General features: G+C 50.8%; 9 protein-coding genes and 1 pseudogene across 16 annotated transcripts; 9 read left to right on the top strand and 1 right to left on the bottom strand.

The window, feature by feature from the left end:
* The first annotated feature begins 7,666 nt into the window (after positions 1–7,666).
* SPN (sialophorin) lies at positions 7,667–9,430 on the top strand. Its single transcript, XM_030871739.2, has 2 exons — positions 7,667–7,788; positions 8,173–9,430. The coding sequence occupies exons 1-2, from the start codon at positions 7,667–7,669 to the stop codon at positions 9,428–9,430; spliced, it is 1,380 nt and encodes a 459-aa protein (XP_030727599.1).
* A 4,872-nt stretch (positions 9,431–14,302) lies between these two features.
* On the top strand, positions 14,303–27,895 carry QPRT (quinolinate phosphoribosyltransferase). Its single transcript, XM_030872125.2, has 4 exons — positions 14,303–14,335; positions 25,633–26,168; positions 26,744–26,875; positions 26,955–27,895. Exons 1-4 carry the CDS (start codon positions 14,323–14,325, stop codon positions 27,171–27,173), a joined length of 900 nt encoding a protein of 299 aa, XP_030727985.1. The 5' UTR covers positions 14,303–14,322; the 3' UTR covers positions 27,174–27,895.
* Positions 27,896–36,313: 8,418 nt separating this feature from the next.
* Positions 36,314–68,482, bottom strand: C15H16orf54 (chromosome 15 C16orf54 homolog). Of its 3 annotated transcripts, none has more exons than XM_070043616.1 (3): positions 67,985–68,482; positions 67,116–67,263; positions 36,314–37,991 (listed from the first exon to the last, which is right to left on the bottom strand). In XM_070043616.1, the coding sequence occupies exons 2-3, from the start codon at positions 67,206–67,208 to the stop codon at positions 37,317–37,319; spliced, it is 768 nt and encodes a 255-aa protein (XP_069899717.1). In that variant the 5' UTR covers positions 67,209–67,263; positions 67,985–68,482; the 3' UTR covers positions 36,314–37,316. The 3 variants fall into 3 exon arrangements, with proteins under 3 accessions (XP_069899717.1, XP_069899719.1, XP_069899718.1); XM_070043618.1 differs by lacking the exons at positions 67,116–67,263; positions 67,985–68,482 and adding an exon at positions 38,616–38,670 and having other exon boundaries at positions 36,314–37,000; positions 37,329–37,991; XM_070043617.1 differs by lacking the exons at positions 67,116–67,263; positions 67,985–68,482 and adding an exon at positions 38,621–38,656 and having other exon boundaries at positions 36,314–37,000; positions 37,329–37,991.
* On the top strand, positions 51,395–51,494 carry LOC115861388 (U6 spliceosomal RNA; annotated as a pseudogene).
* Positions 57,775–59,170, top strand: ZG16 (zymogen granule protein 16). The gene is made up of 3 exons (XM_030871735.2): positions 57,775–57,829; positions 58,011–58,143; positions 58,852–59,170. The coding sequence occupies exons 1-3, from the start codon at positions 57,775–57,777 to the stop codon at positions 59,168–59,170; spliced, it is 507 nt and encodes a 168-aa protein (XP_030727595.2).
* Positions 68,483–68,795: 313 nt separating the features above from the next.
* On the top strand, positions 68,796–83,389 carry KIF22 (kinesin family member 22). The gene is made up of 14 exons (XM_030871734.2): positions 68,796–68,814; positions 75,426–75,621; positions 77,156–77,283; positions 77,374–77,528; positions 77,755–77,964; positions 78,045–78,275; positions 78,412–78,565; positions 78,692–78,827; positions 80,706–80,874; positions 81,392–81,560; positions 81,944–82,011; positions 82,795–83,007; positions 83,101–83,160; positions 83,251–83,389. Exons 1-14 carry the CDS (start codon positions 68,796–68,798, stop codon positions 83,296–83,298), a joined length of 1,956 nt encoding a protein of 651 aa, XP_030727594.2. The 3' UTR covers positions 83,299–83,389.
* Positions 83,390–84,079: 690 nt separating this feature from the next.
* Positions 84,080–89,220, top strand: MAZ (MYC associated zinc finger protein). 5 transcript variants are annotated; one of them, XM_030871726.2, is made up of 7 exons: positions 84,080–84,201; positions 84,826–84,912; positions 84,996–85,852; positions 86,262–86,325; positions 86,601–86,772; positions 87,588–87,812; positions 88,120–88,258. In XM_030871726.2, exons 1-6 carry the CDS (start codon positions 84,166–84,168, stop codon positions 87,788–87,790), a joined length of 1,419 nt encoding a protein of 472 aa, XP_030727586.2. In that variant the 5' UTR covers positions 84,080–84,165; the 3' UTR covers positions 87,791–87,812; positions 88,120–88,258. The 5 variants fall into 5 exon arrangements, with proteins under 5 accessions (XP_030727586.2, XP_030727588.2, XP_030727590.2 ...); XM_030871728.2 differs by lacking the exon at positions 87,588–87,812 and having other exon boundaries at positions 88,120–89,220; XM_030871727.3 differs by lacking the exon at positions 84,080–84,201 and having other exon boundaries at positions 84,648–84,912.
* A 1,094-nt stretch (positions 89,221–90,314) lies between these two features.
* PRRT2 (proline rich transmembrane protein 2) lies at positions 90,315–94,014 on the top strand. 2 transcript variants are annotated; one of them, XM_060285779.1, is made up of 4 exons: positions 90,315–90,479; positions 91,165–92,150; positions 92,507–92,639; positions 92,809–94,014. In XM_060285779.1, exons 2-4 carry the CDS (start codon positions 91,230–91,232, stop codon positions 92,817–92,819), a joined length of 1,065 nt encoding a protein of 354 aa, XP_060141762.1. In that variant the 5' UTR covers positions 90,315–90,479; positions 91,165–91,229; the 3' UTR covers positions 92,820–94,014. The 2 variants fall into 2 exon arrangements, with proteins under 2 accessions (XP_060141762.1, XP_030727591.2); XM_030871731.2 differs by lacking the exon at positions 92,809–94,014 and having other exon boundaries at positions 92,507–92,769.
* A 151-nt stretch (positions 94,015–94,165) lies between these two features.
* On the top strand, positions 94,166–98,871 carry PAGR1 (PAXIP1 associated glutamate rich protein 1). The gene is made up of 3 exons (XM_030871733.2): positions 94,166–95,145; positions 95,346–95,428; positions 96,786–98,871. Exons 1-3 carry the CDS (start codon positions 94,664–94,666, stop codon positions 96,983–96,985), a joined length of 765 nt encoding a protein of 254 aa, XP_030727593.1. The 5' UTR covers positions 94,166–94,663; the 3' UTR covers positions 96,986–98,871.
* MVP (major vault protein) lies at positions 97,470–120,391 on the top strand. The gene is made up of 15 exons (XM_030871724.2): positions 97,470–97,605; positions 105,003–105,135; positions 105,332–105,527; positions 110,698–110,821; positions 110,928–111,059; positions 111,936–112,030; positions 112,273–112,509; positions 114,219–114,500; positions 115,357–115,601; positions 115,686–115,883; positions 117,074–117,460; positions 118,281–118,397; positions 118,602–118,728; positions 119,251–119,439; positions 120,140–120,391. The coding sequence occupies exons 2-15, from the start codon at positions 105,011–105,013 to the stop codon at positions 120,356–120,358; spliced, it is 2,673 nt and encodes an 890-aa protein (XP_030727584.1). The 5' UTR covers positions 97,470–97,605; positions 105,003–105,010; the 3' UTR covers positions 120,359–120,391.
* The last annotated feature ends 2,473 nt before the right edge of the window (positions 120,392–122,864 follow it).

Genomic DNA, 122,864 nt, shown 5'->3' on the forward strand with positions numbered 1-122,864 from the left:
GGACCATGACTTGGGAGGGAAAGGGGAGGAGTATTACCATTCATGATAAACACTCTGTGCTTGTAATATGCGATACTTAGATAAAAATTAAGAAAGCATTATGTTCAACCATAGATTAGTACATAAACACCTCTCTGACCAGAATGAAATTCCCCGGGGTTGGGGGTGGCCAATGGCTGCCTGACTTGTCAGTCCTGTTCCTAGAGAGGGTTGTGGATGGGAGAAAAGGCCCCAGGCCTTGGAGAATCAGATGGGACAACACAACGCACCTCTTTTAACATCAGCTATTGTTTATTTGGCTCTTACTAAGGGATTCCACCCCCGCCCCCTTCACACTATCTAACTTAATCCTCCCAAGAACTTTGAAAAATAGTATTATCATTCTTATTTACAGATGAAGAAACTAAGGCAAAGAGATGACATGACTGACCCAAGGCCGCACAGGGGCAGGAAGGTCTGCCCCTCAGAGACCTGCAGGAGGTCAGAGCTGAAAGTCCAGACCCTAGGGAGGGAAGAAACGTGTTCATGGAACATGAGCTCGTTGCCCCGCTGTTGCACCTGCAGACCTCTGATGACCTCCTTCCTGGAGGTCTGTGGTCTGGGTGAAGCCTTCACAGTTTCAGGCACACCCAGTGCTCGCAGTGCCCCACCCCTACCTGGTCCCTTTCTGGTCCTTGCCTTCAAGGGCACAGTTCGTCACCCGGCGCCCTCTTCCTACTCGCAGCCAGAGAACTCCACGTCAGCCAATATACATCACTGAGTGCCGACTGTTTACCAAGCACTTTCAGTGGTACAGCAGCCAACAGACACACACCCATGCTCTCGCGGGGCTTACGCTCCAGTGGGGGTAGAAAGACAAAACAAAATAAGCAAGGAAATGAGAAGTACCATAGAGAGAAAGCAGAGGTGGGAGCTGGGTAGTGCAGGCCAGGGGGAAGGGGTACAATTTTAAATAGCCAGGCAAAGCCATACTAAGAAGATGAGCCGTTTAGCTATCTGGGTGAAGAGCCTTCCAGGCACAGCTACAGACGGCACAAAGCCCCCAGGGCTCAGATTCTCCAGGGATGAGATGGAGGCCTCGGTGGCAGGAGCAGAGGGAATGAGGACAGGAGGGGAGGGTGGGTCAGACTGGGTGTGGTCTTGTGGTCCATTTTGAGCACTTGGGCTCTGAGTGGGGTGGAAGCTGTCTCAGGGTTCAGAGCAGGGGACGGATGGGATCAGATGTTTGATCTGGGTCCCACTGGCCGCTTTGTGGCTAAGAGCCCGAAGTAGGTGAGGAAAGACAAGGCTTAGGGCAGGGGGACAGCAGCGAAGGTGGGGAACAGTAGTCAGATTCCGGATCTTTTTATTTTTTAACATGTTTTTTTTTTTTGGCCCCGCCTCACAGCTTGTGGGATCTCAGTTCCCTGACCAGGGATGGAACCTGCGCCCTTGACAGTGAAAGTGCAGAGTCCTAACCACTGGACCGCCAGGGAATTCCCAGTATGTTCCTTTATTTTGAAAATTTTCAAACACAGAAAAGTCACAAGAACAATACAGTTAATACCCATAGACACTTCACATGGCTTCACCATTTGTTTTTTTAAAACATGCCCTTTAGTTAGATGCCCGAGCACATAATAGACAGGTGATGGAATTACATTTTCAGTACGACGTCTGGATACGTCTTTAAAACTCTGTAGTTCTCAGAAGTGTCTGGGTCCCCTTTGTTCCTGACTTTGGGGAAATATATGACCCCATTCAGCGTTTTTGTTAAAGACCACTAACTAGAAACCTTTTTTTCTCTTCTTTTATGAGCACCTGAGGAGAGATTGGAGATTTGCAAGATATGCATTCTTGCTTTTTCATTTCAAAGTTGAGTGCTTCTCAAATATCAGGTCAGGTGCTAAATAAATAGAGGGAAATGGGGCTCAGGAAAACGTTAAGATATATTAGATTACTGGTTTGTTATAAAAGTATATAACGCAGGAACAGTGAGATGGAAGAGATGTATAAGGCAAGGTCTGGGGAAGAGGGGCGGAGCTTCCACGCTCCCCGCCCCCCCATCTCTCCTGCATCTGTGTGTTCATCAACGTGGGAGCCCCCTCACTTCATATTATTTTGCCACACATGCGTTTTCTCTTCCAAGTTTTAAATTTTTTGTTGTTATTATTGTGTGTGTGAAACATTTAAGAGGAACTTGCTGCATTATGCACCATCATTCCTACATTCTTCAAACATGTATTTCCTGCAAACTAGGAATATAATCATAACATACTTATCAAAATCAAGAAAGTTAATGTTAATTCAACACTATTATCTACTCTACAGTCTATTCAAATTTTGCCAGTTATCCCCATGGTGTCCTTTATAGCATCTTTTTTTCCAATCCAGGATACAATCCAGGATCCCATATTGCATTTATTTATCTATTTATTTATTATTTATTCATATATTTTTAAGGTCAAGTCTTTTTAAAATTTATTTATTTTTTGGCTGCATTGGGTCTTTGTTACTGCGCGCGGGCTTTCTCTAGTTGCGGCGAGCGGGGGCTACTCTTCCTTGCAGTGCGCAGTCTTCTCATTGCAGTGGCTTCTCTTTTTGCAGAGCACAGGCTCTAGGCGCGTGGGCTTCAGTAGTTGTGGCGCATGGGCTCTAGAGCGCAGGCTCAGTAGTTGTGGCGAACGGGTTTAGTTGCTCCGCGGCATGTGGGATCTTCCCGGACCAGGGCTTGAACCCGGCTCCCCTGCATTGACAGGAGGATTCTTAACCACTGCGCCACCAAGGAAGCCCCCCATATTGCCTTTTTTTAAAATAAATTTATTTATTCATTTATTTATTTTGGCTGTGTTGGGTCTTCGTTTCTGTGCGAGGGCTTTCTCCAGTTGCGGCGAGCAGGGGCCACTCCTCATCGCGGTGCGCAGGCCTCTCACCGTCGCGGTTTCTCCCGTTGCGGAGCACAGGCTCCAGCGGCGCAGGCTCAGTAGTTGTGGCTCACGGGCCCAGCTGCTCCGCAGCATGTGGGATCCTCCCGGACCGGGGCACGAACCGGTGTCCCCTGCATCGGCAGGCAGACTCTCAACCATTGCGCCACCAGGGAAGCCCTAAATTGGTCATTTTTAAACTCTACATTCCTCTACGATTATATGTTAGGTTTCCAATTATAGAAGAACTTTCCCTACACCCTTTCCTTCCTTCCACCCCCTCCCTTCCTCCTTCACGCTGTGTCTCTCTCTAACATTTTCAGAATCAGTATGAACTCATGGGTTCTTTTTTTATTCAATGCTTTAGTTGATCACAGCCGTTATTCATTCTGATGCTCAAAGTGTCCCGGCCTTGGCCATCAGGAACTCCTTCAAGCTGATTCTTTGTCCTTTGACATGTTTCCATCATTCTTTGAGCACTGCCTTACTTTTCTGATGCAACGAGATGTTCCAGGCTCTTCTTTTCTTCCCCCTGCTTATTTATTTATTGAAGTATAATTGACCTACAACACTGTTAGTCCCAGATGCATAACATAGTGATTTTATATTTCTATACAATACAGAATTTATCAACATGATAAGTCTAGTTACAATACAAAGTTATTACAATGTTATTGACTATATTCCCTCATGACTCTTTGATTTTTGTACTGGAAGTTTGTACCTCTTAATGTCCCTCACCTATTTCACGCACCCGCCACCCCTCTGGCAACTACCAATTTGTTCTATCTATGAGTCTGTTTCTGCTTTGTTATGTTTGTTCATTTGTTTTGTTTTTTAGATTCCACATATAAGTGAAATAATGTGTTATTTGTCTTTCTCTGTCTGACTTATTTCACTAAATGTAACACCCACTAGGTCCATCCATGTTGCCACAATGGCAAGATTTCATTCTTTTTTTGTGGCTGAGTAATATTCCATTGTATGACACTTAGGTTACTTACATATCTTGGCTATTGTAAATAATGCTGCAATGAATATAGGGGTGCACATATCTTTTCTTTCTTTTCTTTTTTGTTTTTGGCTGTGTTAGGTCTTCGTTGCTGCACGCAGGCTTTCTCTAGCTGCAGCAAGTGGGGGCTAATCTTCGTTAAGGTGCGCAGTCTTCTCATTGCAGTGGCTTCTCTTGTTGCAGAGCACTGGCTCTAGGCACATGGGCTTCAGTAGTTGTAGCACGTGGGCTCAGTAGTTGTGGCTCATGGGCTCTTGAGCGCAGGCTCAGTAGTTGTGGTGGATGGGCTTAGTTGCTCTGCGGCATGTGGGATTTTCCCGGACCAGGGGTCAAACCCGTGTCCCCTGCATTGGCAGGTGGACTCTTAACCACTGAGCCACCAGGGAAGTCCCCTCATTGCAGTTTTGATTTGATTAGTGATGTTGAACCTCTTTTCATGTGTCTCTTGACCATCTGTATGTCTTCTTTGAAAAAAATGTATATTTGGGTCCTCTGCCTATTTTAAATCAGATTTTTTGTTGTTGTTATTGAGTTGTATGAGCTCTTTATATAGTTTGGATGTTAATTCCTTATCAGATATGATTTGCAAATATTTTCTCCCATTCTGTAGGTTGCCTTTTCATTTTGTTGATGGTTTCCTTTCTGCAGAAGCTTTCTAGTTTGGGGGCTCCGGACACGCAGGCTCAGCGGCCATGGCTCACGGGCCCAGCCACTCCACAGCATGTGGGATCTTCCCGGACCGGGGCACGAACCCGTGTCCCCTGCATTGGCAGGTGGACTCTCAACCACTGCACCACCAGGGAAGCCCCATACTGTTTTGATTACTGTAGTTTTGTAGTATAGTGTGAAATCAGGGAACATGATACCTCTTCAGGTTCATCTTGTTCTTTCCCTGCTCCAGCCCTGGAATCAGCCATTTTCCCAAGAGCCTTGGTTCCTTTCCAAGGAGAGTGGTTTTTAGAAGCCAATATTTGGCTGTCAAGCATGGCCCCATTTTGAAGGTAGAAAGAGCAGAATTTACAGATTGGATGTAGGCTATAAGAGAAAGAGAAGCGACCAGATACCCTTCAGCTTTTTAAGACATTTCTTCTTTGGAGTCTTCTTAGACCCTCCCTCAGGCTGAATCTTGCCCCTATTGAAGCAAGTATTCTATTATTTGCATTATTTATACACAAGCATGTCTCTAAATGTATCATAGTTATTAAGTATCAGCTTGTGGTTCTACCTGGGAGATCCTTATCCTTGGCCCCGATCCCTTAGACCAACATGGTTTTGAAGCTCATCTCTAGCACTTGCTGGCTGTCTGAGCCTCAGCGAGTCTCTTAACTGTTTTTTCTCAGTTTCTTCACCTGTAAAGTTAGGGTAATGATATGAATCTCACAGGGTTGTTGTGAAGAGTGAGTGCTATGTGAATGCAATGTGCTGGGCACGCCAGCCTGGCCCATTCTAAATGCCTAGGGCACATGACTTAACCTCTCTGTACCTTGACTTCCTCACCTGTAAAATGGGCTTGCCATGAGGAATGGCTAGAATCATGCACAGAGAATCTTTTTTTCTGTACTTGGCCAACTGCTACTATAGAGTTTTCTAAGTATTGTTCTTCTGGGATGTCTTGAGGGCAGTGACCACCCCTTGTTCACATTTTCATCATCTCTCCCTGCACCCCAGGGTCTATGCTCTGTGCTGGTCAGACTGTTTTCTTGAGCACTCTGGGATAGAGCCTGGACCCATCCACATCCTCTCCACTCTCCCCAGAACTGGAGCCTGACACTGAGCCCGGGGAACGTACAACTTTGTCAGCAGCAATTTGGTTGAAATGAAAATTTTGTCAACAATGTGTTTTGCTTCAGTGATTTTTTTTACAGGTTGAGAAATTGGGAATCTATATACAGTCTTTTTATTTATTTAATTTATTTACTTTCGGCTGTGTTGGGTTTTCATTGTTGCACGCAGGCTTTCTCTAGTTGTGGTGAGCGAGGGCTACTCTTCGTTGCGGTGCGCAGGCTTCTCATTGCAGTGGCTCCTCTTGTTGCGGAGCACGGGCTCTAGGTGTGCTGGCTTCAGTAGTTGCGGCGCACGGGCTTTGTTGCTCCGCAGCATGTGGGATCTTCCCGGACCAGGGCTCAAACCCACGTCCCCTGCACTGACAGGTGGATTCGTAACCACTGCGCCACCAGGGAAGTCCTATATGAAGTCTTACAAATATTTGTGTTGATTTTCTTCTTAATTAAAAAAATTTTTTTAACCTCCAATTACTTTGCAGCCAATTATTCCTACTTTTCTGTTTGCAACAGCAAAATGTTGAAACAACCTAATGTCTGGCAATGAAATGTTTTCCTTCCTTCCTCCCTCCCTTCCTTCCTTCCTTTTGTTCAGTAAAAAAAAGAAAAGCAAGGAACATTATGTATAATAAAATCTAATACTATAAAAAATACATGTGTATATGCATATATACCCTGTGACCAGGGTTTATCTGGTGGTGTCGGTACGGAGCTTTTTCACTTTATACACTGCTGCCTGGTGGGAGAGGCAATCCACCCCAGCCCCGAGCTTCCCTGCACACTCTTGCTGATATGCCCGCAATACAAGGTCCTGGCCGCTCTACATCCAGGCCGTTTCTCAAGGTTGGTTTGCAGTGAGTAACGCTGAGGGATGAAGTAATGTCTCCCTTCAGGACAAAGAGCAAGCTTGCTTACCACCTACTCGAAAAGAAGGAAATTCTCCAAGCTCAGTGTTCCTCAGCTGCGGGGCAAGCCTCTCTGTGGTCACCCCTGTGGGGCTCAGGGGGGCAAGTGAAACTGAAGCAGACGGCGCTCCTGCTGAGCAATGAGTTTGCTGAGCAATGAGTAGTGGATTCCTATGTCTGTGATCCAGGAGTCTCACGTCTTTGTCAGACTAACTTGTTAGCTTGTGAGTGGGGTACAATCCCAGGCCCTGACATTGGCCTGTTTCAGTCATCTATCATTATTACTTTTACAACATAAAAATCAGTTTTGATCTTTTTTTAAAGAAAGGCAAAAAACCATACACATACTGAGAGTCAAAGCTTACAAATTAAAGGAAGTAAGAAAACATCAAACACCCAAAGAAGAAAGTAAAGAATTCTCTACTCATACCTACCCAGTGAAACTTGTTAATACCTCAATGAATACCTTTTCAGACAGCCTTCCATGTAGATTCCCACATTTTTATTAGTCTTCTGCAAAAATAAGTTCATAGCATATACAGTGCTTAATAACCACCTTGACTTAGTCAGGCAGTCCACGACTGGGGGCCATTGTAGTGACCTACCCCCGCAAGCTTCTTGAGAAGTCAAGAGCCCATCAGGGATTTCACACAGCCTGCAAAGCCTTCCACTGCCCCAGCCAGAGTCGAGGGCTTCCTCTTGCCCTGGTACTTCCTGGGAGCTCTTGGGGCAGAAGAAGTGTTAGCCTTGGGTGCTGGCCTAACAGCTCGGGGACCACAAAGGCAAAGGAAACCACCTTCCCCTCCCATCTCCTCCTCCGCACCCCCTGGTTCTCAAGCATGCATTTCCACCACCCCTGCTCTGACACATATCCCTCTCCCAGCTTCGCGGCTTGCCATCCCATTTTCCAGAGGAGACCCGGGAATCCCCATTCCAGACCCCGCCCACCATCCCCACCTGCTTCAGCTGAGACCCCAGAGCCCCTGTCATCATCTCAGACCCTGAAAGAGTGAGTGATGCCTCTCTCATCACACGGCAATGTAGGAGCAGGGCGGGTGGGGCAGGATGCTGGGGTGGGTGGAGCCAGGGCCACTTCCTTTCCCCTTGAGGCCCCTCCACCAGTCTTGCCCCAGCTTCAGGAGTTGGAGCAGCCTGGTCCCAGCCCTGTGCCCTTATCCACTGAGCTGGTAAGTGGTGTGACCTGGTGGGGCAGGGGCTTCAGTGGACCTGGGAATGTGCCTCTGGCTTGAGAAGACCTTGATAGATAATGGGAAAAGAGGACGAGGAGCCATTGGGGCTGAATGGGGTCAGTGCAGGCCAGGAGGGGGTGGCTGTTGCTGGAGCCGGGGCTGCCAACGCCCAAGGGGGCCTATGGGGTAGATTCGATGGGGGAGCTGCCAGCGTCTTGTTACTTCTGATACTAGTAAAAGCAAGGGTGGAAAAAGCCGTTGAACCGCAGAGTTGGGCCCGGCATTTGGCAGGGAAGTGGGCAGGAGGGAGGGCCTGGCTAGGTCCTGCCCCCCACCCCCAGCTCCTTATGTATTCTATTTCTTCAACTTCCCCACCCTCAGGTCCCAACTCCTGCTCATGCCTATTGCTTTGGAAATGATCCTGCTTCTCCTCCTCTTTGGGAGCGTCTGGGCCCAAAACACGAGCTCAGAGTCTCCGGACGGCACAATTACTTTGCAGGAGTTGGAACCCACAGCATACTCTGCTTCTTTGGTCTCAGATATCTATGAGACCACAAAATTCAACTCAACGACATCTAATTTTGCAACAACCGAGGTCCCTAAGACAGATGACAGCACTGAGCACAAGATCTTCCCGCCTTCCTCAACTCCCTATACAGCCAATGAGGTTTCCTCTCCTGGGACTTCCATTGCTGCCAGCAGGGGCCCTCCTGTAAATGAGTCAATAAGCTCCCAGAAAGATTCGGCCCAAACATTATCAATGCCCCTGGAAATCTCTAATGCAACCAGTATACCTGCTGTCCCAGTAATGAAATCTGCAGGATTCCATACTACGACTGGTGAAACCATGGCAACTAGCCCTCTGGAGACCTCCAGTGGGACCAGTGGACCCCCTGTCACCACAGCTACTAGCTCTCTGGAGACCTCTGATGGGACCAGTGGACCCCCTATCACCACAGCAATTAGCTCTCTGAAGGCCTCCAATGTGACCAGCGGACCCCCTGTCATCATGGAAACTAGCTCTCTAAAGACCTCCAAGGAGACCAGTGGACTTCCTGTCACCATGGCAACTACGTCTCTGAAGACCCCCCTGGGGACCAGTGGCTCCCCCACCTTTGGAGTAAAAATATCCAGCCCAACGTCCTCCACAAACATAAGCAGTAGGTCCTCCCCAAATTCAGGTTGGGAGACAAATGGCACCTTGCTGGTAGCTGTGCTTGTGGCCCTGCTGGTGGTCATTTTCCTCATGGCATTACTCCTGCTGTGGCACCAGCGGCAGAAGCGGAAGACAGGAGTACTGACACTAAGCAGGAGTGGAAAGCACAACGGGGTGGCAAATGCCTGGGCTGGGGTAGCCCAGGTGTCTCATGAGGAGGCCGCGACAATAACAGAGGGAGCGTCCGGGGGTAACAATGACTCTGGGGTCCCCCAGGGGGAGGGGTCTGGCCAGCGGCCCACACTTACCACTTTCTTTGGTAGACGGAAGTCTCGCCAGGGCTCCATGGCGCTGGAGGAGCTAAAGCCTGGGCCAGCCCCCAGCCTAAAGGGGGAGGAAGAGCCACTGGTGGGCAGCAAGGATGAGGCTGCGGAGACCTCTACTTCTGATGGGCCAGAAGAGAGAGATGTGGAGGCCCCTTAACGTTTGAGAATAATAAGACTGGAGCTCAGAATCGTTCCCGCTTTCATCACCTTCCCTCCTGTCATCACATCCAGCCTCATCATCACCCAGCATTTTCACCCAGCACCCTTTGGATTTTCACCCAGCATCTTCACCCTGAATCCTCATTCAGCTCTTCTAGCCAGCAGCCCATGCAGCACCCACACCCAGCACGCAGGTCAGGGCTGACACCCACTGAACCCTTGTAGATTGAATGAACGAACTCTCCTCATCAACCCCTGCTTCTCCCCATCACATTTTCTCCACATTTCTGTCCTTGAAACCAGCTGTTGAGTCTCCATAAAGGCCAAACTTACGATCTCTCAGAGGATTCCCCAGGAATACCAGAGTCTGGGAAGAAGAGGAAATGGCAACCCAGCAAACCCCCACCTTAGGATTACTCTGGAAAGTACATTTGGCCCCATGGATTAGGACAGTCCCACCGGCTGAGCCCATGAACTGCCTTTAACTCCAGGCCCCAGTGCTCTGTGCTAGGCCAGCCTGGAGCATGGGCTGGGTGGTGTCACCCAGCAGTGGTCTCAGGTGCGTCTGAGACGGCCCCTGGACCCTAGGCTGGCTCACGGTCCCAGCCACCACATTCTCCCCCAACTCTGGATCGAGACAGCCAGAGGCTTCAGCTGTTTCTCCTCCCAAGAGCAGAGGTGAGAAGAGCTTCTGTGCAGATGTAGTTCTTAGAAGCCTCGGCACCTGCGTGGGTCCACTCATGCATGTACTTTGTGTGCAAGAGGCGAGGACTTGGTGACGCTTGTGAAGGGCAGTGGCGAGTACAGCTGGGTGAGGGAGGGGGCAGGAAGGGCTGCAGAGGCTGAGGAGATGCCGCCCTCAGGAGGTGCTGAGAACATAGGCACCCTCGTCTTTGCTCCGATGGGGTGGAGGTGGAAGATTTAATTCCGTCTGTGGCAGGGCCTGACAGAAAGACTGCATGTGTGACCAAGTGTGGTTCTTCAGCTCAGCCGCTATGTCCCTTCCTCAAAGCCCCCCACCACTCCCCCCACCCCCCATCCCCCCGCTCCCCAGTGCACACACGAGAGTCCCAGGTCATGCTGATGCTGTTACAAGTTTAATGTGTTTGTCTGTATCCCCTCTTCCATTCTACAAGGAGGGTCAGTGAGAGAGTGAGCTGTGACAGGCCTCCAGAACCAGGGGCATCCCTGTGGCTCTGGGATGGAGAGGAGGGGACAAGACCCAACTGTGCTGTCTCTGAGACCAGCCCAGGCCAGAACCCAGGGCACCGCATGGACCAGAGGCCGTTGGTATTTCCCCAGGGCAAAGAGGAAATTTGCAAAGAGGAAGTTGTTGAGTCAGAGGAGCAGTGGATGAGAGCAGACACATTGACCTACAAAAGGAGAGGCCACGGGACTCCATGAGAGCGTGACTGCCAGGTGGTTTGGATTGGAGGGGACACCAGAGGCTGGGGAAGGGCCCCCAGGTGGGTCAGTTCATGGGGGTGTGGAAGAGGGATGAGGAGAGAAGCGGCGGAAAGTGGCCACAGATCCGCCTGGAGTTCTGCCACCCATGCCTGGGCTAGCTGGGGTGGAAATCCAGCCTTCACCACGCAAACCTGGGCGCCTTTTCTATTTCTTTCTTGGACGTGCCACACAGGCACAAGGGGTCTTAGTTCCCCGACCAGGGATCGAACCTGCACACCCCCCCTCACCCCGGCCAAAATAAATAAATAATAAAATATTGAAAATACTAATTTTGTCCTGACAGTAAAATAACATTTTTCTTCTTTTGCGAAACTACCAGCACATTCTAGTTTCTTAAATAACAGGATTCTCAGGCTTCCCTGGTGGCGCAGTGGTTGAAAGTCCGCCTGCCGGTGCAGGGGACGCGGGTTCGTGCCCCGGTCCGGGAAGATCCCACATGCCGCGGAGCGACTGGGCCCGTGAGCCATGGCCACTGAGCCTGCGCGTCCGGAGCCTGTGTTCCGCAATGGGAGAGGCCACAGCAGTGAGAGGCCCGCGTACTGCAAACAAAACAAAACAAAACAAAAAAAAACCCAGGATTTTCTCTCACACACAACCATATACAGTGTATTATTCTTCATCTTATATTTTAAAATGCATGTTTCTATTTTATTTTCAAAAGTACACATTAAGATCACGGTTACAAATACAGCTTTGTCATCCATTGCAAACTCCAGATGGAAGAAGGATTTGGATGGGGACGGTCTTGAGAAGTCTATTAATGTAATTCACTTTTGCAGACAGGAAAAGGGCCTCCGAGCACGGTTCTATGGACATTTCATTTCTGAAAATGGACATTTACGCCTCATTTTCCTCTGCATCTGTATTTCTGCTCCTGTTCTGGGGAGGTTGGGGGTCGAGCCATTAGCCATCAGAAAACCCAGGGTATTTTGGAGACCATCTACGTGTCCCCAGCAAGGAGCTGCCAATGGGTGCCTGTGTGCCTTAGCCCCTTGGGGTGCTTAGCATCTGCCTGCCCAGCTAGTGACTTCAGGACAGCCTAGCTGGACCATGCCCCGGATCCCCAAAGCTGCCGGCCATGGAAAGGGCCACATGCTCACTTCTGCGTTTGCGCACGCTCTTCCAGAAGCCTGCGCACCCCCGTCCTGTCCCACCACACACACATCTTGACTTCCCGCCAAACTCCTCTCAACCATCAAGAAGTAGTTCAAATGTCACTGCCTTTGCGAAGCCGCCCTTGCTGCCCCCATCCCAAACAGATAGTGTATTTCTCCTCCACTCTTACAGCAGCTTGCGTGACAGTACAAACAACTGGACTGTAATCGTGTGAAGGTGTCCCCCATTCATTAGGTTGTAGCCCCTTCAAGTCCACCTGTCATCTTTGTGGCTCCAGAGGCCAGAGCCTGGCATGTCTACCTAATATGTGTTTACTGAATGGAGAGGTGAACGGATTAATGAATGAGCAAACAGTGGTTTTCAAGTAAACCATGGCAAGGTCATATCTGTCCTTTGAATGAAACTGGCATCCAGGAGCATGGCCTGAGGCAGTGGGACCTGAGATGGGAGCATTAGTCTAGTTCAAGTTAAATAGAGTGGGAGTCTGGCCTAAGGTGAAAGAAGAGGTCAGGTTTGAAATATATTTATTCAGAGACTAATTGACTGTTGAGGTGATGGGGGAAGAATGAGGTTAGACTCTTAAAGTTTCTGTCTTGGAAAATGGAGGAGATGCTGACATCACTATGTGGAAATGCAAAGAGGTGAGCAGTTTGGGGGGAAAACATGAGTATTTATTTATTTATTTATTTATTTATTTATTTATTTATTTATATTTTGGCCACGCCACGCACTTTGCAGCATCTTAGTTCCCCGACCAGGGATTGAATCTGGGCCACAGCAGTGAAAACACTGAATCCTAGCCACTCGACAACCAGGGAACTCCCCATGAGGGGTGTTAGAAGTAGAGGCCTGGAAGTTGCAAGGGAAGTCAGAGCTGGAGATATAGATTAAGGAGTTATCTGATGTTAGATAGCAATTTAAATAACGGCATTGGTGGATAAACGCATAAACTGTATAGAATGAGAAAAGGAGAGAGCTGTGGAGAGAAGCTTCATGTGTTAGTCAGGGCAGGCTAAGTGCTGTAACAAACAACCCCCAATTCTCAGGGGGAGAACTCAAGAGAAGCTTTTTCCTTGCTTATGTAACAATTTAATGTTGGCATTTGGAGGGTAACCTTCCATGAGGTCATTCAGGGACCCAGACTCCTTCCATCTTGTGGCTCTGTCATTCCCAGGGAGGATCATGGGAAGACTAGAGCGACACGCATCACTTTTGCTCACATTCCATTGGACAGAATTCAGTCATATGGTGGCCTCCATGCAAAGGAGGCTGGGAAATGTAGTTTAGCTTGTGCCCAAGAGGAAAAGAGGAACAGTCCCGCCACACTGAGGGGACACCACAGTTTGAGGGCTGCCTGTAGGAAGAAGGACCTGCAGGAAACAGAAAAGAGCCTTTAAGAGAGAAACCAGGAGAAAATGACGTCTGGGGGGGAAAAAGGGAGAAATAGTTTGGAGAAGGGCTGTCAGGAGCTGACCTGGACTAGAGTGAGGCAAGCAAGGCAGTAAGGTGTAAAATGGAGCTTGAGAGTGAGGCCTTCTTCAGTTTTGTGCCCCAGGACCCTTGCTTGCCTCACCCAAGTCCAAGTCCTGGCAGGGTCACATGCTGCAGAGGCAGAAATGGGAGAAGGCTGGGAAGAGGCCAGTGTCTGGCCATCAGTGATCCCAGAGACTTTAGCAAGTGGTTCTGATGAAGAACTGGAGTCCCCAGCACTTCTGGGACAGGAACTTGCCTGAAGTCACAGTACAATAATTGGCAGTTTCCTGGTTTTCTTGTTCAGAAGCCTGGCTCTGATCTGCTCAGGGCCCTTAAAGTACCTTGGGAAGAAGGAAGAAAAGGAATGTGGCTTTTTGTTGAGTTTCTACTCTGTGTCACCCGCAGAGTTTTTTCACTTGATTCTCAGTTGAAGCCATGAGGTTGGTATTATCCCATTTTACAGCTAAGGAAATGGAGGCGCAGAAAAAGGTAAAGAAGTATTTGAGATCAAAAAGAAGGGAAGTAGGATTTCCCCAGTGCACCGTCAAAAACTCTCTCCAGCCATCACAGGGAGCACACCCTGGGGCAGGGTCAAGGAGGCTGGGTGAGTGGAGAGAACAGGGCCGAGGCTCAGAGAGGAGAGGACTTCTGAGTTATATGACTGAGTGTCCTGGAGGCCAGAGGGAGCCCCAGAGAACCAGGGCAGGGCCGGTCAGGGATGGTCAGACCGGCCCCTCCCTCTCCCCCTCCCGCCCCACCCCCTCCCCCAGTCTCCGGCCTCTCCAAACACTAGACGGAGCTGTGGGCACACCAGTCGGCCCGCTCCAGGCTGTCATGGACCCTGAAGGTAAAGAAGCCTCCCAGATCTCTCTCCCCTGTATCCCTACATCACCACCTGCCCCTCTCCTGCCCATCACCCATCCCATCTTATCTCCGTCCCCATCCCCCACCTTCCCCAAGTCTTCGCTGGTCTCTAACTACTCTCTTACCCCTCCCCCATCTCCCTCCAACCTCTCTGAACCCAAGCACTCCTTTCTGCCCTGCAAAGACCTCTTCTCACTCTTCTTTATCCTTCTACAATAGGTTCCCAAGTGAGCTCTGGGGAAGAAAGGGGCTGGAGCCCCAGGAAGTTCAGGGGTGGCCTGGAGTAGGCCACGTCTCCTGGGGACTGAAGGGGCCGGGCAGTGGGAGGCTGGACCTGGAGCAGCTCTGGACTTTGCCCCTCACTAGCAGCTCTGGAGGAGTGAGGCAAAGTCCTGTCCCATCTGCCTCGGGGTGGGGGAAGGGAGCCTGAGTCCTGCGATCCCTGTGATTCCTGTGCATGTGGGGAGTGACATTGTGAAGGAGGCTGGATGCAGGATGATACACGCCAGGCTCTGGAGTCAAAAGGCTCCTGTTTGAATCCCAGCTCCACCAGGAACAGACAGTGTGTTCTTGAGCAAGTCACTTGATGTCTCAGAGCCTCACTTCCTTGTATTGCAGTATCTGCAAAATGACAATAATAGTTCCCTGCTCACCAGGTTGGGGATGCGGGCGGGCGGGAAACGACATGAGCATGGAGGGCTCCCTGCAGTTTCACATTCCCCTCCCTGGGCTTCTCCTTCCCCAGCTCTGACCTTCCTCCCCTGGTCTAGGGCTTCTGCTGGCCCCATACCCAGCCCCTCTGGCTTGGCCGTGGAACCAGCTTTTGGGGGTCCAGACTACTTCTTGGTTTAGAAATGATCTCAGAGTCGGAGCCTGGGTTCAAGTCCCATCCCTGCCACCTGCTAGTTGTGTGACCTCAGACAAGATGCTTAGCCTCGCTGTGCCTCGGTTTCCTCATTGATGAAGTGAAAGCAGTGTCTTCCCTTGGGTTGTGGTGAGGATGAAATGAGATCATACATGTCAAGCACCTGGCACAGAAATCACTCAGTAGTTATGCTGGAGTCACATCCATCACTCCAGTCTGCCTCTGCAGTCCTGAGCCTGCCCCAGGTTCCAGTTCCATTTTGGGGACATGTCCCTGGCGTGTCAAAATCAAAGTCCTCCCCTACACCAGTTCCGTTTCTATTCCTGCCTCACCAGCCTCCTACTCGGACTGGAAACCTCAGGGTCACTCTCCCTTGAACCCCAAGATCCAGACAGTTGCTGCATCCTGTGGATTTACCTCCACGTCTTTCTGTTCCCACCTCCCTCTGACGGAGCCTTCCTCTGCCTGGCAGCCTTCACGCACGTGATGACACTGATGTTTAACTCTGGGCCAGGCCAGAAGTGTCGGCTGTGGGATCACTGACCTGCGGGAATTAAACCAGGAGGGAGGAGTCGAGTCAGGGGGTGAGGCAAAGGCTGGGGACATGGGGCAAATGAGGGGCGAGGACAGAGTTGGGGCAGAAGCAGATGGCAGGCCGGGGGCGAGGTGTGAGGGGGCGGGGCCAGGTCTGGAGGCATGGTGTGCAGGGAGTGGTCCCCTAACAGATGCCCTGCCCTTACATTTTACCGGGACTCACTGCTTCCTGGTCCAGGCTGTTGCAACAGCCTTGCAACTTACATCTTTCAAAAATGCTAGGCACAACTTAAACATTTAAACTCACAAGTGCATTTTTGATCAAGTGACTGCTGATCAAAAGTCTTACGGATTTTCCACTGCCTATTGAATGAGAACCTAACTGTTTCCTATCATTCAGGGCCTGCTCAGTCTGGCCCCGTCCTACCACTCAGCCCTCTCTCTCGCTACCTTCCACGTGCAACTTCACCGACATATACCCCAGGCCTCGCACTGCTGGGCCTTTTCTCTCTCCCATTCTCTCTGCTTGGGGGGGCCTTCCTCTCACCTGTCCAATGCCAGCCTATTCTCAGAGCCAACCTTCCTGGGTCTTCTCTTACTGCTCTTGTATCTTAACGACAGGTCATCTCTCCTTGCTCTGAAACCCTATATGTCATTTTACCACTTGTGTGACGGGCAATCGCATCTGGCTCTATTTGGAGGTCATTTCTCCTCTCTAGGGAGAGAAGGGGAAAAGGAAAGAACATTTATCTGGAAGCTGGGGTGCTAACCAGCCTCTGTCTCCCTCTGGTGTTTGCCAAATGGATCAACAAATAAATAGATGGGAGAACAAAATTGCCGGGAGTCAGACACCTGGGTTCAAAGGCATCTGGCTGGGCATTGGCTCAGGCACTTGACGTGAATCGCCCATTCCCTCCTCGTTGTAGCCCTGTGACTTCCTCATGAAACTGACTCTCAGAGAGGTTAGGAAATTGCCTAGGGTCACCCAGCATGTAGATGATGGAGCTGGGATTCAAACCAGGCGTTTCTGAACCCCCAACCCAAGCTCTTCCTACTACACCAAGGACAGAGCCCTGGATTCTTGGGTGTGGCTTGCAGAGCTCTGTGAATAGTGACATAATAAATATATAATAATATAAAGTATAATTTTGTGCTCAGTGTGGTGAGGTTGGGTACATGAGGGGACTCTGGGGCCAGCCCACCTAGACTTATGATCCTGCCTCCACACTTCCCAGCTGTGTGAACTTTGGGCAAATTACTTGCTTCTTCAGTGCCTCAGTTTCCTTATCTGTAAAATGGAGATAATAATGGTACCTACCTTATGAGGGTTGTTGTGAGGATTAAATGTGTTAATATATAGAATATGCTGGGAACAGTGCTTGGGAAGGACCATAAAAGTGTTAGCTGTTATTATTATTACACACGATGTCACTCCAGATTCTATTATAGACAAGTGGTAGCAGGCACAAGAGTTGTTTTTTTGTTTGTTTGTTTTTTTGCGGTACGCGGGCCTCTCACTGTTGTGGCCTCTGCCGTTGCAGAGCACAGGCTCTGGACGCGCAGGCTCAGCGGCCATGGCTCACGGGCCTAGCCGCTCCGTGGCATGTGGGATCTTCCCGGACCGGGGCACGAACCCATGTCTCTGGCATCGGCAGGCTGACTCTCAACCACTGCGCCACCAGGGAAGCCCAGCACCAGAGTTTTAAGAAAAACTTATAAAGGCAAAACCTTTAAAACTGATGTCTATCTATTTAATTTTTTTTCCTGTAAATTGGGGAAAACAATCATTACTTGGTTTTAGCTGGAACACTTTGTCAGCCTCGTATAACATCACTGTTGCTGCAAGCACAGGCCACATGGTTACACATCAAATTAAGAACAAAAACTTGTGATAATTTGTTTTAGTCCATTTGCAGACCCTGACTTTTTGCCCGTCCATCAAAGGCATGAATGAGTGTTTATTAAATGACTGAAGGAAAGATGCAGGGATGGAAGTTCTGATTCTGGCCCAGTCTCTCCCGGTACAGAGCCACTGGCCAGTTAGGGCAATATAGAAACACAGTAAAAGTCAGTCAACAATCCAGACAAGAATGGCACAAGTGCCAGTGGGGGAAAAAATCTTCAAATATTCTGCCAGAGTCAGTTTATCTATATCTATATCATTTTACATTATTTGTAAAGAGACAAATGCAGGAAATTTCCCCAGATGCTTTGGATCCCCTCAAGAACAGAGGCACCAATTTTAATAAAATTCTGGAATAACCCATTAAGAAAAGATTGCCTTGAGAGATCAAGGTTATACCCCACAGGGTAACACTGTAATCTCTGAAGTCCAGGCACCTTGAGAGAATATTTACATGTAACAACGGCAAGAATAAAAAGGGGACAGGGCGTTACAGCTGTTTCCTCTGTGCAGTCACTTCTCCTCAGGCAGCTGCAAAAACAGCCCCACTCCTCTCTGCAGTTCCTTTCGCGACAGTGGCTACTTAGGAGAGCCCTTATTTTCAAAGCTACCCACAGGAATCCCTTTTGTTGGAAATGCACGAGAGAGTTGGGGCCTAAAGAAAACCAGATGTATTTATTTTTCACGAACATTCTGCATTTACAGTAGGCGATCAGAACAGCTGATCTTGCCTAAGTGGGCAAGAGAGTAACCCGTGGGTGAAGGCTGTGTGGTTCTAAAACCACCTTCTGTGTGTGGACAGGGAAGACCAGGGTCCACGTCAATCATTTTCTTTTCTCTTTTTCTTTAATGTTTTGAATGGTTTGTTTGTTTGTTTGTTTGCCTCGCTGCATGGCCTGTGGGATCTCAGTTCCCCAACCAGGGATCGAACCCGTGCCTCCTGCAGGGAAAGCACAGAGTCCTGACCACTGGACGGCCAGGGAATTCCCATTTTCTAGCTCTGCTCTTTAGGTAATTTCCCTTTGCATTTCTGAGCCTAGGTTCTCTGCCTACAAATGGCCTTTACCATGAAGAAGGACAGGTAGGATTTGTGACATTGTATATATAGCAAGTGCCCGGCATCTGGTAGGCACCAGTGTATGGTAGCTATTGTTCTCTTCCTGCGGTTCAGAAGCTCTCAACTCTGCGACAAATTAGAATTAAATTACCGCATTCCAGACCAGTTATATCAGAATCTCTGTGGGTGGGACCCAGACATTGCATTTGGCAAGGCTCTCCAGATAATTCCATTGTGTAGTCAAGGTGGAGAATCACTGCTCTATTCAGCCTAAAAAAACCTTCCTTGGGACTTCCCTGGTGGTCCAGTGGTTAAGACTCCATGTTTCCAATGCAGGGGGCGTGGGTTCGATCCCTTTTCAAGGAACTAAGATCCCGCATGGCATGTGGTGTGGCTGAAAAAAACAAAACAAAAAACTTTCCTTCACCCTATCTTAAGTGAGGGCCCTCTCTCTCCTTTTCTTATTTACCTATTTATTTTACTTTTTTATTATAGAGAATTTCAAACATACACAAAAATAGACAGAAAAGTATGATGAATCCTCACGTACCCATCATCCAGCTTCAACAACCACCAAGTTTTGGCCAAGTCAGTCCCATCCATACCTTTTTCTTTTCTTTTCTTTTCTTTTTGGCTGCGCCACATGGCATGCGGGATCTTAGTTCCTCAACCAGGGATCGAACCTGTGCCCCCTGAAGTGGAAGCATGGATTCTTAACCACTGGACTGTCAGGGATGTCCCCACACCCTTTCTAATTTCTACCTTCCAAGATTACCTTAAAGTAAAACCAGCTGTCAAGTCTCTTCATACATAAACATCTCAGTATTTTAATATTTTTTATTATTTTTAAAAGATAAGGACTTTAAAAAATTAATTAATTATTGGCTGCATTGGGTCTTTTTAAAAAATTTTAATTTAATTTTTATTTATTTCATTTTTGGCTGAGTTGGGTCTTCGTTGTTGCGCGCGGGCTTTCTCTAGTTGCCGCGAGCGGGGGCTACAGGTCGTTGCAGTACGCGGGCTTCTCATTGTGGTGGCTTCTCTTTGTTGTGTAGCACGGGTGTTAGGCGCTCGGGCTCCAGTAGTTGTGGCACGTGGGCTCCGTAGTTGTGGCTCGTGGGCTCTAGAGCACAGGCTCAGTAGTTGTGGCGCACAGGCTTAGTTGCTCCGCGGCATGTGGAATCTTCCCGGGCCAGGGCTCGAATCCATGTCCCCTGCATCGGCAAGCGGATTCTTAACCACCGCGCCACCAGGAAAGGCCCAGGACTTTTCTTTTTATCCCAACCATAACCCACTTCAAAAAAAATTTCCTTAATGTTACCAAATACCCAGTCGGCATTCAGATTTTCAGTTGTTTCATAAAAGTTCTAATTTGGTTTCAATTTGTTTGTTTGAAGTAGTATCCAAATAAGATCCATACATTAGTTTTTCCCCAGCTCTGCCTCTGGTTAGTATGCATTTTCGACTCTTTTAATCTTTTGTTTTCCTTGCAATGTATGTGTTGAAGAAATTAGGTTATCTTCTGGAGAGTTTCCTATGGTTGTATCCTCATGGTATAGTTTAACATGTTCCTCTGTCTTCTGGTTTTCTTGTAATTGGTGGTTGCGTCTAGAAGTCTGATCTGACTCCGGTTCAGCTGTTTTGGCAAGAGTATTGCATAGGTCGGGGGATGTTCCATCAGGAGCGCCTAGTATCTGGTTGTCTTTCTTCTGATGTTGGCTTTTGATCCAATACCTGGATTCACTGGGTTACTAGGGTTGCAAAATAGTTTCCTGCCTTTTGGCAGAGGATTGGTTCTTGTTCGTTTGTTCAAGTGGACAATTCAAAGCTTTTTAGTAAATTTACTGAGTTTATGCCACCATCATCATAGACCATTTCCATCACCCCAGTAAGATCCCACGTCATTTAATTTCCAGCCCCAGACCACCACTATTCTGATGTCTGTCTCTCTTAATTTGCCTTTTCTGGATGTTTCTTATAAACGGAGGGATACAACATACGGTCTTGTGTGAGCATCGGTTGTTAACCTTTCTGTGCATCTGAATCCCAGAGGGAGCATTTCCAAAACCTGGATGCATGGGAACCACCCCGGAAAGATTCTGATTCAGTTGATCCGGAATGCACCCAAGCAGCAGAGTTCAAAACGCTCCGCAGGTGATTCCAACGTGCAGCCCAGGCGGGGGGCCCCTGCTTTCTCGACTTCTGCGGAGAGGAGCTGTCCATACCCCTCCCCCACTTCCTCACCTCCTGTCTGTTCCTTGACCATGACAATGTGGCTTCTGCCCCTACCACAAGGCATTAAGACTGCCCTGGCAAAGCCCTCGCAGGGGCTAAGTGCGATGCTCACTTGCAGCCTTCTTTCTTCTTCTTCTTCTTTTTTTTCTCTCAGCCTTTCTTCTGCTTTGCTTCTGCTCACACCCTACTTGCAACCCTCTTCTCCTTCCAGACATCCACTCCCTCCTGGTGGGACTTCTGTTTTTGACAGCCACGCCTCTGTGTGACATTCGAATCCTGGCGTTTCCCACAGCCCTCCTCTTTCACCCTGCCCTGGTGATCTTACCCACTCAGTGACCATCTGCACACGCTGGTGGCTCCAATTTCTCCATTCCTCACCCCCAAATCTCCTCTGAACTCCAGAACATTCTTCTACCTGTCCTCTGTGCACAGCCATCCACGTTTCCTGATGGCATCTCGACCTTAACATCTGCAAGACCAAAGGCATTCTGTTTATTTATTTATTTATTGGCCACACTGCGTGGCTTGCAGGATCTTAGTTCCCCGACCAGGGATCGAACCCGCGCCCCTGGCAGTGGAAGCGTGGAGTCCTAACCACTGGACCTCTGGGAAATTCCCCCAAAGTCATTCTTTTTCCCCAGCTCTGCCGCTCTGTCATACGCTCTGACCCCCCCGGAGATCCAGTTTGTGTACCTGTAAAATGGGAATGAGCCTCTGTGGTGAGTTCCAAACGAGAGCGCGTCAGGGAGCTGAGGTGCCGTCGACTGGCCATCACAGGGGCGCAGCCTGTGCGGGTTGCTAATTGCTGCCGAACCCCTCCTCCTCCCCAGCCTACCCTGAACAATTCCTTATGTCAGTTTTCAGCTACCCAGGATGGAAACCCCAGGCTTCTACGTCGTATTAGCTGCCAATTCCAGTAGATTCTACCTTAGAAAAAACTCTCCCATTTGCCCCGGCTTGCTCTTCCTTTGGTTACTGCCCCAATTCGAGCCTTCATCAGTTTCTGTCTGACCAACCGCCCCAGCCTCCTTTTGTCTCCCAGCCCATCTCCATTTGGTGGCTGAAGTGACCTTTCTAGAACAAAATCATAATCATATCATTCCCTCATTTAAAATTCTGTGATGGCTCCCGGGCTCTGTCCACATTCCTCAGGTAATTGGTTTAATCCCTTTTTCACTCTGGCCTCAGGCCCGAGACATTTCTCCCATGAATCCTACTCAGCACCCCGTTACCTCCTCGCTCTATTTTCTTGCTTTTGAACCTTGAACACGTGCTGTTTCAGTCCGAAATGTCTTGCCCTCCCTCCTCCCCACGCCCCCCACCCCTGCCTGGCAAACATTACTCATCCTTCAAGGCCACTAAAACTTCCCCCTTCCCCAGGGACATTTGGTCATTTCTTCCTCTTTGCTCCCACGACTCTTGGTAAATACTTCAGTCATCTCACCAGCAAACACACCTACAATGTTCCTGAAGGCTTTGCAAATATTAACTCCCTTAATTTTCATAAGAAGCCTATGACGTGATCAGTGTTATCCCCGTTACAGTTGGGACAACGAAGGCCCCCGATATGTTGAGTCTCTTGCCCAAGATTACTTAGCTAAAAGTGACAGAGGCAGTATTGGAACCCAGGCCGAGTGGCCCCGGAGTCTGGGCTGTGATTCCACAGTGCGTCCTCTCTGCTCAGAGAACTATCATCAAACACTTAGTATTAAACTAAACAATATGAAATTGCCAATATTTGACCGTTGACCTATACAAGCAGCACATTTGTCTTTTCTGGGTCAGCGTGCTAGGCACTTGGGATACAGCAGACAACTCAGTGGACATTTTGGCCCCAGACAGAAAACACCAGCGGAGGATGACATTGGGGGATGAACAAGGAGCTGGGTGAGCATGTGACCTGATTTAGGAGGTCTGTGAGAGTACCCGGCTGAGGAAGTGATATCTAAGAGAAGATCTGAAGTTGAGTGAGAGGTGAAGGGGCAGTTTGGGGTGAGGGTGAGGAAAGGGACTTCTAGCAGAAGGCTCAGCCTTGGAACAGCATAAGCGAAGGCCTGAAAGCTAAGAGAAAGAGCTGCTCTCTCTGTCACCTAGCAATGAAGACCTGGCACAGAGCAGGTGCTCAACAAGGATTTGTCCAAAGAATCAACGAAAAATGGAAAGAAGTCAAGAGAGCTGGCGCTAATACAATGAAAGTGAGGCTTTAAGCAGGACAGTGATGCGCTTAAATTTCCTTTTTTTATGGTTTGATTTTAAAGTCAGGTTTAATGAGGTATAACCACAGACAGTAAAATTCATCCTTTTCTGTGTAAAGCTCTATGAGTCTTGACAAATGCATCAGTGTTATAGCCACCATCACAGACAAGATCTAGACTAGTTCAATCACATCCCAAAACTTGGTGCTGCCCCCTTTGCGGCCAGCCCCTCCGCTCCCCCCTCCCCAGGCAGCCACTGGCCTGTTCTCTGTTGCTATCTTTTTTTTTTTTCCTTTTCCAGAATATAGTCATATAGATGGACACAAATAGCATGTCACCTTTTGAATCTGGCTTCATAGAATAATACATTTGAGATGTGTGCCTATTGGGTATATCAGTAGTTGGTTCCTTTTTTTTTTATTGCCGAGTAGAATTCCATTGTAAACATGCATCACAGTTTGTTTATCCAATACTCACCAGTCCAAGGATTCAAATTCACTTTAAAAGCAAACAGTGAATCTAAAAAAAAAAAAAGAGTGGATATATGTATAACTGATTCACTTTGCTGTACACCTGAAACTCACACAACATGTGAATCAAATATACTCCAATAAAAATTAAAAAAAAAAAGCAAACATCACGGCACCTGGTCTGAATGGAGTGGGGGCCTTTGCATCCATCTCTGCTGTTCGTTCACTGGCCTTTTGCCTGGCGGGACCGCTAACGGTGGAGGCAGGTACTCTATTTTTCTCCCTATCACCGACTTTGTTCTTAGCATCTGGCCCACAGCTGGCTCTGAGTGAGAATGAAAGCCACGTGGGGCAGCTGTGGGCGGGAACTTTGGGGAGGAGGGTCAGGTGCGATAACTGAGGTCTGTGGCTGCTGGTGGGGGACAGGCTCTTGTCTTTGGGGAATAAGGGCTGAACAAGAAGGGCCCTCCTTCTGCGAGTAGAGCAAGCCAGAATGTCTGGCCTTAACTTCAGCTTGGAGCAAAAGTGGGGGAAACAAAACTAAACTAAATAATACCCCTTCACATGCTATCGAATTGTCTACCCCTCCCCCGGGCAGCGAAGCCCACCTATGGCACCGCCCACGAGACTGCAGGTCTTCTCTTGGCCGACAGATGGCGATGTTGCACTGCGCCTGAGCTCGGCCTCTGCGGTCACCCCATTCATTTCAACAGAGGCAGCGGCCCATCAACGTGGCACGCCGGCGGGAAGGACCTCAGAGACCACCTCGTCCTTAACAGTTATTTTACAGGCAAAGGGCTCACCCACACTCCTGAAGCTCTGTCTCGCAGAGCAGGGGCTCAAACCGAATTTCCCCGTGCTCTTTCCTCCTTATACAACCCCATCTCTAGAGAGGTGACAGTTTTTTTAAACATCAGGTGAAGGAGAGGTTTTCAAGCTAGGGGGCAAAGGTGGAGGAACAGATGGCCATGGCCACAAGGCCTGGCCAGTCTCACTCTGCTGTCAATATGCTGTGCGACCTCAGCTGACTTGCCTTTCTTCTCTGGTCCTCAGTCTCCACATCTGTAAAAAGCTGAACTTCCAGCTTTAAAATTCTTGGTGCTATAGAGAAGGCAGGGATGGGAAAGACACACAGCTTATATTCTCCTGGGGGCTTCAGCTAGTAAATAACCGATCCTTCTATGCAAGGCAGACGGAAAGTCAAGAGTGGCTTTTTAAATTTATTTTTTATTCGTTTTAAAATAAATTTTATTTATTTATGTATATATGTATGTATGTATTGTCTGCGTCGGGTCTTCCTTGCTGTGCGCGGGCTTTCTCTAGATGTGGCGAGCGGGGGCTACTCTTCGTTGTAGTGCGCAGGCTTCTCATTGCAGTGGCTTCTTCTGTTGTGGAGCATGCGCTCTAGGCGTGCAGGTTCAGTAGTTGTGGCGCATGCGCTCAGTAGTTATGGCTCGTGGGCTCTAGAGCTCAGGCTCAGTAGTTGTGGCGCACGGGCTTAGTTGCCCCACAGCATGGGGGATCTTCCCAGACCAGGGCTTGAACCCGTGTCTCCTGCATTGGCAGGCAGATTCTTAACCACTGTGCCATCAGGGAAGCCCAGAGTGGCTTTTAGGTGGCTGCATTTCTCTTCCACTGGTGAATAGCTGTTGGTCTAGCACTAGGTTTACCAGATAAATTACAGGGCACTCGGTTAAATTTGAATTTCAGATAACTGACAGATAATTTTAAGAATAAATATGTTCTAAATATAGCCTAGAATATATTTATACTAAAAAAGCTTTGATGTTTGTCAGAAATTTAAATTTAACTAGGTGTCCTATATTTTTATTTGGTCAACTGACAACCTTGTTCAGCTCACAAGGCCCACCCAGTGCCTCAGCCCCTCTCCTGGAACCCCCAGGTCTTCACCCTGATTGGCTAGTGCCCAATTCAGCCTGTTGTTAGGTATTTTGACAATCACCCCTGACTACCAGAAAGGCAGCCAAAATGTAACACTGCTCTCTTTTTTTCCCTCCTAGGCCTGGCACTCCTGCTGCCCCCTGCCACTCTAGCTGCCTTGGCAGAAAGCTGGCTTCGAGAGGACTGCCCAGGCCTCAACCACATGGCCTTGGTCACGGGGGCAGCCTCCTCACAGGCGGTGCTGTGGGCCAAGTCCCCCGGAGTGCTGGCTGGGAGGCCCTTCTTTGATGCCATCTTTGCCCAAGTCAACTGCCAGGTCTCCTGGTTCCTCCCCGAGGGATCAAAACTGGTGCCTGTGGCCAAGGTGGCCGAGGTCCGGGGCCCTGCCCACTACCTGCTGCTGGGGGAGCGGGTGGCCCTTAATATGCTGGCCCGCTGCAGTGGAGTTGCCAGCGCTGCCGCTGCTGCTGTGGAGACCGCCAGGGGGACCGGCTGGGCCGGGCACGTGGCAGGCACGAGGAAGACGACGCCAGGCTTCCGGCTGGTGGAGAAGTATGGGCTCCTAGTGGGCGGGGCCGCCTCCCACCGCTACGACTTGGGAGGGCTGGTGATGGTGAAGGACAACCACGTTGTGGCAGCTGGTGGTGTGGAAAAGGTGTCTGTCTGTCCAGCTGAGCCCCTGCCCTGGCCCTGCTCCAGCCACCCCGCCAGCATTGCCCTTCCCTCTACCAGGGACCCCCAACCACTCCCTGGCAAATAGTGATGGCCTGGGAGTTGGGGCATGCAAGACTCCTTGACCCCTCAGTGGTTCCATCTGTAAAATGAACGGTTGGACTTGCTTCTTCACCAGCGTTCTTCTGCTGGTCGGTATGATATTCAAGGGAAAAGGACGAACTATTGGGAACCCAGTGTTGGGCAGGTCACTCTAGCTCCCTGGACCTGTTTCCCGTCTATGAAAATGTTCTTGAAGACCCTTTCCAGTCTTAATGTTCTGAGTCAATTGAACTCAGGTCCAAATGCCAAATAGTGCTGGATTTGGCCATTTTCTTAACCCACAAAAGTGGTAATTTCACGTGGTTTCACCTAATATGCGAGAAGCCATTTCGATGCCTGGTTTCCTCATTAACCCCAAGCTCGTTATCCATCTGGAGCCTCTCGAATGCCAGTCCCAGCTCACTTGCCCAGGGCTGGCTGCCACCCGTTCTCACTCTCACCCCTGCCACCTGACAGGCGGTGAGGGGGGCCCGGCAGGCGGCTGACTTCTCCCTGAAGGTGGAGGTCGAGTGCAGCAGCCTGCAGGAGGCTGCGGAGGCGGCCGAGGCAGGAGCAGACCTCGTCTTGCTGGACAACTTCAGGCCTGAGGTGAGGCGGCGTCTGCTTCCTGGGAAGAGGAAGGGGCTGGGGCGGGGGCTTTCACCTCTCGCTGGCTTGTGTCCCACAGGAGCTGCACCCCACGGCCGCGGCGCTGAAGGCCCAGTTCCCGAACGTGGGCGTGGAGGCGAGCGGGGGCATCACTCTGGACAGCCTCCCTCAGTTCTGTGGGCCCCATATCGATGTCATCTCTTTGGGGATGCTGACCCAGGCTGCCCCGGCACTCGATTTCTCCCTCAAGCTGTTTGCCGAAGGGGCCACTCCAGTGCCCTACGCCCGCCGCTTCTAAAGCCAAGAAGGCTACACTGGCAGTGGAATAACACGGTTTCATGCAACTCTCACGATTTCACTTCTTTAAGTCCAGTGGCCAACAGAACACTCTCAAGTTAGCCTGGGCTAAAGTTCCACTCTGTCATGTACTGCTTGTGGGACCTCAAAGGACTGACTTCACCTCTGCTCACCTCAGTTTCCTAATCTGTAAAATGGGTCTAGCCAACCTTATGGATTTCTTTGGATGATAATTAATGCAGAGTAAGTGCTTAGTAAATGTTAGAAATTACCATTATTGGGCTTCCCTGGTGGCACAGTGGTTAAGAATCCACCTGCCAATGCAGGGGACACAGGTTTGAGTCCTGGTCCCACATGCCACGGGGCAACTAAGCCTGTGCGCCACAACTACTGAGCCTGTGCTCTAGAGCCTGCGAGCCACAACTACTGAGCCCACGTGCCACAACTACTGAAGCCCGCGGGCCTAGAGCCCGTGCTCCACAACAATAGAAGCCACCGCAATTAGAAGCCCGCGCACCACAACAAAGAGTAGCCCCCGCTCGCCGCAACTAGAGAAAGCCACGCACAGCAACAAAGAACCAAAGTAGCCAAAAATAAATAAATAAAATAAATAAAGTTATTAAACAGAAAAGAAATTACCATCATTCATCTGTTCTAAGAAGCACTTTTTCCCCCACACACACTGAAGTCATATTTGGTGTGTGGGAACAAATGGTGTAGTCAAGGGTGGCTAATGGTCACTGTCAGCCAGGCATTGGTTGTCGCGTAGCCGTGTGGCCTGTGCCTGTGGCTTGTAGATCCAACATGATAACGATCTATGTGGAAAAGAACTCCTTCAACAAGTATAAAATAGAAATTGTAAGTGATAAGAAAGCACTGGTTTGACAATTTTCTTTTTGAGTAATAGTATGTGTGTTTTACAATCAATGGCATCTTATATGTGAGGATATGTGATACTCGTTTTGATGTTCAGCTGGAACATTACACTTGGTCGATGCCCATGTTGTACTGGTTACTCAGTATTTCACCTCTTGCCTGTGGCTGCTATTACCACCTTTTTGGTTGGAGGTTAGAAACCTGCTGATTCCTCACTCCTGGGCTCCCAAACGGACTCCATCACGCATCCCTCCCAAAATGAGACCCCCATTGGGTGCTGAAGGCCCTTTAGGATTTGGTTCCATGGGTATATCATTAGTTGGGAGAGGTACAGAGCAGCTGGGGCCAGAGCCAAGGTCAGTTAGGGAGTAAGGGAGGGTGGTGGGAGTCCGTGTTCAGACGTCAAACTTCCTTCCATGTTGAGTCAGGACTCAGAAGTCTAAGCAGTGGGTCTAAATCCAGTCCCCCAAATATGCATACACACACATACACCCCTGTGGTCTTGCCCACTTGTGTGGCCCCTCCTACCCTCACCCCAAGCCTAGGGTTCGCCTCTCTCTAACCCTTCTGGGTGGATCTGGGAGGAACCAGAGCATGAGGGCTCCCAAGGGTGAAGGTGGTCCCCAAGGTGACTCCTCCTGGAAGGGCTCCAGTCTGGAGCTGCCTCTCCCCTCCCAGAACCTACTCTCCCCTCTGCCCTTTGCCAGGAGGAGAGAAAAATGGGTCTTATCCACAGAGGTTCCTTCTTCAGGGGGAGTCTGGGGGTGCCAGTCTGCCCTGAGGGAGCTATTCTACCCCTTTGCTCCTTTCTCAACCTTGGAGACCAGCGATGGGCCAGGGGCAGATGAGCTACTCAGATGTGAAAGCTCCAGACCGACCAAGACCTTCACCCTTCAAGCACCAAACATACGCTGAGGAGCACCCTGGACTCCGTGCTTTCACTGCTGAGGGCCTGGGTTCAATCCCTGGTGCAGCCAAAAACAAAACAAACAAAAACCCCAAAAAACGCTGGGCAGAAGTGGACACTGCGTTTGGTGATGTCCTGAACTGAAGGGGCCATTCTCACAGGACACAGCCCAGAGATGCCACCTGGGGCTGTACCTGTGCTCTGTAATACACACCTCCACCTCGGGGCCCTCCTGTCCTTTTTCCAGGGAAAACATGGACACGCTCAGCTAGGCAGCCTTCCCTGCTCCAGGGAATTTAGATCTCTGAGTCCCAGCTCCTCAGATCTGAAGGGGAATTAACTGAAACTTCAGAGAACTAGGGGCACTTCTGGGTGTCAGGACAGGACAGGGAAGTGGGGACCCAGGAAGATCAGGGAACTGAAAGGCAAAACCTTGGGGATCTAGGAGGGAATCAGAGCCTAGTAGAGGCAGAAGGGAGGTGTGTACCAGGAGTCTCAAACTGAAATGTCTCTAGGACTCAAGCAGATGTGACAGATGGGGGAGGCTAGAATAAGACATAGGGGCCCATGTAGCCAACTGGAGAATGCAGGCTGCACCCACAGCATCCCAATTAAAAAAGGAAAAAGCAAGCTGCCAGGCTGAGTCTCCAGCTCACCCTTGATCACAGAAGTGAACCAGCCCTACAGGAACATCCCAGATTCGAGCCCTGGGTGGGGATTCCCTCACCAGTGGAAAAGAAAATGGATCCTGGGCAGGCAAAAGCAATCCATGCCCTCCTTGCAGGGGATGGATTTCTAGGCAGAGGAGACTGTGTGGGCAAAGGTTCAGGAGTGGGAAATGGCTAGGATTGTTTGGTGTAAGATTTGAAGCTGGGATCAGGAGAGGCGAGATGACTAGATGCTGGGCTGGGTCCAGACCACAAAATGGTAGGTCAGAGGACTTGGACTCTGTCCCGAGAACAGTCAGATTGAAGCTGGAAAGTGAGATAAGCATATTTGCGGGAAGATCTATTTGCGGGGGCCGGGGTGGCTGCAGGCAGACCAAGAGGAGGCTGATGTGGCCACTCAGAGGGCTTGAATGGGGGTCACGGCAATGGGTTGGCAAGAAGAGAAGGTAGGCAAGGGAAACAGCATCTGCAAAAGCTCAGAGGGCAGATGGAGCCTGATGGGTTCAGCGCAGTGGAAGAGTTGGGTGTGGCTGTGAGGGTGGGGAGACGGGGTGAGTGGCAGGAGAGGAATCTCCCATTTCACCTGGTGTCTATCTGGCTACACTGCCTTCTTGCCTGACCCGCCTAGGACTAGGCTTGGACGATTTCCCCAGGCTGCCCCACATGCAGTATAAAGCCCATGCCCATTAGAGCAAATGTGCCCCTCGAATCAGGTGCAAATCAGGTCAGCATGTAACGCATCATCACCGCCAGCTGGTGGGTGAGAAGGGAACACACATGTGACTGAGGGCTCCTGCTCAGCGCGCGTGGGTCTCTTTCTCAGTTAATGCTGGTGGGGGCAGGGATGTTAGCATCTCCATTTGACTCATGAGGAAACTGAGGCTTTAGGAAGTTAAGAATGCTGCTCAGGGTCATAGATCAATAAAATGGTGAAGCAGGATTCAAAAATAAGTATTTGTTGAATGTCTACTACGTGCCAGGCACTATTCTAGACACTGGATATACAACAATGAGTAAACAGTGAAGAAGCCCTGTCCTCATGGAGTTTATATTCTAGCCGGGCTCTGTGGGAGCCTGGGGGTGTGGAGTGGGGGAGGGGAGAACAGACAATGAAAAAAATAGCTAAGAATACTGTCAAATCCCCTATGGCCACCAGAGGACACTTCAGTCACACCACCTTCCAATTCCATCTTCTGATTCCATCTTCCTTCCAGGTTCCAAAGATATTAGCCAAGGAGGCTATGAATGCTGTATAGCATCTGCTCAAGAAGGAAGCTGAGGAGGGGTGTGCAGCAGTCTCATCTTCCACCCACTTTTCCAGCTTCATCTCCTCATCAGATCCCCACCCAACCGCCCAAGGTATCTCAGTGACTTCAAGGCCCTGTGTACTCCGGAGACGACCAAGACTCATTCACTCACCAACCCATCCACCCCCCCACCCTCACCCTCCTGCTAACATTTACCCACCTGCCCACCCCTCTTCCTCCTATCCTCCTGCCCATCCACCCCCGCCTTGCATCTACCCATCCCCCTTCCCACCCCTCCACCCACCCACCTACTGGGGTACTCAGTCTAGAGGGTCAGGGAAGACAAGAGGTCAGACCGGGTTGGCAGAGTCAGTGAACTCAATGGGCACGAGCCTTAGTGAGCCAAGGCTGCAAGCTCTGTGGCTGCAAGCTCTGTGGGCCGGTGTGTTAATTGATTAAAATGCTTCACTTAGAAGCATCAGAGGGTTTTGTCCCCCTCCCTGCCCCCCCCACAGGTGACATTTGGCAATGCCTGGAAACATCCCTTCACAACTAGCGGTATGCAACTGACACCTAGTTGCTACAGGCCGGAAATGCTGCTAAATATCCCACAATGTACAGGAACACAAAGAATCATCTGGCTCAAATGTCAACAGCGTGAAGGTGGGGAAAACCCTGATTTAAGATCATCTGCGAGCAGGACGCCCCACCTCCAACCACCAAAGTCCAACACAAAGAGGGACCCTCCACACCCACTTCAGGGGCCTTCCCAGGCACTTGCTCAAGTTTGCTTTTCTGTTTTTTGGGTTTTTTAAATATTTATTTATTTATTTTGGCTGCGCCAGGTCTTAGTTGCGGCACGCAGGATCTTCCTTGCGGTGTGCGGGCTCATGGTTGCAGCATGCGGACTCTTAGTTGCAGCACGCAGGATCTAGTGTCCCGACCAGGGATCAAACCCAGGCCCCCTGCATTGGGAGCGCGGAATCCTACACATTGAATCACCAGGAAAATCCCTCACGTTTGTTCAGAAGAGATCTCCGACCGGTGTTTCCTGAGCCACATGTCGCCTACAGGCTTGTTTCTTTGGATTTTATAGGTTTATAGATTCATATACATATATATAAAGTGGTCTTAACATTTTGGTTGATTTTACCTAAAAACCCAAATTTCTAGCTTCTGCTGGAAAATCAGAAGGATGGACATGATTGGTGGAGCCGAGTGGCAGCTGCCCTTACAGACAGGTGTGAAGTCTTTTCTCGCCTCTGTCCCCTGGTCCACATCACTCTTCACCTATATCTCTGACTTGGCCTATTTATGCATGTGAATTCATGACCCCTGTGGTTGTTTGTTTGTTTTTTTTGGGGGGGGGCGTGTCGTGTTTTAATACTGGGGTAAGTACTGACTCTGTAATCAAGGATGACTGTGGAGAGGTTCTGAGATAATCTTTTTTTTTTTTTAAATAAGTTTATTTGTTTTTGGCTGCATTGGGTCTTCGTTGCTGTGCGTGAGCTTTGTCTAGTTGTGATGAGCGGGGGCTTCTCTTCATTGCGGTACAGGGGCTTCTCATTGTGGTGGCTTCTCTTGTTGCAGAGCACGGGGGCACGGGCTTCAGTAGTTGTAGCACACGGGCTCTAGCGCGCAGGCTCTGTAGTTGTGGAGCACGGGCTTAGATGCTCCGCAGCATGTGGGATCTTCCCAGACCAGGGCTCGAACCCATGTCCCCTGCATTGGCAGGCGGACTCTTAACCACTACGCCACCAGGGAACTCCCTGAGATAATCTTTTAGTTAATCATCTTGTTTTCTCTCCCACTGGTACTATTACTTTAGAATAATGGCAGGATGTCTGTAGGAGGACCATATCTGCCACAGTCAGAGGCAGAGACCTGGGGATCATCAGGGAGGCCAGGAGCTGAAGCTATGGGTGTCAGTGGGATTGCCCAGGAAGACTGTGTCGAGGGAAAGCAAAGGCTGAAGAAGGCAGAGAGCAAAAGAATCAGAGAAGAAGGCAGACAGAGGGAAGGGAATTCAGATGTACGTGGAGTCACAGAAGCCAAGGGAAGAGCACATGTCAAAAAGGGAATCAGGACTTCCCTGGTGGTCCAGTGGTTAAAACTCTGTGCTTCCACTGCAAGGGCCATGGGTTCAATCCCTGGTCGGGAACTAAGATCCCACATGCTGCACGGTGTGGCCAAAAAGTTAAAAAAACAAAAAGAATCAAAACGTCTAATGCTGCCCACAGGAGGCTGAGCGGTATCCTTTGATTAAAATGTGTAGGTCATGATTTGGGGGAAAGCAGTTTCTAGAGAGTGCAGGAAGCGCATAGAAGCCTGTAAAGCAGTTTCTAGAGAGTGCAGGAAGCGTATAGAAGCCTGTGGCGGGTTGCAGAGTGATGGGAAGATGAGAAAATGTAGACTGCTAGGACAGACAGCTCTTTCCAGAAGTTTGGCTGCAAAGATTTGAACTTGGTTATAGAGGAAATCATCTGTTTTTTGTGATATTTTGAATGGTATAACCTGACAAGCACATCCCTGCTGTGAAACATCTAGAAATGCTACATAAAATCAAGTAAACATCCTTTACAAAGCACAGCTGGGTTTCAGGAAACTAAGGGGAATCCCTGGAGCCACACACGAAGAGGTAAATTGAAAACCAAAGCTAAGGGAGCTCATGGGCAGTTGTAGATCTTGGCAAAATGAAGGGTTTGGGTTTTATATCCACGGAGATTTTGGAGGCCTTACCTGGGGCGTTGAAAACTGAGACCCTAATATACAGCTCAGCCCCTTAAAGGGTGGCAACCCTCAGTGGAAAAGCAGATTAGGAAAAAAAAATCTTTCCATCAGCCCATAAAGCACAAAAGAAGCTCGTGGGTCTCACCCTGAGATCTAGAGGCAATAGAAAGTCTCCCCTGAGAATTCATAACCAAAGGTGTGCCCTCATTTAAATTTGGGGTTCAAATTTACACCATTTGCATAGTCTCGGAAGCCCAAATAAAATGAACAAATAATGTGGTCCAGGGTTGGTTATTCCCCTGAGGCATCCTTGGCAGGAGCAAACACAGAAGCTCGCTGGAGAGACACCCTGGAACTAGTCACCGGGATTCTTACTAAGGCCCTGTTGAAGCTGAGTTCACAGCCCCAACTTAGAAAACAAGAGGAAGCCATCTGTCACGAAGGAGAGTGAGCAGACACCCTAGAACTTGGAACTCCAGAATTATTGGGTAAAGGACCATACAGGAAGTGCGTTTCATTTTATTTTATTTTTTAAATTTATTTATTTATTACTTTTGGCTGCGTTGGGTTTTCGTTGCTGTGCGCAGGCATTCTCTAGGTCTGGTGAGCGGTGGCTTCTCTTGTTGCAGAGCACGGATTGTAGATATGCAGGCTTCAGTAGTTGTGGTACGTGGGCTCAGTAGTTGTTGCTCACGGGCTCTAGAGCTCAGGCTCAGTAGTTGTGGTACACAGGCTTCATTGCTCCACGGCATGTGGGATCTTCCCGGACCAGGGATCGAACCCATGTCCCCTGCATTGGCAGGCAGATTCTTAACCACTGCTCCACCAGGGAAGCCCAGGATGTGCGTTTTTTTTTTTACAGATGTTGGGGGTAGGAGTTTATTAATTAATTAATTAATTTTTTTGCGGTGTTGGGTCTTCGTTTCTGTGCGAGGGCTTTCTCTAGTTGTGGCAAGCGGGGGCCACTCTTCATCACGGTGCGCGGGCCTCTCACTATCGCGGCCTCTCTTGTTGCGGAGCACAGGCTCCAGACGCGCAGGCTCAGTAGTTGTGGCTCACGGGCCTAGTTACTCCGCGGCATGTGGGATCCTCCCAGACCAGGGCTTGAACCCGTGTCCCCTGCATTAGCTGGCAGATTCTCAACCACTGCACCACCAGGGAAGCCCCAGGAAGTGTGTTTTAAACGTCAGAAAGCATAAAGGAAGAACTCAACATGAGAAAGTGATAAGATGGTGTGTTTTTTTTTTTTTTTTTAATTTTTGGCCACACCCCAAGGCATGTGGGATCTTAGTTCCCCAGCCAGGGATTGAACCCACACCCGCTGCAGTGGAAGCATGGAGTCTTAACCACTGGACCACCAGGGAAGTTCCAGTAAGATGGTGTTCAAAATGAAGAGGAGATGTTTAAAATAAAGAGGAGAAACGGTAAAACAAATGTATCTATGAATCCATCTACTTATTCATTCATTCTCCTTTCTTTGGGCTCCTGCTGTGTTTTAGATCCTGTTCTGGGTCTGGGGCTATAAAGGTGACTTTGGGGACAGCAAGCTGGACTTTGCCTCAGGGAGATCACATTCACCCATGCACGGGTGTAGGTATCCATCTTTCATTTTACTGTATCCTTAGATGTCACAGCTAGAAAAGTCCCAAGACAGCATCTGTTCAACTTTCAACTCTCTTGTTGTAAAGAGAAAGAATGTGAGGCCCAGTAATACAAAAAGTACTTTTCTCCAAGAGTGAGTGATAGAACCAGATAGAGAACTGGGGCCTTGTCCCTGGCGTCCCTTCCCCACCATCCTGCCTCTGCTGAGCCCTTGGCATGCAGGCCTCTAAGCTCTGAGCGTGGTTTCTCGGTTCTGTGTCCCTGAGGGACTGTTCACGCTTCCTGGGCAGAGTCCCCACAACCCAGTCCTGTCAGCTGATGGTGACAACGAGAAGTGACATAGTTACCTGGCTTGTGAGTGACAGAGGTGGGACAGCAGCCCTGATCTCGTATTGGTTATGTCTTCCTGTCTTATCTCACCTCCCTCCACCCCCACCCCTGCCACTAGAGAGACTGAGATCTCCCTGAGGGCGGGGGCCAGGTCTGATTCCTCCCTCCTCAGGGCCTGGCTCAGGGAAGATGCTGGGAACACAGGCTGGGTGAGTGCAGCCGGGGGTGGGGGGGTGGATGTCCCTCAGCCAGGGGGCTTCTAAAGCCCTGGCTGCTCGTCCAACTCCTGGCATCCAAGGGGTGAGAAGGGCGGTCCAGGCCCAGGTGCTCTCTGGCCCTCTGAGGAGGAAGAGCAGAGTGTTGGCCTCTGCCTGACAGCATTTCCGGGGTGTGGGTGAACTTGGTGGCAGGGCGGGGGAGTTCCTGGCCAGTATTAAGTAGCACAGGATGGCTGCTCCCCATGCAGGGCTCTCATCCATCACAGCACTTCTCAAGGGTGGTCTCAGGGTGGCACCAGAGTGTCTAACACTTTCCTAATACCTGCTGAGCCTTTTGACAAAGCAGAGCAGATCTCTGGGTCGATGCCTCCAGCAGGAAACAAGGTCTACTTAGAACTATACACCTTTGTTTACACTGTATTTATTTCCATGTTTTACCTTCTATTTCTGACAAGTGATACTTGGTTTTCCATTTACAGAAGTGATACAAAACAGATTCCTTGTAAAATGAATTTATTAAGCAAATGGTAAACCAATTTAAAGAAAAATACAAAGTACAGGTGGTAACTGACATGGCAAAATCCTAACATTCAGGACTGAGGTTTGAGAAGTCAGAGCCCAGCGAACGGAAACTCCTTCGCCTCCCCCCAACACCTGGCTCTGCGCCCAGAGGGGAGGTCAGCTGATACAGATATTGGGGCTCCATTTTTGTGGGGTGGAGCATCATAAGTAAGCCTGTCTTGGGGCAACTCTGTCTCTCTGGACCACTCCAAGAAGCTGGGAGGGAAGACGGCCAGGGGCCACGTTCTGGGAGAACGTTCCTTTCCACACCGGATCGAACTCAGATCTCCTTGGCTTGGGCTCCCCTCACCGTGGAAGGGTAAGATCCAGAGGGTTGGGATGCGGCGGCCTCGAGAGGACATGCTGCCCGCCGGCCTTGTGCGACTCTGGGTCCCAGGTGCAGGCAAGAGATGGCCTCTTGTTGCGAGGTGGGGGTCAAGGCCACAGTTTATATGTAATAAGATGCTCTTTTGCCTGACCTTGACCTCTCTGTATGTGTTTTTCTGGAGGGATGCTGTGGCTCTGGGAAGCTGAATTCCCGTCATCCCCTGCTAGCACGGCTGACCCTTGTCATCACCACACTCTGTTCTTCTGCATCCGATGTCGGCATCTTAGGCACACACTGAAGGAGGGTGGGAGCCGCGGCGTTGATGCTATTCCCTGTCTGTCTGGTACCTTGAGTTCGTCATCTGGAATGTGATCTTGGCAGTTTCTGGCCCAGAGGTGGCCGCAACTCCAGTTCTCTAAGCCCCCGCCCCGGGCAGCTAAGCAAAGGCACCTCTGAGCTTGCCCCGCAGCGCAGCGCAGGCTCTGTCCACACCCAGGTTGCCCAGGCCCAGATCCAGGGGAACCGAAACCCAGAAGTTAAAGGGCTGGGAGGGGCATTCTTTCCCGGGGCCTCAGCTGTCAGCTCAGGTTCTCAGGAGCCTCAGGGTCTTAGGATCCCTCTGAGGTTGGGCCTCCCCCAGGGGTCTCTGGGAGGCCAGTCCTCCAGGCCCTGGGGATTCAGAAACTCACGCTGGTCCGGGCTTCACGCCTCCAGAAAGCTGAGATCTGCTCCAGGGTGACCCGAGGCTGGAGGCCCCACTCAGGCTCGGGGCTTCCTGGCCGCAGCCTCCGGGCCTGGGGGCTCCCTGGATACGCACTGGCCTCTGGCCTCTGTTCAGGCTCAGCCCAGCTCACCAGGCCTGGGATGTGGGGCCTCTCCTCCCAGACCTGGGGCCTCCAGAAGGTGCTACGGGTTGGGGCGTTTGGTGGGGTCTGGGGGACCAAGGAGCTGGGAGGGGAGTATGGGGCTGAAGGGGCAGGTGGGGCTGTCACTCGTGCCTCCAAGGCGCCCCCCTGGGTGGGTGGGTCTGGGGCCCGGTCCATCAGCAGGGGGACCGCGGAGCCATACCAATCCTCGGAGCGCTCTCGGGGGGTGCCCGTGGGCTCAATCCATAGTTCTCCTCCCGGGCGCCAGACCAGGGTGGGTGCGCAGATGCTGGGGTCTGGGCGGAGGGAGCGGCGGAACAGGCGTTCGGCCAACACGGCCGTGGTCAGGAGGAAGACAGCAGCCAGGGCGGCCAGGGCCAGCATGATGGGGACACAGGGCCCGCAGGGCAGCGGGGGCCATGAGGAGGCCTCTGATGCAGGGGGCCCCTCCATGTGCCCAGAGGGCTGCTCTGGGGTCGGAGGCATCTGGAGAGATGGGGTCAGGAGAGGAAGCACATGAGACAGGGTTGGCACGATCAGGAGAGAGAGGGGCCAGGGGAGCAGGCTCAGCAACATCTGGCTGGAGAAACAGACCCAGGCAGACAGAGGAGCCCGGAGGACCGAGAAACGGCGGGAAGGAGCCAGATGGCCAGAGAGATGGGGCCCACCTCGGTCTGCAGCCAGGCCCTCCTGTTCAGAATCCCCAGGCCCCTTCTGGAAGCTGCATTTTCCTCCCAGACTCCAGGGTGACTCAGACAAAACTGAACTCAAACTCAAAGAACCCAAGGGCTTCTTTCCTCCTGTCTCAGCCCGCTCATGCCTTGCTTAGAAGAAGTGCTGGGTGAGGAAACGAGAGCCTCCGTCCCAGCGCTGCCCCTGCGTGTGGGCCCCGCTCCCGGCCACCTTGGCGGCGCCCTGGCTGCTCCTTTGCCCTCACAACTCTCCTTGGAGTTGGTCTTGTTCTCTGCAGGCTCCCCTGAGTTTGCCGTTGTGCCAGGTCTCAGGTGCCACCTCTGTACCTGTCCCCGTCTCTCTGGCTTTGCCCAGTCTCTGTCTGCCTCTAGCTGTCCCCCAGGTCCCCCACCTGCAGGGACCTCCTGCATTCCTCACCTCACCTCAGTCAGTCTCTGGGCTCCTGGCTCACCCTCAGAGCCGCTCTTCCCTGTGCGAGCCAAGGGTGCAGGGCAGCTGCCTCAGATGAGGGCGGAAGGGAGGGCACCACCTGTTGCTGGGCAACTGTGCCCTGGATCTCCCAGCCCCCACAGAGTGTTTCCAAGGCAACCTGGGGGGATGTGGTCACTGCGGTGGGGAGGCGTTTCCTGGTGAGAGGTGGGGCCGGAATGGGCAGTGGTTCTGTTGAACTCAGTGTCACCCCACAGTCAGGCCCCAGGCCCTAGAACAATTACCTGGAAGCCAAGAGAGAGAGACAGAGCCCATCCAGACCACCAAGGTGGCTTGCTCTACCTGCTCGCAGGTGGCTGCTGTGTCCCTGCCCTGCCCACTGGGCCCCGCCGTACCCACTCCTGCTATCTGTCCCCACACACCTTCTTGCTTGCCCACCTTCTCCATGCACTTCACAAACATATATCTTCTTGTCCTCAGACCATTTAGCCCCAATTTTGGTTGGAAACTCTGTGAGGTGAGGCTCAGGTAGCAAAAATGTCAGGCCTCTGGGAAGGATCCAAGGCTAGAAAGTATGCTGAGGCCTCTCTCCAAGACCACAAACATTTGTCATCTCGGCTCCTTTCTCCTGGTGCTTGGTGTTGAGAGAATCATCAGCTCCTGGACTGGGAGCCTTTCAGAGACTGTCTAGAATCGACTCACTCACTGACAGATGGCAGGTAAGCCCTAAATAAGGGAGGTGTTGTGTTCTAAGTCACACACCTCATGTATATAGGAGGATGGGGGAAGCATAGATATAAATTCCTTCTCTGCCAAACAACGTGTACACAACAGAACTCTTCCTACGTACTCAGATTTTGTTTTGCAAAATGACAGCCATTTAATGTGAAAGGCTACAAAAAATATGTTGAAATGTTAGCATCTTACCAAAGAAGGTCACAAAGGCAGCCTGACTCAGATTGCTCTGTCCTTGCGGTTTGGAGGGAAGGGCCAGAAGGAGTACAAAGTGTGGCAGGGGTAGGAGTAGGTGGAAAGGAGAGTCCCAAGGCTCTGGCCTTAATATGCATCACCCACCGAGATTAGAATTTGATGAGATTATAAGCCTTAAAATAAAACCTGAGCTTAATACCACTGAACTGGATATGTACAAGTGGTTAAGATGGCAATTTTTGTGTGATATGTATTCATGACGATAAAAAGTTTTCTTTTAAAAGAAATTCCAAATAAATAAAACCTGAAAATTGTTATGTATGTTCTCTTGTAATTAGTCTTTCTTTAAAAAAAAATTAAAGCTCTAGAACAGTAAACATTATTCAGAACTACAGGGCTTCCCTGGTGGCACAGTGGTTAAGAATCCACCTGCCAATGCAGGGGACACGGGTTCCAGCCCTGGTCCGGGAAGATCTCACATGCCGCGGAGCAACGAAGCCCGTGTGCCACAACTACTGAGCCTGCGCTCTAGAGCCCGCGAGCCACAACTACTGAGCCCGCGGGCCACAGCTACTGAGCCCGCGCACCTAGAGCCTGTGCTCCGCAACAAGCCACCGCAATGACAAAGAGAAGGCCCCGCTTGCCACAACTAGAGGAAGCCTGCACATAGCAACAAAGACCAAATGCAGCCAAAAATAAATAAATTAAATAAACTAAAAAACAAACAAACAAACCAGAAAGACCAGGTATGATTTTTTGTTGTTGTTGTTCCTAAGGTATCAAACTGGCTGTTTTGATTCTTAACTGTTTTTCATCACTTACAAAAAGGCTTAAAAAATTCTAACTGGTTCCTCAAGAAATTAAACATAGAATTACCATATGTCCAGCAATTATATGTCTACATATGTGCAAAAGAATTGAAAGCAGAGACACAAACAGATATTTTCACACTAATGTTTATAGCAGAGTTATTCACAAAAGCCAAAAGGTGGAAAGAACTCAAATGAACTCAAACGTCCATTGATGGATGAATGGATAAACAAAATGTTTATATTATATATAAAATATTATTTATATCATACATATTATTCAGGCCTAAAAAGGAAGGAACTTCTGAAACATGCTACAACATGGATGAACCTTGAAAACGTTATGCCAAGTGAAATAAGGCAGACACAAAAGGACAAATACTGTAGGATTCCACTCATATGAGGTCCCTGGAGTGGTCAGGCTCCAAGAAACAGAAAGTAGAATGGTGGTTGCCAGGAGCTGGTGTTTAATGGGTCTAGAATTTCAGTTTGAGGACTTCCCTGGCGGCCCAGAAGTTAAGGCTCCTCGCTCCCAATGCATGGGGCACGGGTTCAATCCCTGTTCGGGGAACTAAGATCCTGCTTGCCGCATGGTGCTGCCAACATATATGTATATATATACACACATAATTTCAGTTTGATGAGATGAAAAAGTTCTGGAGATGGAAGATGGTGACGGTTACACAACAATGTGAATGCACTTAATGTTACTGCACTGTGCACTTAAACATTGTTAAAATGGGGGAATTCCCTGGGGGTCCAGTGGTTAGGACTCAGTGCTTCCACTGCAGGCGGCACAGGTTCAATTCCTGGTCGGGGAACTAAGATCCCATAAGCCACGCAGTATGGCCAAAAAATTAAAAAAATAAATAGATAATAAAATAAAAATTGTTAAAATGGTAAATTTTATGGTATATATATTTTACCACCATGAAAACTTTAAATCATAGTATAAAAAATTGAAACATAAAGAGGAAAATGATTCCTTACAATTTCCTCACTCCCAAGTAAACCTGCATTTTTTTTACAGGCTTCTGCAGGGTAGGGAGCAAAACCCAGGTATTCTGACCCCTAGCTTCCTCCCCCTCCACCATGCAAGAATTTCTGAAAAAAGGAATCAGGAAGTTACTCAAGGAGTGTGTGTAAAAGGGAAGTCTCTGGTCAGGAGTCTGGAAAACAGGCCTTTGTGCAGGAGTCTTCTGGTTGACAGGGTGCTCCTGGATCCAAGTGTTCTGGGATGAGCCTGGCTGTGCTTGGAACCAGTTAAACTTTTTTTTTTTTTCCTTAAAGCTCTTCCACTTTAATCTCCTTTAGGATTTTCTTTGAACTCCATATGCATTTTATTTCCCCCCACCCTTTATTTTCTTTTTTGGCCCACCTCATGCGACATGTGGGATCTTTAGTTCCCCAACCAGGAATCAAACCCGTTCCCCCTGCAGTGGCAGCACGGAGTCTTAACCATTGGACCGCCAGGGAAGTCTTATTTTTATTTTTTAATTGAAATACAGTTGTTTTACAATGTTGTGTTGTAAAACTCTATTTCTCATACACTGTGCAGCTGGCCCATGGGCTGCTGTGTGCAGAGCTCTGCCCTTGGTGCTCTTCACTCCTAAGCGTATGTGGTGGTTTTTTTTAATATTTATTTATTTATTTAGGCTGCGCCGGGTCTTAGTTGCAGCATTTGAGATCTAGTTCCCTGACCAGGGATTGAACCCGGGCCCCTGCATTGGGAGCGCAGGATCTTACCCACTGGACCACCAGGGAAGTCCTTATGTGGTGGTTTTAAAACATGTCTCCAAATTCCTTTCCACTCCTCCTGTCAGAGGTAGAATCTCATCCCCTGCCTCGTAAATATGGGCTGGCCGTTGTGACTCACTTCTTTTTTCTTTTTTTTTAAATTTTATGTATTTATTTTTTGGCTGCATTGGGTCATCATTGCGGTGCACGGGCTTCTCACTGCGGTGGCTTCTCTTGTTGTGGAGCACCGGCTCTAGGCACGAGGGCTTCAATAGTTGTGGCTCGCAGACTCTAGTTGTGGCACACGGGCTTAGTTGCTCCACAGCATGTGGGATCTTCCCAGACCAGGGATTGAACACATGTCCCTTGCATTGGCAGGCAGATTCTTAACCACTGCGCCACCAGGGAAGTCCCATGACTCACTTCTAATGACTAGAATTCAGCAGAAGTGACAGTATGGCTGCCACGGCTAGGTTAAAAAATAGGGAGAGTGCTGTTCCCATGTGGCTTGGCTCATTCCCACTCTCTACTCATCCTTGAAACCCAGTCACCATGTGTGAGGAAGCCTAAGACACAAGTAGGTGCCCTGGTTAAAGTCCCAGCAAGGGTCCCAACTGACAGCCAACGTCAACTCTCTGACCCGTAAGCAAGCTCCTTTCCAGATGACTCCAGTCCCAGGCTTCCAGCCACGTCAGCGGACGCCGAGTTATCCCCACTCAGCCCTGGCCAAAAAGCAGATTCATGAGAAAAAAAAAAATATTGCTGTCTTAGGCCACCAAGTTCGAGGGTGGGTTTGTAGCAGAGAAATAGATAATCTGGAACATTCTACATCAGTGTTTCTCACCAAGTGAGTAAGGACAGTACTTCAGAATAACCTGTGGGGCCTTCTCCAGGGTTCACTCTTTATCCCTATTCTTCCCCCCACCCCCGCCCATTCTATTACACTGTTTTAGGGCCTGAATTGGGGAGGGTGAGGAGGAACATGGTAGCCACGAGAGCACTGAGTTGGTTAAGAAATCCCACAGGTGATTCAGATACGCCCTCCCTGTGGATGAAATCCGCTAGACCTGCTCTGTCCAATACGGTAGCCATTAGCTAGGTGTGGTTCTTCAAATTCAAATTCAGTCAAGTAAAACATTCAGCTCTTCAGTCTCACCTATTACATTTCATTTAATTAATCCACTAATTACATTGCAGCTAGTGGCCACTGTATGGACAGTGCAGCTACAGAACATTCCTGCCATCACAGAAAGCACTATTGGGCAGTGCTGCTTTAGAACCTGGCTTCCCAGACGGTCAGCAGCACCCAGAGAGAGCATCAGAATGCACACTCTCAGGCCCCGCCCAGACCTACTGGATCAGAAGCTGTATCTTATCAGGATACCCAAGTGACGTGTGGGCGCATGAGTGTCTGAAAAGCACGGCACTAGCCAGTTCTCAACCTTGGCCGTATGTTAGAAGCACCCCGGGAGCTTTTTAAAAAGATTGAGGCTTGGACTTCCCTGGCGGTCCAGTGGTTAAGACTTCACACTTCCACTGCCGGGTGCACAGGTTCGATCCCTGGTCAGGGAACTAAGATCCTGCGTGCTGTGCGGCGCAGCCAAAAAAAAAAAAAAAGCCTGAGGCTGAAGCCACACCTCAGACCAAGTAAATCAGAACGTCTGGGGAGGGACCCAGGCAACAGTCTTCAAGGTTTTCCAGGTGATTTCAATGGGCGGCCAAGGTTGAGACCCACTGCTATGGTCTACAACCTCTGGGGGTCCAAAAGCTTCTGCCCTGCAGTGGACACCTGTTGGATTGTTAGACTGACGCCACTATTTGAGGAAGTGTCTTTTCTGAATGGTTACAGTAAGAGCCGTCACATTCCTATAATGTCACCCCCACCACACACACACACTTAACCGTGAGTTGATTGAATGCCTCAGGTAGGCTGGACCAATGAGTTCTTTCCCTTGGAATTTTGGAACTGAGACTGAATGTCTCTGGGTGACTGAATCTGTTAGATGTGAGGGTTGGGAACTCTCAGTGCTCCCTCTCCCATCACGCGGACCAGAGAGAGGAGCACTGGAGAGAAAGAGAGAGATTTCTGATGTTGTTTGAGTCTCTGGTTCCATTTCCCTCCAGATGCCCAGCTATAGTCTTGTCCTTGGCTCATGCGTCCTTATAATACATTTCCCTTTGTGCTTCATAGTTTGGGTTGGGTTTCTGTGACCTGCAACCTGCAAATGCTTATTTAATATAATCCTAGGCCTGTTAACTATGTTCCAGAACAGAATTTATTTTTTTTTAAATTTTGGTCTCATGGCTTGCAGGATCTTAGTTCCCCAACCAGGGATTGAACCCAGGCCCACAGCAGTGAAAGAATCCTAACCACTGGATCGCCAAGGAACTCCTGGAACAGAATTTCCAACTAGATCCCACAGGTAACTCAAAGTTACTAAGTAAAAAACTGCTTTATTATTATTGTACAGAACATTTCTTTTTTTGTGCTTTTCTATATTGTGTAATATTTCATAATATTAAGAAGGCTTCCTGGGTAAAACTGCCTGATTTATTTGGGCAGCAGGCAGACAGGGGAGGGGAAGAAGCAGGCTTTCCCAGCAGTGCAGCCTCTCTGAGGAAACATCTGTTTGCAGAACTGGAGTTCTGGGCCATGTCTTCTCCAGTCAGAAGTTCCAGATGATGCCAGGCCCAGTGTATGTGGACCTCAAAGGAACAGAGATGTGGCGGCTTGGTGAGCTACCCACTGGGGTTCTGCTCACTTTTAGACTTGCTAAAGGAATTGCTAACTGACTGCCTGGTGCCCCCTTCACTTCTGCTTGGATCCCACCTGCCTAATCTGGCCATGCCCACACCTTAATAGTTCTCTGTAGCGCTAAACTGAAGCCCCATCTGGAGATAACTGGACCTGATGGATCTTGAGGAAACGATCATTTGAGCTGAGTATGTTGGGGGGGGGCCCTGCCCACAAGGTGGCTTTTGTGGGTCCTTTTTCTCCACCATGATGCTACTTGAAAAGTTAATGAGGTATATTCCAGACTGAGGCTCTCGGTGGCCAACACCTACACTCTATGTTGCATCGCTGCCCACCTGATGTTTCCAGGAGAAAGGAGGGCCCAAGGGGCTACCACAACTTTCCCCAAGTCCTATGTGTACTGAGCCTGACCATACTCAGGTTCTTAGCCTGATTCTGGCAGAGGTGGATGCTCTCAAGAAAACATCAAGGGACTTCCCTGGTGGCACAGTGGTTAAGAATCCGTCTGCCAACGCAGGGGACACGGGTTCGAGCCCTGGTCCGGGAAGATCCCACATGCCGTGGAGCAACTAAGTCTGTGCACCGCAACTACTGAGCCTGTGCTCTAGTGCCCGTGAGCCACAACTACTGAGCCCGCGTGCCACAACTACTGAATCCCACGCGCCTACAGCCCGTGCTCCACAACAAGAGAAGCCACCGCAATGAGAAGCCTGTGCACCACAACAAAGAGTAGCCCCCGCTCACTGCAGCTAGAGAAAGCCCGCATGCAACAACGAAGACCCAACGCAGCCAAAAAGAAAGAAAGAAAGAAAGAAAACATCAAACTTCATGTCCTTTACCACATACCTGACTATCACTGTCTCATTCATCAGAAAGGATTACTACTTCTATGGGTCATTAGTCACCTGAGATCCAGCTGGAGGACTCACTTGAATTCTGGTTCCAGAAAACTCGTCCATCCAAATTCATCCATCCTCTAGCTCTCCCATCCCAATGTCAAGGGGTATCAACTGGATCCTGAATACATCACTCCATTGCTGTACTTTCTACATGTAGCAGCACTGGGTGGCCAGACTTTATTTATTTATTATTGTTTCTATTGAGCCATTATTCACATACTATAAATTTCACCCTTTTCAGGTGTTCCATTCAGTGGTTTTTAGTGTATTCACAAGACTGTGCAACCACCACCACTGTCCAATTTCAGAACATTTTCATCTCCCCAAAAGGAAACTGTATACCCACTAGTAGTCACTCCCATTCCCTCCTCCCCCGCAGTCTCTGGCAACGACTATCTGCTTTTTCTCTATGAATTTGTCTATTCTGGACATTTCATATAAATGCAATCATACAATTTGTGGCCTTTTGTGTCTTGTATCTTTCACATCGCATAATGTTTTCAAGGTCCATCCATGCTATAGCATGAATCAGTGCTTCACTCCTGCTTTTTAATCACTGAATAAATAATATTTCATCATATGAATATTTGTCTTTCCCACTACCTGAAAGTAGAGCATTCCTATGAAGCCTTCCGTAAACTGAGATGACAAAGCGAAGAAGTAATTATCTTAGGACACATCTTGCTAATGGATGCACAAAATAAACCGAGATAAAGCACAGATGCCCACAGACACAGTTGAAAACTATGGTGGCTGGATGCTGAGACGCTGAGTGTAGTTTCTGGGGAAAGAGCTTGGCTGTGCCACTCCCTTGCTTGGGGTATGTGCTGCCTCTATAACCACTCGCTGCAAAACAGACACTGAATACTACTCTCACCTTTTGGCTTTTACTATTGTAAAAGTGAAAATCCTCTTCAGATTTCTTTTGGCTAGCAAAAACAGGTACTAATGTAGGTTTTCCTAAAAGCAAAGTGGCATAAAGTGAACTTTCAAGAAAAGTGGGGAAGGGACTTCCCTGGCGGTCCAGTGGTTAAGACTCTGCACTTCCACTGCAGGGGGCATGGGTTTGATCCCTGGTTGGGGAACTAAGGTTCTGCAAGCTTCATAGCGTGGCCAGAAAGAGAGAGAGAGAGAAAGAAAGAAAGAAAGAGAAAGAAAGAAAGAAAGAAAGAGAGAAAGAGGGGCTTCCCTGGTGGCACAGTGGTTAAGAATCCGCCTGCCAAATCAGGGGACATGAACAAAGTTCTAGCCCTGGTCCAGGAAGATCCCACATGCCGCTGAGCAATTAAGCCTGTGCACCACAACTACTGAGCCTGCGCACCACAACTACTGAAGCCCATGTGCCTAGAGCCCATGCTCCGCAGCAAGAGTAGCGCCTGCTCCCCGCAACTACAGAAAGCCCGCGTGCATCAACAAAGACCCAATGCAACCAAAAATAAAGTGAAAGAAAGAAAGAAAGGAAGAAAAGTGAGGGATACCTGTACCACATTTTGTTTATCCTTTCCTCGGTTGATGGACATGTGGGTTGTTTCCACTCTTTGCCTATTACAAGTAATGCTGCTAGAAACATTCAGGTCCAGGATTTTGGGTGGACATATGATTTCAGTTCCTTTTCTGTACATACCTAGGAGTAGAATTTCTCATTCATATGGTAATTCTATGTGTAACTTTTTGAGGAACTGTGGGTGGCCAAATTTACAACTGTTAAGTTCATCCACTTCTTACTTTCTGCTCAGAACTCACGTTCCTCCAGCAACGACAGCTCCACACCTTCCCCTTCCACATTGTTGAGGACCTCAATGAACCTGGCTCCTGAGCAAAATGTGGAGGACACCAACCTCAGGCTAGAAGAGCAGCAGCAGCAGGCGCCAGGGGAGACAACCCTTCAGGAAGACGGTGCTGTCTTCCTGCCATGCTTACGCCACCCATCCTGGCTGAAGCCTAAAGACTCCTTCTTAAGCAACGTTACTGCAACCAGAGTTCTGGGTTTCATGCTTCAAGTGGCCTTCATCCACAACCCACAACCCACATCTCACCACTGCCTACTGAGCAAGGTGTGTTTGGACCTTGCCACGCCCACCTGGGATCAAGAGGCAGCAACCAGGAATGGCAGGGACGTGATCAGTGGGGGAGGTTCCTGATTCGTGCTCCAGACCCCACATCAGCACAGCTGAGGGCTCCAAGCAGAACGTTGGTGAAAAGTTGCTTTACACTTCAGAATTTCAGCTTCTGCAGATGAAGGAACGTGCAGTCAACCCTCAGCTTCTCCCAACCAGACGGAATTAAACCGCACTCCCTCTTCGTGTTCTCTGTAAAGTGCAGCCTCAGGTGTGAGAAGCAGAGAAGCGGGCAGCAGACGGGCACATTTTATACTTGGACACTGAGGCTTAGAAGGGTTGAGTAGCCTGTCTGGGGTGACTAACGATCCTATTTTGCCCGGGCCTCTCCTGGTTTTAGCATTGAAAGTTCCATGTCCCAAAATACCCTTAATTTTGGGCAAACTGAGAAAGCTGGTTAGTGTCTTCCAAAGTCACACAACTAGCAAGTGCTGGAGCTGAATCTGAACCCAGATCTCACCATCTCCCATGTCCTCCTCCTGCTGAATGAATGACTTCCTGAGCAGGTCAATCACGTGAAATATATTCAGAGCAACAAGAGATCCAGGTGTTTCCTGATGCTCTTCCTTTCCCTTTTGCCCTCTCTGCAGGGGCGCCCAGACCAGCTGAGAGTTCCATCCCTTACCCAGGACCATCCTGATGCCTACAGGGAATAAGGACAGGGCCGCTGAGCTCAGGAGAGCTTTATCACTGTCAGGGCCTGCCAGGTCTCACCTACCTGGCTCCCCAAGATCTCAAGAGTCAGAGATTCCAACCTTGAGAGCTGTGAAAAATGATGAGAATGAATTAGAGAGGTCCCAAGTGCCACCTCTTTGGGGAAATCTGGGGAGATGGAAAGAACCTGGGCTTTGGAACCAGTCAGCCCTGGATTTAATCTGAGCTTCCCATCTTTTTTTTCTTTTTTTTTATACTTTAAAAAATTTTAATTTTATTTTGGAGTATAGTTGATTAACAATGTTGTGTTAGTTTCAGGTGTACAGCAAAGTGATTCAGTTATACATATACATGTATCTTTTTTATACATATATCATGTATTCTTTTTCAAATTCTCTTCCCATTTAGGTTGTTACAGAATACAGAGCAGAGGGACTTCCCTGGTGGTCCAGTGGTTAAGACTCCACACTTCCAATGCAGGGGGTGCAGGTTCGGGGAACTAAGATCCCACATGCCATGCGGCATGGCCAAAAACAGTAAAAAAAGAATATTGAGCAGAGTACTCTGTGCTGAGCTTCCCATCTTAATAGCTCCAAGGGACTTGGCAGTCTTCTTAATTTGTGCCTGAATTTCTATTTTTCCCAAATTCCCAACTTGAAGGGCTGTTGAGATAATATTAAATACTTTATATAAAGAACCTCATTTAGCACTTCAGTCCTTGTTTACCTTGACCTAGCATTGCTTCTCATCTCATCTTTCAAGACCATAAAGATCTGCCCCTCCACACTAGGGACCACCTTAGACCTTCTTACCATTCAGGATTGCTCTACATTGACGATCAAATTCCCCAAGCACTGAGCCTCCCCTTCCTCTTGCTCCACCTGATGGTCCATCTTACTGACACTTCTTTTTCCTGGAGCCCACATCCTGGAGGTCATCACTGACTACCCGCCCTCTTTGACCTCACCCCACTTCCTCTATAACCTTGACTTCATTGTGAATCACTTCAACCCCACTCCTTACAGCCTTCCTCATAAACCTTCTGCCTTGAGCCAATACAACCACCTGCTCTTTGTCCTACTGGAGAAAATCATACAACCCACGATAGTCAGTGCCTCTAGTCGCCCTGTAACATGGATCTGGACAACTCTCGTTCCCCTCCCGACAGTTGCTCTTCCAAACATTTCACAGCTTCCCTAAAGAGACCTGCGCAATGCCACCAATTCTCCATCAGCTGATAATCTCTTCCTCTCTCCCCACGAAGAAAGCTGGGGTTTTCGGCAGGAGCCCTAGCTCTCTTCCTTGCTGATTCTCTGCCCTCCAGAATGGGGTTGGCCCCCTTACCCCTTATCCCCACCCTAGCAAGGAGAGATTAGTAATCATAAATATCAAGGTCTGCTCTTGGCTTCATTCATGGCTTGCCTGGGGATTCTCACTGGCTTCCTCCGGTTCTTGCAGCCCTATCTGCTCTGATACTTTCCTCCTGTAGTGAAGGAAGGTGTTTCCCACTTTGTACCCTCCACTGACCATCCTACCCTGTTAAAATGTCTCTATTCCTCCTATGCCCCTGCTCCCAGCCATAAATGATTGTGTCTTCTATGTACCTCACAATTTACTGAACACATTTTTCTATCTCATTTAATCCTCTAAAATAACCCTTTGAAGTGGATCTTTTTTAAAAATATTTATTTATTTATTTATATTGAAGTACTGTTGATTTATAATGTTTCAGGTGTACAACAAAGTAATTCTTTTCCATTATAGGTTATTACAAGATATTGAATATCGTTCCCTGCGCTATATAGTAGATTCTTGCTGTTTATCTATTTTACCTATGATAGTGTGTATCTCTTAATCTCAAATTCCTGTTATCCTTCCCCCACTTTTCCCTTTGGTAACCATAAGTTTGTTTTCTATGTCTGTGAGTCTATTTCTGTTTTGTAAATAAGTTCATTTGTATCTTTTTTTTTATGAAGAGAATCTTATTGTTCCTTTATCAATGATGGTTCAGAGACTTTAAGTAATTTGCCCAAGACAAGTGATAGCGCTGGATGGACCTCAGCCTGCTTCTCTCTTTTCACTCTGCAATCCTGGCATCAGTGGCCACACTTCCCTGGCCACAGGTGGGATGTGCATTTCCTCCTCTGTGCTTGGCTGAATCCCCATATGCCCACCCGCTGTGCTCATTCACCGCACTCTGAAGATGTATTCCTTTATGTTTGCCCCTCATAAGGCTGTGAGCCCCTCCAGGGTGGGGAACTTCATTTCTGTTTTCCAGGATCCCTCAGTAAATGCTTTTGATCCCATCAAGTTCAAGCTACCCTGGCCTGTGTGTCAGGTTAGTTGTGGCCAGTTGACCATTTTGCCTTCACACTTTCATAAAATGAGTGGACATGAAAAAGTGACGATACTAGAGAAAAGGTGCGAGATCTCATGGCCTTGGTACAATAGGGACAAAGCTGAGAAGAACTGCGGATGCTAAAATCAATGATGCCGGCCTCAGTTGGACGTGCAATGGGCTTTAGTTGGTCTGCGCTGTATTCAATTGGGAAGGAAGAAAACGAAATCGAAGCATATGTATAGAAGGCTAGGAATATATGATTTAGGTGTATAACTAAAACACGAGGGGTAATTAGAAATTTTATGATTTTCTCACTTGCCCTGGACGGAGCCCCTCCTTAGAATGTGAGACTGTGTTGTTTTACTTGTGCACACTTGATTCATATAGAAACAGTCCCTTGGCACTCACCGTGCACTAGGCCATGTTCTGGAGTGAACCCTAAGAGCTGGGTACGGTTACCACCCACCCTTCTTTTTTTTAAGATGAGAAAACAAAAGCAGAGAGAAGTAAAATAACTTGCTACAGGTGCTCACTTCAGCAGCACATATTCTAAAACCGTAGAAACAGAGAAGAGTAGCATGGCCACTGCACAAGGAGGACACAATTTGTAAAGCATTCCATTTTTAAAAAATTTATTTTACTTATTTATTTTTGGCTGCGTTGGGTCTTTGTTGCTGCTCGCGGGCTTTCTCTAGTTGCGGCGAGCAGGGGCTATTCTTCGTTGCGGTGCACAGGCTTCTCATTACGGTGGCTTTTCTTGTTGCGGAGCACGCGCTCTAGGCGCGGCCTTCAGCAGTTGTGGCTCATGGGCTCTAGAGCGCAGGCTCAGTAGCTGTGGTGCACAGGCTTAGTTGCTCCGCGGCGTGTGGGATCTTCCCGGACCAGGGCTCTAACCCGTGTCCTCTGCACTGACAGGTGGATTCTTAACCACTGCGCCACCAGAGAAGTCCAAAGCATTCCATATTTTTATGACCAACTCTCTACAAATTCTTATCCGTGGAGAAGACAATGCTTAGATCTGCATCACAATCACCCTTGTTTACTGTGTGTTTTCCTGCACACCTCCCAGAATGGACTCTCCCCACCCTCAACATCCTCTTCTGTCTTTAGCTGAGGGTGGCATTTAAGATGAGGGCTTCGCCCATTTTGGCGAGTTACTCAATTTTTCTGGGACTCTCCCATGTACACATGTTATTTGATTTTCTCCTGTTTAAAAATAAATAAATAAATAAATAACTTGCCCCAGGCACACGTGTGCCCTCTGTGTAGTGGTGGCTGGATTCCAACACAGTCTGTGCTTTTCACCAGCACATCACACTATCTCTGTCTTAATGCATTTGCAGAACACATCATGCATGAGAACACATCATGCTCCTATTTTCTTTTCTATTCTACTTTTAAAATATGCTGATCTTGAGCTGTTAAACTGATTTCATGGCACACCAATGGGTTAAGATCTACCGTTTGAAAAACACTGTCCTTTAGGGTTTTGGTTGATCTTGAGATATTTTTTTCTTGTTTTGTAAATGCAGAAATATAGGCTCTAAAGAATGAGGTGACTTCCTTAAATTCACACAGCTAAGAAATATTGGATGGAGGACCTCAACACAGAATTCTGTGTTTATGCCCAGTATTCTTCTGAATACAGAATTTCTTCAGGGGAAGTGTAAATGAGAAATTGAAGAAAACCCATATGCAACCCTGTGAGAAGAGAGACATAGCTGTGTGAAGAGTCAAAAGAGGAACATTTCATAGGAGTCTCGCTGCAGCTGACGCATTTGACAGTCATTTCTAGGGGACGCCTGCTCTGGGCCAGGTGAGATGCAGGACCTGGGAATTCAGAGGTGGGGACTACACAGTTCCTGCCTTAGGATGGGCTCCCGTTTCAGTGGAGGAGCCTTCCCTGTAAACAGATAAATTGCGGTGCAGGGTAATTAGAACCAGACTAGTGATGGAGGAAGCACAGCTGGAGGCTGTGAGTGGGGGACAGAACCATGAGAGAAAGGAGCCATGAATTCTGTTCAAAGTGAGGGGCTGGGAAGAGAAGGGAGTTGAGGAGAGCAGTCTTGGTGGTGGGCACAGGGGGTGGCCGAGCTGGTGGTATGGGCAGAATATCTTGAGGGTAGAAGGCACTGGGTGGGCAGAGGAGGGGAGCATTTTGGGCAGCCATGTAACCGAGCAGGACCCTAGGAGGCTTTCCCAGAATAGACCCCCACCCATGTCCTCCGCCTGCCTTTTGTCTGTAGAAAAACTTTAGTCAAAGAATAAATTTAATCAGAGAAGTGAGAAAATGCAGAAAGAAAGGGAAACGGTCAAGCAAGACAAAATAATAATACTTTAGCCATTAATCAAAGTCAAGGACCTTTAGTTCCTCCTCAAGGACTATAGATATTATTCTAAGCCACAACCTTTGAGCTATTTTACAGATACTAAAACTCCCACCAGGTGGAAGAAGTTAACTGTACACTGTCTACAAGCGCGTAGACCCCAGACCAGTTGGAACCAGAAGGTTGATGATGCTGACTCCCGATTACCTCACCACCAACCAATCAGAAGAATGTCCACGAGCTGACCACACCCTGCTCCTTGAACACTATAAGACTCCTCACTACCCGCTCCGGGGTGGGGCACACAGTCTTGAGGATGTTAGCCCACTGTGGCCCCCTTTGTCTGGCAAAGCAATAAAAGCTACTCTTTTCTACCTCACCCCAAACTCTGTCTCCTCCTTTCTCTTCGCATTTCTATTTGGCACCGGTGAAGAGGCCGGTTTTTGGGAACAGCTGGAGTAGCAAAACCAAACTGCAGGCCACTGAGGGGCGGGCGTGTGGGGCATGAGGGTCAGGCGGTAGAACCCCCTTTTTCAACTTAGTGAGGTCACTTCTGCTCTCTAGACTTTATCCATTGGAACAGTGAAGAGTGAGCAGAAAAGCAAGCTCACGTTTGTTTTCATGGTAAAACCCTTTGCTCAAATGAAACCTCCATGGAGGCCCAATGTATAAATGAGGAGGTGGAGGATGTTTTTTTCTTAACAGGAAACAGATCTACCGTTGTTTGGAACTATACTGTGAAAACTCCTTGATGGGGGGAAGGGGCAGATTCTCACCCTGGGGTCTGAACATGCACCAAGACTTGGAGAAGACAGAGCTGCTTTGTCTGAGGGAGGGAGGGTCTCTCGGACAGTCCAGGAGGGCAGGTGAGAGGGACCCAGCAAAATGGGGGGAGGGTCACTCCCCTCTTGCCATGGCCTCCCTTCCCCAGCCTCACCCAGCCACAGTCCATTCTCCACTCTATCAAAATCTGGAGGAATCCTTTTAAAAGGTAAAACCCTTCGATGGCTCCCCTCACTCTCGGAAGGAATCCAAACTCCTGACCATGGCCTCCCAGGCCCTGCGCCCTCCGCCCGCTGGCTGCTGCCCAGACCTTGCCTCCCACTGGCTTCCCTCACTTACCACCAGCCACCCTGCCCTCCTTGCTGTTTCTGAATTCATCCCACGTGCTTCCTGCTCAGGGCTCTGGTACTTATTGTTCCCTCTGCCCGGCCCACTCCTCACTCAAATATCTTATTTCTCTCCATCACTTCAATCAGGTCTCTTTGCAAATATTACCTGAGCAGAGGACCCTTTAAGCCAGAGCAGCGGCCTCTCCATCCCTCTTCACGTTCTCTCTCTGCTTTGATGATTTCTTCATAGCACATATCATGTAGTAACATTCATTTGATGACTCCCCCTGCTAGAGTGAAAGCTCCTGAGGGTGGGATTTGACTCCCCTCCTCCTTACTATCTCTCCAGCATCTGGGGTGGTGCCTCCAACATAGAGATGCTCCATAAACATGTGCTGAGTTAGTCGCTTTGCTAAAGGGGCAGAGGAGTCAGTGAGTGTAAGTTGCCTGTGATAGCAGAAAGCTTGGAAGGCTTTGGACTTTCCCTGCCTGTAGCACTGGAGCAGGGGTACCTTCCACTGCTTATAGGGACTGGGCAGGTAGGCACCCAGCTGGCACATGGGTTAAATGTGAACTAGTTTAAATAGGAGCTAATGAGGTAGAAGCAGAGGGGGGCCTGGTGTCCCAGGGCCTTCACCTTCTTCCTTTTGGATCCTCAGGCACAGCATCAGCGCAAACTCTAAGATGTACCAGCGTTAGCTACACAGTGGCCTTTCTTGTCTCCAGGACGACAGAGGATGAACCCTGAGACCCCTCCCACTGGAGGAAGCGTATCTCTGTCACTCTGGAAAGGGGACTCAGGAACTTTTGCCCGGAACCCAGGGACCAGTCTGCAGGCATGGAGGAGACTCTGGATCTTGGCATGAAACTGAACCTATGACAAGTGTAGGAGCCTCTATTCTGAGGGTCCCAGATGTGTCAGTCATGGAAATGTGAGGGTGTTTTCCCAAGGTGTTCACCTCAGACCTCCCTGAGCTGCCATCTTTGATTCCCTGTGTTTGGTCACAGACTCTGTGATGTGCTCCTATTAAAGAAGAAGAGACGCATGATAATGAGAGGAGAGAGGGGGAGGAGTTAGAGAGAGAGCTTGGGAGAGATGAAGAGACAAAGAAGAGAAGAGGCACCAAGAAAGAGAGAATATAAAGGGAAAACCTCAGGGCAAGAGATGTCAGGGAAAGAGCAAGACATTAAAGGAAGGAGAGAGAATCAGGGAAGAAAGGCAAGCACAAGAAAGGACAAAAGCCATAAGAGAACAAAATGGCTGGAATGAAGTAAAAGTTGTCTCCAGGATGTGCTCGTTTTGGACTTGCAGAAGGTTGGAGAGGGGAGATCACACAGTGCCTCCTTGGCTGCCCTCCTAGCTCCCGGAATCTCCCTGCCAGGAGCCCCACCCTACTTCCGGCTCATCAGGGTGGGGCTCCCTGTGTTTCCTGGGATGAGTCCTCAGTCCCAGATGGTGAGCCTATAAGGGGGTGGGGTACTCCAAATGCCACGCTCCTGATCATTACTAACCAAGGCTAAGGGTTCCAGCCCCTCCTTGGGCTTTGTCTTTCTGCCCTGCTGACACAGTGGGTCAGAGGGCCAGTCCTAGAGGGGCCCCAGAAGAGAAGGGCTGGCGAAGAGAAGAAAACGATGACACCAACCCTGGGGAAGTTTCAGACCTACAGGAGGGAGCCGTTGCCCTGTGTGGGCTATAGCCCCAGCTATGATTCAGCTATGGCGCCCAGGAGTCCTGAGGGCCCAGAACTGCCCCCAGAGGAGGACCTGTCTTCTTTTACTTCCTCAGCTTCCCACTTGCCTGCTGCGCTGACTCTACCTGTTCCAGGGAGGGGGATCTCCAGGTGTCCTGTGGCCTCAAGTCACCGTTCTCAGAGAGAAAAAGTTTGTGAAGAGTCTGACAGATCGCGGATGGATGAATGGAAAAAATAGAAAGTACAGCAAAATATTAAGATAGAATCTACATGGTGGGCATAGGGATGTTCACTGTACAATTCTTTCAACTTTTCTATACTCTGGATTTTTTCAAATAAAATATAAGGGGAGAGAAAAAAAGTGTCTGGCAAATAGTAGGCATTCCTAAGTATAAGGTGTTGGGAGTGTAATCCCTTTCCAGGAGAATCTATATTTCAAATACCTGCAGAGGACAATGTTTATCCTGAAAGATGGCAGATTGCAGGTGAGGGCACCAGCAGAAACCAAATAGGGGAAGGAGAACCTTGGACCACACCCAGAGGTGATTAGGAAGTTTGCCCACACAAAGCAGCTGGCCCTTCGGTTGGTGATCTTTTCTCAAGTTTATTCTGCCTCTCCTGAGATCTGGGCTTTGGTCCAGAGTTGACCCCACCCTGCCACCTGTAACCCTTGGGGCAGGATAAGATGTTCCAGACCCTGCCTGACAACTGACCCTAAGAGTTTGATCATGTTTGCTCAGGAGGTGAGGTTCACGCAATGAAGAGCAGGGGGAGGGCTTGGACGAGGTATAAAAGACCTGGAAGTTTCCAGGGGGTTACTTTGCACTTGAAAGTGCCAGGTGAGGGGTGACAGAGGTGTGGGCTGAGGGGTAATAGGGATGCCTGGATTTGAATTAGAGGGGATTCACGCTGAGCTGAAGAAGAGGCTTCCTGGATTGAATGGCTGGGGAGACCTGCGTGTCAGCTAACCGGGGCATCTGGTTGTGAGCTAGTCTTAGGTTAAGGATATCTGGATCTCAGCTGAAGGACTGGGGACACCCGGGATACACCTACGGACAGATTTGTGTTAGTGGAGAAGGAGGTATGACAAATAGACCAGGTGCCTGGGATCTGTCTTAAGCCGGTTCCGATTTCTTCTCCAACTCCTCAGTCTATCCCACCTGCACCAGAACTGCTTGGACAGTGCTGTTGGCTGTTTCTTCTATCACCCACCTTCACTCTCCAAGTGACCCAGAGACACACCTCTAAAATGCTCCTTTCCTTCTGATTTGAGACTAGGATGAAACTAGGAATTTAAACTATGCCCCAGATGTCCCACAGACTGGGCCAATCTACCACAGGCCTACTTCAGTTAGGTTTTGCTCTGACTCCTGGTTTGATAAACTCAACCATCTCTAGGATTTGGAGATGTCCTCCACTTCTTCTTTAGAAAACTCCTTTCCTGCTTTGTGCCAGGAGGGAACAGGGCTTGACACAGCTTAATCCAGTTAGAAGGTCAGGATTGATCTTCTGGCTTGGGAGGGAAGAGAAGGATCGGCTGTAGCCAGACCGGAGAGAGGCAGAGGGATTGAGGACACATAAGATAGTATTTGTGACAAACAGGACTAGAGAGTGTGGACAGTTCTTTCTAAGACCAAGACTGGGTGGATGAGGTCTGAGTTGAAGGACCAAGAAACCCGAGCCTCAACTGGAGCTCAGGGGTGCCCGGGTAAATGATATCTGGGGGGATAAGGGTAAACGTTCACTTTCTCCTTTCTTCCCACTCCAGCCCCAGGATGTTGACCGTTGCTTTTCTTGCCATTCTTTGTGCATCAGCCTCTGCCAGTAAGCGTAAGTGAGAAACCAGGAGCCCAGCACTAGAGTCAGGGGAAGCAGCTTCCTGTACTGCTGGTGGCCAAGGCTGTCAGTGGCTGACTTGGGGTGGTGGGAACTGAGCTGTGGGGGGAATAAGGGTGGTGGGGAGAAACTGAGCTCTCGGGATTTCTCCCCCCAACTCCACCTTTCCCTCCAGTTCAGGCCAGCTCCTCCTCTTTCAGTGGAGAGTATGGAGGCTACGGAGGAAAGCGATTCTCCCATTCTGCAAACCAGCTGGATGGCCCCATCACTGCCATTCGTGTCCGAGTTAACAGCTACTACATCATAGGGTAAGATTCTTTGCGTTTCGGTGGTTTGGGGACCTTCCAGGATCTTACTAAATTGTGTATTTCTCAGTCACTTTGGGTCACATCTGTTTCAATCAAGTCACAGGGATAACAGGATATGGAAAAATTATTAGAGGACTTGGATTTGAGACCTGTGCTGTCGAAACCCCTAACACACCCACACTTGTGATCTTGGGTAAATCATATACCATCAACTCAGAGGGACCTGGAAGTTGTCTAGTTTTTCCCCACCCAAGGTTTAAATCCCCTCTGGCATCCTCCATCTTTGCTTGATGGCTCTCCCAAAACTTTATCCTTCTGATCCTGGATTTGTATCCTAGCACAGCATGGACAAGTCTCTTCCTTCATCGGAGCCTTTCAGATGTTTGAAAAATCCCTTTTCTTGTTTCAAGTAGGGGGTGGGGGCCTGGTGGGAGTGTAGACTTCAAATTCAAGCTCTGATATTCACTGTCTGGGTGATTCTGGGCAAGTTGTTTTCCCTCTGTGAGCCTGTTTGTCAGCAAAATGAGGAGTTGAAGTTCCATGTATGATCTCCAAGGGCTTACCCAACCCTCACATTCTGTGGGACTGGCAGGGGGTTTGTCATCCCTGTCACCAGTCTGAAGGTCTCAGCCTGTAGGCCAAGAGGTCCTGAATTCTGATCACCTTACTCAGTGTCTCCCTTTCTTCCCTCCTCACCCCTGCCCCTAGTCTCCAGGTGCGCTACGGCACGGTGTGGAGCGATTACGTGGGTGGCAAGTTGGGAAAGCTGCACGAGATCGCCCTGGACCCTGGGGAATCAGTGGTCCAGGTGTCGGGAAAGTACAGGAACTACCTGAGAAAGCTGGTCTTTGTGACTGACAAGTCCCGCGTCTTGACTTTTGGGAAAAACAGAGGCAAGAATTTCAAAGCTGTCCCCTTGCACCCCAACACTGTGCTACGATTCATCAGTGGCCGATCTGGCCAATCCATTATCAATGCCATTGGCTTCCACTGGGATGTCTACCCCAGTAAACACGAGAACTGCTGAGTTGTCCTGCAACACTGCAGTGGGGGTATGGGAACCCCTCACCACTAACCACCATCCACCTGTCTCAATGAAAAAGAAATAATAAAAGGGCATGGCTAAAGTGTGTGTATGGGTGCCTGCAGCTGGGGTCCACCTCTTGACTCTGGGTATGGATGTGTGACTCTCATTTCTGGCTATTCGTCAGACGTCAATCTGGGGAAGAGTGGGAGGATGAGGGAGAGAGGTGTAAGAATCCTGGGCTTTTCTTCATAATTTATTAAGAGGAGATAAGATTCTGGCCTGCACCAATTCTTTTTTTCAAGTGTTTACCCAAACTGGAGTTCTAAGGCTGAAGGTAAGACCTAGTTGTGGTTTATTGCAAAAACCCCAGATGTTCCACTCTCCAGCCCTTTTCTCCCCTTTGTCTTCCCCTTGAGATAGTGCCTCTCCACCAAAAGGCTGTCACCTCACTCTCCTGACCTTAACCCACTCACTGTACATGGGTGGCCTGAGCCATCATCCTTTGTTATTTCCCAGAACCCACCTGACTCCCAAAATTTAGCCTAAGTTCCTGCCAAGGGCTTTGCCTATTACCCCAGCCTAGTTCCTCCCCACCTTTACTCATAAGCCCTGGAGTCCTTGCTCAGCTCTCTCAGACCGCAGTTCTTTCCTCAGGAAGCCACCACCTCCTCAACAGCTTCTACTCTGCCAATATTACCCTCAAAACAAGGACATCCCAAGGTGGGGGGGTGGGGGGGTAGAGATTTCCATCATGGGTTTCCATGAAGAGAAGGGGCTGGTTAGAGTCCAGGGGAAGCATTAGGGTGACTGGATAGATTGAGCAAGGATACAAAGTTGCTTTGGAAATAATTCTTAGGACTCTAGCTCCCGGTCCTAAATTTTTGACAGTTTTTTGTTTGTTTTCTTTTGTGTGTGTGTGGTGGTGATTGGGGGTGGGGGAACTTACTCACTGCTCCCGATAAGTTTATACACATCCCAGAGAATCCCAGTCACATTTCTTCACAATTAGACGAAGATAACAGTTATGCACATGTAATTTTACAAAGAAATATTAACATTACACAAACTTATGCCTAGTCTGCTTTTATAAAAATTCCTTTATTTCTCTCAATTCCATGGAATGGAATACTGTGCCACTGTAATTATATTTTTATTGAGATATAAATCACATAATGTAAAATTCACCCTTTTAGAGTGTGCCATTCAGAGGTTTTTAGTATGTTCACAAGTTGGGCAACCATCACCGCTCTCTAATCCCAGAACACTTTTACCGCCTCAAAAGAAACCCCATCCCCATTAAGCAGTCACTCTCCATTCTCCTCTCCCCCAGGCCCTGGTAACCCTCATCTACTTTCTGTCTCTATGGATTTTCCTATTCCGGACATTTCATACAGATCAAATTATACAACAATGTGGCCTTTTATGTCTAGCTTCTTCCATTTAACATAATATTTTCAAGTTTTATCCATGTTATAGCATGTATCAGTACTGCAATCCTTTTTATGGCTGAATCTGACAGACTTTTGACAGATCAGATATCTGGTCAACTGTAGGAAAGCCTCTGTTTTCACACTATGCCCACTTAAGGCACTGGCACCTCAGAGGCAGCATGGCACAAGGGGGCTAAGGGAAGGGATTGCTGGCTCTTATCTAGTCTACACATTAGGTTTTGGCAGGAGATTATGATTGAAGAAAATATCCCCTTACTTAAAAACTTAAGCTTTAAAATTGCTGAATTAAGCTAATCACACATTTACCAAATATCCCCTGCTAGGATCTGGTTCTTTCCCTCTAGTCAAACTGTTTTATTGGTGCCATAACAAAGGTGTTTTTCATAGGATGCTAAAGGAGCCAAAAAGAAGACTAACTTTCTCTGGGAGGTCAGGGAAGACTCTGTGTGTGGGGGGGGGGGGTGTAGGGGAACAGTACTGGGCTCAGCTTATGCAGAAATATGAATATATGAGAACTACAAGTGGTTCAGTACAGGTAAAATGCAAATCACAATTGGGCCAAAGATGAAGCCTCATGGAAAGGCAGGAACCGCGAATATCATACTGAACTATTTAAACTTTATCTTATGAGTTACAGGGAGCCACTGAAAACTTTGCCCAGGGGATTGATAAGATTTAGAAGAATATATAATTTTCCTGGTATAAGTGGGGAAAATGGACTAAAGGTAAAGCAGGATGAGATACGAAAATAGTTAAGAGACTAGTTCTAGATCAGAAATGATGTCTATACAAAGGCAGTAATATGAGGAAAAGAGAAAAGGGAAGAATTTGAGAGATTTGAGGTGGAAGATAGGCTCAGAAGAACGTGATAACTGAATGCACGAGGGTGAGTGAAGGAGAATCTAGGAGAACTACCATGTTAGTAGCTTGGGAAACTGGGAAGACTGTTACTCTCTGAGATGGGGAATACAAAAGAAAAATTAATTAGCTTTTGGACCCACTGAGTTTCGAAATACAGTTGATTTACAATGCTGTGCCAATCTCTTCTGTACCGCAAAGTGACTCAGTTACACACATTCTTTTTTTTATATTCTTTTCCATATGGTTTATCACAGGATATTGAATATAATTCCCTGTGCTATACAGTAGGACCTTGTTGTTTATCCACCCTATATATAATAGTTTGCATCTGCTAACCCCATACTCCCAGTCCTTCTCTCCCCGCCCCCTCCCCCTTGGCAACCACAAGTCTGTTCTCTGTCTGTGAGTCTGTTTCTGTTTTGTAGATAGGTTCATTGGACCCACTGAGGTTTTGTTTTTTTCTTATACATTTATTTTTATTTTTGGATGCGTTGGTTCTTTGTTGCTGCGAGCGGGCTTTCTCTAGTTGCAGCGAGTGGGGGCTACTCTTTATTGCAGTGTGCAGGCTTCTCATTGCGGTGGCTTCTCTTGTTGTGGAGCACAGGCTCTAGGCGTGCGGGCTTTAGCAGTTGTGGCACGCGGGCTCAGTAGTTGTAGCACAGGGGCTCTAGAGAGCAGGCTCAGTAGTTGTGGCACACAGGCTTAGCTGCTCCGCAGCATGTAGGATCTTCCCAGACCAGGGCTTGAACCTGTGTCCCCTGCAATGGCAGGCATATTCTTAACCATTGCACCACAAGGGAAGTTCCCCCATTGCGTTTTTTGGGTTTTTGTTTGTTTGTTTTGCGGTACGTGGGCCCCTCACTCTTGTGGCCTCTCCCGTTGTGGAGCACAGGCTCCAGACGCGCAGGCTCAGTAGCCATGGCTCACGGGCCCAGCCGCTCCGCGGCATGTGGGATCTTCCCGGACCGGGGCACGAACCCATGTCCCCTGCATCGGCAGGCGGACTCTCAACCACTGTGCCACCAAGGAAGCCTCCCCATTGAGTTTTGATGTATCTGTGGCACATTCTGGAATGGGGACATGTCTGGATCCAACATTGGGCAGAGGGATATTTGGGAATAAAGCTTTGATAAGAGTTTGATATAGGGCTTAGATTCAGGAGTCACCAGCACACAGATAATGAAGTTCAAGTGATGGGTGTGGAAGAAGTCACCCAGGGAAACTGTAGGCATATAAAATGATAAAAGGCTGAAGTCAGAGTGGACTGGGTAACACCAGAGTTTGACAGTTGGTCCGAAGAAGAAGAATCAGTTAAAGAAATAGAGAATGGAGTGGTCTCGGAGGTGAAGGGAAGGAGGAGTGATGCACTCAAAGGCAAGACAGAAATTTCAAGGAGTGGTTAATGCCTCTGAGAAGTCAAGAAAAGGACAGACTTCAGTTTCTTTAGCTTTGGCAATCAGAAGGTCACTTATAATCTTGACAAAGAAAGTTTTGGCTGGAACCTGAAAGTTGGAGCAGGCTGCAATTGGTTAAGGAATGAATGGGAAGTGAGGAAATACAGCGGCAAGAATTGAATATTTCAAGAAGTCTGGCTCTAGAAAGGCAGAAAATATGTAAGTAATATTTATGGGGAATGTAAGGAAGGAGGTTTTTTTTGTTTTTGTTTTTTCCTAGACAGGGGAGACGTGAGCATGAGTTAGAGTAGAGGCTGAAGATTCAGGAAAGAGGAGATAATCGATGGAGCAAGGTCTCAGAAGAGATTGGCAAGGATGCTTTATGTAGGTGTTGAAGCAGGAAACTTTAAGAGAGAAGAAAATAGAGTGAAGGTATAGGTAAGTTTGTATGTGGAGTAGGTAAAGAGTGAAACTTGAGGCAGTTAACACCTAGCCTTTACTTGTTCAGTTAAATAAGTAAAGTTACTTGCTGTGTCAGTCAGGTTCTACAAGAGAAAGAACCATGAAGAGTTATACGTACATATATACATAAAGAGATTTACTGCAAATAATTGGTTTATGCAGCTGTGGAGGCTGGCTAGGCAAGTCTGAAATCTGTAGGGCAGGCCAGCAATCTGGAAACTTCCAGGCAGGAGGAGATGGTGCAGAGTCTGCAGGTGGAATTTCTTCTTCCTCAGGGAAACCTCACTTTGGCTCTCTTTTCTTCCCTTCAGAATACGTATTAGGTTATCAAAACCTACACTTTTAGTAACTTCATTTTATTTTTCAAAAAAGTTTTACCACTTTATTAAAATATAATTGACAAATAAAAATTGTAACATATTTAGTGTACAAAGTGATGATTTGATATACATAGTGAGTCCCCAAGCTCCCACTGCAGAGCGCAACAGGGAGAGCCATGTCAAGGGAACACAGGGCCAGGCCTCTTGAGCAGCCCCAAGAATAGAGAGGCCTCAACCTGCACAAGCTGATGCAGTCATCCAGGAGACAGCTGAGGTCAAATCCCTAAACAACCATCCCGACAGAACCAATTCTCTAGTAACAGAAGACTCCCTTTTAGGCTACAGCTCATGGATTTCAAGAAAGTTTTTGGTCCAAAAATTTCAAGTCTAGCCAATGAAAGTGTGCAATTCTTGGTGTTATCATGAATGTGGACCTGTATGTGCTGGGGAAAGACAGCAAATACAGACCAATTTTTTTTTTCCTAAATTTTTGTTCATTTATTTTTGGCCGTGTTGGGTCTTGGTTGCTGTGCATGGGCTTTCTCTAGTTGTGGTGAGTGGGGGCTACTCTTTGTTGCGGTGCGCAGGCTTCTCATTGCAGTGGCTTCTCTTGTTGCGGAGCATGGGCTCTAGGCATGGGCCTTCAGTAGTCGTGGCTTGCGGGCTCTAGAGAGCAGGGTCAGTAGTTGTGGCACACGGGCTTAGTTGCTCCGCGGCATGTGGGATCATCCCGGACCAGGGCTCGAACCCGTGTCCCCTGCATTGGCAGGCGGATTCTTAAACACTGCGCCACCAGGGAAGCCCAGACCAATTATTAACATAGGCTATATGAGAGAACATTAAGGATGACTTCAGGTAGGAAGACTATATTAATATGTTTACATGTTAACATGTCATACATGTTTATCTATTTCAGGGAAAACAGTAGGGAGAGATGAAAAATGGAAGAGACAACTAACATTTATTGAGCACCCATTTTAAGTCTGGTACTCTTCAAAATTACCTCATTTAATTGTGACTACAATTCTATTGGAAAGTAGTAGCATTGTTCCCATCTTTCAGATGAAGTCGCCAAGACAGAAGGCAGTTGATATGTTTGTAGGTGATGAGAGTCACAAGGACAGATGTCAGAGGTCACTGTGTCCCCTCCCCACAAACTTACACCCTTGCCTATTCCCCATTAGTATTTAATAACTGAGCAAACCCAAGCAAAAAGAAACTTTTTTTTCCAATTCTCTGCTTCAGTTTGCCATCAAAATGAAATTCACCCAGAAACACTATGAATCTTAGTAGAGCAAATGAAAATGAGATCTGTTATCCTTAGTACAAAATTAGAGCTAAGAAAAATTACATTACTTCACTTGGTCATATTACAAGTATTTATTAGGTGCCTGTGATGTACCAGGAACTCTGCTAAATGTTGTTATTATACTTGTTCAAAGTCACAAACATAGTATGTAGCAAAATCAGGATTAAACTCAGGTCTTTCTGATGTTAAAACCTGGGCATTTTTCACATGTCCTTGATTTTCAAATATCTTAGAAACAAAATCTTACAAGGAATGCCAATATGAGGATCACACGGTTGGGAAATCATGTCATGCTTCCACACGCGAGTTTTGACAAATGCATATGCCTGTGTAACCCAAACTACTATCAAGATATAGGACATTACCATCACCCCAGAAAATTCCCTCTGGGCCCTTCCCAGCCACTTCCTGCCCCCAACTCTCAAGAGGCAATCACTTTTCTGACTTTGTCACCACAGACTAGTTCAGCTTGTTCTGCATTCAATCTGTTATTACATATCATGTAGCCTTTGCACTCATGAGAGAATAAGAGTGAAAAAGCGAACATCTTAGTATTGTTATGAAAATAGTTTTAACTTGATAGAGACCAGGGACCCCCATTTTGAGAATACCTGCTCTAGAGATTACAATATTTTGTTTTGTTTTAAACATTAATATTCTTTTTTGTCTTCTCAAGGCAACCTCTGCAGAGCAAGCCTCATCATTCCAGTGAGCACAGCAAACTTGCCTATGCACAGCAGCCACCAAAGGTGACCTCAGTGCCTTTAGGACAGGGCCTGTGTACAGCTTGGCCGGACCCCCGGGAGCTCCTCTGGGTAGTGTCCACCCCACCCCCTGTGGCTCTTATGTAATTAATTGTACATGAAATGAAGGAAAGGTTGTCCAAGTTGGGGAGACTGGCATGGTTTCTTGGACACCCATGGTGCTCTATTATCTGAGGACTCCTTCTCCACCTCGCCCCCCAAGTCTGGTTCTCCTCTTTTCCAGCCCACGTTCTCTTCCTCATCACTGTTGCTATGCCTGCTGTCCCAGATGACCCTCATTTAATCTTTCCAGGCTTGAAGGACAGAATTATCTGCTTCATCCACTAGTCTCTTTCCAATTTTTATGGCGTAAGCTCTTGTATTCAACTTGCCTCTGCTCTCCTTTGCTACTTAAGGATCTAGTTTGGAAGTTTTTTAAAAAAATTACTGTTTCTTTCTCTTGGAATATCAGGTGTTTAACAACCCTAATTTCCACCAGGCAGATGCAGATCTTGATACCCTCCCCTTATAATTCTTTGTTTATTGTCTGTCACCATCACCCAGTCCCACACCCATCTCCCCGGCGAAAAAAATTAACTCCAGGAAAATAAGAACCACATCTGTCTAAGACAGTGGCTAGCACACTACAACTGAACACTGTGAACGGAATTACCTTATTCTGTTTGAATATCAGTTGTTTAACAATCCTAATTTCCACCAGGCAGATGCAGATCCCTAGGAAGCAGATCCAACCATTATTCCCTTTCAAGAGCTGAAGAAATGGAGGCACAAAGAGGCTAAATATCTCTACCCCAGGCGGCCTGGCAACAAAGCCCCGTACATAAGCTATTCTTTCAACCTCAGAAGCCCTGACTCCCTGACCTATGCTCTTTCCACTATTTCTGGCAGGTAACTTACCAAATATCTGGGAACTGGCAACAAATGTGAAAACATGAAGAGCCCCTGTGTAAAGCGCAGGGAAGACCAAACTGCTAGTCATCTAATAGTTCTCGAAGTGTGGTCTTGGAAATTCTGGAGATCCCTGAGACACTTTCAGAGGTCTCCAAGGTCAAAATTATTTTCATAATAAAACTGAGATGCCGTTTGACTTTTTCCCTTGCATTCTTCCTTGGGTATACTGCCGAGTTTTCAAGAGGTTATATGATGTGTGATATTACAACAGACTGACTACAGAAGCAGACATGAGAATCCTGGTGTTTTGTCTTGAATCAGACATTAAATTTGTAAAAATGTAAAAAATGTCACTCTTGTAACTATTTTTTTGCTTTGGAAAATAGTCATTTTTAAAATTAAAATGTTTTCTATGTTCTATGTAATGGGTTTGTTATTGTAATTTTGGGCAATTTTTTTAATGGAGATATAATTCACATAACATAAAACTTACCATTTGGGGCTTCCCTGGTGGCGCAGTGGTTGAGAGTCCGCCTGCCGATGCAGAGGACACTGGTCCATGCCCCGGACTGGGAAGATCCCACATGCCGCGGAGCGGCTGGGCCTGTGAGCCATGGCCGCTGAGCCTGCGCGTCCGGAGCCTGTGCTCCGCAGCGGGAGAGGCCACAACAGTGAGAGGCCCGCGTACCGCAAAAAAAAAAAAAAAAAAAAAAAAAACTTACCATTTGTAAGTGTTCATTTTAGTGGTTTTTAGTACATTCACTATGTTGTGCAACTATCACCACTGTCTAATTCCAGAACATTTCCATCACCCCCAAAAGAAATTCCATACCTATTAGCAACAGTCCCAGTTCATCAACCCCTTACCATCCCTTGGCAATCATGAATCAACTTTCTGTCTCTACATATTTGTTTCTGTAATTTTTAAGTGCATTAATACATGTTTTAAACTTGTATTCATTTCTAACACAGTAAATTTGGATAAATAAAGTCCATATAAACATAAGATCTTTGGGGCCTCAGTTTTTAAGAATTCAAAGGGATTCCAAGGGCCCAAAATTTGAGAACCACTGGTCTAATATTTGGTTTTTGATAGGCTGGACATAATGTCTAAATCAGGGCCCTACCAGGAGCTCAAAGATGGGATGATCATCCCTGGTTAGCTTCCAGAAGGTATAGGGAACTACTTAACAGACGACTAAACCCACAGGACATGGGACCAAGGGTGAAGTTGACTAAGTAACACACCGAGCCATGCTTTAACCCTCACTCCAACGTGTTGAGTGCTGAGTTACAAAGTTAAGAACATCCGAACTGGTCTCCTCGGCTCAGACATGCGACATAAGGGGACACAAATGTCACCTGGCCTCTGCATCCCAGAGTGGCTGTGGGCTCAGCAAGAGGTGAGTGCAGCGTGATTGTCCACAATCCAGCCAGCCTGGGCCTGACCTAAATTAGTGACCAGACGTTAAAGCACCGTTGACTTGTCCTGAGGGCAAGTCCCCAAACCCACAAAACAATTCCCGCCTCACAAGCGCGAGAAACAACTTTTGAAGCAAGAAATTGTAAAACTGAAGACCACTACTAGTCGTTTGGAATATTCCCATTTCCGCGAACATCTTCCTTATTCCTATAATGTGTCTAATTATGCCACTAGAATAGCAAAAATTGTATTCAGTTCAGAGAAATTTTGGGATAAATCGATGAAGTGCCTTCAACCACCCTCTGCTTGATTCGTACCAAAATTCGTAATTATTTGAGGGGGTAAAAAAATGAAGCGAAAACTCTACACTTAACGCAAATCTATGCCTCGAAACCCAGAAGGTAAAAGAAACCCAGTGCCGCGCGGCGCTCACCAGCTCCCCCGACGGCCACTGTCGCCAACGCGTCGGGCTCCGGAGTTTGCGCGGGAGCGCCAGTCGGACGTCAACGGCCGCGTAGCCGACGTGCGCGCATGCATTCTACTCCGGGGGAAACTTTTTCTTGCAAGACCCGGAGGCGAGCCCTAGAGGGCGGAATAGGGGCGAGGCACAAGCTGAGACTTCCGGCGGCAAGTAGCCGTGATTGGTGGAGCCCGGGAAAGAGGGCGGGGCAGCGGGAAATTCGAATGGAGAGGCGGGCCCAAGGAAGGAGTAGGATGGATGCGGGGGTCCCGGCGCGGAGGCGACGCGAGATGGCGACGGCGACCTCGGGTACGCGAGCCCGGGCAGGGTGGGTGCCGCGGTCTGGAGACTTGTGGGGCGATAGGTCGGAGTCCGGTCCCGGCTCCGCGAGTTGTCCGGGAGACCCAGGAATAGCGCGGGGGCGGGGGGCGGGGGGGTGCTGGGAGTATGGGAGTCGTAGGCTGCTTCCTCCTCACTGTTTCTTGCTCTCGACGCAGATCAGTAGACCCGGGTTGAGACCTGGTTCCGGCGCACTTTTGAGCCCAGCACACTTTTCCCTTGTGAGCTTCAGTTTTCTTCGTAAAATGGGGACAATGACCCATCTCAGATTACAAGAGAAAGCGAGCGAAGAGTAGCTAATACTCTAACCATAGGGACAAAAGGGAGCTGGATGCGCGTCTGGGGAAGGGTTCATGTATGACGTGTTGTTTGGGTGCAGGGAGATCCCTGAGAGAGGTAAGAGTTTCAGACGGGCTGCAGCTGGGTGAGCTGACAGCATAGGATGTGCTGGGATCACAGAAAAGGGAAATAAGGGACTGTTTGTCTCCTTACGCTCTAGCCTTGGCAGTCAGCGCTATTTTATGGTTGGAAAGGCTGTTAGGACATTCAGAATCTTGTTCTGCTCTCTTCCTGTAGACTGAATTCTGATCAGTGATTATAATGGGCACCATAGTAATTTATTTGAGACCTTAGTGCTTGTCAGCCCCTGTGAAGAAACAGCTATCTAGTAGGATGTCAAACACATGCTGAGCCCTTGCTAGGTGCCAGGCACAGTTGTAAGTACTTTATGGTGATGAATCATTTAATCTCCACACAATGCTATGAGGTGGTTTACTGTTATTGTTCCTGTTTTACAGATGAAGAAACTGAGGCATAGATGGGTTAAAAAGCTTGCCCAAGTTAACATAGCTAGTAAATATTGGGGTCTGAATTCACACCCAAGCAGTCTGATTCCAGAGCCTCTGCCCTTAACCATTATGCCCAAGCACATGATATTCCTGCTGTCTGAGCACAACACCCCCTCACCCTTCTAAGACCCACTGTGTCTGGTACACAGTAGATATCATAAAAATGCTTGAATGAAAATTGTCCCTTCCCTAGAGGAGCTTATAATCTTTTCAGTAGATAGTCATATAAATCTATAACATGAAAAGCAACGAGAGATATATATAACCTGCTATAGGGAGTGCAGAAGCTGAAGTAAACCCTTGGGTATTCTGGGAAGACTTCATTAAGGAAGTGATATTTGAAGTGGGTTTCAAAGGTTGGATAGGAGTTTGCCAGGCTTTGGTGGGATGAAAAGACCACCAAATGATCGATTTCTTTTTTATGATGTAAAGAGAGGCCAAAGATGCTCTCTTTGGCTCAATTTCCTCATCAGTAAAAGAAGAGTTAAGTTGAATGAAGCTTGGAAATTGTGGGAGAGGGCAAAATTAGGAGAAATAATTAGAAGTGCTAGCTTTGCCCAACCTTGAAGTTGCTTTTATGATGAAAGGGCTAGACCATTGGCAGATGTGTGCATGTGACTCTCCATCTGTCCTCCGCCGGACTGTGAGCTTTGAGGCAAGAATGGCAGTGGCCACTTTTATGAAGAAAACAGGAAATGAACAAGCCAATGTTTTATGTTAGTCAGTCAGATCTTAATTTGTTCAGCAAATATTCCCTGAGAGCCTAGTCTGTGCCTGGCATTGGGAATATAAAGGTGAGCAGAGTTCACAGTTACTTGGAGAAGACAGACAAATATGCAGTTACAGTGGAGTGTGATGAGTGCTTGGATGGAGAGCCCATGGAGAGCCATGGGCTCACCTAACAGAGCCTTAATTGGGCAGTAATTTTACAAGGGAAGGTTTTTTTTTAGAGGAAGTAAGGTGTAAGGATTTACCTCAATTGCTTGGGAGGCGGCAGGAGGTGGTAAGGAAGATATTCCAGGGAGAGAGAATAGCATATGCAAAGGCCCAAAGGTGTGAGAGAACTTGGTGTGTTGTAGGGATTGAAGGAAATTCATTATGACTGAGAGCTTACAATACAAGGAAGGAAGTGGAGGGAGAATGATTGGAAGAGAATGAGACTGGAGGCAAGGAGACCAGCTGGGAGGCTGTTGAGATGAAGACAACCTTGGCAAAGATTGTGCAGTGGGGATGGAGAGAAGTAGACTCATTTAAAAAGGTAGACTTGACAGATGTTAATGAAGAACTGGTGTGGGAAATGAGAGAGAAGGTGGAGTTAAGAAAGACTCTCCCATCTTTGGGATTGGTTCCATTTATTTACACTAGAGAGCATAGAAGGAAGATGGGCTTGCAGGGAGATGGGGAAGGATTCAGTTTGAGATGGGTGGAGTTTGAAATACCTGAGAACCATGTAAGAAGAGGTGTCAGGGCAACAGCTGGGAATGCAGATCCGAAGTTCAGGAGAGCCTGTGGTGTGGAGGTGTCAATTAGGAGTCATCAGCTTTGAGGCAGTAACTGAAGCCAAGAGAGCAGGTGACCTTGCCCATGATTAGTCAGTCAGTAGTGGTTCTCAACTAGGGGCAGTTTTGTTCCCCGTGGGGACATTTGTGATGTCTGGAGACATTTTTGGTTGTTACACTGGTGGGACAGGGGGGTATGTGCTACACTTCCTACAGTGCACAGGGGGTCCCACCCCCAAAGAATTGTCCAGCCCCCAATATCATTAGTGCAGAAATTGAGCAACCCTGATCTGGAGAGAGGATAGAAGGAGTTTAGGAAAAACATTTAAGACTGGCAGAAACTGAGAAGGAGTGAATAGAGAGCTGGTGGGTGGCAGGGAAACTAAGGGAAAAGTAGTTTCCCAAAGGAAAGCAGATCAAGGGTGTTGAATACTGCTGCGAAGTCAAACAGGATGGGGACCTATCTTGCCTATTGTATTTAGCAGTAAGGAGGTCATTGGTGACCCTGCTGAGGGCAGAAGTGAGTTGCTGCCTTGAGGGGAGTGAGTAGCAAGAGAAAGTGCAATAATAACAATAACAATAGTTTACGTTGCTGAGTACTTACTGCCAGCACTGTGCTAAACATTGTATGTACATTATTTCTCTGACTCCTCACAGTCTTATGAGGGTAGATACTGTCATTTTTATAACAAGTAACTAAGGCTTCAGCTTCCCTGGTGGTTCAGTGGTTAAGAATCCGCCTGCCAATGCAGGGGTCACGGGTTGGAGCCCTGGTCCCGGAAGATCCCACATGCCGCAGAGCAACTAAGCTCCCTGAGCCACAACTACTGAGCCCACGTACCACAACTACTGAAGCCCACGCGCCTAGAGGCTGTGCTCCGCAACAAGAGAAGCCACCGCAATGAGGAGCCCACGCACTGCAAGGAAGAGTAGCTCCAGCTCGCCACAACTAGAGAAAGCCCGCGCACAGCAACGAAGACCCAACACGACCAAAAATAAATAATTAATTTTTTAAAAAAGGTAACTATCAAAAAACAAACAAAAAAAACCCCAACGCTTGAAGAGGTTAAGAAGCCTTCCCAAGGTCATACAGCTGGTAGATGGAACTTGTCTCCGACTCTAAGGCCCATGGGGATACAAAGATGAAGGGGCTGAGAAGGCCCGAGGAATCACATAATGAACTTTGGAGTTAGACTTTCATCTGAAACTGTCACTAGCTAGCTGTTGACTATGGGCAACCTAGCTAACCTCTCTATACTGACGTTTCCTCATTTGGAAAATGGATGAATATATAATAAAACACTTACTGAGCTTTTATCAAGTACCAGTGCTGTGCTAAGCACTTTTACATGAATTACCTTATTATTGCCTTAACAGCCCAACGAGTAGTTATTTTTATTTATTCCCACTTTTACAGGTGTGGAAATTGAGGCACAGGAATGGAAAATCATTTCCCCAGGTTATTTAGTTAGTTGTAAGTGGCAGAGCTGGGATTAGAACCCAGGCCATCTTACCTTGAATTTTTTCCAACCTTGAATTATTACCAACCTGCTTACTATGTACTAGTTACTCTGTTGACATTTTACTTCTTTCAATCCTTGTTAAGCTCTTCCAAGGCCCTCCCCACCCCATTTTATAGACAAGGAAACTGGGGCATATGGATGTTAAATCACTTGCCCAGGGTCACAAGCTAATAAGTGTTAGAGCTGGAATTTAAATTCAGCTCTGTCTAGCCAGAGTCTCTACTCTTTCTTCAACACCAGACTTCCCCTTCCCTTTGTATTGATCACTGAACTTCCTTAAGTGCTTCTGTATCTGCCATCTTCCTCTGTTCTCACCAAAAAAACCCTGGGAAAGATAGGAAAGGAGAGGCTCCTGCACACATTTTTGACAAGTCAGTGAACCTCTTTGCATCTTAGCTTTCTTATCTGCACAGGTGCATCTGCAGGTTTCTACTTACTTCTGACTTTTAGGATTGCCATGAGGGTCAAGTGAAAACTAGATGCCAAGTGCTTTGTAAACCTTACAGTGAGAAATGGTGTTACTAGCTTCATTTGTCAGATGAAGGAACAGAGGCCCAGTTTTTGTTTTTTTTTAATATTTATTTATTTGGCTGCGTTGGGTCTTAATTGCGGCATGTGGGATCTTCCTTGCGGCACGCAGAATCTTTTGTTGTGGCATGCAGGGTCTAGAGTGCACGGGCTCAGTAGTTGCAGCACACAGGCTCAGTAGTTGCGGCACGCGGGCTCAGTAGTTGTGACGTGCGGGCTTAGTTGCCCTGCGGCATGTGGGATCTTAGTTCCCCAACCAGGGATCGAACCTGCGTCTGCTGCATTGGAAGGCGGATTCTTAACCACTGGACCACCAAGGAAGTCCGAGGCCCAGTTTTTGGAATGGACTGTCTGCTATGTGTATAACTTACTTATGCATAAGGTTCTTCCCAGGGTTAGTCCATCTTTTTGTCCTGCTGTTTCTGTGTGGCCAGCCTCTTGCCTTATATGAGGCCTGTGGTTCCCAACAACCAGCTGCTACCACCAGCAAAAAAGGAGAGAGTCAGAGCTACCAAGAACTTTCCCATGTACCCAGTTGGTACATCACAGGGAGGCAATACGACATCCTCATTAAAAGCAGATTTTTAGAGATGAGATCTAGGTTTGAATTCTGCTGTTAGCTGTGAGTTACAGCATGGTATCCTCCAATATAAAATAGAGAAATACCCTCCTCATAAGATTTTTTTCAGCCCATTCAATCCTCACAGAAATAGACTTTTTTTTTAGTTTTATCTTAACTGTGTTTTCTGATGATAAAAATAATTCATAATCCCCCCCCCAGCCCCCTGCCAAATGACTTAGATTTAATTATGGGAAGCAAACTAAACAGAAATCTTACCATAGATGATTGCATGTTAGCGCCTTTGCAAACTGAGCTGGGACAGAAAGGGACTGGGGTCTGCTTCTTAACCTCATCCCTTCCAAAGATGTCCACAGTGTCATTATTATTATTATTTTTTAATGCAAACATTACAGCATTACAGAACTGGGTAACATAGAAAATAAACCCACATAATCCCCCATTGAGAGAAAACCATCATTAACAGGTTGGCGGTGGGCATATGTATGTATGTATGTATTTATATGTATAATAAACCAGGTAAGAAACAAAGGCACAGAAAGGTCAGGCAGTTCATTGACTGATTTTAGATAGGGGCATATGTCAACTCTTTTAATCCTAGAACAACCCCATGAGGTCCTGGTCTGCTACACCTTGACTGATCAAAGTGTGTCCCACCAGCAGTAGCAGCATCACCTGGGAGTTGCTAGAAATGCAGAACCTTAGGCATCTCCCCAGGAACTGAAGCCAAATTCATATTTTAACTAGATCTTCCAGGTTATTTGTGTATACATTACAGTCTACACCCCACTGGACCTACTTACTAAGTAGGATAGGAACTGAGGCCAAGCTTGGGGACACCCACAGCATGGCCAGGGTGGAAAGAGCTTCCCCCAAAATGAGCTGTGGCCCCCAGCCCTCCCAGTGGTATCCGCAGGACCCCAGCCTCCAGGCCTCCTTCCCTGCCTCTGTTGTCACGGTTACGGGGGTCTCTAGTCTACTAAGATGCTGGGGTTTTGTTCTGCTTATTCCTCTGAAGAGCAAAAAGACACAATGTAGATTATGGTACAAGATAAAGTAATAGCCGCATGGCTCCAGGCATAAAACACTGAGGTGCTTGGAAGAGCTGCTGTGCCTCTACGAGTGCCTTCACTGGTAAAATGGGACTAACAGAAGCTACCTCTCCATGACACCATGGAGATTAAAGTGTGCCTAGTATGTAGTCAGTGCTTCATAAATGTTAACGTTTGCTAAGTACGCAATCTGGTTTACAGTCCCAGCCTATAGATAATCTCTCTCCTTCAAACCCCACCCCACCCTGCCCCACTGCACTCTGCCTGAGACCATGTATTTGATTCATCTTTTTCTTCCATCCTGCCCTTCTGTGCTCGCCATCACCAAGAGAACACACAGTTCTCCTGCCTCACCAGTTCTCCAAGGGGGCCGTGCTTTCACACCTCCAGGCTTTTGCACGTGCCTTTCTTTCTGCCTGGAATGCTTGGCAGTGACCCTACTCATCCTTCAGGGGTCAGCTCAGTTAACTACCTCCTCCTCCAAGACCCCTACCCTTACTTCTCAGCAAAGCTACCACCATACTTCACACCTAAAAATTGTCTTCTTCCAGGAGCCGGTCGCTGTCGGCTAAGCAAGGTGGGAGCTGGCCGGCGCCCACCTCCAGCTCGCGTAAGGGTAGCTGTGCGACTGCGGCCATTTGTGGATGGAGCAGCTGGAGAAAGTGATACCCCCTGTGTACGGGGCCTGGACAGCTGTTCTCTAGAGATTGCCAACTGGAGGAACCACCAGGAGACTCTCAAATACCAGTAGGGTTCAGGCCACTCTCCCTCCTATCCTCTCTCTCCTAGGCCTGCTCACACTATCACTTGCCCAGACAGTTTCTCAGACCTTCCTCCTCAGGATCCTTGCTCCTTCCTTAGCACAGCTTTGTTCGCCACACCTTCGTTTGTTCATTCAGAAAATGTTCATAGGTGCCCACTGTGATAGGTTCTCTGTAGGATACTGTGGGGAAGACTGGGGGCTGAATCAGACACAAGTTACTGTTCATGGTCTTACAGGGGAAATAGGCACAAAGTGGGGAAGGAGCAGCAAAGGTAAGCAGGGGAGCCCCACCTCGGGTCTTGGGGAGGTGTGGGAAGGGTTGGGGGAGCACAGACCAGCTAGCCAACCCAGGCTACAGCTGGGTGGTGTTGGAGACAACCACTTACGTTTGGGGACAGAACTCACAAGGGCAGCTACTTTAAAATTCCTTTGGAGATTTAAAGTTCAGCCTCCTTGGCCTGTTATTCTAGGCCAGAGGGTGGCAAACTACAGTCTGCAGGTCAAATCTGCCGAGAATCTTTTTTTTTTTTTTTTTGCTGTACGCGGGCCTCTCACTGTTGTGGCCTCTCCCGTTGCGGAGCACAGGCTCCGGACGCACAGGCTCAGCGACCATGGCTCACGGGCCCAGCCGCTCCACGGCATGTGGGATCCTCCCAGACCAGGGCGTGAACCCATGTCCCCCGCATCGGCAGGCGGACTGTCAACCACTGCGCCACCAGGGAAGCCCTGCTGAGAATCTTTTTGTAAATCTTTATTGGAACACAACCACACTCGTTTATTTACATATTATCTGTGGCTGTTTTCTGCCCGACTGCAGCGGCAGAGTTGAGTAGTTGTGAAAGGAACCATGTGTCCACAGAGCCCCAAATATTTACTATCTGGCTTTTTATGGAAGAAGTTTGCCAACCCTGTTCTCGGCCCTTGACAATTTGGTTTCAGTTTCTTTCCAGCCTTATTCCCCCTAACACATGCTACACTCCACGTATACTAATCCCTGCTGTGGCCTTAGCCACAGCTTCTCCGCTGGAGTGCAGTGAATGGACTTCAGGTGTGTTGAGTCTCATCTAGTCATAAGCAGCATCCTCTCTTTACTTCATTACTGTGTACAAATACTACTTTCTGTATATCCTGTGATATACCCTGCCCTTTCATACCATGTCTTGTTTGTGTGCTATTTTTGATAGAGTATCTTTCTCTTCTCTGGCAAAATCCTCCTTCCCCGGGCAGAGTGCTACTCCTCCTTGTGCGTTCCCACCTTCGTTTCCTGAATTGCAGCAAAGTATGGGTATCTATCTATGCCACCAGGCTGCAGAACTCCCAAGAGCAGGGACATCAAATTCATCTCTGTGTTTCTATGCCAATACAGAGACTGGGATGGAACGGTGTTCAGTGGGTGCTTTCTTAGGTCTTTGTGCAAGAAAAAGGATAGAGACTCTTAAATCTGAGACCAGTTTTATCCTCTTGGTCTGGGCGAGAATGGAACCCTCCACTAATCCCCTCCTTTCTTCCTGCCTGCAGGTTTGATGCTTTCTATGGGGAGAGGAGCTCTCAGCAGGACATCTATGCAGGATCAGTGCAGCCCATCCTAAGGCACCTGTTGGAAGGGCAGAATGCCAGTGTGCTTGCCTATGGGCCCACAGGAGCAGGTGAGGAAGCCAGATACAGAACAGCTATGGGTCAGAAAGGACTCGGGAGTGGGGAAGAAATTCTCACAGCTCTTTCCACTCCTTTTCCAGGGAAGACGCACACAATGCTGGGCAGCCCAGAGCAACCTGGGGTGATTCCCCGGGCTCTCATGGACCTCCTACAGCTCACAAGGGAGGAGAGCGCTGAGGGCCGACCATGGGCCCTCTCTGTCACTATGTCCTATTTAGAGATCTACCAGGAAAAGGTGAGGCCCCTTTCTTATCGGGGAGGGAAGAGACAAAGGGTCAAAATCAGACCCAGTTCTGGAACATGAAGCTCTGCTCGAGCAAGAAGGCGTAAGACCTGGAAAGACAGAGGTTGGGGTAGTGGATGGCACAACTCTGAGAATCAGCAGAGAAAAGGAGCCCGATAGCCAGGAAGTAAGCAGCCTGTAACTGGAGGATTGGCCCTACCTCCCACTGCTCAAACAGGTATTAGACCTCTTGGAACCTTCATCAGGAGACCTGGTGATCCGAGAAGACTGCCGAGGAAACATCCTGATTCCGGGCCTCACGCAGAAGCCCATCACTAGCTTTGCTGATTTTGAGCGGCATTTCCTGCCAGCCAGTCGAAATCGGACAGTAGGAGCCACCAGGCTCAACCAGCGCTCCTCCCGCAGTCACGCTGTGCTCCTGGTTAAGGTGAGGCCCACTGACAGGCTTGAGGACCAGGGAAGCCCCTGGAGCCTGAGCTAAACTGGAGCCCTTGCTCTTACCCCCAGGTGGATCAGCGGGAACGTTTGGCCCCATTTCGCCAGCGGGAGGGAAAACTCTACCTGATTGACTTGGCTGGCTCAGAGGACAACCGGCGCACAGGCAACAAGGGCCTGCGGCTGAAGGAGAGTGGAGCCATCAACACCTCCCTCTTTGTACTGGGCAAGGTGGTCGATGCGCTGAACCAGGGCCTCCCTCGGGTGCCCTACCGGGACAGCAAGCTTACTCGCCTGTTGCAGGTCAGGCCTCCCATCTCGGGTAAAAGGAGCTGGAGAAGGAGGTTCTTAGGCCTCCTGGGGTGTTGGGGAACAGCAGTCAGATAAGGGGAAGGTGGGGCTTCTGACCCACCCACCCTGCCCCATCCCCGTCCCTTAGGACTCTCTGGGTGGCTCGGCCCACAGCATCCTGATCGCCAACATTGCCCCTGAGAGACGCTTCTACCTAGACACAGTCTCTGCACTCAACTTTGCAGCCAGGTCCAAGGAGGTGATCAATCGGCCTTTTACCAATGAGAGCTTACAGCTTCATGGTGAGGACTGGGGTTGGTAGGAGTGGAAAGGCCCAGTCTGGACAGCTGGGGAGTTTGCTGAGTCCACCAAGCGTCAGCATGGAAGTTGACACCCCCTTTTTCCCCTACCCTGCCATCTTCCCCTAGTCTTGGCACCTATTAAACTGTCTAAGAAAGAACTGCTAGGCCCATCAGAAGCAAAGAGAGCCCGAGGCCCTGAGGAAGAGGAGACTGGGAGTCCTGAACCCCCAGCAGCTCCATCTTCTACCTCCCAGAAACTCAGGTGAGCATAGAGGGAGGGGTCTTGGGCATATTCCCTTTCCTGTTGTGTCTGGGTTGGGTGCAGAGTAGCATTGGGTTTAGCCTGTCGGATCCTTGAGCTGTAAACTTGTTCTTCCACTGGATTCACCCAAAATCCTCTACTGAATTCACTGAAGTGCTAAGATCAACCTCCAGCCTTGACGCTGCAGCTGGGGGCCATAAGGAGGCTCCCCCTTGAGCTCCTAGCCCCGCCTTTCTGTTTTCCAACCCCTTTAGGCAGTCAGCAAAATCTCACATTTTGGCACCGATGTTTCAAGGATGAGTACTTTTGCTTCTGGTTCAAGGAGTAATGAGGACCCGGTCTTTCAGGTCCCAAGGGTAAGAGCAAAGCAAAGGAGATAAGAGATGAAGAGAGATGTCTCATTGAGACTCAGTCTGTATGTTAGAGTCCAACCTTTCTGTGACTTTCCATGGAGTCAGTTGCTGTCCTAACTTTGCCCTGCTTCTACCCTCAATCCAAACAAAGCCTCTCTAACCCAGGGAGGTGTGTGGCCTCCCTCCCTGGTTCTGATAGCCCCACCTCATGGCCCAGTATGCACTAATATTCAGGTCACCCCTGTTTAGTGGTCTTGCTTTCCGTGTCTGGCCACCTAGCCCTTCAAGGAACCAGCTGCAGTTTGAACTTTGTCCTTTTTCTATCCCTAACCCAAATAAAGCTTCTCTAAACTCTATAAGTCCTAAGACTAGAGGCGGCCAAGGATTAGTGTACAGTCTGCCCCAGGGGACTACTGTAGTGAAGGATGGCATACATAAAAAGGTGCCTGGTGCTTGTGTTCACTTGGAACCCCATCTCTCAATCTTGTCCTTCTTAAGCCATTTGTCAGCAGTCCCCTCGCCTATGTGTACAGACTCAGAGAAACACACACACCCATACATCTGTATTATGTGTGAAACAGGCAAGGTCTCTGTCAGATAGGCATCTTGGGTAATCTCAGAGAATGGGGCACATCAGACCTAGACAGACCCTGCCTTCAGGGAGCTCAAGTTTCAGTAGAGGAAGCAAGATGAGAACATCAGTATACCATGCAAGGTCGATAGTACAGAGCACAATAAGGAAGGAGGATCCTCTTGTTCTGTGAGAGCCGGGAAGGAAGAAATGACTTCTGTGTTCACCCATATTTTCTGATCCTGCTCTTCTAGGCACTTATACACAAAGAACAGGACAGTCTCTGTCCTCCAGGAGCTAGTTCACAGTGTAGGAAAGAAGATATACAATCAAGCTGGCATCGTGGGAAAGGGGGCATCAAACTGACTTTGAATGATAATTGAGATCAGGTGTGAGGGGAAAAATTCCAGACAGAAGGAACAAATGTTAGACATTATCATGTTCAGATTAAGTCAGGACTCTGTTTGAATGGGCCTTTCCTACTGCTCACAGGAGAAAGGCTTGGCATTTGAGGTCTTCAGTAGTTTTCAGAGCCCTGCTGAAGATGACCTCTGAATCTTTCACCAACTACCCCTCCAAATGGACAGGCACCTGGCCCTTGCTATCACCTTATCACGGTCTCTTACTTTGTTAGACAGTGAGTGCCTTCAGGGCAGGGTGGTGTCCTAGACCCCATGAATACCTGCCACTCAGGTGTTCATTAAATGCTTCTTCTCATCTGATCTCCTGGCATCCCTGAGAAGTTACTTGGGCAGGTAGAGACCAATCCCCCTTCGCCTGAAGAAGGCACAGCACCCAGAGAGTCTCGATGACTTGTTCAGGGTTGCCTAGCAAGTTAACACCAGGGTTCTGGAACCACAGAAACACCAAGTTAAGGCAGGATGAGGGGAATCTGCGGCTGGAGAGGGTGATGAGAGAAGAGGTAAGTGGGGAGTAACCTCTTTGTCTGCTCAGCCCCCTACAGAAGCTAAATAGCATGGACCCAGCTATGGTGGAGCGCCTTCTAAGCTTGGACCGTCTGCTGGGCTCCCAGGGGAGCCAGGGGACCCCTCTGCTGAGCACCCCGAGGCGAGAGCGGATGGTGCTTATGAAGACAGTGGAGGCGAAGGATCTGGAAATTGAGGTAAGTGTTGGGGGGTTGGGGCTGGGATTCCTACTGGCCTTGAGAAGCAGCCTGAGGATCTTCAGATAGGGAAGGACACTGAAAGGCTGGACCAGCATCCAGTTTTCACCCAACACTGGAATCCCTCAGTTCTCCAGCTTCTGCTTGAATGTCCTTAACATGGCTGAACTTTGAAAAATAATTGAGGTCAGATGTGAGGAGCTGAGAGAAAAAAAAAATTCCAGGTAAAAGTACAAATGCAAGACACTGCCATTTCCTAAAACTCAGTTCATATTAAGTGAGGACTCTCTGCTTGAACTTCTCTTCAGTATTTCATAAGGAACCTTGTTCCACCTCTGGACAGCCCTGATCATTAGAAAGCCCTTAATTACATTGGGCTCCAGTTGTCTCCTGGTAATTTCTCCTGTTGGTCCTCGCCCTGCCCTTTTAAGGCCTCAGAGCCCTGCACACTCACTGTCCTAATCTACTGCCCTAAAGTTGGTTCTGGGTCATATCTCTCCCTGATCCTTTCTAACAGAGGCTTAAGATGAAGCAAAAAGAACTGGAAGCCAAGGTGCTGGCCCAGGAGGCTGCAGACCCAAAGGAGAAAGAGAACTACTCTCCCACAATGCTCCGACCCCTTGCCCGCCGCACAGTCACAGTGGCTAAGCCCCTCAAAAAGGCTGTGGTGATGCCCCTACAACTGAGTAAGTTTGGCTCTGGTGACCAGGAGGGCCCAGATAACAGAGATCTTAGAAGGAAGGAGGTGTTTGGAGCAGCTGTCCTCATGTCACTCATGTCCTCCCACCATGGGAAGGGGGAGGAGGATGTGAAATAAGAGCTGGGTGCACTGCTCCCGGGCATTTAGTACCATGGGGTAGACTGACCAGTGCATGACTGATTATCATGCAAGACCAACTGAGATTAGTTTCAAATACAGGTATAAGAAAGGCCGTGTGGAAACAGAACAAAACAAGATTAACTCAGGCTGGAGGGGAACTGGGGAATCAGTAATGGAAGAACCAAGTGGCTACTGGGGGGCTGAAAAGTGGCCTCTGCTGTGATTCCAGCTCACAATTCTTGCTTTCAGTTCAGGAGCAGGCAGCATACCCAAATGCCGAGATCCATATCTTGAAGAAGAAAGGCCGGAAGAGAAAGGTGAGACTAGCGGAAGGCTTAGGCTATACCTAGAACCCAGGAGAAGTACGGGGTAGAGAGCTCTAGTGGGAAGAGTACTGGCCAAAGAGTTACATGGCCTGTCAGAACACTTATCAGCTATTTACAACTCTTCCAAGTTGTTTACCCTCTGAATGCAGTGATGTCTCACAGGGCATTTAGGATGAAATGCAGTAATATGAATGTACTTAGTGGGTTGGGTGTCCATCACCTGTTACTTTCCTTTCTTCGTGATGGCTCTTACTCTCAGTAGCTACTTACTAGGTACAGTGTGCAGCCTGGGTCCTGCCCTCTACAAACTTCAGAGCCCATTTAGGCAAACAGCCTAAACAGTCAAGAAATGAAACAACACTGAAAGACCTACCTAAAAACTGAGATGACATCGGGAGTGTGTCACTTGTTGAGTACCTTCTATGTGTTTTCCTAGGGGTGAAAGAGCTTATTCTTTCCTTTTAGAAGTGAGGAACCAGATTTAAGAGCTTACTATGTGTTTTACATTCATTAACTCATTTGATCTTCACAGCAACACTATTCTACTCTTTCACAAGTCGGATAAAATGAGAATCAACCCAGAGAGTGACCAGAGGGAAGGGTTTTGGGACAGACACTGTACAGAAGGAGAAAGAAAGAGGCTGGGGAGGGCCGGGAGGTAGGTGCTGTTAGGTTCCTATCCTTGGCAGAGGAGTCCAGAGTGGTGAACAGCACCCGGCAGTAAACCACTGCTGTTACTGCTGTTTCTGTCACTCACCTCTTCCTGCCTCATAGCTGGAGTCCCTGGATGCCTCAGAGCCGGAGGAGAAGGGTGAGGACTGCTGGGAGCTACAGATCAGCCCGGAGCTACTGGCCCATGGGCGCCAAAAAATATTAGATCTGCTGAATGAAGGGTCAGCCCGGGATCTGCGCAGCCTGCAGCGCATTGGGCAAAAGAAGGCTCAGCTCATCGTGGGCTGGAGAGAGCTCCACGGGCCCTTCAGCCAGGTGATGGCCCAGGGAGGACAGCCCCGGAATGGAGTTGGGTGGGGGGAGCCTGGCATTCCCTAGACCCCTTCCCCATCGCTGCTGTCCTGCCAGGTGGAGGACCTGGAACGCGTCGAGGGCATATCCGGGAAACAGATGGAGTCGTTCCTGAAGGTGAGCTCACGAGACTCGGGCCCCCTCCTCCCTCTAGCCTGTGCCCTGCCCGGCCCTAACGCCGGTCTCCCTTTCCCTCCTGTGTTGCAGGCGAACATCCTGGGTCTTGCCGCGGGCCAGCGCTGTGGGCCCTCCTGACTGCCGGCTGTCCTCCTCCCTCTGCCTTTTTTTTTTTCTTTTTAAATCCTTGTGTAATTGCTTGTCCTGTAAATACAGTTTTCACTCCGTTGCTTCAGCCTGATTCTTGGGACTGCGAGGGCGGGGCCGCGGTATAATTGCTTTTGGGATGGGCCACGAGCTTTACGGGTTAACTTCTTTGGGCGCCATCTTTGGGAAAACACGAAGCAGTGCAGGATTGTAAATAAACCGCTGGAGTGGGAGGGGGAAGGGACGGTGGCCGAGAGGACACAAAAAGCTACCGCGAGAGTCCGAGGACGACAACCGTTAGGCGGGCGCGCGCTTAGAGTTTAGCCCCGCCCCATCCGTACCCCCGGCGCGCGCTCCCCTACTCTCCCGCTCGGCAACGACAGCGAGCTTGTGCGCGTGCGCGCGAAATAACGGCCGCTGGTGGAGGGAGGCGGGGGGTGGAATCTTTGAGGGGGGAAAGAGAAGCCGCCCCGTCTCCCGCGCGCCCACCACCTGCGCCATCGTCAGCCAATCAGCGGCCGTCTCAGGGGTCTCGCGCTTAGGGCGACTCCAGCTGCTGGGTGGCTCCCCCGCCCCTCCTCCCGCCAGAGTCCCTCTCGTACCTCCCCCCTCCCGCTGGCCTCGCGCGCGCTCGCGCTCGCGCCCGCTCCAGCCTCTTGTGTGTCCTCGCGCCCCCCGCCCTCCCTCCCTCCCCGCGCGCAGTGTGCTCCGCTCCCCCCCACCCTCCTCCTCCTCCTCCTCCCCCCCTCCCGCCCGCCCCGCGCGCCTCCTCCCCGGGTTCCCCCTCCCCCACTGCCGCCTCCTCCTCCTCCTCCCGCCCCAGGGTGAGCGCGAGCCACCTCCCTCCCTCCCTCCGCCATGGATCCAGGCAACTGGAGCAGCTTCATCTTCCAGGTAACAACCCCCTCCCCCGCCCCACCCCCCCTTCCCACACCCCCTCCCGCCCGCCCTCCCTCCCGTCCCACCCCCCCCTCCGCGCGCCCGGTGCGCGCGCAGCTGTCCCCCTCCCTCCCTCGCGCCCTCCCCCGCCCTCCCCGAGGCGCCGGCTGGGCGCGCGCGCGGCGGGGGCCGAGGCTGCTCCCTCGCTCCCCCCACCCCGCCCCGCCAGGCTCCAACCGCCGCCGCCGCCGCCGCCGCCCGGGCCCCCGCCCCCGGCCCCCGGCCCCGCGGGGCCTCCCGCCCCCACCCAGGGGGCGTCGCCGCCGCCGTCTCCGCCGCGCTCCGCGGCCCGCCAGGCGCCCTCCTTCCCTCCCTCCTGCCGGCCGGGGTGCGCGGGCGGCGGGGCGGCCCGCGGGCCATGCGTTCGGCGCGGCCCAGCCCGGCCGGCCGGGGGCGGTGCCCCGAGCCCGGGCCCCGCGCGGCCCGCGCCCCCGGCCCCCGCTGAGCCCCGGGGGCCCCGCCGTGGCCGAGGCCATGTTCCCCGTGTTCCCTTGCACGCTGCTGGCCCCCCCCTTCCCCGTGCTGGGCCTGGACTCCCGGGGGGTGGGCGGCCTCATGAACTCCTTCCCGCCACCTCAGGGTCACGCCCAGAACCCCCTGCAGGTCGGGGCTGAGCTCCAGTCCCGCTTCTTTGCCTCCCAGGGCTGCGCCCAGAGTCCATTCCAGGTGAGTAGGGGCCGGCCGTGGCGGGCCGGGCTGGGAGGGCGCCGACCCGCGGCCGCGGCCCACACGGCGCCTTGTTTTCGCAGGCCGCGCCGGCGCCCCCACCCACGCCCCAGGCCCCGGCGGCCGAGCCCCTCCAGGTGGACTTGCTCCCGGTTCTTGCCGCCGCCCAGGAGTCCGCCGCCGCCGCGGCCGCGGCCGCCGCAGCCGCTGCCGCCGCCGCCGTTGCTGCTGCGCCCCCGGCCCCGGCCACCGCCTCCACTGTGGACACAGCGGCTCTGAAGCAGCCCCCGGCGCCCCCTCCGCCGCCCCCTCCGGTGTCGGCGCCCGCCGCTGAGGCCGCGCCCCCTGTCTCTGCCGCCACCATCGCCGCAGCCGCGGCCACCGCCGTCGTTGCCCCAACCTCGACGGTCGCCGTGGCCCCGGTCGCATCTGCCTTGGAGAAGAAGACAAAGAGCAAGGGGCCCTACATCTGTGCCCTGTGCGCCAAGGAGTTCAAGAACGGCTACAACCTCCGAAGGCACGAGGCCATCCACACGGGAGCCAAAGCCGGCCGGGTCCCTTCGGGTGCTATGAAGATGCCCACCATGGTGCCCCTGAGCCTCCTGAGCGTGCCCCAGCTGAGCGGAGCCGGCGGGGGAGGGGGAGAAGCGGGTGCCGGCGGCGGAGCGGCCGCAGTGGCCGCCGGTGGCGTGGTGACCACGACCGCCTCGGGAAAGCGCATCCGGAAGAACCACGCCTGCGAGATGTGCGGCAAGGCTTTCCGCGACGTCTACCACCTGAACCGACACAAGCTGTCGCACTCGGACGAGAAGCCCTACCAGTGCCCGGTGTGCCAGCAGCGCTTCAAGCGCAAGGACCGCATGAGCTACCACGTGCGCTCACATGACGGCGCTGTGCACAAGCCCTACAACTGCTCCCACTGTGGCAAGAGCTTCTCCCGGTGTGCACGGGGCTTCGGCCGCCCACTAGGCGGGTGGGGAGGGAGGGACGGTCGGCGATGGAGGTGGCCTGGCCTTGGCTGGTGGGGAGGGAGGGAGGGAGGTTTCTGAGAATGGGGACAGGGAGCCACTCCCAGGGAGGAGGGCGGACAGCCTCTCCTGGTTACCAGGGAGCAGGGGGTGGTGCTTAGCAAAGGAGGTGGGTTCTTGGGTTGTAGGACAGCCTCAAGTGGGAGGAGGCCGAGGCAGCCCTGCACCAGAAGAGGGATTTCCTGCCTTACCAGGATTCTGAAACCCCGGGCTTGGGAGAAAATGTAGGGACCCAGGGAAAGGCCTGCTGTACAGTGTTAGGCAGACTCGGGGACACCTCCACACTCCAGGGCCCTAACCCCAACCCCAACGTATCCCCAGGCCGGATCACCTCAACAGTCACGTCAGACAAGTGCACTCAACAGAACGGCCCTTCAAATGTGAGGTAGGAAGCCCGCCTCCTCCTGTCCTGGTTTTCATGATTTTGATCCTCATTGTAGTTGTCTGAGTTCAGCCTCTCAGACCCCCTTTTTCTCTCTCTTCTTTTTGCTTTTTCACTCCATTTTTTCATCCCTTCTTCAAGGCCTCATCATCTCACTCCCATTTCCTACAGATCAAAGATCCCCAAGGCTCTGATTCCTTTAACTTCTTGCCCCCCTCTTCCTACTCCCCGAAGCTTTAACTCTCCTGACACCCCCCACGCCCCTCCCCCCTCCCCAGAAATGTGAGGCAGCTTTTGCTACGAAGGATCGGCTGCGGGCCCACACAGTACGACACGAGGAGAAGGTGCCATGTCATGTGTGTGGCAAGATGTTGAGCTCGGCTTATATTTCGGACCACATGAAGGTGCACAGCCAGGGCCCTCACCATGTCTGTGAGCTCTGCAACAAAGGTACACGCTGAGAGGTGCCGGGGGTGGGGTGGGGGACAAAGGGTGGGGACAAAACCAGAGGCCCTTCCACAGATGTGGGTTAAAGGTGCTGTAGCCAAGAGCTCGTGGCATCTAGAGCCCTTTAGAAAGCAAATGAAGCAACATTGGGATGACTAAACATCATCACTAAGTTCGAAGAAGTCATGGCTTGAGGAGATGATCTACCAGAAAGAGTCCACCTCTGGGTGTGTGTGGGGAGATGGGAGGGGGACACAACTGCTTTGGGGAAGGAGTGGTCAAGAGAGCCAGTTCCCAAGGGTCAGAAGACAAGGTTTCAGCTGTGCAGCCACAAGTTCTTGTCTTCAGCTCCTGGGGCAGGTGGAGTACAATGGCAGGGATTTAACAAGTACTCGCCCTGCCTCAGTAGTAGAGAAAGCTGCTTTTAAACAAATTCACTTCTTCACTGAGTAACCGGTCTGAGACTACATGGGGCACTGGAGGGAGGGGACACAGCCGTCTCTGCTGAGGGTCAACTCTTCAAGTGGCTAGGAATCAGTGTCCGGTCACCCCAGGAGAGATCCCCCAGCCACAGAGGATGGGTTCTGTGGATACCAAGGCCCAAAAGCCAACACCACTCAACCAGTTCTCAAGCTCAGGGAGGAGCTATGCCCCACCAGCCCCAGCAGAGTAGTTGGCCCCAGGCTACCAAGGATATGGTGGGAGGAGGACAGGGCCATCTGAGGAGGGTGTCCCCAGCCTAGGAGAACAACCCCGTCTCTGGGGTCTCCGCCTGGCTGACCCCCACCCCCCCATCCCAATCCACCCCCCCCCCATAGGCTTCACCACGGCAGCATACCTGCGCATCCACGCGGTGAAGGACCATGGGCTCCAGGCCCCGCGGGCTGACCGCATCCTGTGCAAGCTGTGCAGCGTGCACTGCAAGACCCCTGCCCAGCTGGCCGGCCACATGCAGACCCATCTGGGGGGGGCCGCCCCCCCTGTCCCGGGAGACGCCCCCCAGCCACAGCCCACCTGCTGAGGGGGACCCCCGCACCCACCAGGCAAGGCGTGGGGCATGGCTGGGGGGGGTGGGATGGGGCGTGTGGGACGAGGGGGCTCAAAGGGCCCAATAGGGGATCTTAGGAAGGCCAGGGATGCCCACCTATCACCCAAGTTAGGGAGACTTCTGGGGACAGGGAGGGCCTTTCAGGAGAACTGGGTAAGGATACGGGCCAAAATCTCTGGGGACCAAACAGGAAGTGAGCAACGGCTGTGTCCCACGGGAGGCTGTCTGGAAAGAGTCTGGGGCAAGGGGCAAGGTTCTTGCCATTCAGATTGCACTGTGATTTGGTGTTTCTCACCTTACAGGTACAGGTGAGGTCTGTCCAATGGCGGCAGCGGCAGCGGCGGCGGCAGCAGCGGCAGCAGCGGCAGTGGCAGCCCCTCCCACAGCTGTGGGCTCCCTCTCGGGGGCCGAGGGGGTGCCTGTGAGCTCTCAGCCACTTCCCTCCCAGCCCTGGTGAGCTCCAAGTTGGTGGGGGGGAGAGGGGAGAATGGAGGAAAGTCCCTTGGTACCATCTCCTCTTCCCCTCTCTCTTCCCACCAATTCCTCACTATTTCCCCCATCAACCAAGGAGCCTCCAGAAGGAAAGGAGGAAGAAGTGTTTTTCTTAGGGGAATTCGCTAGGTTTTAATGATTTGTTTATCCTGCTCCTCTCTTTTCCTTATCAGCCCTGACCCCACACACACCTGTCCCCTCGGTTGTGTTGAGGCCCCCTGGACAGTGGGCAGGGGTGGCAGAGGACAGGAGTGGCCACTGCCCTCACCCCCTCTCCTCTCTGTAACCCCCTGCCCTGCCCTTCCAGGGATTTGTGAGCCTTTCCCTCGATGGTCCTTCTTGCTCTCCTCCTTCCAGTGTCCCCCTACTGTTTGCTGCCCCTCCCTGGGGAGTTGGTGCTTTTTTTTTTTTTTTTTTCCAGGGGGAGGGAGGAGAGGAAGGAGGGAAATCAAAGATTCTGTCCCAGAGAGGGGGAAAGGTGAGATTTGAGGAGGGGCAGAAACAGGGAAGGCAGAGGTTATACTTTCATAAGGTGGGGTGGTTTGGGGTCAGGCCCTAAACATCATCCTGCTTGAGAATCTGTCAGGGGAAAACAAGTCAAGGGGAGCAAAAGAAGGAGCCACTAGGGCCAGAGGCAGGACAAGAGATGGAATCTTAGGGGGCCAGGGTCAATGGGGGGATCCAGGGACTAGAGGTGCTTCCTGGGGGTGGGGGGAATGCAGCCACAGTGTCTCCCCCTTCCCTCTTCCACCCCAGCTCCATCCCTGGCCTTTTCTTTTCATCCCTCCCCCCGCGACAGAAGCTGTGGCCCTGGCCATGTCATCGTGTTCCTGTGTCCCCTGCATGTTCCCCACCCTTCACCCCCTCCTTTTGCGCGGACCCCATTACAATAAATTTTAAATAAAAACCTGTCTCTGACTCAGTGAATGAATTGCTCTCACCAAGCCCCCTGTCCCCACCCCTAAGGGGATTCTTAGGCCTGTTGTCTGTCCCAGTCTTGCTCTGCCCTGTGCAGCTCTGGGGCTCTGGCTCCTTCCTCCCCAGAGGCAGTATCAGTGGCTGCAGTCCAGATTCAGGGTGGGGCTGAGGCTCCGGTGACTGTGGAGAGCACGTTCCAGGACTCCGGAGTCTCTGGGGGAATACCCAGTCAGCACAGGCCCAGAATAGCCCCTGGAGATTTGAAGAGGCCTGGGTCAGAAACCCAAACAGTTGTGGGCCATAAATGCTGCTTTCCCCCAGCCAGGCCGATTGCCTGCTGCTCAGCCCAATACCTGCACACCCTTCAGGCCCTGGGAGTTGATGGATGATGTAGCTGCGAAAAGACTGGGCAACTCTGAGCCCTAAGATGGGGAACAATGAGGTTGAGAATAAAAACTGCACTTTTCCCCACTTGTTCTCTTCATTCTTGGTGTGGTCCAACCTGCTCTTACTCGGGCTCCTCTGCCGCAGCCCCCTCCTGCTGTTCCAGACTGCCCTTGCAGCCCCTACCCTGCCCCCTGCAATTCCCTTCCCAGTCCTTGCTCTGACCCTTACAAGGACCTTTTCTTGAGCCTTCCAGTACCCATTTCTGCTGCTGCTTCCTTGGGGGTAGAGGGACTTCCTGTTCGGCAGGCTCCCTTTTCTTGAAACCCCACCCCGGTCATCCTCTGCAGCCTCCCCAAGTCTTGCCTCATCTCCTCTTTCTGCTTGTAGGGGTGCCTCCACCTGGTCCTGCCTGTCCCACTGGTCCTGTCTCCTCGCAGACCCCTCTCCGTTTCCCCCAACCCCCTGCCTCTGCCAGGACCCCCGGTGACCGTTGGCGGGAGGGGGCTGGGGCATGGGAAGGAGGCACCCCCAGGTGGCGCGCGGGGGAAGGGCCAGGGAGCGGCGCGAGTGGTCCCCCGGCCGGTTGCCCAGGTAACGCGGGGCCTGGCACGCGTGGCTCCCTCCGGCTGGCCGAGAGGGGCGGGAGGCGTGCAAGGGGCGGGGGCGGTGCGCGGCAGCGGAGCGTAGGGGAGGGGACCTGAGAGGAGGGGAGGAGGGGATGAGCAGAGGGGAGGGGAGACCCGCCGCCTCCCTCCCTCGCTCACTGACTTGCTCCATCCCGGGCTGCGGCTGCTGCAACCGCGGCGGTGGCGGTGGCGGTGGCGGCGGCGGCAGCAGCGGGAGCAGTTTGGAGGCCGGCGTCGAGGTGAGACGGGAATGGACTGAGGCTGCGGGTAGGAGTGGACGGACAGACAGCGGACGCCGGGAGGGCTGTACGGGAATTCGGGCGCCTGGCGGACTGGCTGGTGGTGCTGGGCGCACCACGCCAATGGGAGGAAGCGGCGCCGGTCCCCCGGGGGCGAGGAAGTCCCTGGGAGAGGGGCTGGGAAGGGGCTCAGAGGAGATGCCCAGGTCCCCCAGGGAGGGGCGCGGGCGTCTACGCCCCAAAGGCGCATCAAGCAAACCGCGCTGGGCGCCCAGGGAGGAAGGGAGGATGGATGCAGAGGGAGTGGAATGCGAGTTTCGGGGTTCTCTGCCCAGTCTGCCTATCGGAGTGCATGCGTCTCTGAACAGCTTGTTGATTTTGGGGCGCTGTGGTATCTACTAGGATCTGAGAGTCTGGATCTTGTTGGGTGGACCCAGGAAGAGACCATGGGGAGGATCCTGTTTACAAAAGGGTTCATCTTCCCAGGGCTCGCTAACCAGAAGACTGAGCAGAGCACTCCTCCCCAGAGATGTCCCACCCCAAAGCAAAGGAAACCCCAACTTTTCTTCCTTTCCCCAGAGGCAGCCCAAGGCTGGCCCTGAGATAGGAGCATTGCCCTCTTGGGCTGCAGTGCTGAGAGCTACCTCTTCCCTCCTCACACTAAGCCTGTCTCCTCCTCTTCCAGGATTTGCTGCTGTCTCTGCTGCTCTATCCTTCCCACAGAGGCCCTCTCCCCTCTCCTATCTCAAGATGGCAGCCAGCAGCTCTGAGGTCTCTGAGATGAAGGGGGTAGAGGAGGGTCCCCAGACCCAGGGAGAAGGGCCTGGCCATTCTGAAGCCGGAACTGGTCCTCCCCAGATCCCAGCTGGGGTCCCAGATGAGCCTGAGACCCTGCAGCCAGGCCTAGACATCACTGGGGCCCCTGTGGACCCAGAGCCCAAGGCTGGGCTGGCTCCAGAAACCACAGAGATCCCAACCGTGGCCCCAGAAACAGCTCAGGCCAGAGACCTCAGCTCAAACCCAGGAGGGGAATCAAAGGCCAACTCCAGCACCGAAGAAACATGCCAAGAGCTAGCATCCAAACCAGAAGTGAGCAAAGAGGCCACTGCAAACCAGGGGTCCAACCTGGAATCCGCAGCCCCACTTGAGCCAGCCTCAGAGCCTGCTCCCCAGCTGGACCCCCAGCCGGACCCCCAGCCAGACCCTCAGCCAGACCCCCAGCCAGCTTCCCAGCCCACCTCCAAGCCAGTCCTTCAGCCGGAGCCCCCTACCCAGGAGGACCCCACCTCTGAGGTCCTGACTGAGAACGTGGGAGAAAAGCAGGAGAATGGGGCAGTGGTTCCCCTGCAGGCTGGTGATGGTGATGGGGAAGAGGGTCCAGTCCTCCAGCCTCACTCACCACCCTCAACAAAAACCCCCCCAGCCAATGGGGCTCCACCCCGTGTGCTGCAGCAGCTGGTTGAGGAGGATAGACTAGGAAGGGCTCACAGTGGGCATTCAGGATCTCCCCGAGGTAGCCTGAGCCGCCACCCTAGTTCCCAGCTGGCAGGGTCTGGGGTGGAGGGGGGTGAAGGCACCCAGAAACCTCGGGACTACATCATCCTCGCCATCCTGTCCTGCTTCTGCCCCATGTGGCCTGTCAACATCGTGGCCTTCGCTTATGCCGTCATGGTGAGCCCCAAGGGACCCTGGCCCAGGCCTGCTGTGGCTCCCAGCTTCCTGCCAGTGCTGGGACAGAGCCCCAGGAGTAACCTTGCCTTCCCTCCCCTTTCTGCATGGACCTCACTTCCCAATTACAGGGCCTTTCCTTGCCTCTTCCTAGGATTTCACCTTCTGAGCCCTACCTCTTCAGGTGGGAGGGAAGTTGAGACATTTCACACAGCCTTACTGACCTGTGCCCTCCTCCTGCTGCCTCTCCAATCCCCTTCCTCCCTTAACCACTGCTACCAACTGGCCTGTCTCCTTTGGACGACTCTCACACCTGATCCCGGCTGGGCTGGTGCCCCCACCCCTCACCCTAACCCCAGTCCCGGAACAGCCTGCAGCAGGGGGACGTGGATGGGGCCCAGCGTCTGGGTCGCGTGGCCAAGCTCTTAAGCATCGTGGCGCTGGTAGGGGGGGTCCTCATCATCATCGCCTCCTGCGTCATCAACTTAGGCGGTGAGTGGGGGTCTGGGACAGGCCGGGAGGAATGGAAGGGTTGGCAAGGGCAGCTTTACTAACCCCTGCCCCTGATCTCTCCTGTCTGTCCTCCCTACTTCTTTGTCTCTCCTTGTCTCCCCTCCCCCCCCAACTGTCTCTGTCTGTCCCTCCCTCTCCTCTCCCACAGTGTATAAGTGAGGGGCTCTGCCCTGCATTCCGAGACTTTTTTTCCTGTTGGGAGCTGCCTTGGGCCCATCCTCCCCTGCGGGGAGCCCAATCCATGGCCCAGGCCCGCACCCATAGGGACCAAGGGAGCCTGAGCGGCCTTGTTTACAGCTTCTTTCCTGCTCCTGCATCCTGCCAGGCTCCTCTGCCAACCGTAGGCCTCCCTTCTCCCTGCACTGTTTCCAACTTCCCTGCACTCCTGCCTGCATCCCCTCCAGCCTCTTGGCTTCCCTATCCCTGCACTTCTGGAAACCTCCTTGCACTTCTGGAAACCTCCCTGAACATCTCCCAAACTCTCTTTGCTCTCAGCCTCCCAGCATCTCTCCCCACCTTCCTGCACCACAACCTCCCGAGAATTTCCTGCACCTCAACCCTGGTCTCCCTTTCCCAACTTTCATTGTCTCAGCATCCTCCCTCATTCCTTTCTTCCTTCTCTCCTTATTCATCTCCCTTTTCCTCTCCACATCCTCCACCCCCTTCCTCTTCCTGCCTCCTCATCGCCCCTCAGCATCCTCCCCTCCACCCTCCTCCACCGTTCATTCTGCAAAAACTCCAGCACTTAGATCAGGCTGGGGGAGGGGAGCAGTGTCAGGAGAGGGCTCCCTAGCCCGGGCTCCGACTGTTCTCAGCTGGGACCACCCAGGTCCGGACGCCCCCATGGTGCCTCGGGGTCGCAGCGCTGGCAAGACAGGCCTCGTTTGGAGACTTGTGCAGGGGTGGCCAGTACTGTTCCGAACACGCACCTGGGAGAAGGGAGGGGCGCTGCTGTTGACCCTCCCCGGTCAGCCTGAGTTGACCTTCCCCACCTGGGCTTTTTAACCCAGTCAGAGAACTCGTTGGGGCTGGGGTCATTCACGTGCTTTGTAACGAAAGAACCCAAAAAATAGGACCAAAGCTCCCAGCTGCAGGGAGCAAGGGAGGGGCGGAGAGGTCTATGATTATTTTTTAAGAGGACGAGAGAGGTTTGGGGGGCGGGGACAGAACCACAACGCGGTTGCGAGTTGGCGGGGTCTTTTTTCCCCCTAAAAAAAGAAAAGTGTAGGGAAAAAACCTAAAAGTCTAAAAGCAAAACAAAACAAAAGGATACGCCAAACAGATTCTCCCTTTTTGTATGCCGGATGCTGCATGAGTCTGAAACACCAATAAACGGAGACTGCATGAGACTCGCCTCCAGCCTCAGTTGGTCCGTACGTGCGTGCGCCGCTGGGGCCCGAGGTACTGCCTCCTTTCGGGCAGAACCTATTGGGTGGTTTGCGCATGCGCCGCCCAGGTGGCCATCTTTACTATGGGCCGAAGCCTATCATTCCGGAGCGCCTATCTGCGCATGTGCAAACCTTCCCTTGCTTTCCTCATCCAAGTAGCTTTGACTGAAACTGAGCCTCCCGCGCGATCTCTGTGCGCCTGCGTAGTGTGACCGTGCGCAGCCCGGGAGGCGGGTCTTAGCTCCTAGGTGCGTATGGCAGCTGAGGCGGCGAAACTTCGAGGTTTGGGGAGAGGGTGCCGGATCCAGGTGTAGAAAGGGGAGGTATCAAGGCGAGAAGAGCGGGTCCGGTCCTCTCCCGCCTGGAAAGTGGTTTCTGCCGGTCCCTGGGAACACCGGAGTATCGGATCTCGATCCGTGGGGGCGGGGTCCTTGGAGGGGACGGAGCGACCCCTCTTGGGAACAGGCGGTCTATTCGCAGGGACTGCTGTTGGAGTCTGATTGGTTAGAGAGACATTCCCTAAACCCCTGGGGAGCCCAACCCTTGGGGTTGGGGGATCCCCAGTTCAGTACTCCTGCATCTCCTATCATCGCAGGGCCCCTTCCCTAGTGACATATGTCCCTTGTCCGGGGCCATGGAGACATTGCAGCCACCACGGCGGCGCCTCTGTCTGAAGAAGGGGAAGTGACCTCCGGCCTCCAGGCTCTGGCCGTGGAGGATACCGGAGGCCCCTCTGCTTCGGCCGATCAAGCCGGGGAAGAGGGGGAAGGAGGCCGGGAGGAGACTGAGCATGAGGGGTCCGGGGCCGAGGAGGTGCAGGGAGAAGCCCCCAGCACTGAGGGGGAAGAGCATGCCAAGGGAGAATCCGAGGACTGGTGCGTGCCCTGCAGCGATGAAGAGGTGGAGCTGCCCGCGGATGGGCAGTCCTGGATGCCACCCCCCTCGGAAATCCAAAGGCTCTATGAACTGCTGGCTGCCCACGGCACTCTGGAGCTACAGGCTGAGATCCTGCCCCGCCGGCCACCCACACCTGAGGCCCAGAGTGAAGAGGAGAGATCCGATGAGGAGCCAGAGACCAAAGAGGAGGAAGAGGAAAAGTGAGGGCACGCCCTTACACCTTGTCCTTGAGGCTGCTCCCCTGATGCCGGGAGGAAGTAGGGAGGGGAGGGGGGACCCAGGAGCATGGGAAGTGGAGGGAGGGAAGAGAGCTGGAGAGGAAGAGCCAGCAGGCTGTGGAGAAGTGGGGGTGTTTGGGGGGAACCACCCTCACCTTTCACTCTCTGTCCCCCTGTCCCAGACCGCACATGCCCACAGAATTTGACTTTGATGATGAGCCAATGACACCAAAGGACTCCCTGATTGACCGGAGACGCACCCCAGGTACAGACAAGAGGGGAGAGTTGGGGTGGTGGTGAAGGGCCTCTGCTTCCACTTACTCAGAAAGTGACTCCCTAAAAGAGGCTTGCTTGGTGCCTTGATATCTACAGAACTTGTTTCAGGAGAGAGCATGCCCCCAGTTGTGCCATCCTTCCAGCTTTGGTGGTCCCCTATCTTCCGCAGATAATTCCATCATGCTTCCCATTCCTTTGATCTCAGTCCCCCCCCCAGAAGGCCAAGTCGTTATCATTATTATCTAGATCCACATCCCTACACTACTGTGTACATCTCCTAATCTGACCCAGTTTCCCATCCCGTGTGCCTTCCTAGAATTTACCCTCGGAGCCATTCTCTTTTTGTTTGCTTGTTTTTTTAATAAATTTATTTATTTATTTATTTTTGGCTGCTTTGTGTCTTTGTTGCTGCGCACGGGCTTTCTCTAGTTGTGGCGAGTGGGGGCTACTCTGTTGCGGTGTGCAGGCTTCTCATTGCGGTGGCTTCTCTTGTTGCAGAGCACGGGCTCTAGGCACATGGGCTTCAGTAATTGTGGCACGCGGGCTGTAGAGCATACGCTCAGTAGTTGTGGCACACGGGCTTAATTGCTCCGCGGCATGTGGATCTTCCCGGACCAGGGCTCGAACCCATGTCCCCTGCATTGGCAGGCAGATTCTTAACCACTGTGCCACCAGGGAGTTTCCCCCTCGGAGCCAGTGTTGATTTCTCTTTCTTTTACCCCAGCATTCAAGCCAGCAGCAAGTCTTGTTAGCTCTGCCTGCACCCTTATCCAAGCCACCATCTCTCTTGCCTAGATAGTTGTGGTGGCTCCTAACTGGTCTTCCTGTCGCCAGCCTCAGCAGCCAGAGACGGGTTTATGTTTCAAAACATAAATTGTGTCACTTCTCTGTTTTAAATTCTCCAAAGGATTCCATTTCTGGGGGGCGGGGGTGGGGTGGTGTATGAGTGTGTCAGTTGAGAATCCAACCCCGCCCTCCCCCCAGGGCTTCCATGTAAACTAAAAGATCCAAACCCCTTATCGTGGCCTGTAGGTCATATCTTTCCTGTCTCCCCCAGCTCTACATTTCTCATTGAACAGACCTCCCTGTTCTTGCCCTGGGGCTTTTGCACTTGCTCGTCCCCTACCTGGGATGCTTCTCCCCAGTCTTCATATTTCTAGCCCCTTCTCATAATTCAGATCTTCACTGCCCACCCCATCTGAGGCCCCATCCCTAAACCTCAGAACCTCCAGGACAGGCCTGGAAATCTCTGTTCAATGAGCTCCCCAAGTGATTAGTAAGATCCAGGCGGGGCTGGTGCACACTGCCTCACTCGCTTCCACATTTCTCTCATTCCCCTTCTCCAGGAAGCTCAGCCCGGAGCCAGAAACGGGAAGCGCGCCTGGACAAGGTCCTCTCAGACATGAAGCGACACAAGAAGCTGGAGGAGCAGATCCTTCGTACTGGCAGGGACCTCTTCAGCCTGGACTCAGAGGATGCCAGCCCCACCAGCCCCCCGCTCCGGTCCTCAGGAAGTAGTCTCTTCCCCCGGCAGCGGAAATACTGAGCGCTGCTGCCCTTAGGGTGCAGAGCCTACTTGCCCTTCTTCCCTGACCCAGGCTGCTGGGAAACTTGGGAAGAGGAGAGACACTCCAAGCTCCCAACACAGCACCTTGCCAGAAAGAGGACATACGTGTATGTGTTTATGTTTTCTATTGAACATCTCTTTGGAGACCTGGGCTAAATTTTCTGAATCTAAAATAAAAAATACCAAGTTATCTTCTCTTAGAGGAGGGACTGCAGCTGGAACCGAAACAGCTGTGGAGAGGCAAAATTGTACGCACCCAGATTGGGAAATTAAAGCCAGATGGGGTAGAAGTGAACTCGGTCAGCACCTGCCCCCTGCCTCGGGCCGAGGACCCTCCCCAGTCTCATGCCAGTGCTGCCAGCTGGCTCTGAGGTGGGAATTCCTGCACTGAGTGAGCTGCAGTGCCTTCAGCTGCAGTAGAAGCAGCCCAGAGGAGAAAAAAACAAAACCAAACAAATGAGAACCAGCTGCAAGGGCCCTTTAAATGCCTAAGCCTCACCCCCTGAGTCTGCCCTGCCCTGCCGGGAAGTCATCTCTAGGGCTGGGTGAAGGAGTTTCCTGATCTGAGGACTCTGTTGCAGCCAGCCACACTTCTGGATGTGAGTACTTCATACAGGCCTCAAAGCCCCAAACCAGTTGGTGGGACCTTGTGTCCTTCAAGACCCTCTTTAGCTCTGTCCTGCCTTCTAGGGCTTGCTTCATCTGGGGCAGGTGGTCTCTGAACCAGAACCGGGAGAAGATGGGTGGAAGCTTAGCCTTGGGAGGCTTTGCTTTCCTTGGAGTTTTTTCTGGCTTCTGAAGTAAAGGTAGATCAACTTGTCATCTTGCCAACACCCTCACCCCTCCTAATCTCAGGCCTCTCTGACCTTAAGCTCCCCCATCAGCAGTAGGGGCAGAGGAAACTTAAGGGGTCCATTTAGATTCCCTCCTGGAGTGAGATTGGTCCCTGCTAGACTCCCCCTGGGGACCTGAGCTCTGGCCTGTCCCTTTGAGCTTTGAAAATGTGACTTGTCCCCGTTGAGATTCCTCAACTCTGCAGACATCGAGGCTTTCCTATTACCCCACTCAGGGCTATGCCCGCTGGTAATAGGCTGTGCCACTCAGGGCCTTGCTGATCATTTGAGAAATCATCGGCAGAGTAATCTTAAGGTAGGCTTGATTTCCAGAGGCATGGAGTTTGGTGAGCAAGGCTCTTTTTCTTTTTTTTTCTTTTTGGGACTGGGAAGTGAAAACAGGAAGCTCTCTTGGACCCACTGTGCTTCTAAGATTCTGGGGATCTTAGCAGCATGGAGGGTTGGGGGATAGTAGTAGAGGCAGGTGTGCCCTGTTTTCTCTGCTCCGTGTCTGGGTGGGCTCCTAGATATTATGGGGAGAAAGGCTGGCTGTCACGGGTGCCAACTGACTGCCAGAAACTTCTGCCTGTTTCCACCCTTGGCACACAGTATACTCTGCCTCCCCTGAGGGTGAGGCCTTCTGGACAGGGCAGCTCTCTAAAGCCATGGGCACGTAGGGGCAGCCACCTTGAATGGCTGGCCCAGGGAAAGCCAGAGAGCTCTAAGGTTACTCTGGCCTCCTTGTTGGGTGCTACTCTCCTAGGTTACCGAAAATACCTTTGAACTGCAGTGGCACTATCTCCTAGAGAGTACCCAGCTCCTCCCAGGTCCGTAAGTCCTTGTTCTAGTTTAGAATCTTATTGCCATTTTTGCCGGAGACCACACTACTTCTTGGTTTGGGGGCTCTGCGGTCATGATACCTGAGGTGGAATTCCAGCTCCGTCCTTTGATCATTGTGTGATCCTGAGCAAATTCCTTAATTTGTAGGTTCTTATGGGGATGAAATGAGTTAATTAAAAGCATTTAACACAATACCTGGCACAGATTAAGTTCTTAATAAGTGGGAGCTGTTATGGGGGGGCACTTGCCAAAGAGAAATTTCAGAGTCGTTCCTGGAAACCTTAGCCTAGTGCGTCTGGGGTGAGGCCTGGGCGTCAATACGACCAGCTGAGTCCTATGATTGGGCGATTTTAGAAAACAGGGGTTCTGCAACCTGGTTCCTGGGTCACTTCCAATCTAGCCAATCTTTGCCTTCAATGACTGGCATTAATTGGCAGCATCTGGAGGTAGGATAGAAATAGGACAAGCATCATCCGGAGCTGGCAGGGCTGTTCTGTCCCCAGAAAAAGCTGCTGCTCCCGAAAAGTGGCCCAGTTGGGCTAGAGCTCAGATAAGATTTTCCTAGGAAGAAAAGGTCCTAAAACTTTGCTGCTACTAAAGAAGTGATTTATGTGAAACAAATTCTCAAGAATTTCCACTATAGTCCCCCAAAGCAGGAAATCATTTCCCTAAATTGGGAAGCTGTCTGGTAAAAACAGCCTCTCTGCAGTCCCTGAGAAATGTGGCTCTTGCATTCTCTAAACAAAGACTAGAATGTTTAAAATCAGTGAAGGGAAACTGCAAAGATGAGTTCCCTGTCTGTGCTGAATTTCCTGTGCATTTTCCTAAACCTAAGTTTGATAGACGTGATGGTGGCGAGGCTGTCTCCAACCTTTCCTCCAACTTCAGGCCTGCTCAGGCCTTGGGACAAGGGGACTTGTGCTGGCTGGGGGTCTACTTGGACCTGAGGGTGAGGAGCTGGGGGAAAATACATGACATTCCCTGCTTTTGAGGAACAGTTTGCCATCTGGGTTCATCTTTGGTCTTCCTCCTCCAGGCCATGGTTGTGCTCCTACTGTGTATTAGACATGCTCCAGTCTCTAACCCCTTTAACCTCTCCTACTGTGTATTAGACATGCTCCAGTCTCTAACCCCTTTAACCCCAGGAAACAGTCACTTTTATTCCCACTCCAGTCTAAGAGAGGCTTGGAGGCTAGCACGTGGCCCGAGGTCATATCGGCAGTGATAGAGCTCAGTCTTTGCTATATATTAGAGTCAGTGGAAGAACTTTTCTATATAGCAATGCTAGGACCCCACTCCAGACCAGTTAAATCAATCCCCAGAGATGGGTGGTTTGAAAAGATCTCCAGGTGATTCTGATGTACAGCTAGGCAGGGTTGAGAGGCTCTTATAGACCAGAGCTGCTCATAGTTTAAGGTATGCCCAAATCACTGGGGATCTAGTTAAAATGCTGGCTAATTCAGCAGCTCTGGGGTCGGGGGAACCCAAGGTTCTGCATTATTAACAGGCTTCCAGGTGATGCCGACACTGCAGACCTATACCCAGTGTGGCTGGTCACCTGGGCATCTGCTGTTTAAGATTCACTGTCAGCCACTCACAACTGACACTGAAACTCTGATATGTAATGATATGACTCATTCATTAATTGAATTTTGCTCTAGCAAGTTTACTCTTGAGCCAGAACAGGGCCAGAATTGCCTCTTCACTGGAGGATGAAGCCAGCTTCTCACAGGCTGTTTTGTTCTCTGTTCATCCCTCCATTCTTGGTGTGTGGGATGCAGTGGGGGAGCCACTCGTCTCTGGGACTTCGGGTAAAAGTTGGCTGGTTCTGGCAAGAGCCTCATAACACATGAGGATCAGTGTGATCAGGCAAGGTTGGACGGGTACCAGAGAGCAGACTACGGGGCAGATCTTGGAAGCAGACACTGAAGGGAGGTGTTGGTGAATTTAGGGAGTTGGGGCCAAACTCGGGGCTGGGCAGGACCTTCCAAAGGTCAACATGGTCCTTAGCCGTTGTCTTTTGAGGGCCCTGGTATGTTGGAAGTGAAATGCTCTAACTGTACACGTTATCTGGTAAACCACGGAAGTCTAAATCATGCTGCCTGAGTCGGGTGGTCTCCCTGGTCTGAGAGGCCTCTCGTGAGGCTCACTTCTGGGGACGGCAAGATTGAAAAGGCAAAACCTGTTCTTGGGTGAACTTAGCAGGTGAGCTTACATGGAAGGCACAGCTTTAGGGCTGGGTAGGTGGGTGATCAGGGATGTGAGACAGGGTCCTGGTACTGAAACAAGGGTAGCTGGCAAGGGCATGGCCTCGGAATAAGGCAGGAGCCCAGCCTGATTAGCTTTAGGGATGACTCTCAGCTGAGTCAGTGAGCTGGGCGAAGCTCTCGGCCCCCCTGACTGGGCCCAGCTGGGGTGACAGATGGTCGAGAGGCCTCAGCTGTAGGGGGTGAGGGATCGTCCAAAGGAGCCATTGGAGGCTGTTCCCAGAGCCTGCTTCCCAGCCTCGTGTGGCCTTCTAGAGTTTAAATCTTCCCTGTGGGGCTGCACAGACCCTCCTCTTGCAGCCCTAGCCCTTCCTCTCCCCCATCTGGCTTCCTGGCCAGGCTTCCGCCCTGCAGAGAACCAGGAAGAGGCTTCACTGGGCTGTCGGATGCTCCTTTGCTATTCTAGGCCCACAGCTGGGGTGACACAAAAACCTGCCACCTTCCTGATCCGTAAACAAGTGAGGGTTAAGGCCGAGATGCCAGATGGGGTAGGGAGCCTCTGGTGCCAGGTCACATCCTCCAACTGGATAGGGAAGCTGGCCCTCAGCTGTAAGCCACACACACAGTGCTGCTAAGAGCCAGTCTCTGTTCCAAGTGCTTTATGATTAACTCAGTCCTCGTATGTTGGGGTTGATGACCTATCCATCCCCAGTTCACAGGCCAGGAAACGGGTATAGGGAGGGCAAGGGACTTGTCTGAGATCACCCATCCAGTAAGGGTTAGAACCAAGATCCAGGCAGTCCTAGCCCCGGGGTGGGGGTGGGGTGCTCTTGGGGGGCCCTCTCCTGGGGAATGGAAGCACAGCCGGGCAGGATGGGCAGTAGAGAGGAAGGAAAGCCAAGGTCCAGGTAAGAGTGGGGAGAACAGAAAGCAGAAGACTAGCACCTGGATTTTCAAACACTCCCTGAAATCAACAGAAGAGGGAGCTCTGATATTAGAAAAGTTAAGGGAAATTAACTTGACAAACAGGCAACAGAAAAGTATCAAGGTCAAATCCCATACAAAGTTGCAAGAAAAAGAATTGAGGAGCAGAATAATAACCCCCTGATGTAGAAAGTGTACCAAGAAAACAGATCAAAACTGTAACCTCTTTGAAAATGAGGTAAGACATTAGGAAACAATACCAGGCAAAGCAGCAAATCAGAATTGTAAATAAGCCCAGGTAGTCTGGCTGAATCCATGCCCCTCACCATTGTACTGCACTGCCACTGGAGAGAAGCAGGACCAGGCATTCCATCGGGATTCTCATCCTGATGGTACCACCAACTTGCTGTGTGGCCTTGCATGACTCATTGTCCCTACCTGGGACTCAACTGATTAGATCCACACTGTCTAATATGGGATCAACCAGCCACATTTGACTAAATTAAAATTAAACACGAGCTCCCGAGCGGTCTTGAGCTCACACCCGGCTTCTCAGCCTTAACCTGCGTGCCGCCATCACTGTTACGCTAGGCACTGCTGCCTGCCGCGGCGCTGCTCGGTAGCAGCAGTCAGTCTCCCGGACCAGCCCCCCGGGTCCCGCCGCTGTTACCCAGTCAATTCGCTGCTACTCCCATGGGTCACATGAGACAGATGGAGGAGTTTGCTGCTCGCTGGGTGACATACTTCAATAAGCCAGATATTGACGCTTGGGAATTGCGTAAAGGGATGAACACGATTGTTGGCTGTGATCTGGTTCCAGAGCCCCAAATCATTGATGTTGCTTTGCAGACATGCAGACGCTTACATGATTTTGCTAGTGCAGTTCGCATCCTAGAGGTTGTTAAGGACAAAGCAGAACCTCATAAGGAAATCTACCCCTATGTCATCCAGGAACTTAGACCAACTTTAAAAGAACTGAAAATCTCCACTCCAGAGGAACTGGGTCTTGACAAAGTGTAAACCCCATGGATGGGATTCCCGAGAATTTACTGATAGTGCTACTCGATTGTAAACAATCACCTGGAAATATTGATGATAACATATTACCTTATTTGAACAAGTTTTCCTTTAAGTACCAAACCATGTAACATAACTTGGACTTTAATAAAAAGGAAATGAGTTTGAACTGAAAAAAAATTAACTAATTAACATTTTAGTTCCTCAGTGACACTGTCCACATTTCAGGAGTTTGATAGCTGCATGTGGTCAGTCCAAAGACAGCACAGATTAAGAATATTTCCATCATTGTAGAAAGTCCTTTTGGATGATGCTGAGTTGGAAGGTTTTAGAGAGGAGCCACACAGGTGATGTGAGCGCATCAGCGCCAGGGGTAAGACAGCTGGGAGTGGTGGGGACTGTGGTTAAGCAGGAAAGCTTGTGGCCCCGTCTAAAGGGCTCGGCTGCTATGTGGCTCTCGTCAGTTTGCCACGTGGGAATGTAAGGCCTGGCTCCTCATTCTTCAAGAGAAGCAGGAATTGGAAGTTTGTGGTAACTCACAATTTCTAAACAAAAGAAATTTTACAGATTGTGTGGATCAAGTAAAACTCTTGGGCCTTGATTCTGTAATTTTGTGGCTCCAGCCTCTTTTTCCTGTGCCAAGCCACTCCCCCTTCCTCCTTCTCACTTCACATTTGTCACCCAGTTTGGAAGCTGTATGGATGGTGGACTAGATGGGGTACCACTCCTTTTTGGTGGTGGCTTCAAAAATGTTGGACCGGGACTTCCCTGGTGGTCCAGTGGTTAAGACTCTGCACTTCCAATGCAGGCCTGGCCAAAAACTTAAAAAAAAAAAAAAAAGTTGGACCAAAGTCTAGGAGGGCAAGGCTTTGAATCACTTAGTAAACTTGGTTCCCTTTGTGTGACTCCAGGGGACATGTCCAAAGTCCAAGGCATGCTGGAGGCAGGGATGGGGTTTAAGTAGGTGGTGTGACATTCCTGAACAGGCCAAGCACTGGAGGTAACCAGCCAGGATTCAGAAGCAGTTAGGGTGGGGGTGGACAGAATGCAGTACTCATTCACTCGCTTTCTCCTTCCCACCCACCTCTACCCATGATGGCAGGGAGTCACAGGTGGCAACAGACCACAGAGAACTGGGGAGGAAAGGACTAGAATACTCCGGTGTTTCTTTTTTTTTTAATTTTTATTTATTTGTTTATTTTTGGCTGCATTGGGCCTTCTTTGCTGCGCGCAGGCCTCCTCTAGTTGCGGCGAGCGGGGGCTACTCTTCGCTGTGGTGCATGGGCTTCTCTTGTTGCAGAGCACGGGCTCTAGGCGCGCGGGCCTCAGTAGTTGTGGCTCGCGGGCAGTAGAGCGCAGACTCGGTAGTTGTGGCTCATGGGCTTAGTAGCTCCGCGGCATGTGGAATCTTCCTGGACCAGGGCTCGACCCCGTGTCCCCTGCATTGGCAGGCAGATTCTTAACCACTGCACCACCAGGGAAGTCCCCTTTGAGGTGTTTCTAATCCAGCTGATTCTATGGGAGCATCATTTCCATCAGGGACCCCTTCCTTGAGAGGCGGCCCACATCTAAACAGTTCATCCCAGGATTGCTTAAAGTGCAAGGTGGGAGGGCGGCAAAGATCATGCAAACATTCTTGGGCTATGGGCTAATGTTTGCATACAGCTGGGGCCCTTGGGATCCCCTGAAATAAAGGAGGCTGCCCCTGGAGGAGCTCTTCAGAGCCTCTGCCCCCCACCGTGCTGGGGAAGACACACAGCACCACCAGAGGCTGACCCCCTCTCCCAGCTTGGTGTGCTTCCGCCTCCTACGCTATGGGGGTTGGAGATTGGGGAAGTTTTGATCTTAAGCCCCTCCCAGTACTTCAGGAAGCTTGGGGGAGGTAAAGTAGATGGGAATGAGGGAAAGGAGTTGGCTGAGAACCCTGGGCTTCTGTGGTTAACTGCATCAAGCATCTCTTGGCAGGGATGAGGTCTGGATGGGCTGCCCTGGGTGGGAAGAAAGGAACAGATGGGTGTGGGGACAGTGAAGGATGGCATAATCTGAGCCGGAGGAAGAAGGGCCCATTTCCCCAGCGCCAGCCAGTCTTCATGCCCACCTCATCCCAAGCCCCCTGGACTCATCTTTTGTCTTCTCCCCATCTGTCTTTCACACTCTGTGCTTCCCTGGGCTCAGGAGTCACCATGGCAACTGAAGAGTCCATCATCCGCATCCCGCCATACCACTACATCCATGTGCTGGACCAGAACAGCAACGTGTCCCGCGTGGAGGTCGGGCCAAAGACTTACATCCGGCAGGACAATGAGAGGTTGGTGTTGGGACCGGGCTATGTGGGCACCTGGGGCCAAGGAGGACCTGGTAGCCTGGCTGCCATGATCATCCATCTCCTCCTTCTTGTTCTCTGGCTTGGGTGACAGGAAGCTTTCTTTCCCATTCGCCGCCTCCTTCGGGAATAGGAACGGGGGGTCCCCTGGGTCCTCACACTGCTTCTCACCCTCCAACAGGGTCCTGTTTGCCCCCAAGCACATGGTGACGATCCCCCCACGCCATTACTGCACAGTAACCAACCCGGTGGCCCGGGACGCCCAGAACGCCGTGCTGTTTGACGTCACGGGACAAGTACGGCTCCGCCACGCTGACCTAGAGATCCGGCTGGCCCAGGACCCCTTCCCCCTGTATCCAGGGGAGGTGCTGGAAAAGGTACCTGCTCACCTTCCCTGTACCCACTCTACCTGTCCTGCTACCTTGACCTAGGGCTCAGCACTGCTTTCTGGAGGGAAAACAAACTGGGGCCGTGGGAGGGGGTGGGAGGTGACATTTGCTGGTTCTCACTGGGACAGAATTGACTTGGTGCCCCTCCACTCACCTTCCCAAACATCCCCTTCCTCTTCACATGCCCAGGTCAGACCTTTGAGAGCTGTCGGCCCATCTCCGGACCTAATCTTCCAGGCTCCAGAGCCTGCCTGAAGCTCCTGGCCAGTCTGACACTAAATGACTTGTGCCAAGAGTAAGCGTTTCATTCTCTCAAACAGTGCCAGACGCCGGTGGGCGGTGACAGCAGTGGTGGAGCAGGTGAGGCCCAGGCTCGGGACGCCTGTGGCCACTCCCCGGGAAGCCATCGCAGACCTGTAGTGCCAGCCAGGCCCTCGTCCATGTTGCCTAAGGCCCTGGGCCGGAGTGCGAGGGCACCCCGCCTTCATTTCTATAACGTTTGTTTACCTTCACCTCCTTGCCGTTTTACACTGTTCACTCTGGGCTCCTCTACTAAGCAGTGCTTCTTGATCCTGGGAGCGTAGGAGCGTGACCCGGGAGCTTTGAGGCGTTCCTGTCCACTTAGCTGCGGGCACTTTGGGGAAAATGTGTGTGGAGGAACTAAGGGATGAAGAAGGATTCGGATGTTAACCCTTAAGGAATCGGGGTGAAGGGGGTAAGGGAATTCTTTGTACTATTCTTGCAACTCTTATGAAGTCCCAACCTGTCACAAATTGAAAATCACCCACATCCAGGTTCTGCCTTAGACAAACTAAATCCCTCTCTTGGAGGGAACTGTGGGGGGTGGTCTGGAACCAGACTTCTTTTTTTCTGGCCACGTGGCATGTGGGATCTTATTTCCCTGACCAGGGATGGAACCGGTGCCCCCTGGAGTGGAAGCATGGAGTCTTAACCACTGGACTGCCAGGGAAAGCACCCCCCCTTTTTGGGGGATGGGCACCAGCATTTAAAAGCTCCCTAGGGTGGAGAGAACTTCCCTCATCGCTGCCTCTTTAACCTCTGCTTCCCCGGCAGCCCTGGCTCACAGCGGCTTATTCTCAGACCCCACGTGCTCCAGGCCAGGAGGGCAGGGCCTTCCCTTCCTCTGAGCCCAGTGCCACCAATATGTTCCTTTTCTACCAGAGAGTCGGCACTCGCCCTCCTTGGAGGCACTGGCCCCTACCCACACCACTTTCTTTCCCTTCACTGAGGCGCCACCTGGCTCGGGCCTCCCTTCCCTGGCCCTCCTGGGAGCCTCACTAATGTCCATGCGATAACCCTGTCAACATCTTGGCCTTCTTGACCTCAAGTCTGACCCTCACATCTTCTGCTTCAGTCCTGCCCAGTGCCATGTCCACTCTGGACTGGGTGGTTTATTCCCGCACCTGCCCCACCTCTGAAGTTTTTTCTTTAGCTAAAATATTTATATTTTTTATTGAAGTAAAGTTGATCTACAGTGTCGTGTTAGTTTCAGGTGTACAGCACAGTGATTCAGTTGTACATACGTATATATCTACTCTTTTACAGATTCTTCTCCCTTGTAGGTTATTACAAAATGTTGAGTATAGTTCCCTGTGCTATGCAGTAGGTCCTTGTTGCCCCGCCTCTGAAATTAAACCCAGCTCCTCCTTAACCATCAGTCTCCCCTTCCTAGTCCTCCTGTGCTGTCATGTTGCCTCCAGGCTTTTGAATCCCACTTCTCTCCTGTCCCTCAGATTCTCTTCCTGGTCTCTCCCTGCCCCAGCGGAACCCTGTTGTTTTAACACACGCTCTTCGTGCGCTAGACCTGCGCCCACACCCTGTCCTCGAGCGGTATTACCCCCGCCTGATCTTTCTGTCCTCTCACTCAGGTAGATCCACCCCAACAGTATTATAAGTAGCTAGTGGGATAAGTGGTTCATTCCAGCCCAAGCCCTGCTCATTAATGTTTCCTTCCCAATCAGCTTTCTCTCCTTTCCTTTCCCCCCTGCCTGCCTCTAAATATTGATCATTCTCGGCTCTCTTCCTGTTTTCTGCTCTCTCACTCTCAGACAACTTGGTCACCTACTTAGAAATTGAGGCCATCTGGAAGGATCTGGGTCTGTGTCCCCTTTCCTTCCCTGTGTCTCCTTTCTACCTGTTGGAGCCTCTAGGAGGTTCCCCTCCATCCGTGGACCCAGGAAGATGCATCCTTCTATTTCTTGATCTTATCCCCACCTAGAGCTTCTCTCTCCTGCCTTTAACTTTTCTGTTACTGGTGCCTTTCTCTTGGCCAATAAACGTGCTCTGCCTCTTCCATCCTTTTCTGGCCTTGAAAGCTTACTTGTTCACACTTTTCATCTAAAGAATGCATTCATGAGACTGTAAAGTCCTCTCTGACTTCCACCACCAGTATCTGCTCTCCATCCCCAGAGGTATCTACTGTCATCCATTCAGGGTATACACTTCCAGATACGTCTGTGCATCCATGTAAGTGTGTATCCAAAAAAGTATTGGTTATAACTTATTTGCATAAGAGCTAGCACATTGTCACTTGCCAGTGTATTTTGAATGAACTTCTCATCTTGGTGCATAAGTCATTTCTTGTTTAATTGTTTGTAATTCCATATGATAGAGGTTCAGCCCTTCTCCTGAGTTACCATTTAGGATGTGTCCAATTTATAAGGAAAAACAGTGCTGTGGTGAATATCCTTGTGTGTGTGTGCCCTTGTGCATGCTAGTTTCTTTTTTTTTCTTTTTTTATAAATTTATTTGTTTTTTATTTTTGGCTGTGTTGGGTCTTCATTGCTGCGCTCAGGCTTTCTCTAGTTGCGGCGAGCGGGGACTACTCTTCATTGCGGTGCTCGGGCTTCTCATTGAGGTGGCTTCTGTTGCAGAGAACGGGCTCTAGGCACGCAGGCTTCAGTAGTTGTGGCACGTGGGCTTCAGTAGTTGTGGCTCGCAGGCTCTAGAACGCAGGCTCAGTAGTTGTGGCGCACGGGCTTAGTTGCTCCACGGCACGTGGGATCTTCCTGGGCCAGGGCTCGAACCCGTGTCCCCTGCATTGGCAGGCGGATTCTTAACCACTGTGCCACCAGGGAAGCCCTAGTTTCTTTTTTGTTTTAAGAGTAGAAACTAATAAGAATTTCTGGGTCCCAGGATATGCACACTAAATTTGTATGGGCTTTTATGAATGGCCTTGTCAATCTAATTTTTAGCTATCTACTTTCTCTTTCCTATTTCGTTTTTTTTTTTAATTGGGATATAGTTGCTTTACAATCTTTCCTATTTACTTTGACAACTTGTACTTGATGTTCTCTGCCCTGTTGCCTCACAAGCCCCTGCATCTGGCCCCCTACCTCCGCTGACCCCACTTTGGCAAAACCCCAAGACATCCTAAGTGCAGGCCCAGTGGACTGTCATTCTGTGTCTCACAGACCCTCTCGGCCATGTCCATTGTTGATCTGCCCTCTTACTAAAACTTGTCTGTGTTTTACTCTGTGGATGTCTTTATTTTCCATCTTCTCCCTGTCCCCTCTGCCTTCAGGTTCTGTCCTGAATATCCTGTGCCTTCTTTTTTTTTTTTTTTTTTTTTTTCATGGCCTGATCACTTCATCTGTGTTGAAGACACCCAACTCTATACCTTAGCTGGGAACTACAGGCTGTGAGTCCCCTAGCTGCCTATAGGAAGCCCTCTCCTAGATGTCCCACAGTCGCCTCATACTGGCTATCCAAGCCTAACACTTCCCCTTACCCCCAAATCTGTTCTTGTCCCATATTCCCAGTCTCACTTGGTGATACTACTGGACCTAGTCACTCAAGCTGAAAGCCTGTAACAGTGTGCGGGGCAAACTGGAAGGAGACAAAGGAGGCAGCCAGGAGACCAGTTAGGAAGATATTTCCATCATCCAGGCGAGAGGTGTTGGCGGCTTAGGTGAGGGTGTGGCAGGGATAGATAAAGGCAGACCTGGATTTGCAGTGGACAGACAGGAAGTGACGATGGAGTAGATGTGAGAAATGAAAACCGTACTGGACTACATGCTCTTCCCAGAATGCTCACACCTTCCTCCTCCTCCTTTTACACCTTTATATCAAAAACCAGCTCTTCCTCTGAGCCCCAGTTCAAATGCTACTCTCTGAGGGCCTTTCCCAACTTCTTCACCTGGACTTCTGCAACCTCTTCCCCTTGACCCGGTCCACAGTCTGCTTGGAGGCATTGGTCTGTGTTTGTCTTATCACCCACTGGAACCTCAACTCCACGAAGATGGGGGTATGTCTTGACTCCACCACAACCAGCCGAGCGCTGTGTGCATAGAAGATGTCCAGGCAAAGGCTTGCCCGGGCAGTAAACGTCCAGCTCTGCCTCTCCAACCCAGAGTGTGGTCGGTGGATGAAGTAGTTATCTGAGCTTCTCCTCCCAGGGGGCTACTCTAGTTGGAGTAAGGAGTGGCAGGTAACCTTTAATAAGGCTGAGTTTCAAATCCTGATTCTGTTTCTTACTAGTTGTGTGACCTTGATCATGTCCCTTAGCCTCTATGAGCCTCTTTCCTTGCCTTCCTGCTTCCCTCGGATCAAAGATCAAGTGAAATCCTATTTGTAGAAAATATTTGTACAAACCTCTACAAAAGGTTTGGCAGCTTGTGGCTGGGTCCCCCTTCCTGATGGAAGGAGATGTGATGGCTGGAGTACAATGGCTGTCTTGTGACCATGAGGCAACCTTGAAAACAAAGCCTCATGCTTCAAATGTGCCTGTTATAGAAGTTTATACCTTCCCACCACCTATACTTCCTGAGAGCCCCAGTGCACACTGGGCCATGAGATGCTCACTTACTCAGCTTCTCAGATGTTTCTCCCACATCTCCCATCAAGCCCTCTACCCAGTTTCCCACCTGGATTTCTAGTTCATAACAAGATCTGAGCACTTCTGCAGAGGAAGGTGTGTTCTTGGCCCATCAGCAGTGACAGCCTCTTGCTCTCAACTCCATCTTAGCTCTTCAGACCAGATGGCTTGGGGGCCACACCTACCTTGTACATTCCACTCGGAGTCTTATTTTGGGACATGGAGAGATTGATGCTGTGGACTCTGACCTTCACGGTGTCAGGTTTGACTCCAGGGGTCCCAGCTCTGAATACCTCGCGACCCCCCTTCTTCCCCTATTAGGACATCACCCCACTGCAGGTGGTTCTGCCCAACACCGCCCTCCATCTTAAGGCGCTGCTGGATTTTGAGGATAAGAACGGAGACAAGGTGGTGGCAGGAGATGAGTGGCTATTTGAAGGACCTGGTAAGTACTTCCTCTCCAGCCGGCTCAGGGTCAGAGGTTTCCTGCCCTCCCATTCTAGCACTGATATATTCTGACCTTCAACACCCATCTCATCTTCCCTTCCCAGGCACGTATATCCCCCGGAAGGAGGTGGAGGTTGTGGAGATAATTCAGGCAACAGTCATCAAGCAGAACCAGGCCCTGCGACTGAGGGCCCGCAAGGAATGCTGGGACCGGGAGGGGAAAGAGAGAGTGACAGGTGGGGTCTTGAAGGGATGCTGACGGGGGGCAGGGGGGGCAGGCCGTGCCTTGACCACAGGGGAAGTGGGGAAGTTTGGGGGTAGCCACTTGTAGCCTGGAGGAAATATTTCCCTGGTATCTCTTGCCAGCTCTTCTGGGCTGCCCCCTGCTGCTTCCCCCCACCCCCTTCAGGAGGCTGTACCCGGATCCTGTGATCACGATCATGCTGACATGGCTTTTCCTTCCCCCCAACCCTTTACCATGGGCTGGGGGCAGCGGCCATGTCTGTTTCTAGGTCAGCAAAGCAGGTGTTCATATACAACTAGAAATTGTGTTTGACAAATGTGATGTATTAACTGAGGTCTTCACAAAGGCCGTGCTTACTGAGCCAGGTGCGGTTCAAATGCTTTACAAACGGCAACTTCTTTAGTCCCCCAACAACCTTGAGGCACCACGACTCCCATTTTCCATATGACATCACTGAGGCCTGGGTTTATGGCCAGGAAGGGCCAGATAGGAACTTTCCCCCCGGTACTCTTGCTTCTCCAGTAGGCTCAATGACCTCTGCAGCTATAATAGAGGCAGTTCTGCCCATTTTAGGGGAAGGAAAAAAGTCTGTCTTTGGAGCTTAGAGAAGGCCTAGCAGAGTATTGGAATGTAGCAACTTGGGCACTTGGAAGGGCTTTTTTTTAAATCTTTCTGAGGTAGGGATTGGTCTTCCTCTGGCCTCAAAAAAGGAAAACAATGACTCCTGTCAGGCCTTGAGCATAGGGGCAGTGGCATCTCAAAGTGGCCCACAAAGTTCTGCGGGTCCCCTGTTATCTAGGCTGCAGGAGGGGCAGCTGGGGAACAGGCTGGGTGACCTTTGACCCTTGCCTCTCTGCCCCTGGCCCAGGAGAAGAATGGCTGGTCCGTTCCGTGGGTGCGTACCTTCCCGCAGTGTTTGAGGAGGTTCTCGATGTGGTGGATGCTGTTATCCTTACGGAAAAGGTTTGTGCTCTGGAGGACCCTGGGTGGGAGACTCTCAGAGTGGCAGAGAACGGTGTCAGAGAATGTGAAAATAAGATCACCTGAGGAGTGTCCTGGGTCACCTGAAAGGGTTTAAGAAGTCCTCTTGGATTGGTAGACACTGTCACTTAGACCTGGATCATTTAGTGGCCAGTAGGGTTCCCAGATCCCCCAAGGAAGTTAGAGGTGGGTTTATTCAAAACCCCCGACATCTCGCTCTACAGACAGCCCTGCACCTCCGGGCGCGGCAGAACTTCCGAGACTTCAGGGGAGTGACCCGCCGCTCTGGGGAGGAGTGGCTGGTGACCACGCAGGACACAGACGCCCACGTACCAGATGTCTATGAGGAGGTGATGGGGGTCGTGTCCATCACCACCTTGGGTCCCCACAACTACTGTGTGATTCTCGACCCGGTGGGACCAGATGGCAAAAACCAGCTGGGGCAAAAGCGTGTGGTCAAGGTGAGTGTCTCCACGTCACCCAGAGGTGAATGCCTTTGGAGTGGCCTAAGGCCCTTGGACCCCAGTCCCTGCCCTCCTCCCACCCTCGGTACATGTTCTAGAAACACCAAGCTTGTTTTTGCTGCCTCTGTGCACACTTGTCTCTATCCCTTGAGACACTGTCCCATTGATCTTTCTGGCATCCCTGACGTGAGGTCACACATGGCCTCTCTTGTGAGTGCCTCCCTGGCCCTGCACTGTGTCTGTAAACCTGGAAACTCCCTCTAATATTTCACATCCCTCTGTTCTGGAAACTTTGTCATCCTGCGTCAAACAAATCTCTTGGTTTACCCTTCTCCGCATCCTCTACCTCATCCCCTCTTTGAACTGTATGTGGGACTAGCAGGGCTGGGCAGACCTTTCCTGTGAAGATCGTAGGTATTTTAGGCTCTGTGAGCCATATGGTCTCTGTTGCAACTACTCAACTCTGCTGTTGTGCCGTGAAAGCAGCGTAGACGGCTTGTAAACGAACCGCTGCCGCTGAGTTCCTGTAACATTTTATTTGCAAAAACAGGAGGTAGAATAAATAGGAACAACCCATCAGTCTATCAGCTGATGAATGGATGAAACATATGGTGTATCCATACCATGGAATATCAGTCAAAAGAATGATGGGTAATCTTTCTGGGGTTGAGGGCACTCATGTTCTTGAGATAATTCAAAAATGTAAAAATCAAAAATGAAGTTCTAATATGTGCTACAGCATGGACAAACTTGAAAGCATCATGTCAGGCAATAGAAGCCAGACGTGAAAGACCACATATTGTATGATTCCGTTTACCTGAAATGTCCAGAATAGGTAGTGGGTGGGGTGGGGCTGGGCAGTAACTGCTACTGTGTATATAGGGTTTCTTTTCAGGACGATAATGTTCTGGGGTTAGGGAGTAGTGATGATGGGCAGCTCTGGATATTCCAAAACAACTGAATTGTATACTTTAAATAGGTGTATTTTATAATATGTGGGTTATATCAAATATATATATATACACATATATGTATTTATATTATATATTAAAACTAGGCAGCAGGCCAGATTTGGCCCAAAGATCAGAGATTACCAACTCTGGACTACACCATCCCAAGGCAACAAAGCATGGGAGAAATAAAGCAATAATAGGTTAATTCTTAACTATTGAGCTTGTGAGAACCCAGACCTTGACAGTTTACAGAACTTTTCAGGGCAGGTTTTTTCTTTGTTTTTTAATTTATCAAGGTATTTATTTATGGCTGCATTGCGTCTTTGTTGCTGCACGCGGGCTTCTCATTGCGGTGTCTTCTCTTGGTTGTGGAGCACGGGCTCTAGGCGCACGGGCTTCAGTAGTTGTGGCATGCGGGCTCAGTAGTTGTGGCTCACAGGCTTAGTTGCTCCGCGGCATGTGGAATCTTCCTGGGCCAGGGCTTGAACCCGTGTCCCCTGCATTGGCAGGCGGATTCTTAACCACTGCGCCACCAGGGAAGTCCCAGGGCAGGTCTGACCAGATCTACAGGCATTTGTAGAGTGCCTCACAGTCTAGATAATGATTCATTGTATGACGTAAGGGTGGGGAGGGTGCTTTTGGGGGCTCCTGTCCTCAGCACAAGCCCATGGTCACATGGAGCTGAAGGAGGTACCATCAGAGGCACCCACAGCCCTGGGTGGCGACTGCTCCTGACCCGCTTCTCCCCACTAGGGAGAGAAGTCTTTCTTCCTCCAGCCCGGGGAGAAGCTGGAACGAGGCATCCAGAACGTATACGTGCTGTCGGAACAGCAGGGGCTGCTACTGAGGGCCCTGCGGCCCCTGGAGGAGGGGGAGGGCGAGGAGAAGGTCTCCCACCAGGCGGGGGACCGCTGGCTCATCCGTGGACCCCTGGAGTACGTGCCACCTGCCGAGGTGGAGGTGGTAGAAGAGCGTCAGGCCATCCCGCTGGATGAGAACGAGGGCATCTACGTGCAGGACGTCAAAACCGGAAGGGTAAGCACTGAGGGATGGGCGCCATCGCTGCCATGTGGCCCTGGTGGTGGCTTGGTCTGGGCAAGTGGGTGATGCTGGTGGGGAGATGCATGGTGGAGGTGACAGAAGGGATTCAACAGTGTCGCTAGTAGCATCCAAGCCAGCCGGCTGCTAAATATGAGGGCATTCTCTGGAGTTTTTGCCTTCCCTTTGTCTTAAATATCTAATTTCAAATGTTAGAGCTCTCAAGCAAGAAGATGAACCAGATTTCAGGATGGAAACTTAGTCCCCAGTGCAGATCTGGCTTCCGGCATAAAGGTCTGACTGGGATGTGGCCTAGGAACAGTAAGACCTGACCTCCCTCCCATACCCTTTTCCTGGTGGAATCCCTCCTCTCTGCCTCTCACCTAAACCTTGATCTTGGTCAGACCTAGGACCACATCTCCAACCTCTTTAAGAATCCAACCTACAAGCAGAGCTCAGACTCCTAGGAAATGTTAGTGTGTACTACCTAGTTCCTAGGATTGCATCTGTCCCTGGGATGCCCTCCAGGCTGCCCCATGAAGGAAGATTCCAGAAGAAATAATATCGGGAACTTACTATACGCCAAATTCTTGACACTAGACATGTGAGATGTCATTCATTCCTCTACCCTGTGAGGTTGCCGCTATCAGGTCCCTTTTGCACACGGGTGAGAGAGCTGCCTAAGGTGAAAGAACTTGCAGAGAGTGACCTTGAACGCAGCCTCCTTCCAGAGACCACATTTAACCACGATGCTGTCCTACCTCCTGGACCAGTTCCGCTTTAGGGATGCTGGGTAGGACTCTTCCCCTCCTCCCTTTGCCGGTGACATTCCTCCTCGTCTTGCTCTCTCGAGGTGCGTGCTGTGATCGGGAGCACCTACATGCTGACCCAGGATGAAGTCCTGTGGGAGAAGGAGCTGCCTCCGGGGGTGGAGGGGCTGCTGAACAAGGGGCAGGACCCTCTGGCGGACAGGGGTGAGAAAGAGACATGCAAGACTCCTAGGCCCTCCGCTCCCCGGAACAAGACCCACGTGGTCAGCTACCGTGTACCCCACAATGCCGCGGTGCAGGTGTACGACTACCGGGAGAAGAGAGCCCGGTGAGCGGCGGCCTGGGGGCTGCGCCGTGTGGGGCTGTGGCGGGAGGGCCTCTCCGGGCCTCTGACTCCCGGCTCCCTCTGCAGCGTGGTCTTTGGGCCAGAGCTGGTGTCGCTGGGTCCCGAGGAGCAGTTCACGGTGTTGTCCCTCTCGGCTGGGCGACCCAAGTGTCCCCACGCCCGCCGCGTGCTCTGCCTGCTGCTGGGGCCTGACTTCTTCACGGACGTCATCACCATCGAAACCGCAGACCACGCCAGGCTCCAGCTGCAGCTTGCCTACAACTGGTAAGGGGCAGAGGGGAGGGCCAGGGCCCCTGCTGGTGCAGCCCCGGGGGCACCCTGAAGAGAAGAGATGCCGCCTCGAGTGCTGAGCTCACAATCAGGGCAGAACGCCTGACTCCAAGCCACGGTCAAGGAGGAAACCCAGGGGTTCATGCAAATCCAGTCTGACGCCCAGGGGGAGCGACAGGAAAGATGAGGGCTCACCTGGGGGTAGAATGTGGGGGGAAACGGCAGGAGGACACTCCTCAGCTAAACTCCTAGCGTGACTTCAGCCAAACGTGTAACTACAAGGTTTAAAAAGATGAATCAAACCCAACTGGTGGGAGTGGCCGGGTGGTCAAGAGCAAGTACTCTGAGGCTGATGGGTGTGCATCCCAGCCCTGCCGTTTGCTAGCTGTGGGCCTGGGCAAGTATTGGGTGCTTTCCTCAGTTTCCCAGTCTGTAAAATGACGCTAAGGACATAACCATCAACCTAATGGGGCTGTGGAAAGGATGCTGTGAGAATTGGAACTGTGCCCGGTCCATAGTTAGAGCTCAGATGGCAGTGATGAGGATTGGGGGAGGTAAGTCAGGTGCAGAAGCGGTACTTGACAACTCCCAAGCACGCGCTTCTCACCTCTTGCCTGAGTGGCCAGGACTGTGACAAAGGCAGATGGGCGCTGATATCTTTGGGGGCACAGACCCTGGAGCCACACTGCCTGGGTTCAACGTTCTGGCTTGGCACCTGTTGCGTGACTTAGGGTCTGTCGCTTAACCTCTCTGGACCTCTATTTCCTTGTCTATGATGGGGGTAATGCTCATTCCCACCTCATAGGGCGGCTGAGCAAATAAAATGGGAATATGTAAGTTTCTTAGGACTTCACCTGACACACAGCAGATGCTAATTAGCGTTCTCTATCGTGAGACCCTTCCCAACCACAGAAGGTGGGTGTCAGTGTCCTTTTTTTTTTTTTTTTTTTTGTGGTACGCGGGCCTCTCACTGTTGTGGCCTCTCCTGTTGCGGAGCAAGGCTCCGGATGCGCAGGTTCAGCGGCCATGGCTCACGGGCCCAGCCACTCCGCAGCACGTGGGATCTTCCCGGACCAGGGCACGGACCCATGTCCCCTGTCCGGCAGGCGGACTCTCAACCACTGCGCCACCAGGGAAGCCCTCAGTGTCCTTTTTGAAGGTGAGAGAGTTGTCTTTGCTCACAGGCACTTTGAGCTGAGTGACCGGAAGGACCCCCAAGAGACGGCCAAGCTCTTCTCAGTGCCCGACTTCGTGGGTGATGCCTGCAAGGCCATCGCATCCCGGGTGCGAGGGGCCGTGGCCTCTGTCACCTTTGATGACTTCCATAAGAACTCAGCCCGCATCATTCGCACTGCTGTCTTTGGCTTTGAGACACCAGAAACCAAGGGGTCTGACAGCATGGCCCTGCCCCAGCCCCGGGACCGGGCTGTCTTCCCCCAAAATGGGCTGGTGGTCAGCAGTGTGGATGTGCAGTCGGTGGAGCCCGTGGACCAGAGGACCCGGGACGCCCTGCAGCGCAGCGTCCAGCTGGCCATTGAGATCACCACCAACTCCCAGGAGGCAGCTGCCAGGTGAGTGAGGCCTGGGGGCCCGGCTCTCCACGATGCCCACTGTGGGCCCGGCTCTCCACGATGCCCACTGTGGGCCCAGCTCTCCAGGGTCCCTGTCTCTAACCTGCTGCTAGGACCTGGGTAACACAGCACCCTGGTGGTCAGCCTGCTGTCCTCCTTACCCAGCAGATAGCCTGGGCTACTTAAGGTGGGAATAGATGCCACCCCTGCTTCTGTGGCTTCTCACCTTGCTTGTGCTGGAACCCAGATTCGTATCTGTGGCCCTCCAGGCTCTCTGGGGTCCAGCCTAGCCTCCTCCTCCTCACCTTCCAGCCTTCTCCCCAGGCTCACATGGTCCAGGCCCACCAGCTCCTTTCTGCTCTTCAGGGTGGGAACTCAGCACTGGCTGTTCCCTCTGGCCAGAATGTTCTCCCTGAATGTTCTCCCTGAATGTTCTCCCAGAATGTTCTCTCCTCCTTCTGGCCTCCAAAGGTCACCTCGTCGGAGAGCCCTTTTCTTTTTTACCCCAACTGAAGCAGCACCCTCTTTGCCCAGTCATGTTATTGTAGCACCCATTTTTCAAGGAGATTGTCACTGTCTGAAATCATCCCTGTTTACTTGTGCTTTTTTCCCCACTGGAAAGTAACTCGTGTGAAAGCAGGAGTCGCGGTCACAGCCACGTGCCCCTGCACCTAGAATCACACTTGGCTTGCACAGTGCACACGCTGTGCTTTCATTTGCACGTCAAGGGCCTCCCATGGGCCAGTGGTCCCTGCCCTTGGAGCGCCTGTTCCAGCTCTGGCCCCATGCCAGTGTCTTACCTAACCCCTCTCCCACCCAGGCACGAGGCTCAGAGACTAGAACAAGCAGCCCGCGGCCGGCTTGAGAGACAGAAGATCTTAGACCAATCAGAAGCTGAAAAAGCTCGCAGGGAGCTCTTGGAGCTGGAGGCTCTGAGGTGGGTGCAGAACTAGAAGAAAAGATGGCAGGGGGTCTTGGAAGAGCAGCTGATGGGAGGGGTGTGTGTGTGTGCGTGCGTGCACGTGTGTGTGTGCGTCCGTGCGTGCGCAGGTGTCCTCGTGCTGCTGTAACATAAGTCAAGGGCAGAGGAGGGCAGGGCTGGGCTTTCTCCTGGGTCTCTCTGACTCTGCGCCGTCTCCAGCACCGCAGTGGAGAGCACTGGGACCGCCAAGGCAGAGGCCGAGTCCCGAGCAGAGGCGGCGCGCATTGAGGGAGAAGGCGCCGTGCTCCAGGCCAAGCTCAAGGCAGAGGCCTTGGCCATTGAGACGGTGAGTGGGGGAGATGCCCGTGGAAGGGCGTGGCCTTGGGGTCTGGAAGAAGCCCGATCGCTGCAGTCCCTGAAGCCATGTGGGAAACCAAGTACCCTAACAGAAAGCCCTGTCCAAATATTTTGTGGTTTACAAAGTCTTTTGCCCTATTTCAATTCACTTAATACCTGCTTTGAAGGTAAGGACAATGATTACGCCCATCTTACAGACATGTGCTCCAACACTGGCCCACTTTGTGCTAGGTATTGCCTGTGTTTTACATGCAAGATCTTATTTAATGCTTGAAATCCCATTAAGGGTATGAGTTCTCTCCATCTTACAGAGGAGGGAACCGAGGCTTGAATTAAGGGGCTCCAGGGTCACTAGCTAAAAGGTGGCATAGCCGGGGTTCACCCCTAACTGATGGTAAGTTTACCATTCCATCCCCTCCATCTGAATTCCCTCAGGCTTGCTGGCTGGGGCACTTGCTGGACATGTCCAGGGGCCACACGATGAAAAGAATGCTGGGTTTTCCCCTTCCAGGAGGCTGAGCTCCAGCGAGTAAAGAAAGTGCGAGAGCTCGAACTGATCTATGCCCGGGCCCAGCTGGAGCTGGAGGTGAGCAAGGCCCAGCAGCTGGCTGAGGTAGAGGTGAAGAAGTTCAAGCAGATGACGGAGGCCCTGGGTCCCAGCACCATCAGGGACCTTGCTGTGGCAGGACCGGAGATGCAGGTGAGGTGGGGGGAGAGTGCAGGCATGGGTGTGTGTGTATATGTCTTTGTGTGTATGTCTTGGGACCATATTTGGAACCAAGAAGGCAGAGCCGGGGAGGCAAACACAACACCTAGAAAAATGTCGGGGACAGAGGGGCGAGGGGAGGTGGTAACTTGGACTGTCTTTGTATCCTATGTCATTCGAGCATGGTGTCCTATCAGGCACAGCACTAGACTCAGTGAGTGGGAGCTCCTGCGAGAGCAGTAAACTGATGGGACATCAGTCTATGACAAGCCCTTCGAAAGAAGTCAACAGGGTGATATGGTGAAGGGGGAGGTGACATGTCAGGTTAGCTGGGGAAGGAGGGCCCCTCCGAAGAGGGGATACTTAAGTGCTCTGTAGAGTCGACAAGAGCTTCCCAGGAGAGGGTCCAGGTGCAAAGAATGAAACCTGGTGCATTTAAGGAACAGGAAGGACTGGACGGCTGCAACCTGGCTGAAAGCTCCCAGAGCTTTCAGGCCCGCGAGGCCTCGGAGGGGATGCAACCCTCAGGCTCCCCTTATGTTCCTTGCTTGTCACTGACTAGTCCTATGAGGATGGCTTGGGCTACAATGTCAGACCAGAGAGGGGGGCAGCCCACCCTGGAGAGGCGGCCGAGGGGATGATAAGAAGGGACCAGGGTCTGACTATCTTTTCGCCTGCCTCTTGCTCCTTCCAGGTAAAACTGCTCCAGAGCCTGGGCCTGAAATCAGCCCTCATCACCGACGGCTCTGCCCCCATCAACCTCTTCAACACAGCTTTGGGTCTGCTGGGGCTCGGGTCTGAGGCCCAGCCCACAACCAAGAAGGCAGCTTCGGCGCCCAGTGCCCAAGAGGGCTTGCTTCTCCCCTCCACTGCTGGCCCTCTAACTCTTGGAAGCAACCAGGTCATGCCTTAGCTCCCTACTGCACTGCCAAATAAAACGGAACCTTCTGGGCATTTAAACCCTCTTCTGTTGCCATAAGTCCGCATCACAAGGGAGTTTAATGGTGGTGGGGAAGAGATACCCCTGAAATCTTGATAATTACTAGAGGCTACCCTCATCTGTAAAGTGGAGCGGAAACTGAGGCAGGAAGAAGACTAACCCAGTCAGGCTGACGGGAGTGTGGGCCCCAAATCTGGCTCAACCATCCTTTCGGCAGTCAGCTTTCCTAGACGCCAGCTGGGGGAGATGATGCCACAGGTGACAGGATGGGCCTGTACCCCTTGGGATGGTTCCTGTGCCATCTCTTCTCACTGCCCTTTCGTCCCAGACCCCAGCTTGGCCTGGGAGGTCTGGAGTCTTAACCCTCTGGCTGTGGGTGTATCCATTCTGGCTTCCCCACCTCCAGCACTTGGGAGGCTTTCTCTGGCGCCACCTGCTGGTTGAATCACACACCTGCACGTGGTGTCTGTGCATGCGTCCCTTCTCGGATGGGGGTGTCAGATCTGAGAGGAAGTTACTGCACCAGGGCCATAGGAACTGGAGCACCTCCCTGGGCTTCTGAATTGGGGTCTTCGGAGCATTGAGGAAGGGGTGCCCCCTTCTCACCCTCCCCCATGACCAGTGAGGAGCCCTTATCTGGGGGACGGATCCAGGTACAATCAGTCTGGGCACACAAATGGAGGCGGCAGGGTGCACCAGCCCTCCCACCCAGGTACAGCTGTAGGTGCCAAGCCTGCCTGGTCTCTGCTGAGGAAGCAAAAAAGTCTCGGGGTAGAGAGAGAAGCTTGGATGTACTAACTGTGCAACGAGAATGCAACCTCCCTGATCTTTTCCTCATCTGTGAAATGGGCCAGCAGTTCCCCCTCCTGAGCAGGGTTGAAGCTTTTTTAGGGTCTTATTCCTTTTCCCCCACTGGGCCCTGGCCCCATGAGCTCTTGTCTCCTTCCAGCTCGAGTTGCATTGGTGACCAGTAGCTCCACTCAAGTCTGAGCTGGTTGGGGCGGGGGGCTGTCTTTAGCCCACAGCACTTGGTGGTGTCATCTCAGTGTGGATAGAATAGGCAAAGGGGTCAGCTCATCCACCCCTGCTCCCTACAAATCCCCTACATCTTCCCTTAGGAGAGGTAACTGATTTAAAGCTCTTCATCTGGCACCTGGCATGTGCTAAGTGCTGTGTTAGCACTGTTTATAGCCAAGGGCCTCTGGGGATAAGTGACAGCACGTAAGGTTGCCCATGGAGGGTAAGTTCCTTCCTGTCTCAGCCATGGCTCCCGTGGCCATCCTTTGACCTTGTCATTACTAATAACCACGGCACCTCTGAAATCAACTCCTGCCGCCTCATCCTCGCCTTCCAACAAATCTTCCTCCGACTCCAGGCTTCAGTGACCTTGTTCTCAACCACTTTCTCAACGTTGAACCCCACACCCCTTTCCTTTCAATCTTGCCCAGCTTAGATTTTGTCGTCTGTTGTGTAATTCACTCACTCTCAGTCAAAACCTCCCTCAGAAAAGGGAACCCTCCTACGCTGTTGGTGGGAATGTAAGTTGGTGAAGCCACTATGGAAAACAGTTTGGAGGTTCCTCAGAAACTAAAAACAGAATTAACCTATGGTCCAGCAATCCCACTCCTGGGCATATATCCAGACAAAACTATAATTCAAAAAGCTACATGCACCCCTATGTCCCTAGCAGCGCTATGCACAATAGCCAAGACATGGAAGCAACCTGAATGTCCACTGACAGATGATTGGATAAAAAGGTGTGGTCCATATATACAATGGAATACTACTCAGCTATAAAAAAGAGTGAAATGCCATTTGCAGCAACATGGATGCAACTAGAGATTATCATAAGTGAAGTCAGAAAGAGAAAGACAAATACCATACGATATCACTTATATGTGGAATCTAAAATAGGACACAAATGAACCTATGAAACAGAAACAGACTCATGGACACAGAACAGACTTGTGGTTGCCAAGGGGGAGGGGGTTGGGGAGGGATGGTGTGTGAGGTTGGGGGTAGCAGATGGAAGCTTTTATATACAGGATGTATTAACAAGGTCCTGCTGTATAGCACAGAGAACTATATTCAATATCCTATGATAAACCATAATGGAGAAGAATTTTTAAAGAATGCATATATATGTATAACTGAATCGCTTTGCTGTACAGCAGAAATTAACATCATATTGATTCAGAGCTGCCCGTGAAGCACAAGCCACAGGGGAGGACTCAGCTGCAGGGAAGAGCAGCGCAGCTCTGGGGGCCACGGAAGAAGTGCAGAAACCAGACTTCACGGACTACACAGTTGTGCCTAGATCTGCCCCTACACGGAGCAGCCAGGAATAATTTCAAGACCACATAAGGGCTGAGTTTTGAGTGGTGGCAGATCCCCGCTGACATCCCACTGAGGATGTTTGATTGTCCCCCTGTATTCCAAACCAGATGTCTTTGGATGGCAATCTCCTTTCGCTCACCCT

Source organism: Globicephala melas, chromosome 15 (assembly GCF_963455315.2).
Source record: "Globicephala melas chromosome 15, mGloMel1.2, whole genome shotgun sequence".
NCBI lineage: Eukaryota > Metazoa > Chordata > Mammalia > Artiodactyla > Delphinidae > Globicephala > Globicephala melas.

Excerpts from the sequence above, each read along its gene's own strand:
- MAZ (XM_030871727.3), top strand. The coding sequence starts at position 84,721 with ATGTTCCCCGTGTTCCCTTGCACGCTGCTGGCCCCCCCCTTCCCCGTG. Across the intron at positions 84,913-84,995 it reads GCGCCCAGAGTCCATTCCAG|GCCGCGCCGGCGCCCCCACC; the intron begins GTGAGTAGGGGC and ends TTGTTTTCGCAG. Across the intron at positions 85,853-86,261 it reads TGTGGCAAGAGCTTCTCCCG|GCCGGATCACCTCAACAGTC; the intron begins GTGTGCACGGGG and ends ACGTATCCCCAG.
- SPN (XM_030871739.2), top strand. The coding sequence starts at position 7,667 with ATGCTGGGGTGGGTGGAGCCAGGGCCACTTCCTTTCCCCTTGAGGCCC. Across the intron at positions 7,789-8,172 it reads TGCCCTTATCCACTGAGCTG|GTCCCAACTCCTGCTCATGC; the intron begins GTAAGTGGTGTG and ends CCCCACCCTCAG.
- MVP (XM_030871724.2), top strand. The coding sequence starts at position 105,011 with ATGGCAACTGAAGAGTCCATCATCCGCATCCCGCCATACCACTACATC. Across the intron at positions 105,136-105,331 it reads ATCCGGCAGGACAATGAGAG|GGTCCTGTTTGCCCCCAAGC; the intron begins GTTGGTGTTGGG and ends ACCCTCCAACAG. Across the intron at positions 110,822-110,927 it reads GTGGCTATTTGAAGGACCTG|GCACGTATATCCCCCGGAAG; the intron begins GTAAGTACTTCC and ends TTCCCTTCCCAG.
- PAGR1 (XM_030871733.2), top strand. The coding sequence starts at position 94,664 with ATGTCCCTTGTCCGGGGCCATGGAGACATTGCAGCCACCACGGCGGCG. Across the intron at positions 95,146-95,345 it reads AAAGAGGAGGAAGAGGAAAA|ACCGCACATGCCCACAGAAT; the intron begins GTGAGGGCACGC and ends CCCCTGTCCCAG. Across the intron at positions 95,429-96,785 it reads TGACCGGAGACGCACCCCAG|GAAGCTCAGCCCGGAGCCAG; the intron begins GTACAGACAAGA and ends CCCCTTCTCCAG.
- QPRT (XM_030872125.2), top strand. Across the intron at positions 26,169-26,743 it reads CAGCTGGTGGTGTGGAAAAG|GCGGTGAGGGGGGCCCGGCA; the intron begins GTGTCTGTCTGT and ends GCCACCTGACAG. Across the intron at positions 26,876-26,954 it reads TGGACAACTTCAGGCCTGAG|GAGCTGCACCCCACGGCCGC; the intron begins GTGAGGCGGCGT and ends TGTGTCCCACAG.
- C15H16orf54 (XM_070043616.1), bottom strand. The coding sequence starts at position 67,208 with ATGTGGGATCTTCCCAGTCCGGGGCATGGACCAGTGTCCTCTGCATCG. Across the intron at positions 37,992-67,115 it reads CACCAGGGAAGCCCCAAATG|ATGCCTCCGACCCCAGAGCA; the intron begins GTAAGTTTTATG and ends CCATCTCTCCAG.
- KIF22 (XM_030871734.2), top strand. Across the intron at positions 77,284-77,373 it reads CTATGGGCCCACAGGAGCAG|GGAAGACGCACACAATGCTG; the intron begins GTGAGGAAGCCA and ends CTCCTTTTCCAG. Across the intron at positions 80,875-81,391 it reads CGAAGGATCTGGAAATTGAG|AGGCTTAAGATGAAGCAAAA; the intron begins GTAAGTGTTGGG and ends CCTTTCTAACAG.
- ZG16 (XM_030871735.2), top strand. The coding sequence starts at position 57,775 with ATGTTGACCGTTGCTTTTCTTGCCATTCTTTGTGCATCAGCCTCTGCC. Across the intron at positions 57,830-58,010 it reads ATCAGCCTCTGCCAGTAAGC|TTCAGGCCAGCTCCTCCTCT; the intron begins GTAAGTGAGAAA and ends CTTTCCCTCCAG. Across the intron at positions 58,144-58,851 it reads AACAGCTACTACATCATAGG|TCTCCAGGTGCGCTACGGCA; the intron begins GTAAGATTCTTT and ends CCCTGCCCCTAG.
- PRRT2 (XM_030871731.2), top strand. The coding sequence starts at position 91,230 with ATGGCAGCCAGCAGCTCTGAGGTCTCTGAGATGAAGGGGGTAGAGGAG. Across the intron at positions 92,151-92,506 it reads CCTTCGCTTATGCCGTCATG|TCCCGGAACAGCCTGCAGCA; the intron begins GTGAGCCCCAAG and ends CCCTAACCCCAG.